General features: G+C 40.4%; 2 protein-coding genes and 1 non-coding gene across 5 annotated transcripts; 1 reads left to right on the top strand and 2 right to left on the bottom strand.

The window, feature by feature from the left end:
* The first annotated feature begins 53625 nt into the window (after positions 1-53625).
* Ccdc158 (coiled-coil domain containing 158) lies at positions 53626-130096 on the top strand. Of its 3 annotated transcripts, XM_042678434.1 has the most exons (25): positions 53626-53706; positions 59346-59388; positions 65533-65675; positions 67852-68069; positions 70748-70857; positions 71172-71499; positions 72368-72444; positions 74001-74111; positions 75231-75345; positions 85318-85437; positions 90325-90522; positions 91867-92349; positions 95081-95270; positions 97139-97291; positions 101035-101147; positions 103907-104065; positions 105001-105093; positions 105841-105966; positions 112761-112921; positions 114996-115055; positions 118440-118499; positions 120529-120596; positions 124802-124954; positions 127926-128033; positions 129802-130096. In XM_042678434.1, exons 3-25 carry the CDS (start codon positions 65606-65608, stop codon positions 129876-129878), a joined length of 3351 nt encoding a protein of 1116 aa, XP_042534368.1. In that variant the 5' UTR covers positions 53626-53706; positions 59346-59388; positions 65533-65605; the 3' UTR covers positions 129879-130096. The 3 variants fall into 3 exon arrangements, with proteins under 3 accessions (XP_042534368.1, XP_042534369.1, XP_042534370.1); XM_042678435.1 differs by lacking the exon at positions 105001-105093; XM_042678436.1 differs by lacking the exons at positions 85318-85437; positions 90325-90522; positions 91867-92349; ... (11 more) ...; positions 127926-128033; positions 129802-130096 and adding an exon at positions 78434-79002.
* Positions 63498-63578, bottom strand: Trnaa-ugc. Its single transcript has one exon. It is a non-coding gene; the product is annotated as a tRNA-Ala (tRNA).
* Positions 130097-132222: 2126 nt separating the features above from the next.
* On the bottom strand, positions 132223-136402 carry Stbd1 (starch binding domain 1). The gene is made up of 2 exons (XM_042678437.1): positions 136151-136402; positions 132223-133881 (listed from the first exon to the last, which is right to left on the bottom strand). Exons 1-2 carry the CDS (start codon positions 136353-136355, stop codon positions 133046-133048), a joined length of 1041 nt encoding a protein of 346 aa, XP_042534371.1. The 5' UTR covers positions 136356-136402; the 3' UTR covers positions 132223-133045.
* Positions 136403-144179: the final 7777 nt, after the last annotated feature.

The following is a 144179-nucleotide window of genomic DNA, read 5'->3' as shown; positions in this document are numbered from 1 at the left end:
ACTTTTCAATCAACCAGTCATTTAGCCCTTCAAAGCTGCATACTTGTTGCAATTCAAAAAAGCTTCACAAAGCAGGCTGATCTCAGTGCTCATCCATCAAGGGTTGAACATGCCTTCCTGCCAGCAGCCCCCAGGAACTGCAAGGAAGGAGGGAGGAGGCCAATGGAAACAGCAGTGGTTCTGAAAGAGGAAAATGTTTCCTATGCCTGGTTTGTATCTAAGGGCTGTGGGAACGCTTCCCTTACTAAGAGGCACAGTGCAGCACTGAAACCTACCAGGGACTCTTGCCTAGCAGCAAATGTCTCAGTTCTGGGCCAGAGACAACATTTAAAGGTCAATTTAAGCTTAAATTGACCATTGCCAATTTTGGCTTAAAAACCCTTGTGTTCTAGAAATGTTACCCAAAGTGCATTCTCTCCTGTTCTACTTTGGATCACAGATGATTAAATCATAGATATCCTAATGATCTCTCTCCATAAGGTATTGTATTTAAACATTTTAAATTTGTTATTATAAAGCTAATATACAGAGGGGTTATAGTGACATAAGTCAGGTAAAGAGTACATTTCCACTGGGACGTGATAAATTATACAAGACTCTAGGCATTTACACAAAGGAAGACCAAAGGAACACAAAATTGCAATGCTTATGTACATTTGATCATATAAAATAATATTCACATTTCTTTTTGGACACTGTTACCCCTCCTTCTCTCTCCCCCAGTTTTCCCCTCCCATCCCCATCCACAAGTTGTATAGCTCATTTTCAACATCGTGTCCAGTGAGTACCACACCTGCAATTTGTTCACCCTTTGTTCCTCCATTCTGTGCCCCCTTGTACTCCCAAAGACAGATAAATAAACAAACAAGACAAAAACAACAACAAAGGAAAAAAGTCTTGTTTCCATGTCCTAGAGTTTATCTCAATAAATATTATTTTATATGATCAGAGGCACAAAGTGTATTTTTTCAAAATTAATGTCCAAAAGACAAAATATAGTGATGCTTAGATCAAGGGCACATGGATAAATTTTATGCATAAATTTTTATGTCCATTTAGATGCTCTGGGGCAAATAACAAAATAACTATCTAAAAATGGTTTGGATAGTGGTACGTGTATGTGTGTGTGTGTGTGTGTGTGTGTGTGTGTGTGTGTGTGTGTCCACATGACAAATGTAGAGATGGTTTCATTGTTATTGAAGAAGTTTCCCCACTGTCAGGGACTTGAGTCAACTTCCTACCTGCTTTCCTGGTCTGTCCTCAAGACTGCAAGATGGCCACAGAAAGTTTCACTGTGCTTATGAGGTGAGAAAAAACAAATATCAAGAGTTTCAGGTTCTGTTTTGTGAGGCAAAGTGATGGACAGCCAGGAGAGAGCTGGATATCTGGCAGCCAGTGCCCTGCCACCACCTCGTATGTACATTCATCATGGACTCCATCCTTTCTCTCATCCCTAAGTCTAAGGATCACCTTCGCTCTCAGTTTGCTATCTCTCCTCTTTTTGCTTCAAATCTGGTGTGTTAATTTACACTCATTACTTCTCATTCAGGCAAAGGTGTCCAAATGGACAATTATTCTGCCCCCATCTGCACTGTGTTTCCTGTTTAGAAAACTTCAGAGGATCCCAGATTTATCCAGAAGACATTTAAACCCTCTTCTTTTTTTTTCTTTTCTTTTCTTTTCTTTTTTTTTTGTGCTGTACCTGGGACTTGAACTCAGGGCCTCAGCACTGTCCTTGAGGTTTTATGCTTGAGGCCAGCACTCTACCACTTGCGCCACAGTTCCACTTCCAATTTTTGTGGTGCTTAATTGGAGATAAGAGTTTCATAGACTTTGCTGCCTGAACTGACAGCCTCCTGAGTAGCTAGGATTACCAGCTTGATCCACCAACACCAAACCTAAACTCTGTTCTTAAGGCCAGCACAATGGGCTACTTTGGTTAAGAAAGGGAACTTTGTGCTATGTGCTGGTGGCTCACACCTGTAATCCTAGCTACTCAGGAAGCTGAGATCTGAGGATCATGGTTCAAAGCCAGCCCAGGCAGGAAAGTCTGTGAGACTCTTTATCTCCAATTAAATACCAGAAAACTGGAAGTGGTGCTGTGGCTCAAGTGGTAGAGCGCTCGCCTTGAGCTGAAGAGCTGAGGGACAGCGCCCAGGCCCAGAGTGCAAGCCCACAACGGACCAAAAAAAAAAGAAAAGAGAAGAAAAAGAAAAAAAGTGAACTTTGTAGATAAAGGTTCATTCCATACTTCCTAGCAAATAAATTTCCAAGACAGATTTTTTTTTCATCCCTAAAATGGAGGTAACAAAATAGAGAACAAATTGTTATGTCACCAAATGGTAATGGTGGTTTTACTTTATTTTGTTTGTTTGGTAGTACTGGGGTTTGAACTCAGGTCATCTAGATTGGTAGGCAAGAGCTCTACCAACTTGAACTGTACCTTCAACTCCTTTAGTTTTAGTTATATTTCAAGTTAGGTCATGCATTTTGTTCACTGTCCTGGATGGTGATTTTCCTATTTACACCTTTTACGTTCACTCAGCTTTTTTGCTCACAGCTGGCTTGCCTTAAGCCATGCCTCCATTTCTGACTTTTCTTCCTGATTAACTGGGGATAAGACTGTTGAGGTTTTGTCTGCCCAGGCTGGCTTTGAACTGCAAACCTCAGTTCTTAGCCTCCTGAGTAGCTAGGATTATAAGCATGAGCTACCACATCCTGCTTCTTGACTCATTCCTATAATGTATGTCATGTGTCAGAAGCTATCAGTAGTGCTTATTTATCTACATCTGATGGTGCATAGCTTCAAAAAGCAGAAATGAAGCCGGGTGCTGGTGCCTCATGCTTGTAATCCTAGCTACTCAGGAGGCTGAGATCTGAGGATCAAGGTTCAAAGCCAGCTCAGGCAGGAAAGTCCGTGAGACTCTTATCTCCAATAAACCACTCAGAAAACCGGAAGTGGTGCAGTGGCTCAAGTGGTAGAATGCTAGCCTTGAGCTGAAGAGCTCAGGGACAGCGGTCAGGCAGAAACAAAAAGACCTGGTTGATCTTTTGTTTTATGGTATCACTGTTAGATTATTTCTGTCCATTTTAAAGACCAGAGATTAGAACTCATGTTAAATCTAACAACCACACAAATTTCCCTCATTTTGCTATGGCCTGTGCTTTTCCTTCAGGATTTGACATCTTTTTTTTTTTTTTGGTCGGTTGTGGGGCTTGAACTCTGGGCCTGGGCACTGTCCCTCAGTTCTTTAGCTCAAGGTGAGTGTTGTACCACTTGAGCCACAGTGCCACTTCCGTTTTTCTCATGGTTAATTGGAGATAAGAGTCTCACGGACTTTCCTGCCCGGGCTGGCTTTGAACTGCAACCTCAGATCTCCGCCTCCTGAGTAGCTAATATTACAGGTGTGAGCCACCAGCACCAGGCTTCACATAATTTTTGTTTGTTTGTAGGTTCTAGGATTTGAACTTAAGGCCTCATCCACTAGATGGTATTCTATTATTTGAGCCATGTTCCCAGCCCTTAGCTGCTTTAACTTGACTTCTTTGCCAGTCCTTACTAACCTTCCATTAAAAAGAACAGTATTATATACAAGAATATCCATTCTGAATTGTTTTATTTGTTTGTTTTAATTCGGGTATCTTTAACAAAGAGGTAGATCTGGCCAGCTGATACCATCTTGCTACAGAAGTATTCCATCAAATTAAGGCATCTTTTGCCCTCAGCAATGATCTAAGAAGTATCAGGCCAGGACAAAGCCTCATTTCATCAAGTTTTGGCCAAGTGCTGGCAGAGAACTAAACTCCATCTCTGATGCCTCTTAAGCTCTGTTAGGCACATGGGATAGGTGCCCAAATGTCCTGGAGTTTCTGCACACTTAGTGAGCATGGGACTGACTCTGGAACTAGATCACCTGGGTTCCTAGCATGACCTTGGGTGAGTTCCTTAACCTATTTGTGCCTCAGTTTCCTCGTCTAGCTTGGGGGTGAAAAACTGCCCGTGCTCCCAGGCTTGCTGTGAGAATTGCCTGAGTTAATCATGTCGTGAGCTTCCAGCAGTGGCTGACATCTGATTAAGAACATGTTAGAGTGAGCCGTTGTTATTACTCATACTCTTTCCCTGCTTTGGCTCCCTATCAATAGTCTTGATGGCTTACTGGAACCCTTCCTAAGCATTCTTCCAAAGCTCTCTATTCAAAACCTTCGGCCAGCCTATGAATCAACCAACTTCATTCAGTGGAAAAAAAGAGTCTAGGGAGGGAGGATTCAATGCGGAGTGCTTGATACGGTGGGGAAAATGATTCCCCATCAGGGCTTTATGGGTTCTCAAAGTCCAGCCAACAGAAAATGCAAACTGCTTTGTTTCAAAGGGAGCCCATATATTACTCCTTTCCAGTGCAACAATGTCCCCTAAGAAGTCATGCAGCCTCTCTTTCCTGCATGTTCTTTACAATCTGCTTCCCAAGCACACACAACACCTTTAAAGCATTAATGTCTGTACTGTTTAAAACCACCAATCCTAGGATGATGACCCTCAGATTATGTTCCCTTTGTAAAGCCTCAGCTCCTGGGCACAAAGTTACCAGCCTGAAATATAGTCCATTAAAAAATATTCTCACTTAGTGACTTCCTTTAAAAAAATATATTAATATGAAAGCCGGGTGCCGGTGGCTCACACCTGTAATCCTAGCTACTCAGGAAGCTGAGAGCCGAGGATACAGGTTTAAAACCCAGCCAGGGCAGGAAAGTCCGAGAGACCCTTATCACCAATAAATGACACAGAAAACTGGAAGTGGCGCTGGGGCTCAAGTGGTAGAGCACTAACTTTGAGCTGAAGAGCTGAGGGACAGCACCCAAGCCCAGAGTTCAAGCCCCATGACCAAATATAATATATATATATATATATATATACATACATACATACATACATGAAGTGCAGGTATGGTTCAAGTCAGCTTTGAGTGAAAAAGCCAAGGAAGAGTGCAAGGCTCTTGGGCTGAGAAGGTGGCTCAGTGGTTAAAGTGCTTGCCTTGCATGCCTGAGGCCCTGGGTTCGATTCCTCAGCACCACATAAGAAAAAAGCCGGAAGTGGCGCTGTGGCTCAAGTGGTAGAGCACTAGCCTTGAGCTGAAGAGCTGAGGGACAGTGCCCAGGCCCAGAGTTCAGGCCCCATGACCGGACCCAAAAAAAAAAAAAACCAAAAAAACCAAGAGTGCAAGGCTCTGAGTTCAAGCCCAAGAACTGGCACACATGTGTGCACATGCGTGCACACGTGCAAACACACACACACACGTTAGGGATAGCAATAGAGTACCTGCCTAGCAAGTATAAAGCTCTCAGTTCAAACTCCAGTACTGAAAAAAAAAAATAACAAGCAAAAAGGCTGAGAGCATATTTGCCTCACATGTCTGAAAGTGCCTAGTATTGAAAAAAAGAGTATTAAATAGCTTATTTCTAATATAGAAGTTGTTTTTTTCATCCTTAATAAGAACAACTCTATTAGCACACCACTAGAAGCTAATATTAGTTTGAAAGAAGGTACTTGAGATTAATTCCCAGCTTTGGGATAAACTACAAATTTTTTTTTTTTTGGGGGGGGGGTCCGGTCATGGGGTCTGAACTCTGGGTCTGGGCGCTGTCCCTCAGCTCTTCAGCTCAAGGCTAGCGCTCTACCACTTGAGCCACAGCACCACTTCTGGCTTTTTTCTTTTTGCTTATGTGGTGCTGTGGAATCGAACCCAGGGCCTCAGGCATGCAAGGCAAGCGCTCTACCACTGAGCCACCTTCCCAGCCCCAAACAATACAATTTTTAAGAGGCATAAAAACCAAGATGACACATGTATTACAAGTTCTTTTCATCTAAAGACTATAAAAATAAGCCGGGCACTGGTGGCTCACCCCTGTATCCTAGCTACTCAGGAGGCTGAGATCTGAGGATCGCGGTTCAAAGCCAGCCCGGGCAGGAGAGACCGTGAGACTCCTATCTCCAATAAACCACCAGAAAACCGGAAGTGGCGCTGTAGCTCAAGTGGTAGAGCGCTCGCCTTGAGCTAAAGAGCTGAGGGAGGGACAGCGCCCAGGCCCAGAGTTCAAGCCCCACGGCCGACAAAAAAAAAAAAAGACTATAAAAATACTTGAACTGAATTATCTGTGTTCTCTTAGCCCAGTGAGTGGCACTAATGGGAAGCAAAAAGACCAAAAAGAAGGAGGCAAAGAACCAAGGGAGCGAGGGTCCTGGAGTGATCTCAAATTGGCTCCATCTGTCTTTTGAGAGTAAACCAATGAAAACAGGGAACCTCTGTTTCCAGTCTATGTTCCAAATCTTAGTGAACACTGCCTGTGTTCCAAGTGCAGTAGCAAAACAATAAATCAGAGCAAATTCAATGCAAGTCTGACCCTGTCTAAACAGACTAAGCATTTAGTACAATTCAATTTTCTGTGGTTCACCTACTGGCTTTCAACATGGACAAACCAGGAAGGGGAAGTGGAGGGTTGGTGCAAGAACCCCAAATTTCTAGCCAAGCCAGACACATATCATTAATAAAAAGCCTTTAAGAGCAAAAGTTTAAAATGTAGTGACATCTAAGTTAAAAGTTTCCACTCCTAGGTATATATGCCTAAGAAAAATGAAACCATACATCCACATAAATAGTGTGTATACAAATGTCCAGAGTAGTATAGAGGCAATTCAAATGATTATTAATGGATAAATGGATAAATGAAATGTGGTATATCCATTCACAAAATAGAATATAATTTGGCAATGAAAAGAAATAAAGCTGGATTCTTCTGGTGGTTCATGCCTATAATCCTAACAACTCAGTAGGGCAGATCTGAGGATTATGGTTCAAAGCCAGTCCTGGCTGGAAAGTCCTATGAGACTCGTCTCCAATAAACCACCAAAAAGTCAGAAGTACAGCTATGGCTGAAATGGTACAATACTAACCTTGAGAAGAAAAAAAAGCTCAAGGACAGCACCCAGGCCCTGAGTTCAAGCTTCATAACCAGCATCAAAAAAAAAAAGAAAGAAAGAAAGAAAGAAAAAGGAGAGAGAGGGGCTGGGGAGGTGGCTCAGTGGTAGAGTGCTTGCCTTGCATGCATGAGGCCCCTGGGTTCGATTCCTCAGCACCACATAAGCAAAAAGAAAAAAGCCGGAAGTGGCGCTGTGGCTCAAGTGGTAGAGCGCTAGCCTTGAGCTGAAGAGCTGAGGGACAGCGCCCAGGCCCAAAGTTCAGGCCCTACAACCAGACCCAAAAAATAAAAAAAGAAAAAGGAGGGGGGGGGGGGGAGGGAGGGAGAAGGAAGGAAGGAAGGAAGGAAGGAAGGAAGGAAATCAGGCAGGAAGGCAGGGGCAGGTAGGCAAAATGAAATACAGAACCATCCTACTTCACCATGGATAAATCTAGAAAACATTATGCTAAGGGAGAGAAGCTATTCACAAAAGACCCACACTGTAAGCCGGGCGCTGGTAGCTCACGCCTGTAATCCTAGCTACTCAGGAGGCTGAGATCTGAGGATCGCGGTTCAAAGCTAGCCGGGGCAGGAGAGACCGTGAGACTCCTATCTCCAATAAACCACCAGAAAACCGGAAGTGGCGCTGTAGCTCAAGTGGTAGAGCGCTCGCCTTGAGCTGAAGAGCTGAGGGACAGCGCCCAGGCCCAGAGTTCAAGCCCCACGACCGACAAAAAAAAAAAAAAGACCCACACTGTGTAGTGTTCCATTTATACAGAGTGTCCAGAACAAGGAAATTTATAGGGATAGAAGTAGATCCCTGGTTTCTAGGAGCTGAGAGTGACTGTTAATAGCTATAGGTTTGGGGTGGGGTGGGAGAGGTAAAATGATTTGAAATTGATTGTGGTGATATTAGTCCATGGTTACACTAAAAAAATGCTGAGTTTAAGCAGATAAATTTTATAATACTCACATTATAGAACAATAATGTTTTTTAGCTTAAATATTATAATATGTAATTCCTAAAATATATTACATAATCACAAGAAAAATTATAGAAATGTAGGAAATTTAATATTGGTACATCCTATTAGCAAACCATAATCCATAATTCAAACTGCAATTGTCAAAATAAACTCAATTTTATTTTTTTCAGTTTATTATGTCTCTATATATAGATAGAGAGAGAGAGTCAGTCATGGGGCTTGAACTCAGGGCCTGAGTACTGTCCCTGAGCTTTTCCATTCAAGACTAATTCTCCACCACTTTGAGCCATAGCTCCACTTCCAGTTTTTGTGTGATTCATTGGAGATAAGAGTCTCCTGGACTTTTCTACCTGGGCTGGGCTTGAATCCTGATCCTTGGATCTTAGCCTCCTGAGTAGGTAGGATTACAGGTGTGAGCCACCAGTACACAGCTTAGTTTATTACACTTTTAGAAGAAAATAGGGGCCAATTGTTCATACCTGTAATTCTAGCTACTCAGGAGGCTGAGATCTGAAGGTCTTGGTTTGAAGTCAGCCTAAGAGACAAACCCAAGAGACACTTATTGCCAATTGATCAGCCAAAGGCCCAAACTGGAGATGTGACTCAAGCTGTAGTAGAATGTCAGCCTTGAGTAAAAATGCTAAAAGCATGATGTCATCTCCTGAGTTTAAGCCTCAGTATTGTGGCACGTGTGCATGTACACACGCGCGCACACACTCACACACACACACAGAGTTTATTTCATGTTTGAATTAGCATACAGTAAAATAAAGGAGTTCATTATAATTCCATCCATGTGTACGGTGTGCTTTGAACAAGTTCACTCCCTTTATTATAGTCCTGTTTCTCCCTCCTTTTTCAAGCAGTGCTTAGTGAGTTTCATTGTATTCTGTGTGTGTGTGTGTGTATACTTTATATTCTGAGAGGTGAAGAAGTCCTTTTTATAAGACTGTTTTTCTCATTTATTGAACAAATCCATATTTACTAAGCAGTTACTTGACAGAAGCTGCAGGGTTAATAGTAAAGCTACACAGTAACCTTTGTCCTTCACAAAATACTTCTGGAAAGATTTCCAAATTGGCAAATAAATGATTGCCACTAGAGCTGAGACATTATACAACAATGAGGGTGTCATTGCTTCCGGAACTTATGTGAATGGTGCCCGGGGAACATGCAGAGCTCACTACACATGGCCATGCAGGGTGGTCCTGGCTACCACTAACACACCAACATGTGGCTTTTTCCCTGGAACTCCCTTCCTCCCCTTAACCCTTCCCTTTCCACTGAATCCATGGCATGGATTGGGACACTGAATGTGACCGGTAGTCAGTCAGCCAGGCTATGTGGCTTATTCTCTGCAGGTACTATCAGCACGTGTGTGTATACACAGGGTAAAGCTCCACTATCACCCTTACAGCTTCACTTCATTTTATTCAAATATTGATGAAAGAAGTAAAATCCATCATGTAGTAGAAATTGTCATTTACAGGCAAACAATTGTTTTTGACCTACTTTAAATGCCCTCTTCAAAATGTATTAACTGCTATTCACTGTCTGATCTGGCCCTTCTTGAACTGCTAATTAAACAGCCAGCTTTTCTGTGCTTTTGAAATAGACACAGTTAGCAATGCAACTACTTCTCCCTAAAAATCAAACATGTCACGCTCACCTCCATCCTGATCCACAGAGATGGAAGCTACTGTTGGTTTGTTTTGAATTCAGGGCCTAGCCATCATCCCTTAGCTTTTTCACTCAAGGATGATACTCTATCACTTGACCCATACCTCTACTTCTGGCTTTTTGGTGATTAATTGGACATAAGAGTCTCCACTTTCCTGCCCAAGTCTGTCTTCAAATCATGATCCTCCAATCTCAGCCTCCTAAGCAGTTAGGATTATAAACATAGGCCACTTGTGTCTGGCAGTTACTAGTTTTTAAGCAAAGGGGAGTACACACAGATTTTCTTCTGTATTTCTGGGAGGTTGGGAAGCAACTAGTCCCAAGCTTGTAAAGGGTAAAAGAAGCAATAAAAGTTTTAAATTATCTTATTCCCATGAGCCCAGGCGATGCTCAGGAAGAAGGAATGGGTAAGAGGTAGGGAGAGGACCCTCTCATCCAACATCCCACTTCTGAATGCTGAGCACATTCGGGACAGAGAAACACATGGAAAGGCTGCTTGTGTCCCTGTGTCCCAGGTGATCGAAGAGGGGATGCGTTCCTCTCCTGACACGGAGTTATCACATTGGGCCCTGCCTCCTAACAGATCTGGCCCTGTTGTATTCTGCTGGGAAGAGTGGATTGGAAAGGATCAGCAGCTGTGCAGCTTCTCAAACGACAAACCTGGCTGGGCAGCAGAGAACTTGGGTCCTTCCAAGTACAGAGTTGGGGACAAGAGGGCTGGCCCTGTTGTTTCCTCTGATGTCAGACCCTCCCACCCAGCTCCCAAGCTCAGACTGTAATCACAGCCCTCTCATTTTCTGCTCACAGGTGTGTGGGGGGGTGCGGGAGGGGCTCCCAATCATTCCATCTCAGCCACAGTTCTGCAATCTGAGAAAAATTCCCAGTATTAGAAAGAAGGCAAAGTCAGAGAGCTACTTCTGCTGAATTGTGATCAACTCCCTCAAGACTTATTTTTATCTGCTTTTGGTTTTATGTCATCTTTCCATCCTCCCTGTTCATAAGGAGCATTAGCATCCCTTTATAGAATGTGCTGTGGGAAAAGGTTGTGGGAAGGAAAAGCAGTGTCCTGGACACATCCTGTACTCTTGTTTTGGTTTGGTTTTTGGGAAGGGCCCTTGTCATATAGCCCAGGCCTGAAACTCTCAATCTTTCTGCCTCCACCTCCCAAATTCTAAGATTATAGGTATGTTGTACCATACCACCTAGCTTATCTATAATTCATCATGGATTTGAATTTCACTTATTTCCAAAAAGAATCATAGCCAGCTTCATAAGAAAAAAAATGAGCTACATATATGCTGTTATTTACCATATTTATATATGCATATAGTCAATCATATAAACCATATACATACAAATAGAAAAATTGCTACCATTATGTAAAAAATGTTAAAAATTAATGTAGTTTCTAAAACTAAGTATTGAGAATACATTTGAGGGGTTGAAAGAATGGCATGGCTCAGGTTGTAGAGAACCAACCAATGAGCAAATATCAGATACTGAGTTTGAGTCCCATTCTCAGACAAAAAAAAAAAAAAAGAATTAATTTGAGCTGGGCACGGTGGTGCATATCTGTAATGCAACATTTGGGTGGCTGAGACAGGAGGATTATGAACATCATGTTAGCCAGGGCAATATAGCAAGACCCTGTTCAAAAACAAAAAACAACCAACCAACAAACAAACAAAAAAGGAAAGAGAAGCCAAGTGCCGGTGGCTCACGCCTATAATCCTAGCTATTCAGGGGACTGAGATCTGAGGATCATAGTTCAAAGCCAGCAAGAAAGTCAGTGAGACTTTTATCTGCAATTAACCACCAGAAAACCGGAAGTGGCCCTGTGGCTCAAGCAGTAGAGCGCTAGCTAGCTAGTCACTGAGCTGAAGAGCTGAGGGACAGCATCCAGGCCCAGAGTTCAAGCCTCATGACTGCCAAAAAAAAAAAAGGAAATGAAAGAGAACGAAAGAGAGAGAGAGAGTAAGAGAGAGAGGCAGATATAGAAGAGGAGTAAGGAATGAAAGAGGGAAGGAATAAAGGAAGGAGGGAGAGAGGGAAAGAAGCATGGGAGGGAGGGAAGGAAAGAAAGAGTGACTCTGATCCTCTGTGTATGCCAGGTAAAAACAGAAAGAATATTATGTTATATGAAGTCTTGAAGCAAAGGACATCAGTCTGAATGTCCCTAAGGGAGGGGGGCTATCTTTTGATCTCACCACATATCAAGTTCAAATCCCATTTAGTTTAGAAAATGTCCCATACTCTCTGTCTTACTTTGGCCATTAGAGCTACTCTGGATATATTTCATGAACATTCTCTTATGTCTTTAATCCTCACTTATCTTTCTAAACTCCCAGGAACTCCAGACACACAGAAATCATAGCCAAGCCTGTCCCCAGTCACAAGCCAGCACCCACACTGCAGAAACCTACAGCACATTCCCAGAAGCTTTATCCTAATGCCTCGGATTATACATGGGGGATTAAAAGATGAAAGAGAGGCCTCATATCCTCATTCTTCATCTTCTTGCTGTGTCTGCTTAAAAAAAAATTTCAGTGGAGTAAAAATAAAGCACTACCCAGCAAATAGCTAAGAAAGAACCAAAGATTATATATGGCCAGGTTTTTTTGGCAGCAGACAAAATTAATAATAAAATAGGTCCATGGACTTATTTTCTGTTTTTCTTTAACCAAAAAAGAGAAAGAAGGGCTCAGCTGAAGAAGAAAAAGCTAATATCTAGAGATGAATTGGATTCTGTTGCCACTAAGCTGGTTTACAAGAAATACAGTAATTTGATGCTTAGAGGCTAAGTCTCTTAATAATGGATGGATCTGAATGTAGAACACTATAGAAAACATATCCTAGGCCGGACTTTAGAAGAAGTCATATAATTAAAGCAAATGGCTTTGGGAATCTAGGAAAAGTATAAGAGATCAGTTCCCCTTGTGTGCAAAACACACAGCTTCTCTAACCTAATTGGGTAACCTACTCATTCAAACAGTTCTCAAATTGCTCTTAAAAAAAAATGCTGCCTTCAGATTCTAAGTCCACAGTCCCTCACCAAAGGCTTATTTTCATCAGGGTCAGTGTGTGGCATATTGCCCAACTTGGAGAAATATTCTGCTGTGGAGCTGCCCTCAGATTGTGCTGCATGCCTGTGTCATTTAGCAGGTTTTGATAAAATAGAATGGTAGATAAAGGCTGGATTGTTTCAGTCAGTTTTAAGAATGAATTATTTTTAGGTGTGTGTGTGTGTGTGTGTGTGTGTGTATGTGTGTGTGTGTGTGTGTGTGTGTGTGAAAGAGAGAGAGAGAGTTGCTACTGAGACTTGAACTCAGAGCCCTGAGTTTTTTTGTGCTCAAGGCTAGCACTCTACCATTTGAGCCCACAGCTCCACTTCTGACTTTTTGGCAGCTTATTGGAAATAAGAGTCTCATGATGGGCTGGGAAGTTGGCTCAGTGGCAGTGCTTGCCTCACATGCATGAGGCCCTGGGTTCGATTCCTCAGCACCACATAAGCAGAAAAAAGCCGGAAGTGGCGCTGTGGCTCAAGTGGTAGAGCGCTAGCCTTGAGCTGAAGAGCTGAGAGACAGTGCCCAGGCCCAGAGTTCAGACCCCACGACCAGACCCCCCCCCAAAAAAAAGTCTCATGATCTTTCCTGACAGACTAGCTTCAAACTGCACTCCTCAGATCTCTGCCTCTTAAGTAGGTAGCACTTAAGCCACTGATGTACAACTGAATTTCTTTTAGAATAGTATTACCTTGCATTAATTAGACCATAGGGATTAAATGGAATATTGTAAAAAAAAATAGTAGGGAATTTCACTATTGAATTTGCTGTCATTTTTCCTTCACTGCACAATGTTAAATTTAGACAGTATGTGAAAACATTGAAAGTTTAATTAATATATAGTACTGAACCTGCCCTTCAGGAAGGCATAGATCAATGTACAAAGAGTGAATAAATTCAGCAATGGAACTCACTAGACAATACGTTGAAAATGAACTATATAACTTGTAGGTGGAATAGGAGGAAATACTGGGAAAAAGCAAGGGAAGGGATGATATTGTTCACAAAGAAATGTACTTTTTTACCTGACTTATGTAACTGTTATCCCTCTGTACATCCCCTTTATGATTACAATAAAACATTTTAAAAGAAAAGTTCAATGCCGTGACCAAGTTCCAGTGATATGCTTTGGACCACTTATGTTCTATTTCAACATACAGTTTTCCACCAGTATTTACTTTCTAAACTTCCAAATGTGCTATAAAGGAATATTTAAAGAGTAACCTTGGGAAGTATACATTTTCTGCATTTAACATTTAATTTTACATTTATTAGCACTTTTCAGTACTAACTTGACCCATTTATAAATATCCTAAACCATGCAGCAGTGGCTCACACTATAATCCTAGTCACTCAGGAGGCTGAGATACAAAAGAGTCATGGTTGAAGGCCAGGTCAGATAGAAAAGTCTGTGAGTCTCCATCTCCAATAAACCAGGAAAATGCCAAAGTGGAAGTATGGCTCAAGGGGTGTAGCACATTTGAGAGCAAGCAAATCTAGAGGAAGTGTGAGGTCCTGAGTTCAAAACCCAGTACTGGAGGTAAAAATTCCATAGGTAACAGCAGATTAAAGACAGCTACCACATTTCTGATTTCCACAAATAAAACTTTAGGTACATGGCTACCAGGAAAGGCGGGTGATTTAGAAAGGCAGAGAACGTACTTGTAAACCACTAGACAGAGACCAGGGGAAATTCAGCTGGGCACCAGTGACTCATGCCTGTAATCCTAGCTACTCAGGAGGCTGAGATCTGAAGATTCTGGTTTAAAAACCAGCCTGGGCAGAAACATATGAGACACTTATCTATAATTAACCACCCAAAATCCAAAAGTGGAACTGTGGCTCAAGTGGTAGGGCACCAGCCTTGAGCAAAAAAGCTAGGGGACAGCACCCCATGCCCTGCATTTAAGCTTCAGTACTGGCAGAAAGAGAGAAATGGGGAATGAGGGAGGGAGGGAGGAGGGAAGGAGGGAAGGAGGGAGGGAAGGAGGAAGGAGGGAGGGAGGGAGGGAAGGAGGAATTGGTTGGCCTTTACAGCTATAATAGAAACAAAGAGAAAATTTCAGGTGGATATGTCTCAGAGCAGCCATGTTCAGAGGTTCTCTCCACACCCACCCTCACGAATCCCTGCTAGCTGTAGGAGAAGGCAAGCTGTAGAGTACAGCCTGACCCCTGTGGCCTTAAAACCTCATACCCCGCACATTCACAAGGACTAGCCTTCTGCTAGGTGCTACTTTGCACCACCCAGAGATCTGGAGGGGGAGGCAGAAAAACCTTCCTGTGGACAAAGCAGAGCCACCCAGGTATCCCAAATAAGCCTCATGAAGGCCCCAAGTAAGCTGGAAGAGAAATTCTAGTTGAGTACATTCCACTCACTAAGTTGCACTTAGAAGCTGCTATACACACACTTCCCTAGGCTGCTGCCACTGGCACCTGGATCTGCCCCACCCCCACAGAACCACTACAGTTGGCAGGAGCTGCCACATGCAAGGAGCTGCTCTGCCCTCTGGAATTGTGGTACTGGACAGGTCCTGCCCTGCCTGCCCACCATCTAGCCATAACCCTCGGCCCAGGCCTTTCACCAACCACTGACCAAAGTACCTATGTAGCTCATTGCCAATCTCTGGCCCAGAGGGAAACGGGCACAAACACATTAGGTGCGCCACAGACAGAACTCTGATGGTCAAAAACTGTAGGAAAAACCTGTCCTTCTCCCCATCTTCCTGTCCTTCTCCCCCATCTTCCTTCTTCTTTTACCCTTTCTCTTCTTTGTGCTATTTAAATTTTCATTTCTATACCTTCAACTTAGAGTACTCTATAATAACCCTAGTTCCTGTTACACACAACTTTATTTAGGATATAAATGATGTTGCCAGTAGATTTTTATTTCATCGAAGTATCTGTAATTAGTCATTTCATCATCACTGAGCTACAACACCCCGGGTCCAGTGGTGAGAAATGGCATATTAATATTGCTACTACCCAGTCCCACTTGGATACTGGGAATACTTCAACTGAAAGAGTTCCAACAGAAACTCTAAAAGCAAGAAAGGTATGCAATGATGTATGAGAGAAAATAAGTATTAATCTAGATGGCTGTGTCCAGAAAGCTATCTTTACAAACTGGAGAAGAAATAAAAACCTTTTACCATAAACAAAAACCTAAGGAACTTATGAGAATTAGGAAAATACTTAAAAAATCCTACACAGAGAAGAGGAATACAAATGTAACCAGGAAAGCACAGGGAAGAAGTCTTAGTAGATGAGTAGATATGCAAATGAGGATCATTACAAAAACAACATAATGACAGAAATGCTAACTTTGATCACTAGTGGTCTCAATTCTCAACCAAAAGACACAGACTAGCAATAGATGGATCATCTAGGAAAAATAACATCAACAAGAATATCAGAACTAAATAATACTATAGATCAAGTGGACTTTACAGTTAGGTACAGAATATTTTATTCACCGAATACAGATTCATCTCAATAGCCCATGGAAATTTTTCCAAAATAGGCTATATTTTAGGATGTTAAGCAAATCTCAGCAAATACAAGAAAACCGAAATAACTTCCATAATGGAATAAAACTAGAAATCAACAACAAAAGAAACTACAGGAAACATACAAACACATGAAGCCTAAATAATCATAACATACTCTGGGGGGATGGGTTTTTCATACATGCATATAAAGCACTTGCACCATATTCACCCTCATTCACACTTTCTGTTGGTCCTCCACTCCAGATGGTCCCTACCTAACAACAGTCTATTTTATTCCACCCTACCTTGTTATCCAACAGCTTTCAGTGAGCTTCTTCTTACCATCTTCACACTATATATATTAACTGAACTCCATCACTCTCTTTTCTTTTTACCTTCTGTATCCTCCTTCCATCCCCCAGTCCTTCAGTTGCAATCATTTGTAGCATAATATAAGTGTGTACATATATCTATCTTTTAGGCCAGATTCCACATATAAGTGAAGAAATTGTTTTTGAGGTGCTGGGGATTTAACTCAGTGCCTCAAACTTGTAAGTGGGTGCTCTACCATTTGAAGCATATCTCCAGCTCCTTTTTGCTTCAGTTAATTTCAAATGAAGGCCTTGCTTTACGCCCAGGCTGGCCTTGGTTGCAGTCCTTCTACTTGTACTCCCTCGTGTTTCTGAGGGCAACATGTGTGAGCCAGTGTTTTCTAGTAGATAGGCCAACAAGTGCTTACCACCATGCTCCACTGAGATGGAGTCTCATGAACTTCTATACTGGGACTGGCCCTGAACTCTCCATCTCTCAAGTAGCTAGGATTATATGTTTGAGTCACCACACTCAAATGATACCTGGCTTTTTGAGCTTGCATTATCTTACTGAACATGATAATCTCTTGTTACATTTTCTTGCAAATGACTTAATTCCATTGTTCTCTGTGACTAAGATTTCATTGTACACACACACACACACACACACACACACACACACACACACATATACACACAGTGTAGGTACTATATTTTCTTTAACCAATCATTTATTCTTCTAGTTTGGCTATTATGAGCTTCAGTAAAAATGAGTATATAGGTATCTCTTCTAAGTATTGATTTACCTTTCAAGTGTATGCCAAGTGGTATGCTGGGGTCATATGGTAGTTCTATTTTTAGTTTTTTGAAGCACCTCACTATTGATTGCACTAGTTTACATTCCCATCATTAGTGTATGAGTGTTTCTTTTCCCTCCCGTCCTCACCAGCATTTTTTGCTATTTGTTTTCCTGATGATTGCCATTCTGACTGGGTGAGATAGAATCTTAAGTGTAATTTCTGTTTGCATTTACTTTATGGATGAAGATGCTAAAAATTTTCATGTACCTATTAGCCATTTCTATTTCTTCTTCTTCAGAAGTTACAGTCATCCACTTGACAAAGAAACCAAAAATGCACACCACAGAAAAATGAAAGATGCCGAATAAACTATTTATCCACATGTTGTAGACTGAAATTAGCCTCTTAACCCTCACCTTGTATAGAAACAAACATCAAATGGAACAAAGATCTTAATGCAAGATTCAAAACCACTATGGGAAAACATAGAGAAAATTATGGAAAATATAGGCACAGTAATTATTTTCTGAATAGGACCTCAATTGCCTAGAAATAAAGAACAAGAATTTACAAGCAGAACTGCAGTGAATTAAAAGGTTTCTTCACAATTACCAATAGACAACCCAAAGAATGGAGACTTTTTAAAAAAGAGCTATTCAACAAAGAGCTCAAAAATTAAATAGTAAAAGAATAAACAATCCAATTAATAAAGGGGCAAGTAAATTGAAGACAGTTCTCAGAAGAACAATACACTTTTGAATGATTAATAGGTTACTGAAGAATTAAACAAGAAAATCAGAAAATTCCTAGAACTGAGAACACCAATTCCCAAAACAGTTGGGACACAACAAAGGCAGTGCTAAGAGAAAAGTATAAAACGAGTAACTTCATTTAAAAATAGAGAGGACTTGAATAAATAACCTAATTATGTACTTGAAGCACTTGGAAAAACAAGAACAAGTGAAACCCAAGCAGTAAATGGAAAGAAATAATAAAGATCAGGGCAAAAATTAATAATGTGGAGATTAAAGAATGATACAAAGAATAATTGAAATAAGCAATAGGTTCTTTGAAAAGATAATATTTATAAACCCTGGGCCAAACCTGGGTGTTCTATCAGTATCCATGAAACTGTGGCAAGGGTTAGTCTGTATTACATTATTAGAGCAGAATCCAATAGACTATGTATTTTAAAAAGAGAGAAAGTGGGGCAGGAAGGTGGCTCAGTGGTAGAGTGTTTGCCTTGCATGCATGAAGCCTTGGGTTCAATTCCTCAGCACCACGTAAACAGAAAAAAAAACAAACAAACAGAAGTGGTGCTGTGGCTTAAGTGGTAGAGCGCTAGCCTTGAGCTGAAGAGCTGAGGGACAGAGCCCAGGCCCAGAGTTCAAGACCCATGACTGACAAAAAAAAACCACTTCTGGCCTCTGTGATGTTATCCCATGGCAGAAGATAGAAAGGCAAGAGGTTAAGGGGGCTATAGACTAGCTTTGGTAATAAGCTCACTCTCAAAAACTAACTTACTTCCACAATAAGGATATTAATCCATTCATGAAGGCAGAGCCCTCATGACCCAATTACCTTGAATTAGGCCCCACCTCCCAACAGTGTTATATTGGGGATTAGGTTTTCAACACATAAATTTTGGAGGACATTCAAACCATAAAAACAAGTTAAGGGGCTGGGAAGGTGGCTCAGTGGTAGAGCGCTTGCCTTGCATGCATGAGGCCCTGGGTTCGATTCCTCAGCACCACCTAAGCAGGAATAAAAAGCTGGAAGTGGCACTGTGGCTCAAGTGGTAGAGCGCTAGCCTTGAGCTGAAGAGCTGAGGGACAGCGCCCAGGCCCAGAGTTCAGGCCCCACGACTGGACCCCCCCCCCAAAAAAAAAAACCAAGTTAACTTGTTGGCTTGCTAGTAAATTCTAATGTCTTTCATAGTTCTTGATAACCATCACTAAATTACCTTAACATAGCATCCTATTGAGATTTGAACTGATACAGTAATGTTTCTGTTTCCTGTTCTCCAAATCCAGTGTATATATTAGTGCACATGACCAAAACTTCACTTTTTCCCTAATAATATTATTTATTGCCTATAAAATAAAGCTATCCATCTATTTATACTCATTATTATACTAGTGTATATAATTCAGTTTACCAGGCCAACAAGATCAAGGTTTATTTAGGTAGGGTGCTGGTGGCTCATGCCTGTAATTGTAGCTACTCAGGAGGCTGAGATTTGAAGATTGCAGTTCAAAGCCAGCCTGGGCAGGCAAGCCGTGAGATTCTTATCTCCAATTAACCACCAGAAAAGAAGAAGTAGTGCTATGGCTCAAAGTGGTAGAGTACGAGCCTTGAGCAAAAGAGCTCAGGGAAGTACCCAGGCCCTGATTTCAAGCCCCAGGACTGGCAAAAAAAAAAAAAAAAAAAGAGCGCAGAGACAGCACCTAGCCCCACAACCAACAACAACAAAAGTTTTATTCAGAAACATCCCATGTCTTCATTAGTGAAATATAAGTAATAGCTAAAGACTTTTTATTGTAAATATAAGGCAGAATCTTGATATGCTTCACAAATTTTTGGAAGAGCTTTTAAGGGGGTACAATCAAGAAAAACTCACCATCAACATGAATACTTTCTGTTGAAGGTGTTATTGAAAAGCATAAAACCTGAGTGCCCACAGCTCTCACCTGGTCATAGAGTATTTGTCTCATTTAGGGCACGCAGAAGTGAATATATTAGGTAAATTAAACCCTGCCCCAAATGTGGCATGCTAAATTGCCCATGGTTGGCTTGGCAGTTGTTTGCTAACAAAGTAATGAATTCAGCCTGAGCCTTGACAAAAGGCTTCCTAGCATCATCAGCCTGGTTTGTTAAGTGGGGATACATTTCCCAAGGGCTTCATTAGCAGCTGAAGGTAGGAACAATCTCTATGCCATGTAATTATCCTTTTATAGTTAGGGCAATCCTGCTCCAGAGACTTTTCTATAAGAATGTGGCAAAGTAATCTCATCCTATCAAAAAATGGGGCCATTTTATAAAAATTAGAATCAGTTTTGTATGTTGATGGTATGTTAGTGTTTTGGTGTAGTATTTTTCTTTCGTATTTACTTTGTCATGTACAAGTCTTGGTCTAATGTGAGTATAGTTTTACTTTAGCTTTGGCATCAATTGCTTTCCAAGTACTATATTTAAAGGATTGCTCCACAGAGTAGAGTGGATGATATTTTCTAGCTCTTGAGAACTGATAGTTTTCAAAGTACATTCATATAAAAAGTCATCTAAGCTGGGAGTTGGTGGTTCATAGCTATAATCCTGGCTATTAGGGAGGCTGAGATCTGGATGATTGAAGTTTGAAGCCAGACTGGGCAGAAAGGTCTGTGAAATTCTCATTTTCAACTAACTGTCAAAAAAGCTAGACACTGAGGCTCAAGTGGTAGAGCACCAGTTGTAAGCAAAAAAGCAGAATACCAGCACAGACATAAACAAAACAAACCTCATTTGATCTTCACACAAATATCATGAAGTAGACAGATACAGTATGGCAAGCAAATGAATTTGAAGCCAAATCAGTCTTAAATCCCTTCCCTGGATTGTAAAATGGTGTTTCTGTAGAACCCTTTTCATGAAGGCTCTGCAAGAAATGAGTCTATGCATATAAGACATTAAGTTTGGGCACATTTTAATTACTGACTTATAGTTACAAGTTTTGTATTTTATTTTCTCTTTTGTTTATGTGGTATCAAGGAATCGAACCAAGGGCTTCATGAATGCTAGGCAAGCACTCTACCACTAAGCCACATTCCCAGCCCAAGTTACAAATTTTGTTTAAAAGATGTTAGTGAATTGGAATGTACCTTCATTGAGCAATTGTCCAGTGTGCACGACACCTTGTTTTTGATCTCCACCACGAAACAAATAAAAAACCCATCCTAAACCTATGTGTGATTTATGTAATAGAGATTGTAATAAGCTTTCAATAAAGAGATCTTTCCAGAATTTCATGAGTTATAAGTTTACTGATCTGTTCTTTCTCTTTTTTTGCTCAAGACTGGCACTCTACCACTTGAACCACAGCTCCACTTTCAGAGTTTTGGTGGTTAACTGGAGATAAAAGTCTTACAGATTTTCCTGCCCAAGCTGGGTTCTAACCATGATCCTTAGATCTCAGCCTCCTGAGATCTAAGGAGAATTAGAGGCATGAGCCACTGGCACCTGGCTACTGATCTATTCTTGATCCATTTCAGTTTAAAGCCTACTCCTCCATCCCATAAAGCTCCATCTTTTGAACTGTACTTGATCTTGTTTCTTCAAATTAAACCAGCTCTATTCTTTGACTTATTTGTGATTTTTCCTGACTCCAGTCCTCTCATCTATATACAGTATTTATTAAGATATTGTGGACAACAAAGGAAAGAAACCATTTGTAATTAAATGTAAGAACATGGTGGCCTTGGCCCTAACAGCTTTAAATGTACCTTCAATCAGCAGCCCTTACTCCTTATAGGCAGCAATCTACCTGTCCTCAACAGAGTTGGTTTTATCAGTTCTGGAAGGAACTGACCAATATCTATGGTCACCAGAATACTTTCCTTCATTAAGTATATAATATACATCAAATCACCATGACAAAACACTGTACCCTCTTCCATGAATTCAAATGTTGTCTGCTGTTTTCCCTTGTGTCTCACCTTTTAGAAAAATAGAATTGGCCCATGTCTAGCCCAAATTCCTCTATCTACATCCAATAATGGAACACTACATGCATTTCTGGAAGTCAGACTTACATCCCATTCATTTCTAGGAATTTTGGTCCTAATATTCTCAAGTCCAAGAAACTAAGGGTTCAGCAAGTCTCAGAGCCAATCAACTTATCCAATAAGCCAATAAATAGTCCATGCTATTATTTGGTTAATGAAAGTTGAAACTATATGTCTTTATCTTAAGTTGTCCCCTCCCTCCCTATTGAGTTCCTTGAAGATCACCCGCTGAGGCTCTAGTGACTTCATTTGTACAACTCTGAAAGTCTGGATATGATTGGCAGGGCTCATTGTGGGTGACGGTCCAAAGACCTTAGTCTTTGCTTGCTCCACACTTAACCTCTCTCTAGTATTAGACCTTCTTACCAATATTGCTTTATCTTCTATGGACCTATAATCATTCTTTATGCATATAACCACACAGGCCTGAATTTGGATCCCAAAGAGAACACAAGCACACCATGTGAATTCAGGCAGTTCAATTAACATTCTTAAACCTCACTTAACCAAATGATAAAATCGAGGGGATGGTGGATTTGGTGGTACATGCCTTAAATCTCAGCCCTCAAGAGGTTGAGGTGAGAAGACCATGAGTTCCAGGCCATCCTAAGCTACATAGTGAGTTTATAGCCTGTGCCAAAAAACAAAAGAACTAATGAATTGAGATAGCGTTCTTACGTTTCCTGGCGTGGGGAAGGGCCAATAAAACATATCAAATGACATCTAGTGCAAGCATCAGCCCACAACATAAATGTGACAAGTATTGGCTTCCTTCTTACTTGGCATAGAGCATGATGCTATTTTATCAGTATTTTACTTTCTCTTAAGTCTATGATGTCCCTGCAGCTCCAGATCTAGACATTCCTTCCTTGTATGTAGTATTGCTAAAATCTAAAACTAAACATAAACAGATCCTTCATTGCCCTTAAGATTTGCTTTTCGACATCATTATTGTTAGTTGTATTTAGTTTTTGTGAAGTTTCTGCTGATGGGAATCTTAGACTGATTGTTACTATTACAACATGGATATCTGAGCTTGTACAATTAAATGTATTATTGTTGTTCTTGAATGAAAGACTAAAACATCCAGGGAACAGCGGGCCCCTATTTCTTTATTAGGTAAAAAAGTATTAGAGTTAGCATTAAGGCCTAAGACTGACAGATGGCTGGTCTCGGTTCTTGTCATATGAAACTATCATTCAAAAGTTTCTGTGACCTAAATCTCTAACTCACTAATAACAATAAATTGTACTGTCCTGGAAATGCACAGAGCAAATCAGAACATAAAAGAAGAAGAAAACCCAAGAGCAGGTGCTGTGGGAGAAGAGAAAAACAATTTTGCCTTCAGTTGATCTGATTAGGCTGGGATAATGCCTGCCTCGGAACTGTCCATCACTGCCTCTCTGAGGTCAAACGAGAGTCTGACCCCCAAGGCCCAGGCGACAAAGGGCAAACAATGCCAAATTCAATTTTTGCTGATCCTGGGAAGTTAGGAAAAAAGTTTGCAGGCAGCCTGGTGAGAGCCCCAACAAACCCCACATTTTTCATTTTTGACACATTAACACTTTATGATATAAAGTAAGCAGCAATGCAAGTAAGATAAAGAGAACAGAGGTCAACAAATGTATGTAAAAAATTGTTCCAGATTATGGCTTTCTGCTTCCAATCCCAGGAATCTACCCTCTTCCCTAGATCCACTTTAAAATTTTCTATTCAGGAACTAGAAATTTAGCTTAAGTAAAGTGCATGCTTAGCATGCACAAAGCCCTGGATTCAACCTCCAGGGCACACACACACACACACACACACACACACACACACACACACAAACACAAACACATAGATACACAATAACACCATATGTGGATTCTAAACTTAATTTATAAAGGGTGGTATCCAAGTGTGTGTAAATGTCTTTAATGAAATATAGTGCATTCGGTAGGAAACTCAAACAACATTTTTCCTTAGAAAGGCTAACTTACAGTCTAACAAAATAAAATCCAGGAAACTGGCAATTGAAAGGGAGGGGTAGAAGCTGGGGGGGGGGGGGCGCGTGAGTAGAGAAATGAAGAGAGGAAGAGGGTAGAATACAGTCATAAAACTCAATGCACATCCTGCAGGGAAGGGGTGGGTTAGGAGGGATAAGGGGGAATGATAAAGATGCATTGTATTCATGAACGCTTTGGTTGAATGTCAACTCCTTTGTACAACTATTTAAAGATAATTTAAAAATGAGTTTAAAACTTACATTCAAACATTATAGTTTCCTATTTAGATCATAGACATTTTTATAAGGAGGGAAAACCCAGGCATTGACACATGGGGCATTTAATTTTTTTTAAATTCTGTTATTTAAAAAAAAAATTATGCCCCCCCAAAGTCCAGAAATCCCATTATTTGTCAACAATCTAATACTCAATGAACTGCAGATGTTATCTCATGATTATTTGACTCTGTGTCAGTTTATGTCTTTAAACACACACACACACACACACACACACACACACACACACACACAAACACACATGCCAGGCATAGGTGGCTCCTTAGTAGGCTGAGGATCATGGTTCAAAGGCAGCATGAGCAGGAACGTCCCCTCTGTGAAATCTGTTGTTTGTTTTAGCTGATTGTGGGGCTTGAACTCTGGGCCTGGGCACTGTCCCTGAGCTCTTCAGCTCAAAGCAAGCACTTTACCACTTGAGCCACAGTGCCACTTCCCGGTTTTTCTGGTGGTTTATTGGAGATAATAGATAAGAGTCTAACAGACTTTCCTGCCCGGGCTGGCTTTGAACTGTGATCCTCAGATCTCAGCCTCCTTAATAGCTAGGATAACAAGCATGAGCCACTGGCACCTGGCTTCCATGAGATTCTTATCCCCAATTAACCACCAGAAAACTGGAAGTGGTGCTGTGGTTCAAGTGGTAGAGCACTAGCCTTTAGTTGAAGAGGTGAGGGACAATGCCCAGGCCCTGAGCACCACAGACAGAAAAAATAAATAAATAAAACCATGTTAAGGTAAAACCAGATGCACAAAAAATGAATTAAGGAAACAGCTATAGCTATAGAAGATGAAGGAGAAAGGGGCCTGGAATAGAAGGAGAGGGCCTCTGACCATGATACTGATCTGGCACTTGTAAAAAGGTAATAGGAAGAAAGGACTGAGGAGTGTTGACCTGCAGGACAATTCTGAGAAAGCCTTGACCACGCTAATGGGGCACCCCAAGGCAAAGAGTGGCTATCTTAGCCTTATGCAGGTTGGTCTGGCTTCCATAATCACTATACTCAGCCATCAATCAGCCAGTAGTAGCCTGGAATGAGCACAACTCTGCGTGAATGCCATAGTAGAACCACACAACTCTCTGACTGTTATGTTCCTCAGAAATTTCTCTGGAAGAGGGATGGAAATTGTGTAGCTACCTCCTTGGCTACCAAAAGATTATAGACTATTGGCCACTTTCAGACATTCTTGGAATGAATATGCACACATGCATGAATTTATGTGTATCTATCTAGTCCTCTGGGTAAGTAAGTAGACGTGGATCAGTTTGGCTAGTCAGCTTGAACTGAAGTCTTACTCTATTGAGAGAATTTAAGATGCTAGAGATCTTTGGTGAATTCTAGATCTTATTTTTGAGTGGATGTTCATTCCTGGACCCAAATCACTACTGGAGATCAATGGTCAAAGAGAAGACATATGTACTCAGGTGCTAAGTGACGTTTGGCCTCAAGTCTGTCATACATGACCTAGCCTAGGAGTATCTCCTGGCTTCTTTACTCTATCAATGATGTAGATGTGCTTTGAAACTGGCCTTATCTTTACACATAGAGAAAGAGCTACAAAAATAGGAATGCCAAATGGAAGCTCTTGGATGTCCCCCCTCCCTACTCCAATTGCTGTAAATTAACAACAACTACATATCCCTGGGAGAATTGCCTAGAATAAGATTATCCTGAAAGACTTTAAAAATGATGTACGTTTTCTGATCTTGCACATTCCCATTAATTTGTTTGTCTGGCCTGTGTAAAAGCAATATTCATCTTGGGTAACAGTTATAGATTATTGTATACTTAACCAACCAATGCTAATTGCAACTGCTGTTTTAGATGTGATAACTTGAGCAAATCAACACAAATATCTGGATTCTGGTACACAGCTATTGACCTTACCACTTTTTTCACTTAAAATCATTCTCAAGGATCAGCAAAAGCCTTCTGGCTTTACTACACCTCTACTCCCTTACCTTAGGGTTATTGTTCTGTCACATTCTATTCTACAGAGATCTGAGTCATTCTGGCATATCACAGAACACCACATGCCCACTTTACCTATGCAGCCATGCTGAGTGAACAGGTAGTGAGCATCTTATGCTTAGTCCTCATATTAAATTACCTCTGCTATAATACAATTGTTTCCTATCTGAAACAATCACAAATGACACTTTTGAAACTGTGGACAAAGGCAAAAATGAGGACCAAATGCATATGATTTTCTCCATAGTTTTTTTTTATGAAAGTCAGCTGTGTCGCATGTGATACAAGTATCTTATGAAACATTCAAACCATCCTTACTCTTTTTTTGTTGTTTTGTCAGTCATGGGGCTTGAACTCTGGGCTTGGACACTGATCCCAAGCTCTTCAGATCAAGGCTAGCACTCTAACACTTGAGCCACAGCACCACTTCTGGTTTTCTCGTGGTTAATCGAAGACAAGAGTCTCATGGACTTTCCTGACTGGGCTGGCTTTGAAACCTTACTCTTGATTCATCACTGCCTTTGACTCCTTCAAATGATATGAGAATCAATTCCAGTTCTATAGCTAACTCCACATTGTCTATGAAGCAAAAAGTCTCAATAAAAGCTTCAGTATCTCAGAATATGACTGTCTGATTCTTAGTCCAGTCTAACTGATATTGTTAAAGAAAAGGAAAACAGAAGCCCCAGAAAGATTCCTGAGATGAATGAATGCATGAAAGATCACAGTCAGAAAGTGGCCACCTGGGATCCAAGGAGATGATCCATGGGAAAAAACAAACACACTGATCCCTTCTTGGACTTTCAGTCCCAAGAACTGTGAGAACATTTTCTGTTATTTAAGATACTCAATGTAATTGTAACCCCTCTGTACAGTATGTTCTCAAATAAAATAAAATTAAATTAAAAAAAAAAAAGATACTCAGTCTCTGGCATTTTGACATGCCAGCCCTATGATGTCAAGTGTTATGTGTTTTTAAAATTTTCAGTAGTAAGATGCAAAAGGTCATGTGACAAAGCTAAAGTATCTTAGCCTTTGTGTGTGTTTTGATGTGTTGGCATATCTGTGTCTGTCTGGACCTCCATCTTCCCCACTGGCTTTCATGGATTTTTCCTGATTTTGTTTTGTTTTCCCATTTAACTCTGTGTTTCTCCTTCCTCCCCTCAACTCTCTTCCAGCTAACTAAAGAATACTAAAGATACTTGCCACATGTTTCCTGCTGTTCTGAGAATCTTACTTCCATGAACTCATTTAAAGCTGAAGTCCAAGCACAGACAGTTCAGAAGCAATTATACACAACTTCTAAATTCAATTTAAAACTCATTTAAAAGTCATTTAAAACTCATTTAAAGTACTATCTTATAATATAGTGCTTTCTATCCCACTTTTACAAATGGTGATTAAGAACTTAAATAGACACCTAAATAACTTGTCTCAGGATCTTGTTAGCAAGTGATAAAAATGAGATTGGGGCCCACAAATTCCAGTTCTACAGTTTAATCACTGTGCTATTTCAGATCGTACAGAAAAGGGAAGGTAGCCTGTGGATATCTTTCTCTGGTGGATATCTGGTGGATATCGTCCTCTGGTGAGGTAACAGAATATCTGAAACAGGGTAATTGAGAGACATTGACAGAAATGCATTGCTCATGGTTCTAGAGTCCAAGATCAAGGTGCTTCAGGTTTGCTGTCTGGTGAGGGCCATTTCTCATGATGGCACTTTCCAAATGTCCTCATATTGCAGAAGAGCGAAAGGCCTGGCTAGCTCCCTGGAGCCCTTTCATGACAGTACTAATCTCACCTGCTAAAGACCCTGTCTCATAACACATATGAAATTAGAAGGGGTACATATATCGAAACCAAAGCAATATCCATTCACATTATCTTCTACTTCCTTCCTTCCTTCCTTCCTTCCTTCCCTCCTTCCTTCCTTCTTTCCTTCCTTCCTTCCTTCCTTCCTTCCCTCCTTCCTTCCTTCTTTCCTACCCTCCTTCCTTCCTTCCTTCCTTCCTTCCTTCCTTCCTTTTTTTCTTTCTCCTTTTTTTTTTTAGGGGCTGGCACTCAAAGTCTTGTATTTTCACTCAGCTTTTTGTTCATGGCTGATACTCTCACTTTAGCCACATCTCTAGCCCAGCTTTCTTGCTGATTAATTGGGGAAAGAGTCTCTCAGGCTTTTCTGCTCCCACTGGCTTTAAACCTCAGTCCTCAGATCTCAGCCTCCTGAGCAGCTAGGCTTTTACGTGTAAGCCACCAGGGCCTGGTTCAGATACACTGTACTTACTGAAGAGTAGGGAATGGAGAAAGTACTTTGCATCTTGCAACACTTAAACTGAAGTTACTTTTTAAGTTTACACAGCCAGTCCTCACCACTTTTCCTTAGATAAATTATATAAAAATGTCATCTGTTTGGTACTAGCTGAAGTCCAAGCATAGACAGTTCAGAAGCAATTACACATAACTTCTAAATTCAATTTAAAAGTCTAACAACAATAAATTTAAAAATATGCCTTGATAACACACTTTTCCACACGAGCTAGTCATCTCTGGATTCTCACAAGTCTTTGTGGCTGAGAAGGCAGGAGTATATTATCCTTACTTTGCTCCTAAAGGAATGAGTTTACCAGAGTGGCATCTAGAAAGACTGGGAGGCCCGGAGGAAGGCTGCCTAGTGACAAAGGCAGGGCTGCCAAGCCTCCTAGCCTCATCCTGCTGCTTCTTAGAGAAGTCAAGCAAGCTGTAATGACCAATGCTAGCATTTTCAGGCTGTGTGATCTGATCAGCACCTGTAATCATAGCTACTCAGCAGGCTGACATCTGAGGATTCTGGTTGGAAGCCAGCTCTGGCAGAAAATTTTGTGAGACTCTTATCTCCAATAAACTACTCAGAAAAGGCAGGGAGTGGCACTGTGGCTCTAGTGGTAGAGCACTAGCCTTGAGCATAAAGAGGCTCAGGGACAGCGCCCAAGCCCTGAGTTCAAGCCCCAGGACCTGTACATGTTTTCTGCCTTAGCCCAGGTCACATCGTGACTCAGCAAGGGTACAGGGAAGAAAGGGCACATGGCACCATCTCTGGCTGTGGGAGATTTTTCTCCCATTGATTTTTCTTCTCCACTCACCACTCTGACTTGATCCTGTTTAGTGAATGAGGCAAATGCAAGATGGAATAAAAAGCTCCCGCTGAAGGCTGTCACAGAGGCTCAACCTAGGCTCCCTGGAACTTTGGCAAGCGGAAGAAGCCTTTGTCTTCAGACTGTGACAAGAGGGGGGAAAAATCCCAACTATTCGGCTGTGTGGCATCATTCAAGCATGCTTTAATAGGGAAGGGCTAATGAGGAATGCAGTCTTTGAAAAGTCCAGCCTCAGAAACTCCCAAAGCTTGCTCACTGTATGATTCTACACAATTATAATTAATAGGATTCAAACAGCAAATCAGAGATTAAGTTACCACTCTCCCGGGTTTCATGGCCATAGATGCTTTTCTTTGCAGGGTATGTTCAAAGAGAACTTGACCTGTTATTATAATCAAATGTGTAAGTGCGAACATCCCTGTTCTCTGTGGATTCTATGAGGGACCAAGAATAAAAGAATAAAAGAAAAGGCAATTTTAAACTAACAAGCGAATAAACTGTAGGGCCTTCCATCTGCCTGCTTCTCTCCTGCTGTGGGCAGATTCCTGGATTCTGATTCTCCAACCTAGCTCAGCTTTCATAGGGTTTGGGGGGGGAGGGGGAACCAGATTCCAATGTTTTTTCCAAACACAGGAAGGACATTGGTCTCTGGTAGGTAAAATTCACTCACAATTATTTCCTTCTATATTTTCTTCCTCTATAAATTCAATTGCTTTCACTTTCAACATTGTGCTTTATGTTCAAATAAAATGCTTCCAATTAGATAAAAGATAAATAGGGCAATGGCACTTTCAAAGTGTCTGTGAGGACAGCATGTAAGTTACAGCTCAATAACACTGTTAGTGTAAAAAAGTACATGAATAGTTGGGAAGATAAAATATGGATATGCTTGAATGCTAATCCCCTTTATTTTAAAAGGACATCACCAGGTGCTGGTGGCTCAGGCCTATATTTCTAGCTAGGGTTTGAGGATAAGGGTTAGAAGCCAGCCCAAGAAGGAAAGTCTGTGAGAATCATTTTCTCTGACTATTCTGCTTATGGTTCACATTTTCTTTAGCCATTAGTATATAGACCAGAGGAGAGGCAGGAGTTATTCTCAGAGGAGAGGGAGAGAAATCTGCTGGTGTTTGATTCATAGAGAGTAATAAAGTGTGATCAAAATTACAATGAGGTCAATCAACCAAGTCAGTGGATGGAAAGAGAAAACAAACCCATCATGAGAGGGGAGAAGATGAATGTGATAATTGCAAAGTAGTATAACTGGGGATAGAGTTCTAGCACTATTCCTTTCCCCAAAAAAGATAAAGTCTAAGATCCTCTGGGGTTCTTATGCTTGAATTCCATAGTAGAGAAGGCCACAGGCTATGAAAACAGAGATACCATTAGCTTTCTGATTCTTGCATTGTCTTTTCTACAAGGTACTTGTCTTTATGTGGGTTTCCTCAGAAGCAGACCCTGAGACAAAACTTCAAATGCAAGATGTTTATCTGTGAAGGATACAAAGGGGCAAGAGAGACACCAGCAAGGGACAACAGTTGACTCCAAGTTAAGAAGCCAGCTAAAGCTGGGTGCTGGTGGCTCATATCAGTCATCTCAGCTACTCAGATCTGAGCATAATGGTTCAAGGACAGCCTGAGCAGGAAGTCTATGAGACTCTTATTTCCAATTAACCAGAAAAAAAAAAGCAAGAAATGGAGCAGTGGCTCAAGTGGTAGAGTGCCAACCTTGGATAAAAAAGCAAAGGGACAGTGCCAGACCCTGAGTTCAAGCCCCAGAACTGGCACACGCAGACACACACACACACACACACACACATACACACACACACTACAGTACAGTACATTCCTAGTAAGCACAAAGTCCCAAAGCCCAACTCAGGTACTGCCAAAAAACATTAAAATAGAAGATAGTAGTCATTTCTCCCCCTTTTTCTACTTTAATTTAGAAATTTGCTACCCTTCTTGGCTCACTGGAAGGTCAAAATCATTAACTTCTATATGTAAGGGAAACTATGATAGAAATTCTTTTCAGAAAGAGCCAACAATTTACTCAACTGTATATTTGGAGTCTGAAGTAACACTATGTAACTATGAAGACAATTCTGAAATGGAAGACTAATTCTTTTAAGCTTCCGCATACTGCCTTATTCTTAAGTCAATGGCTGCCTTGTTTTTGACAAGCTGCTCATTTGTAAACACCCAGATGAAAAAATACGAAAAACAAACAACATGCAATAAGGCACAAGAGAAAATGTCAGCTATTCTTGCCTTCCTGTCCTAAAAAACTTACCCATTTCCTCATTGTTTCCATTTATCTGTCTTCACATCCAACATGTACAGTTGTTTCTGGAGGCCAGCCAGCCAGATCCTGAGTCTGAATTCCAGAATCTCATTTCCCAGTTTCTATGAGACAAGTCCTAAAAATGCCAACTTCCCGGAGGACACATATAGCTGATATAAGCTTAAGTTTATACTCATCCAACCTTTGCTATCAAGTTTAACTTTTGTAAAGAAAAGAGGAAGACCATTCTCTAAATTCCATGTTTGTCCTACATTCAAAACAGCAAATGTGTTGCTTAGGATAGAATTTAAGACCCAATGTGCTGGACACCTAGTACAAGTAACTGAAAAGGGCTTCCTACCCATTTACATTTAGTTGCCTTTACTTTGTTCCAATTCATATCACAGTTGTTGTTGTTGGGTTTTTTTCTTTTTCTTTTTCTTTTTTTGGGGGGAATTATGGGGAGGTAGGTGTGTTTGCTCATACACGTGCATGCACACATGCTGGTACTAGGGCTTGAACTCAGGGTCTGGGCACTGTTTTTTATAGTTTTTTTCATTCATGGCTGATGCTATACCACTTGAACCATGCCTCTACTTCTGCTTTTGCCTGGTTGATGGGAGGTAAGAGTCTCATAGACAAGCTGGGTTCCAGTGGCTTATACCTGTAATCCTAGCTACTCAGGAGATCTGAGGATCATGGTTTGAAGCCAGCCCAGGCAGGAAAGTCCATGAGACTCTTATTTCCAGTATACTAATCAGAAATAGCTGGAAGTGGCACAATGGCTCATGTGGTAGAGTTCTAGCCTTGAGCACAGAGGCCCAGAAACAGAACCCAGGCCCTGAGTTCAATCCCTGGACCAGCAAAAAAAAAATCTCATAGACCTTCCTGCCCAGGGTATCTTGGAATCATGCTTCTCAGATCTCAGCCTTCTGAGTAACTAGGATATAGTCATGAATCACCAGCACTTGGCAAAATTTTTGAGATCTGTCTAACACCAGGATCTATTTAACTTAAGTTTCCAGAAACCAAGACAAGTGAAAAATGGGACAGGTGCCATGTGCTCCCTCTCCTGGCAAATATGTCCTCTCTAATAAACCTTTCTCATGCCTGCTTGCCACCAGGTGGTCCCCTGGGATGGATGTGAAGGATTTGACTTGGGACCACAGCAGCAATAGCTTAGAGAATCTTCCCTACTGTACTATGAGGACAGCTGGAAAGTATCTTGTAAGAAAAATAAATGCTAAAGAGCAGGCAGATTGAGTATGGAAAGAATCAATGAAGGAATAGCACAAGCACCTAGTTGCTAACTAAGCAAGAACTAGAAAGCAACAAACAAATGAGATCACATTAGGTACCCGGAAACATTAGGACAGGCCCTCCCTTGCACCCGTCTTATAACCAGATTTCTTCACCAAGTTGGGTGGCCACAAGTTAAAGTTCCCCTCACAGATCAATACTCTATCAGTTGGCAACTCAAGTCTGAATCCCTAGATTAACAGTAATCAGCCCTTTTAGGCTTCAAAAGACTTAATATTCATTTGATATTCTCCTTCAGTATCAAGCCAGACTTAGAGATTATATCATGGCCTATCAAGTGATGGAATTTTCCAATCGGAACAATCAGAGCAGTAAACTGATACCAAGGCTAGAATCTGATACAAATAAAACAGCAAGAGCTGGGCACTGGTGGCTCACACCTGGAATCCTAGCTACTCAGGAGGCTGTTCAGAGAATCATGATACAAATCCAGCTACAATAGGAAAATCTGTTACTCACTCCCAATTAACCACCAAAAAGTGGGAAGTGGAGATATGGCTCAAGTGGGTAGAGCTCTAGATTTGAGTGAAAAAGCTAAGCAAGAGTACAAAGCCCTGAAGTCAAGCCCCAGTAATAATAATAAAAGAAATGCGGAATCTGGGAAGATTTAAGAGGGTCCAGCTGGACCAGGCATAGAGCTCTATAGCCCCCATTTTATCACATGGGCCAACCTAACAATGCCATGGAGTCTCCCTCTTCACACAGTTCACACATACCCCTTTGTACACATTTCTTGTGACCTGTCTGACATAGATGGAAGGGTTATTTGGAACTAGAAAATTGACAATGACCTTTGCACAGTGAAAGGATTTTGCAGGCTTCAAGTTTAAAAGGTTTAGACTCTAAGTAGGTTATGACCCTTCTAATTTCTCCATCAAAAATGCAAAAGTAGGATCTCACAGAGTTTTGCGAAGCCCATGTATTCTAGTATGTCTGTGACAAAGCAGGGCCCCAATAAAGTTAGCCATATCTCTGTGGCAAGAGCAACCCCAGCAAATCTTGTCAGCTTGGGTTGAAAATAATCCAAGAGAAGACTGAAGAACAATATATATATATATATATATATTTTTTTTTTTGCCAGTCCTGGGGCTTGAACTCAGGGCCTGGATGCTGTCCCTGAGCTTCTTTTGCTTAAGGCTAGTACTATACCACTTGAGCCACAGCGCCACTTCCGGTTTTTTCTGTTTATGTGGTACTGAGGAATGGAACCCAGGGCTTCATGCATGCCAGGTAAGCACTCTACTACTAAGCCACATTCCCAGCTCTGAAGAAAAATAATTTATCTCATCAACAAAAGACTATTTCTTGACTACCTGAAAAAAAAAAAAGGTACTGGGGTTTGAACTCAGGGCCTCACATCTTCTAGAAAGGTGTTCTAAAACATGAGCCATGCCTATAGCCTGCTTGACTTTTTACACCAATCCATCTATTTTTTATTTTTTTAATTTTTTGCCAGTCCTGGGGCTTGAACTTGAGGCCTGGGTGCTGTCCTTGAGCCTCTCTGTGGTAAAGGCTAGCACTCTACTACTTGAGCCACAATGCCACTTCCAGCTTTTTCTGTTTAGGTGGTACTAAGGAATTGAACCCAGGACTTCATGCATGCTAGGCAAGCATTCTACCTCTAAGCCATGTTCCCAGCTCATCCATCCATAAATGATCATTTTGGCAGTTGTCTTTTGGAAGACCCTCCTGAGCATAGACCCAGGAAGTGCCTAAGAAATGTAGGAAAGAAGAAATCAAGAAGAGAAATTGGCATGAAGAGCCACCACCAAAAACCTCCCAGAGTTTACCTATAATTAGCCCATCTTCCCAAGAGTAAATGGAGACGTGTGGTGGCAGCTGTCTACCTTTTCATTCTCATCTCAGATACCTTCTCCCCTGCTTAGGATGCTTCTTGCCTTGCCTTTTGTTACTTGAATATTATAGGACTTCCATGCCTCTGTCTAAAGGATTATAAACCTCTGATTTCTCACTTGTCCGTCCATCAGGCCTAAGTACAGATGTCATCTCAGAAAACTATCATCATCCTATTCAAGGTCTCCTCTGCTCACCATAAATGCCTTCACACTGGAATCCATCAGACTGGCTTGTTTTTTATTGCTTGAGAGCATTTACTATACTCTGAAATTATCTTACACAAACATACATTTCTGGACATTGGCCTGATCACTATTGCAATATGATGTAGCAACTCTAGCCCTGTTATAGAAAACCAGCCAATTATCTTGATTTGGAAGCCATCCTGGGCAGACAAATTTGAGGAACTCTTCTCTCCAGTTAATCAGCAAAAAGCAGGAAGTAGAAGTGTGGCTCAGGTGGCACAGCACCAGCCATGTAGATTTTTAATCTAAATTTTTAGTTTTAGGTGTTTTTGTATGTCCATACTTTCTGTTCTTTCTCCCTTTCCTTTTTTCTTCCTCCTCCTCTTCCTTTTTCTTTTTTTCTGCCAGAACTAAGGCTTGAACTAAGCCTTAGATTAAAAATCTCATAGGTTGCCAAGAAAAAAAAAAAAGAGGAATGACAAAGGTGAGGAATGATAAAACGCACATGACATAAGAACAAACTCAGTGTTCACTCTGCCAAATTAGGAAAGCATCCTGGGAAGGCAGCAAAGTACTTTCACTTCTATTCTAAAATCAGACATACCCAATGGTGGACTAGTGGAACTTTGGTGAGGGAGAGAGACAATGCTTAGATTCACTGGGGACCCTTTCCCTAGTTTTATTTCTCTGAGACGTGCCTAGGAGGTCAGAGTGCCAGAAATGGATGGAGTCCTGGCTGGACCACCTGGGAGAACAACCCTGTAGCGCTCTGGATAAGATGCTCACTGCTTGGAACCACATCAAAGGCAGAGATGGGGAAGAATCTGTCCTGGGGTGAGTTCACATCCAGAATATCTTTTGAGGTTTTGTGGAGCTTTTTTTCAGAGATTGATAGAGAGTTTCTCATTATGTATCTCCAACCACACTGTGGGCTCACTAAAATGAGATGAATAGTTCTTCAATTAAAAAGTGTTCTCTGCAGAGGAAACAAAGCCTTGGAAATATATTAACTTTAAAAGAAAACAGACTTCTTGCTGATTCTGAGGTCTATTTGGCATGTAAGTGTGCTACTTGAATAAGTTATTTCCAACAACATTAAAAGGATCAAAAGCTTACTTGGTGACGCCATATATATAAACATTTTAACCAAAGTTTAGGTAACTTTAGAAAGGTTAGATAAAATATGTGTTTCTTTTTGTTTTCCTCCAATTTTTTTAATCCAACAGACATTTTGCCAACAGACATATTTACCTTATATTATGTGTGTGAAGGACAGCATTAAACTTAACCTGCATGTCTTATTACTATTATTGTAGTGTGTGTGGGGGGAGGGGATTTGTGTGTGTGTGTGTGTGTGTGTGTATGTGTGTGTGTGTGGTGTGTGTGTGTGTGTGTGTGTGTGTGTGTGTGTGTGTGTGTGCGCGTGCACGCGCTGTCCTTTAGCTTCTTCACTCAAGGCCAGTGCTCTACCACTTAAGCCACACCTCCATTTCCAAGTTTGTTTTGTTTTGTATTGTGTTGTTTTTGTTTTTGTGGGTTTTTTTTTTAGTGGTTAATTGGAGATAATAGTCTCTCAGACTTTTCTGCCTGAACTGAAAGCTTGAATTCCAATCCTCAAATCTTAGCCTTCCAGGCATAAGTTACCAATGCTCAGCTATTGTCTTAATTTTTTTAAAGAAGCTTTTCCTAATATTCTGTTTGTACTCACCCTTCACAGCTTTTCTAAGAAAAGATTTTCAAGATCTTTAAAAATATTCATTTATGTTCCCTTTTATTCAACGGCATATTTTCCTTTTCATATTTGTTATGCATAGAGTGGTAAACTTTTCTAACAAGAAAAAAAAAGGGAAGGAGGAAAAAAGTGAGAAAGGAGAAGGTGGAGGGGGGAAGGAAGGACTAAAGAACACATTCAGCTTCTAGAAGTTCACAGTCTCACTGGGGAACTGGGACTCATACAAAATTGTAAATACACAACCAGAAAAACAATTATCCTTTACTACCTGTGCTTTATACCTCACCACCTGCCCCTCTCCCCCCCCCCTCCACACAATTGCTTGCTAAAACAAAACCACCTTGGCAAATAAATGAAGTTTTTGATATCCCAGCTTTCTCTGTATAAGAATGCGGATTACATGATTGCTAGGATTCTTTAGAGCTGAAAAATTCTATAAGCCACTTATCAGTTACTACAAATTTGCTGGGTGTGAAATAAGAAATACTTTGTCAGAAGAAGTAGGAAACACAGCGTGAATCAAATCCATGCAGCCTTAAAGAGATTAGTTTGTTCACAGGATGCTAAATGAAAATAGCTACCTTATTACAAAGTAGCATAAACTAAGGAAAGGTGCCAGGAGAGAGGAAGTACTACAATGCTGAAACAGAAGAGATGTGGATTAAGTAGTGAAGTAAGAAAGAAGTTAGTTTAAAGGCAGCAGAGAGATGAGGCTATGTGGTTTGAAGAGGAAAGGATGTTAAAGGAAAAAGCAAGGCAGATATATAGAGAAACTCAGAAGGACTGAGTGTTTTAAAAGGTTAGAGCCAAGTACCATGGTATATGCTTGTAATCCTTGCACTCTAGAGACTCCAGCACAAAGATGGAGAGTTCCAGGCAAGTCTGGGCTACATAGTAAGCCCCTATCTCAAAATAAACAAATCATAGGGCACTGGTGACTCGTATCTGTATTCCTAGCTATCAGGAGCCTGAGATCTGAGGATCAAGGTTCAAAGCCATCCCAGGAAGGAAAGTCTGAGATACTCTTATCATCAATTAACTACCAAAGGTAGGAAGTAGATTTGTAGCTCTAGTGGTAGAGCACTAGCCTTGAACAAAAAAGCTCAGGGACAGCACCTAGGCCCTAAGTTCAAGCCCCAGAATAATCAATCAATCAAAACAAAGATCAGAATAATGATTAACTAGATGAGTAGCCCATGCCTGTAATCCTAGTTACTCTAGAGGCTGAGATCTGAGGATCACAGGTCAAAGCCGTCAAGGACAGAAAAGTTCCTGTGAGACACTCAAAAAGTTCCAGTTAGACACTCAAAAACTGGAAGTAGAGCTATGGCTCAAAGTGGTAGAGCACTAGCCTTTAGCAAAAGAGCTCAGGGATAGCACCCAGGTCCTAGGTTTAAGCCCCATAACTGGCAAGAAAAAAAAAATACCATTAACTTCCCACTTGTAGGGAATAAAAAGATGACCTTGCAGTGAACCAAATTAGCAGCCTAGACTTCTTCAAATTGAACTCAGGGAAGATCTGGTGAGTGAGCCTTGCTTTGTTGCAGAAGGAAAATGGGAGGAGATTTATGGCTGAGATTGTGTCAGAGCAGTACCCAGAAAGCAGGTTGCAAAAGTGCTGAATCTGACATCCAGAAATGAGAAAAATCCCAGCATGATCATCTGACAATTTTGTCCCACATGAGATATTTTCTAGCCTACAAACCTAGCTTCCTAACACATTTCTATTTCCAACATTTCTCACAGTTCATTACATTTTGAAATGGGCAGACTGACTAGAGGGTTTTAGATGGTTCTTTCTATGAGGAGCACCATAATGACAGATAGTAAGTAGAAATTCAAGAACCCAATGAATGTGTTCATTTTAAAATTTGGCCAACAAATCTCTTGGCCAATAAGAAACCCAGGGACATTTAACTGAAAGTATCTGAAATGTCTCTCTCTCTCTCTCTCTCTCTCTCTCACACACACACACACACACACTGCCCTATGGATTTTTTTTTTTTTTGGGGGGGTCTGGTATTGGGCCTGAACTCTGGGCCTGGGCGCTGTCCCTCAGCTCTTCAGCTCAAGGCTAGCGCTCTACCACCTGAGCCACAGAGCCACTTCCGGCTTTTTTCTTTGTGCTTATGTGGTACTGGGGAATTGAACCCAGGGCCTCAAGCATGCAAGGCAAGCGCTCTACCACTGAGCCACCTTCCCAGCCCCCTGCCCTATGGATTTTTAAAATAGAAGAAAGAGTTGGGCTTGGACTAGAGAGGTGGTGGGGGAGTACAAGGCTCAGAGGAGGTGTCAGTTGGTGTTTCAGTGGGAAAAAATAATTTCAGTGAAGAAGATGGTATGGCTGACAGAACCAGTAGGATTTATACATGGAATGAGACAGAGTTTAGCAGACAAAAGAAATGTCACCTTCCAGAGGTTAGGAATCACAGACTTCTGAGTGTTTATGACTTAAGAGACCAAGAGAGGTAGGGGATAAATGACTGAACCTTAAATTCTCAAGCCTATGTTTAAAGAGCCCATGAAAGTATTGCTCCAGGTGAAGAGCAGTGATTTCATGTAATGGGTCTTGAACAACTTAAAGAAGTTGCTTAAACTGTAGCCAAAAGTATTTTATGGGACCTTATTTTGAAAGGCTTTTTTTTTCTTCCAACAGATTTGAAATGTGTGTGTGTATAACAAATATTATATATATATATATATATATATACATATGATCAGTTCTATATTTCACCCAGATAATAGGAGTAGAATCTAGACAAAGCAGGCAGTGTTGACTGGATGACACCATAGGGTAAATGCATAGATATCTGAAGCAGAAGATGAGAGTTCAGATCCCAGCCCCATTATCCACAGGTATAAGAGGTTACTGACATTTTGGGTCCTATCTCCTCAATGGGTATCATTGAGAACCTAAAGCTACCTTCCTTATGAAGTTACAAGTGAAACACATATGTGGATCTTTTGGACTAGAAGAGTAAACACTCAGTAAGGGCACCAGTTGTTGTTTATTGCCACTCTTGTTATCATTTAATGCATGGGCCCCTAGCAGGTGCATCCCAGCTGCAGGTGGAGCTGTTTTTCCCAGCTACAATAGAGCCAGTGAGTCATAAAAATGTCATGCTGCCAACTTCCTGAACTATTGAATTGCCTGAACATCTACTTACAATCACAATTTTTTAAAAAATTAGCCTGTCTGTTTGAAGTTCACCGATTACCAAGGCTCTTTCTTTATCCCCACCTTTCCTATTCAAGGTCATTAAATCCCAAAGAAAGCAATTAGAAAATAATTTCTTTGATTGCCAACCCTTTATAGTTTCTTTGCCCCAATCATGTTCCTGCCTCATGAAGCACAATACTTTATCCAATCTATTGTCATCCATAAGTTGGCAGTTGATAACGGCTGTGCATAGTGGATACGTGCCATTCACATGTGTGGCTCAGTGAGTCCTCTGCAATAGAGTCACCCTACCTTGGGAGAATAAGGGACATTTGAAAGCAGTACAAGGATTCATGTGCACCTTTTCACTCTCCCAGGAAGAAAAATCTAGAAGATCCAGCCACAAAATTTCAACTTAGACTCATCTCTCATTCTGCTTTAAATATGTGAACTTTCACTAATGTTCAAACCCCTTTGGCTAAGCAAAAATAATACCCTTTCTCCCCAAAGACATTAGCCCTCTAGCCTCTGGACTCTGTGAATATGTTAGGTTTTATGGCAAATGGGAATTAAGGTTGCAAGTGGAATTAAGGGTATTAACTAGCTGATTTTAAAATAGAAAGATGATCTTAGTAGACACAATGCAAAACAGAAGACAGAAATAGGACCATAGCTCAGTGGTACAATGCTCCACTCACATTCATGAGGCCCTGAGTTCAATCCTCAGCATTGCAAACAAAGACAAAGAAGAGGAGAGAGGTAGAGTTATAAGTTGGATCATGGGGCTGGGAAGGTGGCTCAGTGGTAGAGCGCTTGCCTTGCATGCATGAGGCCCTGGGTTCGATTCCTCAGCACCACATAAGCAAAAAGAAAAAAGCCAGAAGTGGCGCTGTGGCTCAAGTGGTAGAGTGCTAGCCTTAAGCTGAAGAGCTGAGGGACAGCGCCCAGGCCCAGAGTTCAGGCCCCATGACCGGACCCAAAAAAAAAAAAAAAGTTGGATCATGTGAGAAGGATTTAACCTGCTGTGGCTGGTTTGAAGATGGGCGGAGGGGAAAACATAGCAGGAAAGATGAGGGACCCACTGAATTTCCAGCCTCTGGAAGCTAGAAATGACAGGAGATTAGATGTCCCCTGGAGCCTCCAGTAAGGAGCACAGCCATGCTGACATTTTGATTTTAGTCCTGTAGAATCCGTCGGGTTTCCTACCCATGGAACTATAATTTGTAAATTTGTAGTAATCCGTTACAGCAGCAATAGAAAACTAATACATGTCCTATCTCTGAGATCTGTCCAGCACCCTCCTTGCTCTCTGCTTCAACTCTATTTTGTCTAGTTAAGTCAATAAAAATTATTGAGCACTTATTCAGTCTCAGGCCCTGTGCTGAGTCCTAGAAATGCAAAATGAATATGCCCTTTCATTTGTTTAACCAAGATTTATAAACCCAAACTCTGTGTTATGTGGCAGAGATGAAAAGAAAGTCATTCCTGCTGTAAAAAAAAAAAAGCTCGTCAGGGCTGGGAAGGTAACTCAATGGTAGAGTGCTTGCCTTGCATGCATGAGGCCCTGGGTTTGATTCCTCAGCAGCATATAAGCAGAAAAAGCCAGAAGTGGCGCTGTGGTTCAAGTGGTTGAATGCTCCCTGTGAGCTGAAGAGCTGAGGGATGATAGCACCCAGGCCCAGAGTTTAAGCCCCATGACTACAAAAAAAAAAGCTCATCAACTTCTGAGAAGATGATCAACACAAATAAAAGTCATGATTCAAGGGCTGGGAAGGTGGCTCAGTGGTAGAGCACTTGCCTTGCATGCCTGAGGCCCTGGGTTCAATTCCTCAGCACCACATAAGCAAAAAGAAAAAAAAGCCGGAAGTGGCGCTGTGGCTCAAGTGGTACAGCGCTACCCTTGAGCTGAAGAGTTCAGGGACAGCACCCAGGTTCAGAGTTCAGGCACCACGGCTGGACCCCTCCCCCAAAAAAAAAGTCATGATTCAAAATGGTAAGTACTGGATACAGGAATACAGAAGAGAGACTGGCTAACTCAGCTGAGTGACCTCAGGCAAACTTCACAGGGAGTAATTGAACTAGGAATGAATAAGGCTTCACTAGATCTACAGATAAGATGGGTGAGAAGTTCAAGAGCTGATGATGATATAACACTAGAAATATAGCTAGTGCAAATGAAAAGCAGAATTTTCCATTTTTATTTCATTTTGGATTATCTTTATTTGAAATGGAAATAGCCACAATCTGGCTGTTGACTACCATCCTAGACAGAGAAGACTGACTTAATTGTACCCTGGTAGCAATTGCCTTGTCTTTCTCTCTTTCCCATTATTCCCTGCTGGCTGGAAAGCATAGGGGGTATCAAGTCATCTTGGACCATGCCAACAGGACATCACCTCAGGATGGAAAAAGAAAACAGAAGGAACTTGAGTCCCTGACAACATTTATCTTCCAGTTTGGCTCATGCTTAGGCTCTTCTGTGAGAGACATATAAATGCTGATGTTTTTTAGATCACTATTATTTTGGATCTTTGTACAGCAGACAATTTTGTCTCCTAATATAAAAGACTCCTAGAATAATAAAAAGCCACAGTCACAAACTTTGCTAAGATTTTTTTTGGGGGAAGGGGGAAGGCTCCTATATAACAGGCACTGTGTTAAATGCATGGGCATATTTAATCCTACATGTACCACTAAAGTAGATAGTATTATGTACACATTTTGTAGACCTCCAGGAGGGTTACAGATATTGGCTCGTTAGAGGCAGGATTAGAACATTTTAATGAATGGGTGTATAATATTTTATAATTAAAGGCCAGGCAGTTTGAATGTGCAATCTTGAGTTTTAAAATCCAGAGATAATCATGGTTCATGCCTTGAGTTCAAACTCTATTACTGCTGATAGAGATATACAGATGATAGATAGATAGATAAAAATGCAAAGTTAATATGCTTTCTGCAGATATTCTCAGCTGTTTACTCAATAGCCATTCACCACTTCATCCCATTTTTCAGGGCAAGGTCCTTGACTTCTGAAAGGTCCCTAATACAGAATCCATGAGACAATCCCTAACTAGTATAAACTACTCTGGTAATTTCAATTCCTTTTGCCAGTGATTGGCCTGCAAGTAGGCATGTGGCCCAGCTCATGATCAATGAGAACTTAGCAAAAGAAAACAACAAGCCAAGAACCTGTCTGGAATGAAGATACAATACTGGAGATACAGCATCCATCTTGCAATCATGGAGACAAGAGCCCATACATAAAAATGAAAGAAACTAGGTGTGGTGATGTACATCTATAATCCTAGCTACTCAGGAAGCTGAACTCTGAGGATCCCAGTTCAAAGTCAGCCCATACAGAAAAGACAGTGAGATTCTTATCTCGAATTAACTAGCAAAAGCTAGAAGTAGAGGAATGGCTCAAGTGGAAGAGCTTCAGCCTTGAACCAAAAAAAAAAAAAAAGCCAAGGAAGAGCTCAAGGTCCTGAGTTCAAGCCCCAGTACTGGCACAATAAATAAATACATAAAGAAATAAATATAATTTTCTCCTTCCATTACAAACATTCCTTGTGAAAAGCATTTAAATTGTATGTATTTTCATCATTCTTAAAATAAATACAGCAAATAATGTTAATCAGTGCAGTAGAACACAAAAGCAGAAATGTCAACCCTAATGCACACAAAGTTATTCAATGGTCATAATAACTCACACCAAAAGATAAATGAATTGAGACATGTTGGAGGATAACTAAGGTCCAAAATACATTTAAATACACAGAGGCACATTTACTTACACAGAAATAATTAGGCAGAGATAGTGTTTTGTTCTGGAATTATCCTGAAAGCTGAGGTAATTCTCCTCTCCATATTAAAAACAATAAGTGAGATCTATACACTCAATTATACAAAAATAGAAACAAATTTTAAAAATCAAAGCTGGATTTTTTCAATTGAAGGGTGAAAGAATGTATTTTTCTGTACATACACTAATGTCACCATTTTATTAGGCTGATAATCTTTGATCTGGTTTATAACTGAAAAGCTCACATGGTGACTGATCTTGAATTATTTCATTCACAAAGAGAGAGAGAGAGAGAGAGAGAGAGAGAGAGAGGGATTATCCATCAAATCAGCATATTTTCCCCCTTGGTATTTCACAGAAGAAATGAGCTAAACATTTCTCTTTCAAATACCAAGCCATCTAAAAATTTTTCAGGATTATCAAGAAAGGTATGAAACACTAAATTAACAGGCAGTTTTCGGAATTATTTTGCATTTTTGGCAAACCTTGTGAAAGTTAGGAGAAAAGCCCAATTTGCATAATAATACTGAAACAAGAAACATACCTTGGAAATGATCAATGGCTCTCCATGCTCCAGGCCACCTTTCAAAGTAAAGCCCCACGGAGCTCCTCCTTCCAGGAAAATTTCTAGATAAATATATCTTCCCTTGGGGGTCCTGTGGGGGTTCAGCGTGGCTCTGGGCTCATCGAAGTTCTCAGGAGTTCTCATCCTGTCAAACACATGATTCTAGACTTCAGTTCATTCCAAAGCTGACTCAAATAAAGCAGCATCTACAGAAATACCTGCCAAGAGACAGGTTTACAGAAACAAATTCTTCCCAATGTGCAATATCTTCCCAGCTTCACTCCAAGGTGCCGGCCCTGCACAGAGCTTCAGGTCCACAGTTCAAATGAAAATCCTCTGGAAGTTCTGGGCTCTCACGGAAGCCCCTAGCGTTGTAGATCTCTCCATTGGGTTTGCAGAAACTTGTTCCTGTGTTGCTCTGAAGATGGCTTTTATTTCAAATATGCACAAGTCAAACCTTTCTATGTATATTTTTCAGAGAAAAATTTAAAGCCTCTCATCATCTAGCAAGAAACTGGCAAAAAGTCAAAAGAATGGCACTTTTTTTTTTTGATTGATCATCAACCCTTTCTTCCTCTCCGAGTGAAACTTACCATTACAATAGTCCCCTCCCTTCCAGAGGAAATAAAGGGGGGGTGGAGGGGGGGTCGGGACACGACTTCCCACTTCCCAGGCTTCAGCTGGCTTCAGAAGTCTCTGTCCTGTCTCATGGGGATCTTGAGACTGTGCCAAAACTTTTTTTACTCATTTTTGTCAGCAAAGTGCCTTATTTGCTTCTCAGGAAGAAAACAGATTTTTTTTTTAACAAAATGTCGAGAAAAATAATTTTTAAGTGTTGATTCTCAATGGAAAAAGATAACTATCAGGGAGGCTGGCTAGTTCTTTTCTTTGTTATTATTTTCAGCAAAGATCAACCACAGCTGCTCTGCAGCCACAGCCACTTGCCTGGGCTGGAAGAAAGAGGAAAAGGCATGAAAGGCAGCAGAGGCAAGTAGATTAAGGCTGAGGAGTGTCTAGACCTTTCTGCACAGCAAACAGCTCTGCAGAATATAGCTGGTCATAAAGTCCTGCCAATCAAATCAGTCCTAGAGTTGATAAAACACCAGAAAGCTGGAAATTCCATATAGATGATAGCTAATTACCAGGGGCTAGAAAACAGTTGCTACAAGAGCCAAGCTGGTATTAATTAAAGCAGAACTTGCCAGTGAGAGACTACATTGGTAATTTTTTATGTTTTTATTTATTTATTTATTTTGGTCAGTCGTGGGGCTTGAACTCTGGGCTTGGGCGCTGTCCCTGCGCTCTTCAGCTCAGGTGAGCGCTCTACCGCTTGAGCCACAGCACCACTTCCTGTATTGGTAATTTTTAAAACCCTTTGGGCAATTCTGTTCTATGTGCAGCCAAGTTTGAGTGCCTATTTGGTCTGGGAAAACATTTTAAGTAAATGTCAATGTACTGGCATGGGGGTTTATTCTAGCATAATAAAATACCACATAGCTAGGAAGGTGGCTCAGTGGTAGAGCGCTTGCCTTGCATGCATGAGGCCCTGGGTTTGATTCCTCAGCACCACATAAGCAAAAAGAAAAAAGCTGGAAGTGGCGCTGTGGCTCAAGTGGTAGAGCACTAGCCTTGAGCTGAAGAGCTGAGGGACAGCGCCCAGGCCCAAAGTTCAGGCCCCACGACCGGAACCCCCCCCAGAAAAAAAAATACCACATAGAATATAGAAAATATCAGACATCTTGAAGTAGGACTCTCAATGAAAACTCAAAGCAGGCTTCCTTCCGTCTGCATTTAGCAGAGATGATTCCTTATCCATTCTTTTTGAATATTTTTTTAAAACTTTATTTTTAAATAGTTGGACAAAGGAGTTTTAACTTAACATGCCAATTTTAGGAATTCAGCACATCTTGATCTGTGTCACCCCTTCAACCCTTGCCTCCCTATCTATCCCCACCCCTCATCCCCTCAGGCTTCCTAGCTCCAATTTCATATGTATACATGGAGTATTATGAAAGTATTTGCCCTTGATTCTTCTCTCCCTTTGTATGCTCCCTCTCAAGACATTCTCAGCTTCCTGGTATTCATTTTGTTAATTGTTCAAAGGGGTTCCACCATGGAAATTCACCCCTGTGCTTAGTTTAGCCAGTTTGATTGTGTATATATACACATGGCCCGCTGTGTATTTTCATTACATTTTGCATCTTTGAGAGAAAACAGGTGCCCTTTGTCTCTAAGATTGACTTACTTTACTTGATATGATGTTTCCAGGTCCATACTTTTCCTTGAAAATAACTTAATATCATTCTTCCTGATGGGTGAATAAAGTTGCATTGTATGTAGGTGTGATACACACACACACGCGCAAGCACACATATTTCTTGATCTACTTTAAAGGCACACACACATTCATTGGTTGTAGGCATCTGAACTGTTTTCATAACTTAAGAAATGCATTAATGCCTTGTAAGTATAAGGCACTCACAGCTCAAAGTTGTTCTGATTTCAGATTTTTCTACATAACATTTAGCATTATTACTTTTTATTCAGCATTTAAACAGTACAACTCATGAGTTATTAGAAATATTTCCAAGGATTATATTTATTGAATTTTTTCTGTTTTCTGTGTTTATAGATAGTAATATTTGGAATTTATTTTGGAAACTTAAGTGAGTGTGATAATGATTTGTTTTGGGGGTTTGAACTATATTTAATTGAAAACCTGATATAGAGGAGCAAATAAGATTGGTAGTTATTGTCCAGCATATGGCATATATATATATATATATATATATATATATATATATATATATATATATATATATATATATATATATATATATGGGGCTTGAACTCAGAACCTGGTCTGCCACATGAGCAACAGCACCTCTTCTGGGGTTTTTTTTTTTTCTGTTTATGTGGTACCGAAGAATCGAACCCAGGGTTCATGTATGCTAGCTAGGCAAGCACCCTACCACTAAGCCACATTCCCAGCCCCATATGGGATATTTTAGTGGCTTTTTGGTAATAGCTTTACCTTACAGGGTCCAAGGCAAACAAAATAGAATACACTCTCACTTTTATGTAATGGTAGTGTTTTAGCATTTTACAAGTTGTATCAGGTGAAAGTAAGTGGGAAAGACTTGTTGGCTCTTATGAATGATTTGTGGAGACAGGTGCTGGTGGCTTACGCCTGTAATCCAGCAACTCAGGCGGCTGAGATTGAGTATCAAGATCCAATGCCAGCTGGCACAGGAAAGTCCCCATGAGAATCTTATCCCCAATTAACCACCAGAAAACTGAAATTAGAGTTTGTGGCTCAAAGTAGTAGAATGCTGGCCTTGAGCAAAAGAGCTCAAGGACAGCATACAGGCTCCGAGTTCAAGCCCCATAACCAACAATAAAGAAAAAAAAAGTGATTTGTGCATTACTTATTGGGGCTAACTTTGGCAGCTTAATTTATAAATGAAAAAGTTGCATACAATGGTGGTATGCACCTCTTCTTGAACCACAATTATTTTTGCTGATTATTTGGCAATAAAGAGTCTCAAAAGCTTTCCTACCTAAACTGGCTTTGAAACATGATCTTCAGATCTCAGCCTCCCGAATAGCTAGAATTACAAGCATAAGCCACTAATGCTTGGCTCAATGTTTTAACTAGGAATTATACAAGTGGTTAAAGTAGTAGATAAAACCCCAGAATTAGTGACAGTCCTCTTTGCTGTCATACAGGTAAGAATGAAGCCAGTTCAAGAGAAACAGTCTATACTTTGGACACAGCATCCTGGTGATACTATTCAAGCCTTGGTCTCTTACTGAATGTGGTAATTAAAAATTGTTGGTTTCTGGAACTGTTCACCTTCTTAAAAATTCTGGAGAATAGGGGCTGGGAAGGTGACTCAGTGGTAGAGCACTTGCCTTGCATGCTCAAGGCCCTGGGTTCCATTCCTCAGCACCACATAAGCAAAAAGCAAAAAGCCAGAAGTGGCGCTGTGGCTCAAGTGGTAGAGCGCTAGCCTTGAGCTGAAGAGCTGAGGGACATCGCACAGGCCCAGAGTTTAGGCCCCACGACTGGACCCCCCCCGCCCCCCCAAAAAAAAAGAATTCTGGAGAATAACCAGGCTCTGATGGCTCATACCTGTAATCCTAGAAACTCAGGAGGCCAAGATCTGAGGATGGAGGTTCGAAACTATAAAAATCACCAAAAAGTGGAGCTGTGATTCAAGTGGTAAAGCTCTAGCCCTAGAAGCTTAGGTACAGCACCCAGGCCCTGTGTTCAAGCTCAAGGACTGGTACACACAAAAAAAATTAATGAGGATTCCAAAGAATTATGGTTTACATGCATCATATTGATCAATAGTTACCAGTAATTAAACATAAAAGAAATATTTAAAAATCTCTCTCTCTCTCTCCTAAATCTTTCCATCAAAATGGAGAAGAGAATTTCCTTTTTTTTTTTTTTTGGTCGGTCGTGGGCCTGAACTCTGGGCCTGGGCACTGTCCTACAGCTCTTCAGCTCAAGGCTAGCGCTCTACCACTTGAGCCACAGCAACACTATCAGCTTTTTCTGCTTATGTGGTGCTGAGGAATCGAACCCAGGGCCTCATGCATGCAAGGCAAGCACTTTACCACTGAGCCACCTTCCCAGCCTCTCTTTTGTATTTTTAATAATCTTTGGACAGTGAAAGATGGATGAGTTTTATCCCAACTGTAGTCTATCAGGTGCTATACTAAATATCTATGTAATAAAGCTTTACATTATTACTTTTCAGATTACATATTGATTCTTATTAAATATTTTGTAGTGAATTTCATCACTCTATAAGCACTCAGTTCTTATTCTTCACTGCTTATCTTTTTATATTATTTTTGTTGTTTTATGTTGTTGTTTGAGAGTTTCACTGTGCAGTCGGGAATAATCTCCAACTTACTATATGCATGCTAACCTACCACTGAGTTATGCATTCAGCAACAATTACTTTTATGAAAAATGCTCACTGAGCCAGGTTCCAGTGGCTCACGTATATAATCCTAGCTACTCAGGAAGCTGAGATCTGAGAAGTGTGTTTCCAAGCCAGCCCAGGCAGAAAAGTCTGGGAGACTTTTATCTCCAATTAATTGCCAAAAAGCTGGAAGTAGAGGTGTGACTCAAGTGGTAGAGCACCAGTCTGGAGTAGAAAAAGCCATGAGAGAGCTCTAGGCCCTGAGTTCAAACCTCAGTACTGGCACAAGTGAAAAGAAAATTGTAATGACCAATTTAGCAGAAGACAAGTAGATTCTATTATCTGCTTCTTTTTTTTTCCTGTAGGGGTGTGCTTTTTTATGTGTTTTTTTTTTTTATTGTAAAAAACACTGTACAGAGGGGTTACAGTTACATGAGTAAGGTAATGAGTACATTTCCTATCCAGCATTGTTACCTTCTCCTTTGTTTTTTCCCTACCATCCCTTCCTCTCCACATCCCCAACTCCACACACCCCCACCCCTCCCATCCACCCCACCCTCCCCCACCCCCGCCCAGGCCTAGAGTTCAAGCCCCACAACAGACAAAAGAAAAAAAAAAAGTCTCACAAACCTTTCCTTTCTGCCTGGGCTGGCTTCAAACAACCATTTGCAAATCTCAGCCTGCTGAGTAGCTAGGATTACAGGCATGAGCCATCAGTATCCAGCTTTCTTCTCTTTTTTGTTCAAAATAGTTTGCCAGGGATTGAACCAGCACTTTACCACTAAGCTACACTCTCAGCCTCTATTTTTGTTAATATTTTAAAAATATTTGTTTGTTTATGTACTGGGGCTTAAACTCAGGGTCTCAAGTTTGCTAAACAATCTACTACTTGAGCCATGCCTTCAGCCCTTTTTGCTTTTATTTTTCAGATAGGCTTTCATGCCTCAGCTCTCAATCCTCTACCTCTGCTTCCTGAGTAGCTAGAATTACAGACACACGTCACTATGCCCAGCTTTTTTAATATTTTAAATGTGATTTTTTTAATATTTTAAATGTGATTTTTCAATTTACTGTATTTTTTTTCAATACTTCCGAATTCAACATCTAAAAGATGTATTTCTTAAAATAAAGCCAGAGTGACATCTAGTGGTTCTTCTGGCTCATTGAAGTCATGGCAGACAAGTCTAGATTTGAAAGGTGATTTAGTCTAGAAAGAATGCCTCAGGGAGCTGGGAAGGTGGCTCAGTGGTAGAGTACTTGCCTTGCATGCATGAGGCCCTGGGTTCCATTCTTCAGCACCACATAAGAAAAAAATGCCAGAAGTGGCGCTGTGGCTCAAGTGGTAGAGTGCTAGCCTTGAGCTGAAGAGCTGAGAGAGGCCCCACTACCGGACTCAAAAAAAAAAAAAAAAAAAAGCCTCAGAACAATCCCAAATAGACTAAATTGAACCTTACTTTACAGTTTGTATGTCTCTCAAGGAAATCTTTCAGATGTCATGTTTGCATTGGTTACAAGACTTCACTGGTTTCAATACTGAGGATTGACTCAACAGACTTTCCATACCTCTGACCATCACAAAGTAAATGATATGTCTGTTCTGAAGGTACCACTCATTGAAAGGAAAAAGGAAAGCAGAAAATGTAATTAAGACTAATAAGCAAGGGGCTGGGAAGGTGGCTCAGTGGTAGAGCACTTGCCTTGCATGCCTGAGGCCCTGGGTTCGATTCCTCAGCACCATATAAGCAAAAAGAAAAAAGCCAGAAGTGGCGCTGTGGCTCAAGTGGTAGAGCACTAGCCTTGAGCTGAAGAGCTGAGGGACATTGCCCAGGCCCAGAGTTCAAGCCCCACGACCGGACCCAAAAAAAAAAAAAAAGACTAATAAGCAAAAAAGTTCAAAAAGCTATGTACATATGACCAGATAAGATGATGTTAAGCGAAATGAACCCCAAGATAGGGACACAAGTGTTTTTTTTCTTTCTTGCTTGCTATTGTTCCTAAGGTATTTATAATGTACCAGGTGATTTTTTTTGTTTCTTTGTATGTTCCTCCCCCACTGTTTTCACTGTATTTGATGTTGGTGCCCTTCATCTTATAATCTTGTATATACACTTCTCTAGTTTAGGGAAGTGAAGGGAAAAAACAAAATGCGTAAGCAGGGATACAAGTTGACCCAGTGTAACAATGAAATGTACAAGATACTACATTGAAAAACCAACTTTATAATTTAAGTGGGGAGGGGGTAAGGGGGGAGTGTAGTTGTGGAGGTAGGAGGGAAGGGATGGTAGGGGAAAAACAAAGGAAGAAGTAACAATGATAGGAAATGTACTCAATACCTTGCTCATGTAACTGTCACCCCTCTGTACAGTATTTTTACAATAAAAATATTTTAAAAAGACTAATAAGGATGTCCCTGCTAGAACTTCTGAAGCACAGGCTCTGCAGAATGTTGCATGGGATACCCCCAACAAATTTGGGATTGTGTGAAAATAAAGAAGAGAGATGGGATGGATGTGAGGGCGATCTGGCTGCGACATCTGTCACCCCATTGATTGCTAGGGTTGATTCGGCTGATCTGGCTGGCTAGGCGGGTGTCCCCTTCCTCCCTCACCGCTCCATGTGCGTCCCTCCCGAAGCTGCGCGCTCGGTCGAAGAGGACGACCATCCCCGATAGAGGAGGACCGGTCTTCGGTCAAGGGTATACGAGTAGCTGTGCTCCCCTGCTAGAACCTCCAAACAAGCTCTCAAGAAGAGAGATGGGTGCAATTTACAGAACCTGCTCCACCAATTGGCCTAGTGGATGCCACAATCAACTCAAATCTTTTGGGAATGATCAAAAGGTTCTTCATTGAGTGAGATAATTTTACAGGTATATGTTAAAACTCACTAAAAGATACTCTTTAAATGGTTACATCTAGTTGAATGGAAATTCTATCTTGATAGAGTTAGATTTAAAAAACAAACAACAACAAAAACCCAACCTCTGCCAGACACTGGTGGCTCAAGCCTGTAGTAATCTTAGCTACTCCAGGCTTGAGATATGAGGAACACTGAAACCAACCCCAGGCAGAGAAGTCTGTGAGATTCTTGTGAGCTGTGGCTCAAGTGGTAGAGCACCAGCCTTGAGCAAAAAAGCCAAGGGAGAGCTTGATACCCTGAGTTCAAGTTCCAGGATTGGTGTGCACACATGCGCGGGCGTACACACACTCAGTTCAAAGACACCACGGACACGGGGCTGGGAAGGTGGCTCAGTGGTAGAGTGCTTGCCTTGCATGCATGAGGCCCTGGGTTCGATTCCTCAGCACCACATAAGCAGGAAAAAAAAGCCGGAAGTGTTGCTGTGGCTCAAGTGGTAGAGCGCTAGCCTACCCAGGCCCAGAGTTCAGGCCCCACGACCGGACCCCAAAAACAAAACAAAACAAAAAGACACCACAGACACATAAATAATGCATAGACACACAAAGAATATTATTGAGCTTTAAAAAGGAGTGAAATTCTGACACATACTACAGTACAAATAAAACTTGAAGGTATGAAGTGAGAAAACAAATACTGTATGGTTCTATTTAACCAAGGCACCAAGAGCACAGGGATTCATAGGAACAGAAATCGAATTGTGGAACTGGGTGCTGGTGGCTCGTGCCTGTAATCCTGGTATTCAGGAGACTGAGATTTGAGGATCTTGGTTCGAAGCCAACCCAGGCAAGAAAGTCCTTGAGATTTTTTTTTTTTTAATCTCCAATTAACCACCAAAAAGCCAGAAGTGGGGACTGTAGCTCAAGTGGTCAACCTCTAGACTTCCTTGAGTGACAAAGCTCAGGGACAGCGCCAAGGCCCAGAGTTCAAGCCTCTCCCTTCTCCCCTCCTCCCCCCCCCGCCCCCCCAGGCCTGGCACCAGAAAACAGAACATAAGAAAGGAGTAAAATAGTGGGAACTGCTTCTACGTGGCCTAAAGTACTTGCCAGACCAGGACAACACGGCCTGCAGAAGGGCGGCAGAAGGAACAGAGAGGGGTACCAAGTGGGGATGCGCATCCTGGGCTAGTTTCGCCGGCAGCGGAGACAAGATTTGAAGCCTGCTGGTTTGCAACTAGCCCGCTTCCCGCTCGGCCGTGGGGGCGGGACCTTGGCGCTCTGTTGCTCCGGCAACGGCGTCGGGGGAGGGACCTGGCAACGCGTGGCTCCTCCCCCAAGACGCCGCCCCCTCCCCTCCGACGTCGCTCCGAGGGGCCAACGGTCGCCCCCAGGCCGCAGCCCGAGCGTGGCGACGCCGCGCGCGGGGTGAGGGCGGGGCAGCGTCTGGCGCCGCCGCTGACGAGGAGCAGCCGCCCGCCGCCGCCGCGGGGCTTGGGGCGCAGTGGGGAGCCTGTCGGTCCCCGGGTCGCACAGGTGCGGCCGCTGCCCCCGCGGAGATGTGGCCGGTCTCTTAGGATGAGGTGTTGGTAGCAGGTACAGGGGCAGGACGCGGCCTGGGGGACCGGGGCGAGTCGTTCTCCACGGAGGTGTTCATTTCTGGAACCTTCCATAGCCTTGTGGTGCACACGGTAGATGCTCAATTCAACGACGTCTTTTGCAGAGTGGGCAGCGGCTGTTCTGGGGAGAGTTCGAGACCTCCGGAGGGAGGGGCCAGTGCGATGACTTGATTTGTGGGGTGTCATGGGGGCCCCCAACCCGAACCCGCTCTTCGGGTGGGAAGGTGGGGACAGAGAGGAGACAAACACCGAGGGGGAGTCCAGCCTGGGACAGTCACCGGCCCCCGGTCCCCGCGGGGACTGGGCCAGGACTGTGCTGTGCCGCCGGCCACCCCGGCCGTCCCACGCTGGGCCAGGACTGTGCTGTGCCGCCGGCCACCCCGGCCGTCCCACGCTGGGCCAGGACTGTGCTGTGCCGCCGGCCACCCCCCCTCCCACGCTGGGCCAGGACTGCGCTGTGCCGCCGGCCACCCCGGCCTTCCCACGCTGGGCCAGGACTGCGCTGTGCCGCCGGCCACCCCGGCCGTCCCACGCTGGGCCAGGACTGTGCTGTGCCGCCGGCCACCCCGGCCGTCCCACGCCCAGCTTTCCGGCCTGTGCACCGGGCTGAGCTCGGAGGTCAGGGGAAAGAAGTGAGGACTGTTGCTCTTAGCAGCGAATTCAAGAAAAAAAAAAAAGCCACCCTGAGACCCGCTAGACGGGACAGGTCTCTGGGCATAGGGGATTGGGGGGGTTGGGGGGGCTCACCCTTCCTCCCCAGTGCGGTGATTATAAGGTTGCGTATAGAGAGATGACTAGACAGACAGACAGATTTTTATTTTGTCCACGTCCGCCCTGCGCCTTGAACTCACAGCCTGGGTGCTGCCCCTGAGATTTTTTCACTCAACATGAACGCTCTGCCACTGGAGCCACAGCTCCACTTTTTGGTGCTTTTTGGTGGTTTGATTGATTGGGGATGCCTCATTGCTGAGCCTGACTTCGAATTGTGATCCTAAGATCTCAGTCTCCTGAGTAACTAGGGATACAGGTGTGACCCACGGGCACCTAGCTCTTTTAATGATGAGAGAAGCGGTCATTTCTAGTTGCCTTTTATTGTTGTTGGTGTGGAGGGGGGGGGTAAGGGGAGAGAGCTTTTATTTTTCTAAACTTGCAACTTGCACTTGCACAACTCCACTTCTGGCCATTTGGTGGTTAATTGGAAATAAGAGTCTTAAAGACTTTTCCTGCCCAAACTGGCTTTGAACTGTGATACTCACTCAGATCTTAGCGTCCTGAGTAGCTAGGATTACAGGTAAAAGCCTCCAGCATTCATCTAATGCATTTATTTTTGTTGTAGGTGACTATTATTTTTATGTCACAAAGATGTTATAGCTCTAACTAGAAAAGAGCAGTTGACAACAGTTTGTATGATACAGGTACAGTAAAGCCCATGCTACTTTGCTTCCCCCCCTCCCCCCCCCCCCCCAGGACTCAGTCAGTAGTGCCTAGTATATACTAGGGTGATCTACTTCATTTATTTTTTTCAATCATAGTGCTTGAACTTGGGGCCTGTGCACTGTCTCTGATACTTTTGGCTCAGGGCTCTACTACTTTGAATTACTTTGAACCACAGCACCACCTTTGATTTTCTTGGTGGTTAATTGGAGACAAGAGTCTCACAGACTTTCCTGACCAGGCTGGCTTTAAGCCTCAATCCTCAGATCTCAGCCCCCTGTATAGCAAGGATTGCAGGCATCAGCCACCAGCACCCAGCGACTGATCCACTTTAAAACTCCACTATTCATTAATTGGGAGTTTTGTGAACTAACTGTTCCCATAAATAGATGGCCTTAAATTTTATAGTATAGTAACGCTAAATGTTACAAGGGTAAGGGGAAAAGGTCTTTGCATATGTGATTAAGTCAAAGATCTCTAAAGGGACTGTCATAGATTATCTAAGGGGGCCTTAAAGAGGCAGGGAGATATGGTACAGACAGAAGAGGAGAAAACAGGAAGTATGACTGCTGGAGAAAGAGATGGGAATGATGTGGCCACAAGTCAAGAAATGCTGGCAGTCCACAGAGATAGAAGAGGAATGGATTCCTTTGTAGAACTTCTGGAGGGGCTCAGTTTTGCCTATTCCTTGGTTTCAGCTTTCTGATACTGATTTGGGACTTGTGGTCTCTAGAACTCAGTAAGAATAAATTGCTGGGTTGTTTTAGGCCACACATAGCAGTGTTCATATGTCTTGTATGAATGAATATGTCTTGTACGGATGAATATTTTAAAGCCTCTATAGCTGGGGCAGTAGCAAGTGGAGCAGTGGAAACCACTGTATATTTTCCTAAATCCTTTAAATTCTAAGGACTTGAATAGGGAATTTGGTAAAATAGAGGAAATTAAATGGTACATTAGAAAGAAGGAGTTTGGCATTTAAGCCAATTTTTAAAGTCTTTCTTCTGTTTTCCTACTGATATGTTACTGTTTATTTCTGGCTAAAGAGAGTATAGGCAAAAAAGTGACTTACGCAATCCTTAGTGGAGTCACTATTGCATATCCAGCAAGTATATATTAAATAAGAATTGAAGATACCTGGAGATTGAGGGTCAAGACTGGGCAAATGAAATGGAAAATGCTTCTGTGTGAAGTGTTAAAATATGGCTAAAGGAAACCTCATTACTCATCTGAGATGAAGACATGAGTTCAGGAAGAAGTAGTGTTTAGATTTAATTGATTCACTCTGGAATCTAGGCAGCTAATTTACTCTTCCCACACATTCTTCTTAAACTCCTTTTTTTTTTTTTTTTTTTTTTTGTGGGTCGTGGGGCTTGAACTCTGGGCCTGGGCACTGTCCCTCAGCTCTTCAGCTCAAGGTGAGCGCTCTACCACTTGAGCTACAGCGCCGCTTCCGGTTTTCTGGTGGTTTATTGGAGATAGGAGTCTCACAGTCTCTCCTGCCCGGGCTGGCTTTGAACCGCGATCCTCAGATCTCAGCCTCCTGAGTAGCTAGGATTACAGGTGTGAGCCACCAGCGCCCGGCATTTAAAGGGTTGGTTTTTTTGTTGTTGTTGTTTGGGGTTTTTTTAACTGTATTTTTTTGTCTTTTCTTTTTTGGTACTGGGGATCGAACCCAGGACGTTGCACTTGCTAGGCAAGCGCTTTGCCACTGAGCTACATCCCAGCCCTTAAACTGCTTTTTGAGACATCATTTATGTACCATATAGTTCACTATTTAAAAGTATACATTGCAGGGCTGGGAAGGTGTCTGAGTGGTAGAGCGCTTGCCTTGCATGCATGAGGCCCTGCGTTCAATTCCTCAGCACCACATGAGCAGAAAAAAAAAGCCGGAAGTGGCGCTGTGGCTCAAGTGGTAGAGCGCTAGCCTTGAGGTGAAGAGCTGAGGGACAGCGTCCAGGCCCAGAGTTCAGGCCCCATGACTGGACCCAAAAAAAAAACCAAAAAAGTGTACAATGCAATTATTTCTAATTTTAGAGTTGTCAGCAGCACAGTTCAATTTTAGAACATATCCATTACACAAAGAAGTTTCCAATTCTCATTTTTAATTGGTTCCCATTATCAGTCCAAACATCATCTTTGACTTCTGGTCTACTGTAGACTTAGGATTGAGTCTCTGCACTGGACTGCTGAAATTGCTTCATAACTGGCCATGGTTCTTCTTTATTTTCCGCCCACATGCACCTGCTTAAACTCCTTGAAGAACTTGCAATTAGAGCAAGTCCCACACCCAGTCAGTTTTATACAAACCAACAAAATAGTATTGAACCTTTCCCTCAGTGTCCCTATAAACTGAAATGAAGTTTTTGCTAAGAAGGAAAGGAAGACTAAAAGCAAAAGTACAAATACAAGCAGAGTCTTAAAGCAGCACAACATACTTAAGAAAGCAAAGAAGGCAAATAAGCCTTGTATTGAGGCACAATGTTCAGGAGAGTAGCAGGAGATGAAGCTGGAAGGTTGCTCAAGTCAGACTATACAAGGCTTTGAGTTTTAATTTTTGTTTAAACCCTGGTCTTTGGCATAGTGCCTCTTTTTAAAGGAAATATTTGATGATTTTAAGAATCTGAATCAAGAGAGAGTATTTTTGAGGAATTTTTAATAGTATGTCTTGGTATAGTTGATAAAATCATGAAAATATATGAGATTAGAATTGTATATTCAAGGATTCCTTCTTTATGAGTTAATGACTACACTTAAGTCTTTACTAAGTTACAAGGTACTACAGAGATAGACTCAACAATGTGGTGATTGCCTGAACATGGAATTAAAATAGATGAATAGCTAAAGACATTTCCATGTCCAACTTGAGAATTTGTTTTATGGTAGCATTATCTGAGAACAGTTAGAATGCAGGTTTTTATATAGATTTAACACAACTGTAAAAACATGTAGAAATGTTAAAGGCTTATAAGTTCAATAAAAAGTTATCTAGAAACAAAAATAACAAAATAGCCTAAGGCTTGTTGGAAATAATGGGATTATTCCTTTCTGGCTTTGCTGTTGATTGAAATCAGCTATATGAAGTTACTGTATTTTTTGCCATTGTTTTGCTAAAGATTTTCCATAGGAAATTATGGACTGACCAAGTTTGAGATAATTTTAGAGATGTTAGTTATCACTGTGCCAAAAAGAGGGGGACCTAGTGACAGCTGCCATCTGAACCAGTGCTCATCATGCTCAGCATAAATACCTCTCAAGGAAACTCACCACATATATAATCTGCATTGTCTGAGTTATAGAACATCCATCTCCACATTGAACTAAAATCTCTTCATTTCTGTTCAGTAGCCGTAATTCCTGACGTAAAGGAAATTCATTCATTTTTTAAAATGTGACACTCCTTGTTTATATTCTAGGAGATATTATAAAACCCTGGTTGCTTGACATTTTAGTGTACCTGTTTAAAACTGATGAACCTACCTCTGACTCACAATAACCTTTAAAACAAAGTACAAGATCTAGTGCCTAGCTAAACGCAGAGTGAAAAGCAGTTTAAATTTTTTTTTTTTTTTTTTTTTGGTCCGGTTGTGGGGCCTGAACTCTGGGCCTGAGTGCTGTCCCTCAGCTCTTCAGCTCAAGGCTAGCGCTCTACCACTTGAGCCACAGCGCCACTTCCGGCTTTTTTTTTCTTTTTGCTTATGTGGTGCTGGGAATCGAACCCAGGGCCTCAGGCATGCAAGGCAAGCGCTCTACCACTGAGCCAACTTCCCAGCCCAGTTTAAATTATTTGAAGACAATTCAGCTTGTCTATTTCAGTCAGTTTGGACTGTACCCAGAGAAAGGTCTGGACTGGGAATGTCCACATAGGAGTCATGTAAGCTGTAGGTTTACTTGCTGTATTATTTTGATAATGCCAGTAATAATAAAATTAGCCTTGGGTCTTCAAGGAGTTTATAATTGGATGGTTTTGTTTGATATTTTTAGGTAAAGCCTAGTCTTATATAGGCTTTACATTTTATGTATGCTGTATAGAGTGAAAAATAATTGAATAGTTTTGCTGTTTTAAACAAGTGTTTAGCTTCTCTCAAAACCTTAAATGATAATGAGCTGTGAATTAAACTTCTTGAAAATAATAAATTTTAATGAAATATATGTATTAATAAGCAGATTTGTATTTTTCAGGTGGTAATAGAATAATTGAAAATAAGAATATCCAGAAATTAAGGTATCTCTTTTTTTACTTCTAGTTAAATTTAAGAATTATAAAAATATATAACTGATATACTAGTTAATTGTGTATATCTGATTTTTTATAGAAAGCTTGAAATTTTGAGCTTGATGAGTATCCGGGGTGGGATATCTAAAACATAAAAGCTATAAGAGCTTTATCTTTTGGTTTTCAGACTCTGTTCAATGGAGCCTTCTGTATTGCTCATAAAAGTGTCTCTAGGGCAGAGCGGTGGTGTATAGTTGGAATCAAGAGAGTTAAATTGAGGCAAGCCTCAGTTTCCGAAGATTTTCCTGTTCTCCAACAGCTACCCAATGAGAGAATGAAGTTTTCTTCTTTTAAATTCTTTGCTTCCATCTTACCTTCCTTTCAGATGGCTTCATTACTGATGAAGTATGGTCTTAATTCTGTTCCATTATAGTAGCTACTGTGATTAGTCTATACCCACTCTATTTTTTGTCGATGGGCTTATATAAAGTGTATCTTTTTTTTCCTGTACATATAGAGACATTAATTATAGGATAATAAGTTAGGATACCCTGCCTACACTGTAAAGATGGCATTGCTATTCATGTTAGTAAAACCATATAATGCAATATTATGTACAGGAGGGCATGTACATTATCTCAATCTTTTGGGGTATGCATTCTTTATCCCCATCTTATACTGTTACAGAGGGCGAATATAGTTCTCAAGTTCATAGAGCTAAGATTTGAAATGGGGTTGAGAAAACACACACTTAGGGTATTGTGAAGTTAATTCGCATTTAACAACTCAGGCAGAAAGTGCTATCCAACATTAACTGTTCTTACTGTGTTCTGAGACTGTCTGGCCCAGAGATGGGTTTAGACAGTCCTGGGATATTTCAGATTTGCTAAGGAAAATATACTTTCAGGTGGCTCTAGGGAAATACAGACTGGTCTTATAAAATCTCCAGTTTCCTGTTATTGTGGAAGTTTGGATGGTCTCATCAGTAAGGGAAATGAGTCATTAATTGATGAAACTGGGACTCTAAATAGAACATACATTTCAGTAGTATATTCCATGCAAATTAGGATTTAGATTCTAAATCACCTTGCTTTAGAGACAGTTATTCATCCTTCATAGTTGCAAGAAATGGAGGGGAGGCCCTAACTAGGAAAGTACAAATGAATATGTGCTGTACATAGCCTTTGAACCAAGAAGAGATACTAGAACCTAGGAGCTACTTTTAAGCACTTTAGCTCAACTATCTAACAAAAACTAAAGTCTATAGGCTATTTCCCTCCCAAGCCCTCTTTTTGTGTGGTTTCTAAGGAAATATTCCCAATAACTATACTAAAATAATTATATAGCTTTTACCTGTCAGAAATTTTAAGATTTCAGCCAGGTGCTGGTGGCTTACTCCTATATTTCTAGCTACTCAGGAGGCTGATATCTGAGGATCGTGGTTTGAAGCCAGCCCTGGGCAAGACAGTGCATGAGACTTTTATCTCCAGTTAACCACAAAAGGCCAGAAATGGAGCTACAGCTCATGTGGTAGAGCACTAGTCTTGAGCACAAAAGATCAGGAACAGTATCCAGGCCCAGCATTCACACTTTTCAGTGTGAACATGCTCATCATTTAAAATGAGATAAAATTGTCTATAATAGATATACCAGAAAAAAGTTAACATCTCATCTTTGTATTTCAAAGATTAAAAAAAAAAAAAAACCACTTTGTGGGGATGTGGGAGTGTAGTCCAATAACAGAGTACACCAGGCTCTGGATTCTATTCTTATCACTACCAAAATGAAAATAAATAAATAAATAAGGTAACTCTATGCTGGGCAATGTTGGCTCACACCTATAATCCTAGTTACTCAGGAGGATGAGATCTGAGGATCATGGTTTGAAGCCAACTCACCTAGGAAAGTCTAAGAGGCTCTTATCTCCAACTAACTACCAAAAAGCTAGAAGTGGATCTGTGGCTCAAGTGGTAGAGCTCAAGGCTTGAGCAAGAAAAAACCCAAGGACAGCTCCCAGGCCTGGAGTTCAAGCCCCAGGATGGGCTCCAGAAAAAAAAGGCCAGTTCTAAGTTCGTATTATGACCACTAAATCAACTAAGTAGACAGTTTTAACATTTTTAACATTTTTATGATTTATTGAGATAAAAAGTCCTTTGTTTCCGGGAATACTTAATAATTTCATAAGCTTTATGCCTGAAAATAGTAATAATATTTCAATTCTTATGTTTCACAAAAGTGGAAGAACACTGAATGATTTAAGCAAATGAGGATATGCCAACTTAAAATAGTGAAAATTTGGATTGCTTTTTTTTCCCCCCTGTATTGGGGTTTGAACTCACAGACTTGTACTGGTTAGACAGGCTATCTATCCCTAGATCTATGCCCCTAACCTTTTTTGCTTTAGTTACTTTTTAAATAGGGTTTCACTTTTAGAGCTAGCCTGGACCAAAGTTCTTTTTGATTTACTATTCTGGCATAATTAACTAGGATGATAGTCACATGCCACCATGCCCAGCTTTTAAAAATTGAAATAAGATCTTTTTTCCCCAAAGCTAGCCTTAAAGATCGTCCTGATTTCTACCTCCAATATAGCTAGGATTACAGGTGTAAACCAGTGCACTCAGCTGAATTATAAATATTCTTTAACTCCCCTGCCTCCCCAGTCGTGGGGTTTGAACTCTGGGCCTGGGCACTGTCCCTAAGCTCTTCAGCTCAAGGTTAATGCTCTACCACTTGAGCCACAGCGCCACTTCCAGGACTATGCTTTCCAAAAGACACCTGTTATATAGTACTAAATTGATGAGGATATAGCATTAATAATTTTACATAAAATTAAGCAAGTGTGGTTTACACAGCAGAATATCCTAAGTCAAAACTTCTTCCTCTTTCCTTTCTTGTTCATCTTCTAGTTTGTCCAGGTTCTAGTTTGAATTCTGCTTCCTGTTGGCTGTAAAGTTTTGGCTATAAAGCAGAGTTTCCCAATACCTGGTTGGGATTCTACCTGTCCTGTTCTTCCTTCATGCTTTTGATCTGTCTGTAATATAAAATATTCCCCAATAATTTGCATTTTCTTAGTGTCATTCATCATCCTGAAGAATATCCCAAATGCATGATTTTTGTGTGTTACTAAAATTGTAGACCAGCAGTCATGATGAAATTTGTTAAATGAAAACCGTGCTTGGGGATATGTTCTACTTAGAACATTAAAACTGCCTAGCAATCTTGATTAACATTCCATTTGTTATAGTGTTTTATGGAATAGTTCCCTGCCTACTATCTCTAGTTCCTAAAAATAATAACACAAAACATAATAAAGTAATGTTTTCTGTAGTTATAGTTTTGATAAATGGCACCTCAGTAATCAAAAGAAACTCTTGGGGCTGGGAAGGTGGCTCAGTGGTAGAGCGCTTGCCTTGCATGCCTGAGGCCCTGGGTTCGATTCCCAGCACCACATAAGCAAAAAGAAAAAAGCCAGAAGTGGTGCTGTGGCTCAAGTGGTAGAGCACTAGCTTTGAGCTGAAGAGCTGAGGGACAGTGCCCAGGCCCAGAGTTCAGGTCCCATGACCGGACCCAAAAAAAACAAAAAAAACAAATCAAAAGAAACTCTTGAGTGAAACATGAAGGCATTCTGTTTATCAGTACATTTACAAATATGAGTTACTATAAAAACAATAAGCATAAAACATAAGTTTTATGTGTGATCTTTTCCCATTGCTTTGTTGGTCCTCACATCCTTATGTTTTTCTTTGCTGAAACAAGGTCTCACTAGGTGGCTCAGGCTATGTAGCACAAGCTGGCCTTGGATTTGAGATCCTTGTATCTCAGTCTCCTGAGGATTGATTATAGGCCTATGCCACCACATCCTGTTATTCTTTTTAAGAATCAGGATATTCTTTTATTACTTTGATATGTTTTTCAGTTTTCTATCTCAGTTTCTACTTTTATCTTTTCTATTTGTACTTTCCTTTAGCTTACTTTTTATTTATTTATTTATTTTTTTTTTTTGGGTCCGGTCGTGGGGCTTGAACTCTGGGCCTGGGCACTGTCCCTCAGCTCTTCAGCTCAAGGCTAGTGCTCTACCACTTGAGCCACAGCGCCACTTCCAGCTTTTTTCTTTTTGCTTATGTGGTGCTGAGGAATCGAACCCAGGGCCTCTTGCATGCAAGGCAAGCGCTCTACCACTGAGCCACCTTCCTAGCCCTAGCTTACTTTTTTATATTCAATATTTATTTTGCTTTTATTTAAATAAGGGCTTAAAATTTCTTCTTTTCACTATCATTCTGATAGATGGTGTTTGGGTTTTTTTCTAGTGTTACTTTGCAGAAACCAACTTCTGCTTACATTTCCCTTATCTCACAAAAGTTGATCAGTAGATTTTTAAAAAATCTTTTAAAAATTGATTTATTGTTATTATAAAGATGATTTATAGAGGGATTACAATCACATGAGTCAGGTAATTAGTATACTTCCTTTCTTTCTTACAGTGTCTTCTATTTCCTCACTCTCCCAGTCCCTCCCTTCTGTCTCTACCCAGGAGTTGTATTATTCATTTTCTTCCATGAGTAGACTTTTTTTTTTTTTTTTTTAGTCTGTTGTAGGGCTTGGGCACTGTTCCTAAGCCTCTCTGTGGTCAAGGCTAGCATTCTACCACTTGAGCCACAGCAACATCTCCAAATTTTTCTGAGTAGTTTATTGGAGATAAGAGTCTCATAGACTTTCCTGCCCTGGCTGGCTTTGAACCTTGATCCTCAGATCTCAGCCTCCTGAGTAGCTAGGATTATAGATTTGAGCCACTGGTACCCAGCCATGAGTAGATTTTTTTTTTCTTTCTGGGATTTTTTTTTTAATGAGTAGATTTTTTTTAAATTTCCAATGAGAAAGGCCCTTTTGGTTTTGAGATTTTTATTTAGAATCATGGTTTAAAGCCAGCCGAGGCAGGGAAGTTCAAGAGACTCCTATCTCTAATTAACCATCAGAAAACCAGAAGTGGCGCTATGGCTCAAATGGTAGAGTGCTTGCCTTGAGCTAGAGAGCTCAGGGACAGTGCCCAGGCTCAGAGTACAAGCCCCACAACTGACCAAAAAATAAAAAAAGTCTCACAAAGACTTTTCTGCCCGGGCTAGCTTTGAACTGTGATCCTCAGTTCTCAACCTCCTGAGTAGCTAGGATTACAGGCATGAGCCTCCAGCACCTAGCTCCCACCCTTCATTAATTTTTCATTATAATCTCTTATGAGTTGGGTGTGTCCCTGCAATTTTTCTTGTAATATGATCTGGGGTGGAAGGTCTAGAGGAAGATTGGTATCTTGCTTCTACTTGTTCTTGCTGACTTCTTAATTTTCCTGCTTTCCTTCCCTTTTCCATGAAGTCTTTATGGGAAGCCACATCTTCTCTCAATAAGTGACTTTTTAGCAAACAGTACTTCTCTGAAGCTGTTATTGTCTTCAAGCCCTTCCTCCATAGTCAGGCTGTGGTCCCACTATTTTGGCTTTATTGTTTCACTTTCCAGGGGTGAATTTGCATGTACTTGCTACCAGTCTTCGACTCAGCTATGCCCTTTTCCAGCTTTGTAAGACTTTTTTCTCCTACAGGATTCCTTTGGGGAAAAAACATCCCTCTATATCTAGATATTGGTATTGTCTTTAGTGATACTGCAGGTATAGAATACATGTGGTTTTAATTGTTTTCTTTCTCAATTTGATGTTTGTTGGAAGAAAAGCTAGGGGGAGATTTGTAATCAGTCTGTCACCATTGTTTTCCAAATGTAGCCATCTTCTCTTGGTTAATCTGAAATTCTACTTAATATGAAATAATTTTTTCAAATTTTATTAATGATTTCTAATTTGCTGATTTTTTATTTTTGCTAAGAAGATATTTTCTTCCACTATTTAACTGTAACTTTGTGAGATACTTAAGAGAATAATAGCCCCAAATTAGAGTGATTATGACCATAATAACTAGGTCACCTTTAAAGCTCCCTTGGCTTTTAAAATGAATAATGTTTACACAATAATATTTCTGTATATGAATCTATTTTTTGGAGGAAAAGTTGCTCAATTTGAAATATTACCAAAGTCAGTTCCTATTTTTCTATAAACTTTCCTTGAGTCACCTAGTACTTCTTAATAATGATTGAATCCTTGATCTTTCATAGATAAGAACCAAAAGATCCAAACAGGGAGGCATTCATATTTCAAGATCTCCAAGAAGAGTTAGAAATAGTTAAAATGGAAGCAAAAGCTTGTGAGCCAAATAATGAAGATCTGTTATCAGGTAGTGGTATCACACCCAATGGAGGTATGTACAATTTATTTAAAAAAGTAGAAAAAAGTTGAATTAAGGTATTGTCATAATTTTCATCTAGCCTTCTAGGTTTTATTATATTTTGTTTTTAACTGCAGGGCACAGACCATAGTTGTGACTGTCTACTATGTTGTTTGTACTTCTTTTTTTTTCTTTTTTCTTGTGCCAGTCCTAGTGCTTGAATTCAGGACTTGGGCACTGTCCCCTGAGCTTCATTTTGCTCAGGGTTAGTGTTTTACCACTTGAGCCACAGCTCCACTTCCAGCTTTTTTTTTTTTTTTTTATGATTAATTGGAGATAAGAGTCTCACTGACTTTTCTGCCTAAGCTGGCTTTGAACTATGATCCTCAAATCTCAGACTCCTGAGTAGCTAGGATTACAGGTGTGAGCCACCAGTGTCTGGCTAGTTCTGGTAATCCTCCTCCTTCCTTCCTCCTTCTCCTTCTCCTGCTCCTCCTCCTCCTCTCCCCCCCCCCCTTTCTTCTTCTTGTCAGTAGTGGGGCTTGAACTCAGGGCCTGGGCGCTGTCCCTGAACTTTTTCACTCAAGGCTACTGCTTTATCACTTTGAGCCACAACTCCACTTCTGGTTTTCTGATGGCTTGTTGGAGATGAGTCTCACTGACTTTTCTGCCTGGGCTAGCGTTGAGTAGCTAGAATTACAAGCATGAGCCACCAGTGCCTGGCTAATTCTACTTTCTTTCTTTTTTTTTTGTTGGTTGTGGGGCTTGAACTCTGGGCCTGGGCACTGTCCCTCAGCTCTTCAGCTCAAGGCTAGCATTCTACCACTTGAGCGATAGCGCCACTTCAGCTTTTTCTGCTTAGTGGTACTGAAGAATCAAACCCAGGGCCTCATGCATGCAAGTCAAGCACTCCACCACTGAGCCACCTTCCCAGACCCTAATTCTACTTTCTTAGAGAAGCAGTTGCTTAGGTGTTTTAAATTAGCATATCTGTTTTTTCAGCATATATTTACATTACTGTTTTTGGTTTAGAAATTGTGTTGAAGCACTTCAACCATAACACATTCTACCATGTATCCCTAATGCCTCCTCTTCCTCTGCTGTTAGTCTCCTCTCAATCAGACAGCCCATCATCATCCTATAATAGGGTCCTCATGGGAAGCCCATTAGGATCTTTGAGTCACAGCTTCTTGATTTCTCCTCATCTAGCCACCTACCCCCAAACTGTAGGACTTAAGAAATCCAATCTCCCTGCCTTTCAGCCCTGTTACTCATAGAATGAACACAGTCGTATTTTCTCACTATGGCCCATGACAAAAGACACTTTTTCTTGAATTTTGAACATTTAAGTTGTTTAAATTTACACTGGGAAATGCTGATGCAATAGTGTAGAATGGGGCTTAAGCCCCACTGCTTTTTGTTTCTTTTAAAGCTACCTGCCTGATTCTGATTTACAATAAAGATTGGGAACAATTATTGTAGATTTTATTGTTAATTAGCAAATTAGCATTCTTTGTATCTGCATGCTCTTTTGTAACATGATTTCAGCTTGCAAATACTCTTCTGCTACTTCCTTCCAGGAAAACCCAAATCCTTATCAGGGTGATTATTTTCTCCAGGTTTGTAGCAGGCTGCTGGAACACTTATATTAGAGAAAGTAGAGATAAGGATTTCCTACTAATTTGCCCCTAAAGAGTTAACAGTCTCTTATCTCAACAGGGTCCCCATGCAATTAAGAAATACTTCTCATGAACTTAGCCAGGTCTCTTTCCAATTTCCTGTAGTGATTCCTTCAAAATTGTGCCACTCCATGTGAAATCAAAACTCCTTGTCATGATCAAAAGGCCCTTTATGCTATATTTCATTTCAGGTTTGTTTGTTTCTTTAATCACTGCCACTATGTTCCTATCTACCCAGGGTATCCAAGGCTCCTGGCCCAGAATTATGGAATATCTTCTTTTCTCTCCTGTCTTCCATACTGCCTATAACTCTTGATCATAGATACTTCAAGGCATCTTCAGATATTCTCTTGTCAGTTTTTCCTTAGTACTTTGTGCTCATATTAGTGCTCCTAAATCTCCTTTCTCTTGCCTGCTTTTCCCATGAGAACTTACACTCCTTCAGGGTTTAATAAAGAAATCAAGGAGCATAATATTTGCAACAAAGTTATTTTATGAGTAAGTTAATTAATCAATTCTTTCCTGTTTAGGTTCTTCAAGCCCATATTTTGTGTCATCTATTCGTGGTACATTAGTTGAAAACACAGCTTCAAGTGGGACTTTGACACAAATTCCTTTTTTTCCTAAATATGAAGTAGAACTTGATTCTCATAGAAAAGTCATCCCTTATCCTGGAAAGGAACACATTGAACGTGTTTTGGAAGAATATTCACATCAAGTCAAAGATTTACAGAGAAGACTAAATGAAGTGAGTTGCTTTCTTTTAGGACCTGACAATGTTTTTGAACAACAGGGAAGCATATTGCCTTGGAGTCAAATTGTAAAGATCCTGGAAGAAAAAATTTAACCATAGATCTATTGATTAAACTTTTAAATTTGAACTATGCCCTCTATTTTAGTAATGAAAATTAATGAAAAGCCTATTTTCCTTCTGCTGATTATAATGTCTTAGTTTCACAATATATTGTGAAACTTTTTAATGAAACTTTTAATGAAACTTGAATGATTCAAAATTCATGTCTTCAGCTGTAATTGATTCAGGGCTGCCATCCTGCTGTTATGATACTTGGTTCCTCTCTGCCAACAGTGGTAGAAGATAGAATTTTAGATGTATGTGTATATATAAATAGAGTTTAAAGATTTCATATTAATTTCATGTGAACTTTATATAAGATCAAGCTGGCTTTACAGGTGCATATTGTGTACTAGTAGTCCACTGAATGTTTTACCACTATATGTAAAGCTCTCCAACCTCTCCTGGACATTGTATGTGTCTGTGTGTGTGCTTGAGAGAGAGAGAGAGAAAGAGCGAGAGACAGAGACAGAGAGAGACAGAGAGAGAGTGCGCATCAATACTAGAACTTGAACTCAGAGCCTCGTCACTGCCCTTTAGTTTGCTTAAGGTTAGTACTTTGCCACTGAGCCACACCTCTATTTCCTGGACTTTCCTGCCCAGGCTGGCTTTGCACCAGATCTCAGCCTCCTAAGTAGCTAGGATTATAGGCATGAGCCACTTATGCCCAGTTTCCCTGACATTTTGCCTTGTCTTGTACCTGTTTTCCATATGTAGTACCCTCTGTTCCAGCAGCATTCAAGCTATTTGTTCACATCTGGATGTTCCTCACCAATCAAAACCTCCATGTCTTTGCCCAGGCAATTCCTCTTTTCTACCATCAAGATTCAGCCCAAGCATTCCTTCTCTGAAGCCTTTCCACTAGATAGCATTGAGTGAGTCCTCTGGATAAGTATTGCCATTTGTGCATATGTTGTCACATTTAGTTCTATTTTTTTTTTCAGTCGTGGGGATTGAACTCATGTCCTGGGCTCTGTCCCTGAGCTCTTTTGCTAAAGGCTAGCTGCCTACCACTTTTAGCCACAGCTCTACTTCTGGTTTTCTGTTGGTTAATTAAAGATAAGAGTCTCATGGACTTTCCTTCCCAGGCTTGGCTTTAACTGTGATCCTCAGATCTTAGCCTCCTAAGTAGCTAGGATTACAGGCATGAACCACCAGTGCCCAGCTAGTACATCTTATTGTACTCACCATCAGATTGTTCTATCTCATCAGACTGTATGAGCACTTTTATTATGTGTTGAAACTTATATATCACTGTATTATAAACAGAGAATATATAAGAATGAATAGGAGGCTAGGAATGTGGCTTAGTGGTAGAGTGCTTGCCTAGCATACATGAAGCTTTGAGTTTGCTTCCTCAGTACCACATAAACAGAAAAAGCTGAAGGTGCCCAGGCCCTGAGTTTAAACCCCAAGACTGGCAAAAAAAAAAAACAAAACACAAAAAACAATGAATAGGAAAGAACTTGTAAGAAGTAAATAGTTTGGAGAGGGGATCTAGTCATATAAAGGAATCTTCTTGGGCTGGAAAAGTGGCTCAGTGGTAGAGTGTTTGCCTTGCATGCATGAGGCCCTGGGTTCGATTCCTCAGCACCATATAAGCAAAAAGAAAAAAGCCAGAAGTGGCGCTGTGGCTCAAGTGGTAGAGCGCTAGCCTTGAAGTGAATAGCTGAGGGACAGTGCCCAGGTCCAGAGTTCAGACCCCACAACTGGACTCTTCCCCCCCCCCTCCCCAAAAAAAGGAGTCTTCTTCTCCCTCAATACTTTGGTATAGGATCTTTTTCTTTATGACTGTAGTGTCTAATTTCTCTGCAAATGCAAACTTTTCAAAGTGTTCTATTCCTTTCATTAAGCTTTTGGAAATATTTTTCTGTTCCTTTCATTATCTTTGCTACCTCTGATTTTTTTTTTTTTTTTTTTTTTTTTTTTGCTGAGTGTGTTTATTTACTCTTGTTTTCTGGGTTTTTTTGTTTTGTTTTTTAACTTAGAATCTTTTTTTTTTTTTTTCAGTTTTCAGTGGTTTTTGTTTTTTTCAGTTCAGACTTCGGAGTAAAGCAATACAGCTAAGGCAGATATCCCATTACTGGGCAGAACTTGATGTATTTATTTGGAATAATTAGGTAGAATATCATTTATGTACTAAGAGACCCACACAATGCCTGATTTTAGAAATATTTGTGGATTTTTCTCTAGTTAAACACACTGATTTTTAGGTGGTAGACTCTTTTGCCAACTATTTTAAGTAAGTTGGAGGTTGGGTTTGACTTAATACATAATTTCAAACAGTTCTCCTGTTTTAAGGAACAAAACTCATTTCTGTATTCATTTTGAGCCAGAAACTCAATTTATTTAGATGTGTTATAGAGAAGGAATGAAAAGAGGCTCAGCTATAAACAGGAAAAGTAGTCACTGTGTTCCAATAACCTAGGTGAGAAATGATTAATTGATTTGAATTACTGTGGAAGAAGGTCCTGATTTCATAACAATAAATTAACATATACCCTTTTGGAAATTATTACCTACAAGGAACTGTGTTCCTTTAGCAGAGATTAATTTGCTTGTTTGTTTTTCAGAGCAATGAGTTGCATGAGAAACAAAAGTTTTACTTAAGGCAGTCAGTCATTGATTTACAAACAAAACTTCAAGAAATGCAAATGGAAAGAGATGCCATGGCTGACATCAGGTTAGGATTTGTTTTCTGAATTTATTTATTTATTTATTTTTCTGTGCTGGGGGAGGGAGGCGGAGATGGGAAGGGATAGGAAGGGGAAACAAAAGGAGGAGGCAACAATGCATGATAAGAAATGTACTCATTATCTTGCCCATGTAATTGTTACTCCTCTGTATGGTATTTTCACAATAAAAAAAATTATGTCAAAAAAAGCACTCTACAACTAAGATACATCCCTAGCCCTGAAATTATTTTAAAATTTCACTCTTTGTAGTAAAACTAGTGTCAATGTGAGTTTTGTCAATATTATTTCTCTTCTTTCATAGACGAAGGGAGAGTCAGTCCCAGGAGGATTTAAGAAATCAGCTTCAAAATACAGTTCATGAACTTGAAGCTGCAAAATCCCTTAAGGAAGACATGCTGAAGGACAGTAACACACAGATAGAGCAGCTAAGAAAAATGATGCTTAGTCACGAAGGAGTACTTCAAGAAATCAGATCAATCCTAGTTGACTTTGAAGAAGCCTCAGGCAAGAAAATACATGAACATGACAGCATGTCTGCTATGCACTTCCGAAGCTTGGGCTCTGCTATTAGTAAAATCCTAAGAGAATTAGACACAGAGATTTCTTATCTTAAAGGGAGGATATTTCCAGTAAGTGGTGAGAACACAACTTCAATTTTATATTAAAATGCATTAAGAGAATAGTATTAGGCATTTTTTAAAAAAAAATAAAGTAAGCCAAGTTCTCAAGTTTGTTCTCTAAGATAACAGGTGTTAACTTTGATAGTTATATCTTCATAAGACATTAGCTTGGTTTATCTGTATAGACCATGAAAGTATAGCCAAAGTAAATGATCTAATAAAAGTATAGAAATAAATTAATCTGATTTTAGTATCATTTCTATTTGGGAAATTAGATTTTTAGACCTTGAGCTCAAACTCCAGGGTTTAACAAGTTAGGTTCTGCCAATGCCTCTATACACCCAAAAAAAGAGATATGGTAAATAGAGGGTAGGGAAAAGAGATTTATTACATGGCAACACTTCATGAAGACAGCACTTCAGTACATCTTTAGCCAACTTCAGGGAGAATTGGGGCAGGAGGTGAAAAAGATACACACTGTTAAAACAGTCCCAAATTACAAAGGTGGTTCAGGTGGCCTGATAGTCCAGTGTCTCAGAATTGCTTAAGTGAAGACTTGTTACAAGGTCAAGCTCTTCCTGAATTCCAAGATGGCTGTAAAGTGACTATAGGAGAGAATGTGACTTAGGACAAAGCACATAGATACAAAATAGAGGAATTTAGGGTACCTAGCCTTTAGCCTGCCCTTCGTTATTCTTGGGCCTGAATAAGTAGGAGTCTATGTTTCTCAGTAAAAGAGCACTTTTTAAGCCCCTCTTTCTTTTGCATCTCTCTAAAACACTCCTTTTGTTGAAAAATCTCTGAGTTCTCAAAATTTAGAATTACTAGTACTTAAACTAATGTCTCTCTATTTTTACAAAACAAAAACAAAAACCAGGTAGAGGAGCAACTTGAAACATTGAAATCTGAATCACAGAACAAAATAGAACTACTTCTTCAACAACATCAAGATAGGTAGGTTTCTGACTGATGTACAAAATATCACAGTAAAACTATAGCATAGTTTTACAATATGTTACCTGTAATTCCAAAATTGAAAACATTCTGAAACACAAAATGGTTATATATTTTGTATTTATTTTTTCCATAGGTTTCAGCAAACATGTTGATTTTTTTTCTGGGACTTACTAAAGCTGTAAAAGAAGGCTCAATTCAAGACTATTGCAATAGATATTTCACTATAGGATCAAGAGACTAAGCTCAACTCCCAGTATATAACAAGGATGAATGGGGATTCATACCAACAGTGTGAGAGGATCAGTGGAGGAAAATTATTAAGAGGAGACAGCAGGGATTGGGGATTCCTATTAAAGGCAGGGCAAAGATTTAGCTATCTAGGTTGTGGGGGTAATAATTCTTATCAGATGGTCAGATTTCAAAGGCTAATCAGTTGTCTAAGGTAGGAAAATTCTTGCTGAAATTGGGCTAGGCCAAAGCAAGACTGGTGATAAGGTCAAAGCCTAGTTAAAAGAGGGTTTAGAAGAGCCTGACCAAAGTTTGATTTAAAAAAAATAAGATTGGATGGGGCTGGGAAGGTGGCTCAGTGGTAGAGTGCTTGCCTTGTATGCATGAGGCCCTGGGTTCCATTCCTCAGCACCACATAAGCAGAAAAAGTTGGAAGTGGTGCTGTGGCTCAAGTGGTAGAGCTCTGCCTTGAGCTGAAGAGCTGAGGGACAGCACCCAGGCCGAGTTCAGGCCATACAACCAACAACAACAAAAAAAAGATTGTATGTCACTCAGTGATTGGCAACACGTGATTTAAGCTAATATAAGGCTTTTTAAAAATGATTTTTGTGATTTAATGTACATACAGATTTACCTATTTATAATATGTTTGGTTTATAGATCCTTAGATCCATCCGTAGATTTCACAAGGGATGTTATATAACATAAAGTGCTCATAACTTTTTTTTTTTTTGAGATGGAATCTCCCAATTTTGCCCAACTTGGCCTTGAGCTCCTAGGCTTAAATATTTCTTCTGCCTCAGCCTTTCAAGTAATTGGGTATACATGAACACTACCATGTTCTGCTCAGTTGTCATCTTTTTTTTTTGTCGGTCGTGGGGCTTGAACTCTGGGCCTGGGTGTTATCCCTCAACTCTTCTGCTCAAGGTGAGCACTCTACCACTTGAGCAACAGTGCCACTATTAGAGTCTTTCCTGCCTGGGCTGGCTTTGAACCACAATCCTTAGATCTCAGCCTCCAGAATAGCTAGGATTACAGGTGTGAGCCGCCAACTCCTGGCCAGTTGTCATATTTTATGACCACTGTGAAATTTCAAAAAGTTTAAATTCTCAAAGGATTGTGTAAACCTTGAATTGATCTATAAAGATAGTATGTAAATGTTTGTGTATTTGCGTGTGCATGTATGTGTATGAATACGTGTATTCCAAGCTTGTCACTAAAAGTAGTTTGTACAAAAATTTAAATTTGACAGTACTAAAACAAATTTTGAAATAATTCACAGTAATTGGTTATGTCAAATAATAATTATTATATTCTTTCTATAGGATTGAGCAGTTGATAAGTGAACATGAAATTGAAATAACAGGACTTACTGAGAAAGCTAGCAGTGCCCGAAGCCAAGCCAATAGTATCCAAAGCCAACTGGAAATCATTCAGTATGTGTGTCCTATGGTTTGAAATTGCTACTTATTCGTCTTCATTTGAAAATTGTCACCTTGTATATGTGCTGGTACAGGGACTTCAGCTCAGGGCCTGAATGTTATCTCTTAGATTTTTTGTGCAGTGTTGGAACTCTACCACCTGAGTCACACCTCCATTTCTGTTCTTTTGGTGGCTAATTGTGGCTTCAAACCAAATTCAATTGTTAGATCTCAACCTCTGGAGTATATAGGATTAGAGGCCACCAGTGCCTGGCTTTGTCATTTTAATTAGTATTTTTTTTTTTTTTGGTCGGTCGTGGGGCTTGAACTCTGGGCCTGGGCGCTGTCCCTCAGCTCTTCAGCTCAAGGCGAGCGCTCTACCACTTGAGCTACAGCGCCATTCCAGTATTTTTTTTTTTTTTTTTTTGAGATCTTTTAGAAGAAAGCAAAATTTTCAGGTTGAGGTATGGCTCAAATTGTAGAAGTCTTGTCCAGTATGCAGGATATCCTTGGTTCAGCTGATTATACTGCCAAAAAATCCCAAAACACCCTTTCTGAACAATCAAATGGATAGAAAATATAAGACAAGTATTATCTGGCCACAAACAAAATACTATTTCAAATATTTGGGTCTCTTGGAATTAACTTTCCTAAATATTGTTCATATTGCAACCAATAAAATGAAACAAATCATACATGTTTTATATGTAAATAAACATTAAATATATACATATAAAATTTTTATAATTTGAACTAGTATGCTAAGATATAGTATATGGGCATATTCAATCAGATCTAAAAATAGGGAAAATAGTACCATGGCTATATACTTATTACCCAATTTTGTCAAGTAACAGCCTTTATAAGTTAATTTGTCAATAAGTTATTTGGAGGAGGGGGAACTGTGGATTGAGTCCATAGCTTTGCACATGCCAAATTCGTATTCTACCACTGAGCTATGCCTCCATCTCTGAGCTGAAATTTTTAAAGAACAATTTTGGATCATCAAAGATAATTGACCTGATAATGCTATATAAATAATTAGTGGCAATATCTAAAAGAGGAGTATCCTTAGCTACTACATTTATTCTTAGTTTGCTATTTTCTTTTATTCTGCTTCTGAACCCTACTTAGAGAACAAGCAAGAAATCAAAACTCCATGTATATGCGCCAGCTCAGTGAACTGGAATCTACTGTTTCTCAGCTGCGTTCTGAACTGAGAGAAGCCAAAAGGATGTATGAAGACAAGGTAGGTGTAGATTTTGCATCTCTACTTCCACACAGTATTACATGCTGAATCAACAATAGATTTTATAGCTCTTTAGCTCAAGGCTAGTGCTCTACCACTTGAGCCACAAAGCCACTTCTAGCTTTTTCTGCTTATGTGGTGCTGAGGAATTGAACCCAGGGCCTCATGCATGCAAGGCAAGCATTCTACCACTGAGCCATCTTCTCAGCCCATAATAAATATTTTTATGTAAAGATACTGTACTAAGGGGTTACAGTTACATGAGTAAGGTAATGAGTACATTTCCTATCGAGCATTGTTATCCTCTCCTTTGTTTTTCCCCATCATCCCCTACCTCCCCACCTCCCCAACTTTTCCCTCCCCCACTGAAGCTGTAAAGTTTGTTTTCAACATAGTGTCTTGTACATCTCATTGTTACAATGGGTCAAAATAATAGAATTTTTACTAGCTTATCTGAAATGAAGACTCAAAATAATCTTTTGTATTCAAATCTGCATATAAACTGAAGTAAGAATATACTAAATTGTGTATTAAATTATAAACACTTGTTATTTATATGTTATATATATGTTATTTGTATCTATTCTCTAGAATATATTTTTACATACTTCAAGTCAGTTTCGAAGAAAGAAAGTCAGGGGCTATAGGTGTACAGTTTATTTAGCATGCCTGAAGTTGGAGGTTTAGAACCCAGTACCACAATAAATAAATATTTTAAATAGGACCATCTTAATTATTTTTATAATGCTTGGCCTTAGCATATGCTTTAGTACCACCTGGCTTATCTATACCACTCTGTTTTGGGATTTTACCTCTCTCCCACTCCAAATTATTAATCATTGTGTGGCTAGCAAACTGAATTTTAAGCTGAATTAAATTGACTAAGAAAAAATTTTACACTGTGGTTTTATCTTTAATCACCTAATTCTCTTAAAATCAGATGCTAATACTTGAAACTATATTCTTTTAACATACTATATTCTTTTACTTGATACCATTATCAACCATTTCTCCAGTGTTTAGGTTTCTGCTAATTTCTGCCATTTGTAAAACAGTAAACTTTCCTTTATTAAACAAAAACAAAAACAATCAAAGATCTACCATTCAGAAGAGCTCTTTTTCTTGTTTTTCATTCCTTTGAGAATGACTGCATTAATGGTTATCTGAGATGGTCTTAGTTTAAGACTGCTAACCCAATGTTCTATTTCATAAATGTTATTTTTCATCTACAGAATATGCCAGATTGGAAGATAAATCCATCTTTAGTTTTCCTACCTGTAAGAGACCTTCAGATAATCTTGCAGAGATAACTTAGACGTAGTTCTATCACATTTAGTCAGTTTCTTACACCTTAGTTATTTGCAGTGGTAAGTTAGGAGAAATAAAATGTAAGGAAGCTACCAGATCCCCTTTATAAAATGAAAATAATTCTGTGGGTAATAATTCTTTGATGCAACAGTAAAAAAAAATCCATATAGGGAGAATTGATTATTCCAGCACTAATTCTTTTAGACATTTACCCTACTTTGGGCAACTCATTTTAATTTCCACTGTCACTCAGTGCTGTCTTATGTGCTGGCCACATGAAGGTGCTCTTTTCCCTTGGTTCAAACATGGAAATTAGGTATTAACTCCTATAGCAAGTTCAAGATGGAAAACTTAGATGTGATTTTACTGAAGTCTAAGCCATGAAGCGTAACACAAAACTGTATAGTCTCGGGAATAGATCCGAATCCTCTGTAGCAATGTTTTCAAACTTTGTTTTTATATAGCATAGTGTGGTTTCATCTCAGGCTTTCATGTTTGCTAGAACTATAACCCAACTCCTTTTTGCTTTAATTACTTTTTGGGTAGGATCATATGATGTTTTTACCCAGGGTGAATCTCCAACCTTTGATTTCCTATGTAGCTGCAATTATGTATACACACAAGTACATCTAGCTATATGTTGAGATGGGGGTTTCTCTTAGCTTTTTGCTAAAAAGCAAATTTTTCCACTTAATTTCTTTTTCATATACCTTGACTTCACATTGATAAAACCTATTAAAGCCTTAAAATCTATTTTGTTTTTCACTGCTCCAGTGCACAGCATATGCTTTCCAAAATAATACATAAAAGCCATGATTAAAAGTGAAGTTTGTGTGAAAGAGAAACATAAAAGGTGTGTCAATACTACATATATTATCAACATAGTTTATCTGGATCAGTATTAGTCTTTTCTCCAGACGTCATGTCCCTTCATTTAAGAATTAAATTTGAGAAGATGGGTGAGGACAGGATAGATTCAGAGGGAAGCAAATGGTGGAAGGAATGACTCTGATCAAGATGCATATACACATAAATTGAAGTGTCAAAATGAAACCTCTTTCTACAACTATTTGGAGAAAATATTTTTTAAGTGCTTAAGTAGTGTGTCAGTGACTCATATCTCTAACAGTAGCTCCAGTTAATCAGCAATAAAATGCTGGACTGGAGGTATGGCTAAAGTGTTAAGGGTAAAACAGCAGAACAAGAGTAAGAGGCCCTGAGTTCAAGCCCCATTACTTGCACAAAATAAAGTGTTTATTAGCCAGTTGTTGCTATGCATAATTTATAATCCTCGCTACTTGGAGAAACTAATGCAGATTCCAGGCAAGCCTGGGCAGAAACATTTGAGGGAGTCCATCTCTGTAAAAGAAGCTAGATATGGTGATGCGTGCCTGTCATCCCAGATACTATGGGAAACCAGATAGGCAGATTGAAATCTAGGCATGGGGCTGAACAAAAAGCAAGATATTATTTTTTTTTTAAAGCAGTGAAAAAAAGGGCTGGAGTTGTGGCTTAGTACATAGCAAGTATGAGCCCCCTGAGTACTATCACAAAAATTATTATTTTTTAATTGATGACAGATATGAACAGAATTTTTTTAAATTAGAATGAATAAACCAAGAGAAAACTCATTTAGGAGGGTAATATTTGTTCTCAACAAAAATATTTTCATATTGGTGAAAGAAATTGTGTTTCCAATAAAATTTTAGATGTGAATTTTTGTAGCTGACAAAAGTGTTTTACTGTAATGTTGTTTTGTATTCTTTTCTTTCTATTTTAGGAGAACCTCCAGAATTCCCCTTTATGAATTTGGACAAGTAGAAGTTGTCATTATTGGTTCTGTAGATTTGGCTTTTACTCTTAACTTTCACTTTTTGACAACAAAAAAAAAAATTCAGTGATTCTAAGTTTATTTCTCCTACTTTGAAAGTATCTGGGGTTGAATTTCATACTCTAAAAGTGAAGATTTAGTAGCACTGGCTGGAGCTGTGTACTGTGCAGGGAAGATGCTGTGCAAATGCCTCACATAGGTGCCAACGCACCTTTATGCTAATCTACAGCATCCCTTGTTATGCCATGTCTCTGTCATTTTGAGCACAGAAAAAAACCCCAAACCTCAGAGCAGAAACACCACCATCGTAAAAAAACCAACAGCAAAAACAATCCAAATTATTTGATATGATTGGTTAATATTACTAAAAGCATTATTTAATTGGAATGAGACCCCAGTACTCATTTGTGAAGTGGTACAAACCATGAAGTGGATTTATAGATGGTGAAAGGGAAAACTGGTGCTGCTATAGAGAAAGAAAAGAAAAAGAAAACACCTTTACTGTATTTCAGATGTCAGTATTCTTTCTGGACATTTTTAAAGGCTTTTCTTTGTAATATATATATATACATATATATATATGTATATATATATATATTTTTTTTTTTTTACAGCTGTATCAGCTCAGCTGCTATTTCAATGGTTTTCTCTTTTACTCTCCATTTATCTTTTGGATTGATTAATTCATATGAACATTTTTACTCTTAAAAAGTGAGAGGTAAAAGAGCTATAGCAGCTGAGTCAGTATTGACAGCTATAAAACTAAGGATCTGGAGGAACTTCTGGTAATTAATAAACAGAAAGAAAAGATGTAACTGGTTTGCCTGCTTCCTTTCCTCCCTTTTTCCTTTCCCCATCCTCTTCCCCTTACCTCTCCTTGCCCCTCCCTCTTTTGCTCTCATAGATTTTACCTTTCAAGATGAAATGGTCATCCAGAATTTTTTAAAAAATGAAAACATATCTAAAACAAGTTTTAAATATTTTATTAGGTAAGGCAAATTTTACTTCTGCAGATGGGTGTACAACTGATAAGATCAGCAAACACACCAAGCAAGCAATCCACCCAGGTTTTATTCCTAACACATTGCTGCCCTCATTCTGATTGAAGAAGCATAGTATCAGAACTTAAGTTCACAGTCTTATATAGTTGAGTAGTTTGAAATATTAAGAGTTTACCCAAGCAGCCAGCCACAGATGGCAAACCCCTGTAACCCTAGCTACTCATGAGGCTAAGATCTGAGGATCATGGTTCAAAGCAAGCCTGGACAGGAAAGTCCATGTGACTCTTATCTCCAGTTCAACACCACAAAAGCCAGAAGCAGAGCTGTGGCTCAAGTGGGAGAGCACTAGCCTGGAGCATGAAAAGCTCAAGGACAGCACCCAGGCCCTGAGTTTAAGCCCAGGACACACAAAAAAGAGTTTACCTAAGCAATACTTGAGCAAAATAAAACACTAGAGCAAGGCAAGAACCAGTTAGAAAAACAACCCTGTGTTCATATCAAGATCTAGTTAAATTGAAATGACTTTCCATTTTAACAAGATTTCATAAAATTGACCCAAAGAACACATAGAAAAATTTTCCAAGAACCTTAGGTTGCCTAACAGTTTAGGAGATGACAGTTGCCCCAGAAATGTCAACCACTTGATAGAAAAGATTTTGTGTGTGTGTGCAGTACTAGGACATAAACTCAGGGATTATTTTGCAGATTCACACCTTGCAGCAGTACATCAGGGTTGTTTCTTTGAGATCCATCAGTGCATTAATAATTGCTTCATTATTAAAAATTCTGCATTATTAGTTATGTTTTCTTTTAGAGCAAGTAGCTGCGGTAGGAGTTCTTTAATTAAAGGTATCAGGAATATTCATCTCACACTCCCTTCGCAATGGTAAAGACATATCTGGATTCCCAAAGAAACAGACCATGAATGGGAAAGAGATTACTATTCATTGTTCATCTAGAGGTTTAGTTGGCTCAAAATCAAAATTATGGATTTTTCCCCATTTTCAGACTGTCAGTGCCTGGAGGTCACAGCACTACAAATGCTGTATATATGATGCCTTTCTTACATGTAAATGCATTTTTGTTCAAGGACAAAAATGGTGCATTCCTGGCTAAGATTAGAAATATTTGCTTTACTCACTGGATTACTTAAACTGAAAGTGTTCTGCTTAAACATAGCTCAAAAGACAGGTGGAATAGAGAATTTTAGGGGTATGTGTGTGTGAGTTTGTGTTCCTGGAACTTGAATTCAGGGCCTGGGCACTATCCATGAAGTGTTTTTGTTTTTTTGTTTTGTTTTGTTTTGTTTTTGTTTTTGGGGGTTTTTTTTCCTCAAGATAAGCATTTCTATCACTTAAGCTACAGCTCCATTTCTAGCTTTTTGGTTGTTAATTGGAGATAACAGTGTTTCAAGCGCTGAGCTGGTGGCTCACACCTGTAATCCTAGCTACTCAGGAAGTGAAGATTTGAGGATTGCAGTTCAAAGCCAGCCCGGGCAAAAAAGTTTGTGAGACTCTTATCTCCAATAAACCACCAGAAAAACCGGAAGTGGCACTGTGGCTCAGGTGGTAGAGTGCTTACCTTGAGCTGAAAAGCTAAGGAACAGCGCCCAAGCCGAGTTCAAGCCCCACGACTGACAAAAGAAAAAAGAAAAAGAAAAGAAAAGGAAAGAAAAGAGAAAGAAAAAAGTCTGACAGATATTCCTGCCTGGGCTGGCTTTAAACTGTAACTCTCAGATCTCAGCCTCTGGAGAAGCTAAGATTACAGGCTCACCCAGTTCATGAGTTCAAGAATTTCTGTTTTATGATACCATTCTTGTGTGTAAAAAGTATTAGAGAGTTGAAAGACACATGAGAGATCATCCAGAATACTGTTTTAAAGATCCTCCTCCTCCTCTTGCTCCTCCTCCTCCTCCTCCTCCTCCTCCTTCTTTTTGGTGCAGTTACTGGGGCTTGAACTCAGGACTCGAGCACTGTCTATTAGTTTTTTTTGTTTTTTGTTTTTTTGCAAGACTAGTGTATTAACACTTGAGCCACACCTCCACTTCCAGATTTTTAGTGTTACTTGGACATAAGAATCTCATGGACTTTGCTGCATGGGCTGGCTTCAAGTGATGATCCTCAGATATCAGCCTCCTGAATAGCTAGGATTACAGGGGTAAGCCACCATTGCTTTGTTTTAAAGTTATATGTAAAAAATAAATTTAGCCAGAGAGGTTATATGATAGAACTTAGTGGAGAACCCAAAGTATTTGGCTCTTTCCCTGATCTTACTGCCTCTTGTAACTCCTTTATCCACCACATTCTCTCTATGCAAATGGGATAACCATGTAACAGTAACAGTTGGTGGTTCTTACTTACTAATCTCTTACTGAGTGCTGGCTTAATCTTCCTGATAATGCTTAAGAATTGAAGATATTCTATCTGTATATAGTTCATTTTTCTGAGGAGGTTTCTTAAGCTACAGAAGTTAAATGTATGTTTTTTTTCCTACATCAATTAAAAAAGGAACACAGAAGTGAATTTATTTATTTACTTACTGTGCTATTGGAGTTTAAACATAGGGCTTCATTCATGATAAGTATGTAAGAGCTCCATCTTTCCAACCCCAAAGTACTTTTTTATCCCTTTTTTCCTGGTCCTGGGCTTGAATTCAGGGCCTGGGTGTTGTCCCTGAGCTTTTGTATTCAAGGCTAGAACTTTACCACTTGAGCCAGCTCCACTTCTGGTGTTTTGGTGATTAATTGGAGCTAAGAGTCTCATAGAGAGAGCTTCCTGCTTAGAATAGCTTTGAACTATGATTTTCATATCTCAGTCTCCTGAGTAACTAGGAGTAGCAACCAGAAGCTAGCTCTAAAAGTATTTCTTAATGGAATTCTTAAAGACTTGGAACACATTTCAGTCTATCATTTTATTTATTTATTTATTTTTGGGTCCAGTCTTGGGGCCTGAACTCTGGGCCTGGGCACTGTCCCTCAGCTCTACAGCTCAAGGCTAGTGCTCTACCACTTGAGCCACAGCACCACTTCTGGCTTTTTTCTTTTTGCTTATGTGGTGCTGAGGAATCAAACCCAGGGCCTCATGCATGCAAGACAAGCACTCTTACCATTGAGCCACCTTCCCAGCCCCTCAGTCTATCGTTTTATATGTACTCAATTCTGTGCTCTTTTTGGCAGCACATATAGTATATGTGCTCAATTCTTATTAAATACTTTAGTATATACTACCCAGTCAAATGAAATTAGTAATGAATAGTTTTTGTACCTACTTTTCCCTACTTATATGTAACATAATCAAATACAAAGTTGGTTGAAAGATATCCAGTATGAATTAAAGTCTCTATCTTGATCCACTTGGACTTGATACTACATTATAGGTAAATTTAAAACTGTTTGCTAGCTCTGTTAGTACTTCAAGCAATGTATATCTGTGTGATATATATATATACATATATATTTATGCTCATCATCTATCAGAAGTAGTTTTATATATGTGTGTGTGATAGCTTTATTATGTTGAATTATATGCTGAATTAACAAATGAATATTTTTAAGTGAATTAGTTCAAATAAAAATAAACTAAAAAGTCATGAAGTACATGTTTGTCTTGGTCATGTTTTTTTGTTAAAAACATTTAGCTAGGTGCCAGGACCTCAGTCTGTAATCCTGGCTACTCAAGAGTCTGAGATTGGGAGGATTTCAATTTAAAGCCACTTTACAAGACTCTATCTCTAAAATAACCAGCAAGAAAGCATGAATGGATCAGTGGTTCAAGTAGTAGAATGCCAGTAAAAACAAGCACAAAGCCCTGAGTTCAAGCTTTATTACCTGCAACAACAAAGATTTGATCATAGTATATGACCCAAAACTTTTTTTCTCTTTTGATTCTAGGGATGGAGCTCAACACCTGATTGTGAGGCAAATAGTCTACCACTGAGGCATCCTCCCTAGTTCCTTATTATTATTATTACTTTTTTTGGGGGGGTCCGGTCATAGGGCCTGAACTCTGGGCCTGGGCGCTGTCCCTCAGCTCTTCAGCTCAACCACTTGAAACATAGCACCACTTCTGGCTTTTTTCTTTTTGCTTATGTGGTGCTGAGAAATTGAACCCAGGGCCTCAGGCATGCAAGGCAAGTGCTCTACCACTGAGCCACCTTCCCAGACCTATTATTACTTTCTTATATCACTACTGGCACTGGAACTCTGGGCTTGAGCACTGTCCCTTAGCTTTTCCACTGAAGCTAGAGCTCTATTACTTGAGCCATAGCTCCACTTGATGGACTTTCCCTGCTTGGGCAGGCTTCAAAGTGATTCTCAGATCTCAGTCTCCTCAATAGCTAGGATTGTAAGGATGCACTACCAGTGCTTGATTCAGAATTTTGTTTTTTAAATACATTGGAAGCATGTTAAATAGATACCTTAAAAGAAGTAATAAATACATCATTTACAATTTCTTATTCCTGGAAAATGAATAATAATACCTACCATATAGTAGATATCACAGATCAGGTATTATTTTATAAACCAAGTATTAATATAGTCTCTTAATATTTCACAGGGCCTTTTATTATGTGGTTCAGTTAAAATCCAAAAGTGAGTAGGCATAATTGAAATTCTCTTAACTCAGCCTGCACTACTCCTAGAGGTTAAAGGCTGTTTAAATACTGTCAACAGGGAGTTAGTCTCTCTCCTCCTGTAGAGGTACAACAGGCTTTGACTTTAGGAAAGAAAATACCAATCCTTTTGTGTGATGTTATCAGTGGTTAAGTAGAATATTTTTTTCTCTCCAAACATATCAAACAGACATTCTATCTGTTAGAGAAAAATACACTTGGAACAATTCTTAAAGTTGGTCTCTTATTCCTATTTACAACTGAAGACAATCAGAATGAATAAATTGTCCAACTATATGTTGTCCAATTATAAATTAAAAATACCTATATTCACTCATCCTTTGAAAATACTATATGATGACAGTAGCTATAATTGATTCTTTTATATTCAGTGTATTTTATTATTGAACCTCATAAAATAATTATAATGAAATTTATTCATGTAGGGTCTGAACCATATTTATGCCACAACAAGCTTCTTTAAAACACCAAATTATAGAGTATATCTTTACAGATACTTGAATCTTGAACTGTAGTTTTTTTGTTTTTTTTTTGGGGGGGACCAGTTGTGGGGCCTGAACTCTGGGCCTGGGCCTGGGCGCTGTCCCTCAGCTCTTCAGCTCAAGGCTAGCGCTCTACCACTTGAGCCACAGCGCCACTTCCGGCTTTTTTCTTTTTGCTTATGTGGTGCTGGGGAATTGAACCCAGGGCCTCAGGCATGCAAGGCAAGCACTCTACCACTGAGCCACCTTCCCAGCCCCTTGAACTGTAGTTAATCTAAACACAAGTGCCCATATACAGACAGAGCCCAAATCAATACTAAGTTTTGCATCTGGCTAATTTCTCCAGCTACCTTCTACATAGCTCTTAAGTTCAGAAAACTTTGCAAAACATATCATAATTATTTTCATCACTTAATGTCATTTTCCAAAAACGATTTATTTTTTATGATCCACTGACATACGCTCCAGTTTTTTTTTGGGGGGGGAGGGGTCTGGTCGTGGGGCCTGAACTCTGGGCCTGGGCTCTGCCCCTCAGCTCTTCAGCTCAAGGCTAGCGCTCTACCACTGGAGCCACAGCACCACTTCCGGCTTTTTTCTTTTTGCTTATGTGGTGCTGAGGAATCGAACCTGGGGCCTCATGCATGCAAGGCAAGCGCTCTACCATTGAGCCACCTTCCCAGCCCCCATACGCTCCATTTGATTTGTGCTTGTCTTTCAGATAGAAGAGCTGGAGAAGCAGTTAGTCCTTGCCAACTCAGAGCTCACTGAAGCTCGTACTGAAAGGGATCAGTTCAGTCAGGAATCTGGAAATTTGGATGATCAACTTCAAAAGCTACTGGTAAGATTATGCTCTGAAATGTAAACTAAGTTGATTCTGGGGAGTCTTCCAGCAGAATAGTTCACAAAACGAGTTTCCTTATTAATTATAAATTTTGCAAAGTATTTGTGCATATAGAATAAAACAATATCTTTCCAAACACTGGTGAAGTGTTGCATACAAAATAAAATTTTTTTAAATTAAGCATGGATAAAGGGAATTGTGTGTGTTTGTGTGTGCGCACAGGAGCATGCACATCACTACGAGCCTTTAACTCAAGGCCTCTCACTTTTGCTTGGTTTATTCACTGAAGGCTGGCACTCTACCACTTCTGGCTTTTTGTTGGTTAGTTGGAGAAAAAAAATCTCATAGACTTTTCTGCCAGAGGCTGGCTTTGAATCACAACCCTTAAATCTTAGCCTGTTGAGTAGGTGGGATTATAGGAATGAGCCATCAGCACTGAACAGAAAAGGGATTTTTTTTTTTTTTTTTTTTTGTGGTCATAGGGCTTGAACTCGGCCTGGGCGCTGTCCCTTAGCTCTTCAGCTCAAGGCTAGCACTCTACCATTTGAGCCAAAGCACCACGTCAGGTTTTCTGAGTAGTCTATTGGAGATAATTGTCTCACAGACTTTCCTGCCCAGGCTGGCTTTGAACAGTGATCCTCAGATCTCAGCCTCCAGAGTAGCTAGGATTACAGGAGTGTGCCATCAGTGCCCAGCTAGAAAAGGGAATCTTTAAGCAGCCATAGTCTTTCAACCAGAAATTAATTCTAGTAAATTCAGAGAGTATTCTGTTATTTGAAAGCCAAGTAACATTCTAAACACATCATGTATATAGAAATTTTAAAAGAGGGGCTGGGAAGGTGGCTCAGTGGTAGAGTGCTTGCCTTGCATGCATGAGGCCCTGGGTTCGATTCCTCAGCACCACATAAGCAAAAAGAAAAAAGCCAGAAGTGGCGTTATGGCTCAAGTGGTAGAGTGCTAGCTTTGAGCTGAAGAGCTGAGGGACAGCGCCCAGGCCCAGAGTTCAGGCCCCATAACCGGACCCAAAAAAAAAAAGAAATTTTAAAAGAGAATTTATGGGAATTTTCAGAAAAAAAAAAACAGTAGAGCTGTGATTTTGATGTTTTCTAAGTGACCAAAGATGGAGGTAATTCTTTATACAGCCTAGATTCCCCTATTCTTTCATTTATGACGCAGCCTCTTTCTTCTCTTAGAGATATAGGACTATGGACTGAGAAGTTTGGGGGAGGGAACACGTGCTATCAGTGGTACAGTGGAATAAGCCATTTACTACCAAACACCATGCTAGGGCATCCTACAGTTCTGGTAAAGCCATCTATATTGTCCAGGTTGATAGGCTGATGTACTGTGGTAAATGTACAACTTAGTTGTGTGCCAGAAGCTCTCTACACCTTGAAAAAGTCCTGTTGCGCCCATTGAGTATTTCTCATTATTCTCATATAGCTTGAAAACCTTACAGATAAAATTCATAATCCTCAAATCACCTGCCTTTTTATCATCATCACCACACTCCTATGTGGCCCTTACTGGAATATGGTCATTGTCTTCTTATAAGTATTTTTAACTCTACTTTGTCCCTTATTCAGTCTTTATGGTAAAGTGCTGCTATCTTCATCTTTCTAAAATGGAGTTATAGTTGGGCCCTGGTCTCACTCATAATTACTTTCCCTATAAAGTCTGACTTCTTCCCTTCCAAGACTAACTATTCAAGAAATGGCCTCCACTAAACTTTTTGATCTTTTCTTTCTTCATCTCTGCATTTCCAAACTATTCTTTTTTTAAACTTTTATTTTATTTTATTATAAAGGTGATGTACAGAGGGGTTATAGTTACATACATAAGGTAATGAGTATATTTCTTGTCAATCAGCGTTACCCATTCCCTCATTTTCTCACCCTACTCCCCTACCCGCCCCCTCAGGTTGTAAAGTTCATTTCCAACAGTGTCTTGTGAATATCACTGTTGCATTGGTTCACCCTTTTCCTTTGTTTTACCATTTTGTTATTTCCCTCTCCTTCCCCAACTTAGATAAATGTATATACAAGACACAGGGCACCAAAATAAAAAACAGTGACAACAGAGGAAAATCCAAAGGAAAAAAAATGAAAGAAGAAAGAAATAACATCACAACAGTACATTAAAAACAACAACAAAACCCTCTTGTTTCCATATCTTGGAGTTCATTTCAATTAGCATCATTTTATATGATCATATGTTCATAGCTATTGAGCTACTGTGATCCTCTGCTAGATCTATTCTAGACATATACTAATTATTACAAATGAGGGAAACCATTTTCTTTGGGTCTGGCTTACTTCACTTAATATTTTTTCCAAGTCTTTCCATTTCCTTATGAATGGGGCAATGTTGTTCTTTCTGATGGAAGCATGGAATTCCATTGTGTATATATACCACATTTTCTTGATCCATTCATCTGGGTTGGTTCATATCTTACCTATGGTAAAAAAAATGCTTCAATGGCTTCAATGAACATAGTTGTGCTGGTAGCTTTAGTGTGGCTCCAAGTTATTCTTAAGATCCAACTCAAATGCCTTCCTGAAGCACTTTGATCTCCTTAGTGAGATTCTCTTTGCTATACATTTTGCCTCTTTAATAAAAAACTACTTTTTGTTATTTGTGTTTGCCTTATCTCCTTCTTGAGTGACAAATGCTTTGAAGGCCAGTATATCCTTTTTTTTTTTTTTTTTTGGTCCAGTTTTTGGGCCTGAACTCTGGGCCTGGGCGCTGTCCCTCAGCTCTTCAGCTCAAGGCTAGCACTCTACCACTTGAGCCACAACGCCACTTCTGGCTTTTTTCTTTTTGCTTATGTGGTGCTGAGGAATCGAACCCAGGGCCTCATGCATGCAAGGCAAGCACTCTACCACTGAGCCACCTTCCTAGCCCCCAGAAGGCCAGTATATCCTTGTGCCACATAGATTCTAATTACAAATCCTCCTATAGTCATATAGACTGTTTGGATTCTATAGTAATTTAGAATGATTCTGGATTGTTTCTAGAATCATTCTGATTATATATATTTTAAATAAAGTTAACCCTTATGTGTATTTTTCTGTGGTGGAAGAAGGAAGTAATTCTCTTTACAGTTCAAATGTCTAAATTCTTTTTTTGTTTGTTTGTTTGTTTTCTTTTGTTTTTAATTTATGGGAAAAAATGGTTACTACACTGTAGAGTAATCCATAGCTTTTTTTTTTTTTAATTTTATTTTATTTGTGAACATACTGTACAGAGGGGTTACAATTACATGGGCAGGATAATGCGTACATTTCTTACCAAGCATTGCAGCCTCCTCCTTTGGTTTACCCTTCACATCCCTTCCCAGCCTCCCCCCTCCCCCCCAATCCCAATCCTTCTCCTTCCCCTCCCTTTCCCCCCCTCCCCCGCACCGACGTTGTAAAGCTCGTTTTGGACATGACAACTTGTACTTCTCATTGTTGCAACAGGTCCACCTGTATCCTTAAGCAACTGGTTTTTCCCCATCTCCTCCACAAGTTATACTGACATCAAATATAGTGAAAGCAGGGGTTATACTGCGGGGGATCAAATGTCTAAATTCTTGAAGTGGCACTGTGGCTCAAGTGGTAGAGCGCTCACCTTGAGCTGACGAGCTCAGGGACAGTGCTCAGGCCTTGAGTTCAAGCCCTGTAACTGCTTAAAACCAAAACCAAAACCAAATGCGTATATTCTACCATTTATGTAGCAGTATATTATACTACTGTTGTTACTCCTGTTGGCTTTTAAGCGTTTATTGGTGAAACATAATGTCTTTTTAGGAAACTCAAGACTTAGAAACATGTTGGCATTTTTTGCTGAGCTATTCAGGAGTCTGAGATCTGAGGATCCAAAGTTGAAAGCAGGCTAGAAAGGAAAGTCTATAAGAGTGTTATCTTCTATTAATCACCAAAAAGCTGGAAGTAGAGCTGTGTTTCAAATGGTAGAGCTCTGGCCATGAGTGAAAAAGCTAAGGGACGTCACTCAGACCCTCAGTTCAAGCCCCTGTATTTGCACAAAAACAAAAGTATGTTCTTTTTTTTTTTTGGGGGGGGGGGGTCCGGTCATGGGGCCTGAACTCTGGGCCTGGGCGCTGTCCCTCAGCTCTTCAGCTCAACCACTTGAGCCACAGCACCACTTCCAGCTTTTTTCTTTTTGCTTATGTGGTGCTGAGAAATTGAACCCAGGGCCTCAGGCATGCAAGGCAAGCACTCTACCACTGAGCCACCTTCCCAGCCCAAGTATGTTGATTTTAAAAATCTATTTTATTTCCTTTTTATTGTGTGTTATTTGATATAAATTTGAGATCTAGTCTTTTCAAATTGGTTGGAAATGTTAAACTTTGTTTTGGTTTATTTTCATACAAGAGATTAAATCCAGGACATTACATGTGCTATACATGTGCTCTGCTGTGTAGTTATTTTCCTATTAAAATTTTAACTGAGCAAAATATTAACTTACTTTTCTAGGGAATAATCGTGTGTGTGTGTGTGTGTGTGTGTATGCTGGTACTGGGGCTTGAACTCAGGGTCTGGGTACTGTCCCTGAACCCTACCACTCAAGCCACATTTCCAATTCTGGCATCTTGCACTTCTGGCATCTTGTGGTTAATTAGAGATACGGGTCTTATGGACTTTCCTGCTCAGGCTGGCTTTGAACTGTGATCCTCAGCTCTCATCTTCCTGAGTAGCTAGGATTACAGGTATGAGCCACTGGTGCCAGCTAGGAAATAATCACTTTTAAACCTTTGAAAACAAATTTTACTCTAAAATCAAAAAAATCTCAAATCACATAAACTCCAATGCTATAAGGAAAATAGTGTGTTTTAATTATGTAATACTAGGTAGGGGTAAAAGCATACCTTACTTCTTTTAGGCAGATCTACATAAGAGAGAGAAAGAGCTGAGTCTGGAAAAGGAGCAAAACAAGCGTCTTTGGGACCGAGACACTGGCAACAGCATCACCATTGACCACCTGAGGCGGGAACTGGATGACCGCAACATGGAGGTGCAGCGCCTGGAGGCCCTGCTCAAGGCCATGAAGAGTGAATGTCAGGGCCAGATGGAGCGGCAGGTCAGAGCTTGTGCAGGCATGATGGCTGTGCCATCACCAGATGGCCTCCTCTAGTTGGGGTGTGAAGAATACCTATTTTATATCTACTGGTAAAGCTTTTCTGTTTTTCTTTTTTTATTTGTAGGGCTAAAATAGCCCTAACACAAATCTATGGATTCCATGAACACTTTATAAAAACTTGGTATTCGTATTTTTGATCACTCATTAAACTAAACATATTAGGCTTTATCTCATTTGAGTATTGTTTAAAAACTAAACTCTCAACAACCATGTTTTTATCTTTTACCTAGAAATTGGTCACTTAGTAATTGCTTATTTGTGCTGCAGAAAAGTTTAAACTAGGAATCTACATAGCAGTAGTATTGGAAGTTTACAACAGATTTATTTGCTTTTTGTTTTGCTTATCCCCCCCTCCCAAATACTCCCTCCCCCTCACACACACTGCTTGAGACTACTGAATACACTCCATTCTAGCGCACCCATAGCAGGTGTGGACTTCTTTCTTAACAGTGTATACCCTCAGTGCTGTGAAGATAACAATACCAGATTAGTTACTGCACAGAAACATGAAACCCACCCACAGGGGCTGGGAAGGTGACTCAGCGGTAGAGCGCTTGCCTTGCATGCCTGAGGCCCTAGGTTGGATTCCTCAGCACCACATAAGCAAAAACGAAAAAAGCCAGAAGTGGCGTGGTAGAGCGCTAGCCTTGAGCTGAAGAGCTGAGGGACAGCACCCAGGCCCAGAGTTCAGGCCCCACGACTGGACCCCCCCCCCAAAAAAAAAAACCCACCCACATATATGCAAGCTTCTCAAAATGTGAACGCAAGCCAAGGAGATGAAGGCCAAGCCACTTCTCTGTTTTGTTATCTCTCTTGCAAGGAAGAAAGATAAAGTAAATGATAGGAGGTTAGAATCCTACCCAGAATATATGAACATGCATTGAATAAAACTATTATTCCTTTTCTCCTTCAGAGAAAAAATTATGGGGAGATGGAAGAGAAATAGAATATAATGGCAGTTTTCAAGCTTACAACCCCCTCCTCCCCATTCCCAGTGCTATTTAACCTAAAAGTAGTATAGGAAATATCATCAGAATCCCTAGATTCTTATCCTGCAAACCATTCCAGAGCGATATTATTTTATTAAGGTTTTCCACTTGTTCTAACTGACACGTGTCAGTCTTACACATTTTGTTGATCTGGAGCTCTGACAGCAAACAATTTGAGCTCGTCTGCCTAGACAATCCAACTCCTGATTTGATGTTTTAGAGTTAACCTGTCATATCTCTTGAGCCTGCCTGTACCTGTCCTCCCCAAACTACAAACTGTTTTCTTTGTCATCAGATGGCAGCAATTCAAGGGAAGAACGAAAGTCTGGAAAAAGTGTCTTCTCTGACTGCACAGCTTGAGTCTACCAAGGAGATGCTGCGCAAAGTGGTAGAAGAGTTGACGGCCAAGAAGATGACCCTAGAAAGCTCAGAGAGAACAGTGTCAGACCTGACAGCTTCCCTCCAGGAAAAAGAGCGAGCCATTGAGGCCACCAATGCAGAGATCACCAAGCTTCGCTCCCGGGTGGACTTGAAATTGCAAGAGCTTCAGCATCTGAAAACTGAAGGAGATCATCTTAGAAACGTGCAGACAGAATGTGAGGCTCTCAAGCTTCAGATGGCAGAAAAGGATAAGGTGATCGAGATTTTGCGCCAGCAGATTGAAAACATGACGCAGCTGGTTGGCCAGCATGGACGAACTGCTGGTGCTATGCAAGTAGAAAAGGCTCAGCTGGAGAAAGAGATTAATGATAGGAGACTGGAACTGCAGGAATTTAAGGTCTGTTTAGTTTCTGTGGATTTGGCTTCTGAAATTTTTTTTTCTCATAAACAAATTTGATGTGATTTCCTGAAAAGAAGTTAGGGTATCTGTGATCTTCTGAAATGGAAAGTATTTGTGTTGGTTTAGTATGCATGCTGTTTGAGAAAGGATGCATTTTTTTTATTATTAATTTCAAAAGGAGTAGATGGAGCTGGGTGTAGTGGTACACACCTCTAATCTCAGTACTTAGAAGGTGGATGCAGGAGGATTTTGAGTTACATAGTAGGACTCAGTCTCAAAAAACAAACAGAAAACTCCAAACAAAACACAAAAAGAAATACATGGCTTTAGAATGGTTCAGAATTGCAGGTACAAAAGAACAATAACAACAACAACAAAAACAATCAGATGATCCATCTGTTCTATGAAGTCTTTTTTTTTTTAATACAAGACTAGGACTTGGTATCTGGCAGGAAGCCTAAGTAGAAAAACCCAACAACCTACTGAGTTATTATGAGGCTTTTAGACATAAATATATATTTATAAGCTGATAAAAATATACATTTCTAAAAATATTTGTTTTCTGTGCATGTGTGTGTGCATGTGTCTATGTGTGTGTATTTAAGAAGCAGTAACACATTATCCATACAATACTACAGATTTCATAAAGCAGGGTACATATCTTATTCATCCTTATATTTCCTGCTCCATGTCTTTGTGCCTTATCCCCAGAAAGTCCTTAGTTAAAATTCCTTAAATTTAAAAATAATTGAAGCATTTTTAAACTTTAGATGCGCTGAGTTTTCTTTCTGGTGAGTAATAAGATGCAAATCACACAAACTTTAGATGCCAATAAGATAGAAATAAGATCATCATATAAAAATTTAAAATTTTGGGCTGGGAAGGTGGCCCAGTGGTAGACTGCTTGCCTTGCATACATGAGGTCCTGGGTTTGATTCCTCAGCACCACATAAACAGAAAAAACCTGAAGTGGTGCTGTGGCTCAAGTGGTAGAGTGCTAGCCTTGAGCTGAAGAGCTGAGGGACAGCACCCAGGCCCAGAGTTCAGGCACCACAACTCACACACACACACACTTAACTTTTTCTATTTTTTGCTTGATTTTAGACATATATGTATATTTAAATGGCCAGACTTACCACAAAAGTACTCAAAGCTTTTTAGTGGCCAACCCCTCAGTGAAAACTTTGGATAAGTTGGCATGCAGAGCAAAACATATAGGAAGAGGAGTTAAGTGTTCTGCTTTCTAGCCTAGAGGCATTTAGGGGGCAATGAAAAGTACTCCAAAAATTAAATAAATTTAACCTTCCAAAAATCTTCATGAGGGAGACATTATTAATATCTCATTTTACAGATGAGGAGTCAGAGAGATTGAATAACTTGTTGGGAAGCAACACTGCTTTGGGTCTTGATCCTAGTATTATATGAAGTGTTATTACTGTGTAGGGGCTCTAGGTAAGAAACAGAATCACCTAGAAGCCTGTTAAATTTCTGAGCCCCATTCCAAGTAGATCTAGAGCCTTGTCTTTCAGCTCCCATAAGATGTTATACTGCTGATCAAAAGCATTCTTATGAGTTAGAGATCTCAGAGAGTTTGGATCCCCGTGATTTGAGTGGGCAATGAAGGCATCAGAGAGAAGTTGAGACTTAGGCAAAATTAGGCAGAGAGGAGGAAGGAAGACATTTCAAGCAAGAGGTTAAAGCTCAGCCTGTAGGTCAGCCTGGAAATAATGTTGGAACTGTTGTAGATATAGGGTAGAAAGGAAGGATGGTGTGAAAAGGTAGTGTTAAAAATTTGATCTGACTTAAGTACATAAAAGTAGAATGGAAAGTATAAAACTGATCTTAGTTCTCAAATATGGACAGAACAGAGCAGTAAAGAAGAGAAGCCCTAGAAGGGTCATCTAAAGACTCAGGCTTTAATATCTCATCCCCTTCCCTTAACAATCCAGTAAGGCAAGAAGAGAATCATAGCCTTAAAATATGTGGTTTTGCTGGTGCTAGTGGTTAATGCCTATAATCCTTGGTACTCAGGAAGCTGAGACACAAAAATCACCATTCAAAGCCAGCCTGGGCATACAAAGCCTTGAGACTCTCGTCTCCAATTACCCAGCAGAAAACTAGAACTGGAGGCATGCCTTATGCAAAAAAGCCTAGCAAGACCACAAGGTCCTGAGTTCAAACCCCAGGACCAACACAAAAAGAACACAAATTTTGTGGTTTTTCTTCTTTGGGCTAGGTACTGTTCACAATGATAGCCAAGAAACTGAGGGAACCTTCTCCTAATAACTACAGCTCCTAGAGCTGGGCCCTTACAAAGAAAAAACTAAATGTCAATCATCTCTTTTTTGCTGAGGCTTTTCCTCTCCAAAAGAAAACCACTCCACTTTCTTCTTCGCTGGGCCCTTTCCTCTCCACTACTTCCTGTACCTTCTGTTATGGTGCTATTAATTTATGGTGTTACTAATTTCTCAGACCTGTACATTCAAAATTTCAGAGTTGGCTATGTCTTTTCCATTCATTGTCCCTGAGAATTCATATCTAAGTTAAAAGTGAAATGTTCATTTTTAGCCAGCTACTGTTGCTGTTTTATAATAGAAGTCACACTCAAGTGCCCTGAGAAATAACAAAACTTCTAAATGTAGGTAAGAATAGTTAAGACAGCATTCGTTACTGTACCTATTCATAGTTTTTACTTTACTCTCTGTCCTTGTATTTGTTGTATATTTAGATTTTGAAAGATAAGAAAGATGCCAAGATCCGGGAACTTGAGGCCAGAGTGAGTGACCTTGAGCTAGAGAAGGTGAAGCTGGTGAATGCAGGCTCTGAGCGGCTCCGTGCAGTGAAGGACATCAAACAAGAGAGAGATCAGTTATTAAATGAGGTGAAGGCTAGTAGGAGTGAATTAAACAATCTGTCAGGTATGTTGCTTCACTTCAAATTCTACTAAGACATCAGACCACTGTACAGTAAAAGTATGGACCCTGCCACAATTACAAAAGAACATCTCATTTCACATGACAAATACAAATGCTTATGCTGCTCCAGTGGAAGATTCATGACTGAAATCCTTAGAGTTCTTCATGAAGAACTTCCATGTCTTATTCTCACTAATCACTAACTTTAGTTATTCCTCTGAGTTCCCAAGAGAAAGATGAGCTATCTAGATTCTAGGCTTCCAGAAGGAAGGCAGGTGTTTAGCATAAATCTTATTGTTTGCATAGTTCAGATTTTATGGAAATAAAAACTTGAATCTTTTGAGTCACATAGCTTTATTAAGTGCTTAATGAAGTGATGTGTTGAAAGGAGAAATCTAAGACCTTATATTAAACTCTAGGTCATGATTGGCATGATATGGTATCATATATTTCACACACACACACACACACACACACACTGACAGTACCTACAGAGCATTTACTATGCTAGATGCTGTGAAAGGTCACAGAAACATCACAGTGAAGCTCACGGTCTAGTGGGGAGACAGCCCTATCTATAATGGGGTTACAAAAAAAAATGTTTCAGTTACAGTGGAAGTATGCTGGATAAAAAAAAGCACAGAGGATAGAGAATTAGCCATCTAGAAGAAATGACATGTGTGCTGGATTTGGAAGTTTGGCAAATGAATGAGGTAGGACATTTCAACCAGAGAGAACATTATGAGCAAAAGCATGAAGGCATGAATAACATAATGTGACCTAAGAAGTATTCATTGAAACAAAAATATAAAGAAATGAGGTAAAACCAGACAATATAGAGCCAACAGATATTAAGTAGGAAATTGTCATCAGATTTTCTAAGACCATGGTATGTTAAAGAGGTTATGTTAAATCAGTGAAAGGTATGGCAAAAGAGTCAGACTATTAACCAGATAAGGAAAGACTTTGGGTTGGTCTCAGGAAATTTAATGACTTAAACAAATGTTGTGACAGTGAGAATGGAAGAAGAACAAAGAATTAAGAATATTTTTGGAGGTTGGATCAACAAGACTAAGTGATTGGAGGGGTTAAGTCTAACTTTGAGGTTTTTAGCTTACATATTTGAATAGTGGTAGCAACAACTGAGAGAAGGAACTAGGGAGGGAACCAACATAGGGCAAAACTTTGGTCATATTCCGTGTGAAGCAGTAGATATTGACATGGAAATATCTAGAGAGACAGAACTGGATTTTTGTTCCCTTAGTATACAAATCTATATTATAAATAAATAGATGGATATGGTGGGAGTTATAGCATATTAAAAGATGAATTTGTATTACGTATTTTGATAGGTATTGGAGATAAAAAGATAAGACAGGGAAAGAGAATACTTCAGTGACAGAGTGTTTGCTTAGCATGGGCAAAGCCTTGGGTTTGATTCAGACATCATGAAAAAAAAAAGATTAAGACCCATTACAGTCAATTAAAAATAAAGGCTATGGTAGCCTTAGTTATTTACAGTGTGATGGAAAGTCATCCATCTACAGATACAAGTGGTGGTAAAATCTTGTTGTGATACATATGGTCATCCAAGAAGGTATAAGCTGAAATAGATATGAGGTAATTACACTGGTTGGGGGAAAACAGTAAGTAGAGGACTAAAAAGAAGAAGCCAACTAAAAAGAAGAATCCATCAGATCCCCAGAAATATACAAATACATATTCTTTTATAATAAATGAAATGTAAGTAAATGAATTTTCCAGCTTCTGAAATTCTGTGATCAATAACTTCTGTGATCATTAATTGCTAATAAAATGTGCTTTCATATAAATGGGTAGGAAAAATAACCTTATTATTAACTATTATATAGAGGACTATGAAGTCTTAAAAAGGAATTTTCGAAACAAAAGTGAAGAAATGGAAACTACTACAAATAAACTGAAAATGCAATTAAAATCTGCACAGTCTGAACTGGAACAAACAAGGAATACACTAAAATCTATGGAAGGATCTGATGGTCATGGTATGTTCTATTAGATCTTCTCCTTTTCTCATCTTTAATGCCATCATTTTAGACTTTTTTTTTTTTTTGCTAGTCTTGGGGCTTGAAATAGGGCCTGGCACTGTCCCTGAGCTTCTTTTGCTCAAGGTTAGTGCGCTACCATTTGAGCCACAGCACCACTTCCAGTTTTTTCTATTTATGTGGTACTAAGGAATTGACCCCAGGGATTCATGCATGCCAGGCAAGCACTCTACAACTAAGCCATATTCCCAGCCCTCGTTTTAGGCTATTAACACACAACCCAGATGCATTGCTTCCCAGCTCTTTATAGTCCCAAATAATATGGGAAATAGGCAGCAATACATGTCAATTTTAGATGTTGGGTAGCAGTATTTCTACTTAATGGTTTAAGGGAAATGCCATAATCTGTAACCCATATGAAATCTCTAGATAAAAGAATCTTTCTCATTCCTGTGGCTGTTTCAATATTTTCTAGCTAATGAATGCCTTTAATGTTAACCAGTCATTTTCAAGGATATAAATTCAAGTTACCAATAATTCTTTTTTTTTTCTTTTTTTTGGGGTCCAGTCGTGGGGCCTCAAGTCTGGGCCTGGGGGCTGTCCCTCAGCTCTTCAGCTCAAGGCTAGCGCTCTACCATTTGAACCACAGTGCCACTTCTAGTTTTTTTCTTTTTGCTTATGTGGTGCTGAGGAATTGAACCCAGGGCCTCAGGCATGCAAGGCAAGCGCTCTACCACTGAGCCACCTTCCCAGCCCCACCAATAATTCTTATTACATATTTTGCCTATGCATAAACTGTAGCTCTATGGCTAATTGGTAGCTCTTGAACTACTAGATAGAGTGTCTTGTCACCACATGCTGTTCCCTTTTTATCTTGCTGGTCATACTATCTACATAAGTATTTCCTCAGTGACATTAGGACTATTATCATTATCTTAATGACATAAGGTTGTCTCCTCTTTCCTGTCATTCATATTATTGATATGACTATTAGCTAGCAATAAGAATTGATAATTACCAAATGTTAAACAGCAAGATATGATTATTATAGTAACTTGGGGCATTAGAATGTTGAAAATGGGAAAATGTTAAATTTAAACCAAAATAAAGATATGGCAGTTATTTTTCAGTAGGAGCTAATTTTCTTCAACAGATTTTTTTTTTATTGTGAAAATACCATACAGAGGGGTTACAATTACATGGGCAAGATAACGAGTACATTTCTTTTTTTTTGTTGGGGGGGCCCAGTCGTGGGGCCTGAACTCTGGGCCTGGTCGCTGTCCCTCAGCTCTTCAACTCAAGACTAGTGCTCTACCACTTGAACCACAGTGCTACTTCCAGCTTTTTTCTTTTTTCTTATGTGGTGCTGAGTAATCAAACCCAGGGCCTCAGGCATGCAAGGCAAGCACTCTGCTACAGAGCCACCTTCCCAGCCACAAGTACATTTCTTATCTTCCCATACCGTCCCCTACCCCCCGATTTTCTTTATATATATCATCAAAGGCCTCCTTCTCTTTTGTTTGAATTTTCAAACTGTTCAGATTGCCTTGCAGACATGAGTTTGATCCCAATCACTCAAAAATTATTTTTCAAAAACTGTTCAAGTTTTTTAAAAGAATATTTATCAAATTAAAGTATAATATTTCGGGGCTGGGAAGGTAGTTCATGGTAGAGTATTTGCCTTGCATGCATGAGGCCCTGGGTTTGATTCCTCAGCACCACGTAAGCAGAAAAAGCCAGAAGTGGCATTGTGGCTCAACTGGTAGAGTGCTAGCCTTGAGCTGAAGAGCTGAGGGACAGCATCCAGGCCCAGGGCCCCACAACTGACAAAAAAAAAGTATAATATTTTTCTGTTTCTCAGTATTTTAACCCTAGATTAATGTTTGCCTTAATAGCACACATTCTAAAATTGGAAAAATACAGAGATTGCTGTATTTCCTATGCCAGAATGACCTACAAATTGTGAAGGATCTCAACAATTGGGCATTTGGCTGGTTAACACTGAGAAAATGATGGGGTTTGGAAAGGTTACTAAAGAGGCCCACTTGGGATCTGTTCCCCTACTTCACAACATCTCTTTCTCAGTGTCTTGAGCATCTACACAGCCATCCCAGTCCTATGAAAATAAATTACCTAAGTAATCTCTGCATTTGCATTCAAATTATTTTTTTCCGTTGGATTAAATCAACTTAAAAAGATTATTCTGGAAAATGACCTCTGAAGGCCAACGATGGTCCCCTTAATCAGACCAGAATTCTAAGTGGTAGGCAATTATATCAGACTTTGGATCTATTAATAAATCAATGTTTTAACCCCTAGTCTGACAGATTATCTGTAAGAACCACATCTTGTTAATGAGAAGTCAGACCTTTCATTCTCTATTTTTTATTATTGTTTTCAAATAGTTGTACTAAAGGGTTTCTTTTCTTTTCTTGTTTTGCCAGTCCTACAGCTTGAACTCAGGGCTTGAGCACTGTCCCTGAGCTTCATATGCTCAAGGCTAGCACTCTACCACTTGAGCCACAGCGCCACTTCCCGCTTTTTCTGTGTATGTGGTAATGAGGAATCAGACACAGGGCTTCATGAATGCTAGGCAAGCACTTTACCACTAGGCCACATACCCAGCCCCAGGTCTTCATTTTAATATGACCATTTATGTGTAAAGTGCATCTTAACCAGTGTCACCCCTTCCAGCACTCTCCTGTGATATTGTTTATAAAGAATGGTACATTTTTCTTTTAATCTTCTATTCTATAGCCCTACTTAAAGCAGTGTCATTTTCAAATCTTTCTTCAACTGACTTAAAAAAATACCTTCTGACTTTGAATTTCTAAGTAAGGAGTAGCTTCATCGATCTTTTCAGTGGTCTACCATGTTCTGAGTACTCTATGTCTTGTACTCATCTAGAACATTCTCACTTTATGAACAACTTTAAAAAAAAATAACCACATAGGCAGGTGCCGATGGCTCATGCCTATAATCCTCACTACTCAGGAGGCTGAGATCTGAGGATCATGGTTCAAAGCCAGCCCAGGCAGGAAAGTCCATGAAACTCTCCTCTCCAATGAATCACAAGAAAACCAGAAGTGGCGTTGTTGCTCAAGTGGTAGAGGGCTCACCTTGAGCTGAAGAGTTCAGGGACAGCACCCAAACCCAGTTTTCAAGCCTCACAATGAACTACAAAAAACAAAACAAAACAGAAAAAACAAGCCACATATTATCTAAGACTGAGACTGTTGTGAATGTCAAGCCCATCACAACCCTGGGAATGAAAAGTGAATGGCTTTTAATATCATTAGAACCTTAAAAGATCATTAATATTTGATGTCTTATGTGGTATTTTAAATATGAGTATCTGGAAAAAACATTTTAGTAAAATATGTATATACATTTGCTGCAAGTATGAGTTTACTTGGTATCATTGTTACCATTGGATATATGGCAACTTCTGGATTAATGAAATTAATTCCAGAAAACATCACCATATTTTTTCTCAATTTAGAATCTCTGGGTAGTTACTTAAAATTGCTGTTTCTGATACTATGAATCTCAAATATACTTTTCTGTGATCTTTTCCTTGAAACTGTCCAGGTATCCCAGAGACTCTTACTTATCAGCTCATTAATTAAAGTATCATATTTAGCATTGACTATAGTAGTCTCAAAATTTAGAAAACTTCATTGTAGTTGGCATCTTCTCTCTCTCTCTCTCTCTCTCCCCCCCACCTCTCTCTCTCTTTTTAGCTATGAAAGTGGCAATGGGGATGCAAAAGCAAATCACAGCCAAAAGAGGGCAGATTGATGCCCTTCAGAGCAAGATCCAATTTCTGGAAGAAGCCATGACAAATGCAAATAAGGTAAGTCTCTGCCATAGTGAAGGAAACCCATATGTTCACTGATAAACATTCTATAAGACAGAAAATAGGGGCTGGGAAAGTGGCTCAGCAGTAGAGTACATGCCCCTTACACATGAGGCCCTTGAGTTCCATTCCTCAGTACCACATAAACAGAAAAGGCCAAAAGAGGCACTGTGGCTCAAGTGGTACAGTGCTAGCTTTGAGCTGAATTGCTCAGGGACAGTGCCTGGGCCTAGAGTTCAAGCCCCACAACCTACTGAAAAGAAAAAAAAAAAGGAAAAAAGAAAAAAATAGCAGAGATATAGAGTAACTGAGAAAATGAGGGGAAACGTTCTCAAAGGAGCACTGGAACAGAATCTTGAAAGATAACTAGTGTTTTCAAGAGGCAGGGAACAATTATAAGCAAGGGTCAGTCAGTTTAGATATGTGTCAAATGTTTCCTGACACCCATGTACTGTGCAGTGTGTTTAAAAACAGGGCTTAAAGGAACAGTGGAACCAATTACATGCATGACACAGAAAAATAGGAAATTAATACAGTAATACAGTTTTAGACATTAAGTTGTTAAGAAATACTAAACAGTATGTCTGTAATCCTGGTTATTCAGGAGGCTGAGATTTGAGGATAAAGGTTCAAAGCCAGCACAGACAGGGAAGTCCATGAGATTCTTACCTCCAGTTAACTTCCAAAATGCCAAAAATAGAGTTGTAGCTTAAAGTGATAGAGCACTATTCTTGAGCACAAAAACTCAAGGGCAAGGTCTAGACCCTGAGTTCACGCTCCAGGATTCCCACCTCCCTCCCCCCCCCCAAAAAAAAAAAAAACAAACTACAGTAAGTGACTCTTAATCTTGAAAAAGACATGAAGTTTATACACAGAGGATTACAGCTGTGTGTTATTGAGAATGTGTGGAGGGAAGGTTTTCTATAACACCAAATGTGATTAGATGTGGCTCATAACAAGGAAAACTGAGGTGGCTGGCAAATGTTGTTTGCTCTTATGATTATATACCCCCAGGCAGCTCTGTTGAGGGTAATACAGTTTTCTGCATTGACTTAGCATTCCTTGTGAATGAAACTGCTTATCAGCAAACATGAAATTTGTATTACACTTCAATATTATATGATACCAATCATGGAGCAAATTTGCATTTTCAGATTTATAACAACAGACTATAATGAGGTAAGAAAATGAATGGCATAAACAAAAAACAATAAAGCAATTAAAGCAACCCGTTAGTTTATTTCCCCACAGTACAGCCTAGAATACTTTAGACTGCAGCTAAATATTTACAATGTGCACATGAATTTCTGGATCCTTTCATTGTAGAGACTGACCTATTTCCTGTTTGTTCCCATTTCCTCCCTTCTTTTTTCACTTACCCTCTTTTTTTGCCTTTGGGAGCCTAGAGCAGTTTTTATCTTCCTCAATAGTACTGAATACTTTAAAAAGTTACTGTCTCAGGGGCTAGGAAGGTGGCTCAGTGGTAGAGTGCTTGCCTCGAATGCATGAGGCCCTGGGTTTGATTCCTCAGCACCACATAAGCAGAAAAAGCCAGAAGTGGTGCTAGGGCGCTAGCCTAGAGTTGAAGGGACTAGGCACTGAGGGACAGTGCCCAGGCCCAGAGTTCATGCCCCTGAAATGCTGAGGGACAGTGCCCAGGCCCAGAGTTCAGGCCCCACGACTGACAAAAAAAAGTGCTGTCTCCTATCACAGAGTCTACAGTAGACATTTGTGAAATGAATATTCAACCACGAACCAAATATTTTAAGTAAATGTATCTTCTTTAAATCTCTCTTTAAATTTTTTTTGGCAGTACTAGGATTCAAACCCAGGGTCTTGTGCTTACTATCTATCACTTGAGCCATACCTCCATCTCAAATCACTTTTTATTTAAAATAAATTCAGTAAAATTGGGTATATGATTACTTAATCCTCATCTACCAAAATGGTTTCTTTCTTTTTTTTTTTATTGTGAAAATACCGTACAAGGGGCTCAGTGGGAGCGCTTGCCTTGCATGTCTGAGGCCCTGGGTTCGATTCCTCAGCAACACATAAGCAAAAAGAAAAAAGAAGGAAGTGGCGCTGTGGCTCAAGTGGTAGAGTGCTAGCCTTGAGCTGAAGAGCTGAGGGACAGCGCCCAGGCCCAGAGTTCAGGCCCTATGACTGGACCCCCCCCCCAAAAAAAAAAACCATACAGAGGGGTTACAATTACATGGGCAAGGTAGTGAGTACATTTCTTATCAAGCATTGTTGCCTCCTCCTTTGTTTTCCCTTCCCATCCCTTTCCATCTGGTCCCCCTTACTCCCCCCCACCCCCCGCCCTGCCAAAGTTATAAAGTTCATCGTCTTGTACATCTTATTGTTGCAATAGGTCCACCTGTATCCCTATTTAAACAATTTGTTTTTTCCCTTCCCTTCCACAAATTATACCAATATCAAATACAGTGAAAACGGGTTATATCGTGTGGGGGGGGGGGGTGTTCTTTTTTATGACCTAATGATTTAATATTTTGTATATTTCACCAGAGATTTGTTAAGACTAAAAAAGAAGCAATAATAATCATGATGAAAGCAGAAAATATGTAAGAGCATAGGTTAGCAGCTCCCATAGTTTAGCAACAACTCAGAAGCAGTTAAATGGAATAGGAGTCAAATGTATCTAATTCAGAGTCTTTTAATAAATGTTTTATATTCTCATCACCTCTCAGCATCTACATTATCAATTATCTCTGATATTTTCTCCTCTATAATAACAGGAGAAGCATTTTCTAAAAGAAGAGAAGAGTAAACTCAGCCAGGAATTGAGCACTGTTGCAACAGAAAAAAACAAGATGGCTGGAGAACTGGAAGTTCTGCGGTCTCAGGAGCGCCGCTTGAAAGAAAAGGTTGCTAACATGGAAGTTGCTCTTGATAAGGTATTATTAACTAAATATATAAGGTAATTATCATCCCAATAATAACTTGATAGAATAGTTCTGAATGAAGGGTATATGTAAATAGGAACTGAATCTGTCAACCTGTATTATATATCAATCACCTTGTACACTGTGAAACTATACACTATAGAGGAGGCTCTTCTGAGTTTGAGAAACATGACATGGCTGTGAAGCATATGTTTTGCTCAATTACCTCTTTTAGGCTAACATACTCACAGGAACAGTAGGACATGAGATAGAAGAAATTCTTAATATGTCCTTAGTGTTTGAATAAGCAAGACCACTTCCAGGAGCAGCTAGCCACCAAAGAATGGCCTGGGAAATAGGTAGGATATAGCCTTTTTAATGTCAGTAAACTGAAGTAATGCTAATATCTGTCCCTTTCTAGGGTCCAGAAAACACAACTTAAAGAAGGGCAAAGACAAGTGGAACTATATTATCCTTGTGATATATTAGTGATGTCTGTCTTCCTGTTGCCTAGAAACTCTGGGAGCCTAAAACTAAACTAAATTCAAGTCTTCATTTCTAAGAGCTTTCATGGTTAGACAGTCTGTGATTCCACTATGAAGGCCCTGTTTCTTGAAACATGTAGTATTAACTCAAAGAATTGAACTTGTTATTTTTATATGAACTTCTATGATTTATTAATATGGAAGATGGACTCCATTCCTAGATCATTCATTCTTTTGAGTATCTTCCACAAATCAAATTTTATGAATTTTGTGTATAGGCTGAGTATGCAAAGAATAAACATATAGCCTTAGTTTACTGAAAAAAAAAACAGACAAGTAATTGCAAAGTGGTAAGCTGATGGAGATAGTGGGTGTCCTTGAAGAGATAGCACACTTGCAGGTTAATGAAATAAAAGTCCATAAAGAATAGAGCATAAACCATTTATGGTTGCTTGATCGTAGGCGTCTTTGCAGTTTGCAGAATGTCAAGATATAATACAGCGCCAAGAACAAGAATCTGTGCGCCTAAAACTTCAGCACACTTTGGATGTTAAAGTAAGAGGTTTTTCATCATTAATAATTGTTTATGTGGGGCTGGGAAGGTGGCTCAGTGGTAGAGCACTTGCCTTGCATGCATGAGGCCCTGGGTTCGATTCCTCAGCACCACATAAGCAGAAGAAAAAAGCCGGAAGTGGCATTGTGGCTCAAGTGGTAGAGCGCTAGCCTTGAGCTGAAGAGCTGAGGGACAGCGCCCAGGCCCAGAGTTCAGGCCCACGACCGGACCCAAAAAAAAAAAAAAATTGTTTATGTGCACTGTTCTTAATGTACTTTACATTTAAATGTACTTTCACTATTATATGATACTAACAATTACAAAATTCAAATATATTTACATAATGTATCCATCCTTTTTATTTATGATAACAAGTTGAGACACCACACGTTATCCTTACTTGACAGTAAACAACTTAAACAAGTTTCACAAGTACTTCCCTTGAGAATACCCAAGGGAAATTTTTCCCGCACAAGTTCAAGGAGTGCAAAGACCCAAAGAACTAGTAATGTGCGGCTTGTTTGAGGAATAGCAAAAGTAATGTAACCTACATGACAAAATGTATTTTTAGAAAACTAGTACATTTTACACTGAAATGGATGTGCTTTTAGAAATACTCCTTAAAGTTGCTGACATATTTTAAAGTCTCAATAGTGGATATTGACTGAAATTTTAAAATGTATTTTAATTTTACAAAGCTTTATTATTGTGAGTTAGCATTATTTCTTTATATCTGTATTGCTTGCCAGGAACTTCAGGGACCAGGATATACCTCAAATTCTTCAATGAAACCACGCCTTCTTCAGGCAGCATCTGTTACTCGCTCTCATTCTAATGTGCCATCTTCTCAGTCTACTGCCAGCTTCCTGTCACATGTAAGGAAACAGTCTTTAGTCAATAAGCAAATGATGTCATTTGTAAATAATTTTACGTTGAGGGACATTTCACTAAAAATTAGCTTATTTTTAACTGGAACTCTTAATTACTAGATTTGATATTTAGACATCTTCCTAGAAATCTACTAAATCCAGACAAATACTTTTTACACTATTAGATACTTTCTGGGGAAAACAAAAATGAAATATTCATTGGTATTAATGCCAGCAATAATTACCAAGGTAAATTACTTAATAACATTATATTAATTTCTTTTGTTAATTTCTTTTGATATATCACCAGCATTTTCTGATTACAAAGCAAATGTTAAAGGCTGGCAATGTAGCTTAAATAGTAGAGTAACTACATAGCAAACACCAGGTCCTGAGTGCAAATCTTAAACTACCAAAAATTAAACAAACAACAGAACAGAACAATTACACTTTTCAAAGCAAACATTGAGATGGCTGAAGTAAACATTACCTCAAATGCTGTGGGCAACTGGTGATAGACATAACAACTGGTGGAAGTTATATGTTATACATTGTGTTCAGCTGGGCGCTGGTGGCTCACGCCTGTAATCCTAGCTACTCAGGAGGCTGAGATCTGAGGATCACGGTTCAAAGCCAGCCCGGGCAGGAGAGACCGTGAGACTCCTATCTCCAATAAACCACCAGAAAACCGGAAGTGGCGCTGTAGCTCAAGTGGTAGAGCGCTCGCCTTGAGCTGAAGAGCTGAGGGACAGCGCCCAGGCCCAGAGTTCAAGCCCCACAACCGACAAAAAAAAATACATTGTGTTCAAACAAATTTGTTTATAGTAAAAATATATTAATCATAAGCTAGTTTTCTTCCCTTTAGAGTAACTCATAAAACTTGTAGTTTAATTTTTCATATTTATAGAGCAAAAGAAAACAATATGCACTGTGTGAAATCCAGGCTTGTTTCCTCTGAAGATGTGTAGATTCCTTATAACCAGTATTTGACTCTTAACTCTTCAAAATGAGACTTATACCATATGTCTCACATGAAGATAAGTTTCACTACTAAAAAGTCCTGTCTTATATGGCAACATGATCACCAGTACTTTTCCTAGTTATCCATATTACTCGTTATTATGCCTATACCATTCAAATGATAAAATTGAAATAGATTCCTTTCACAACTTAAAAGATGTATTCACTGAAAATAATTGAACATTCTATTAAGAAGTAGAATACTGCTGGTGCTGGTGGCACACACCTATAATCCTAGCTACTCAGGAGGCTTATATCTGAGGATGATGGTTCAAAGCCAGCCCAGGCAGGAAAGTCTGTTAGACTCTTATCTCTAATTAACCACCAGAAAACAAGAAGTAGAGCTGTGGCTCAAAGTGGTAGAGTATTAGCTATGATCATGCAAAAGAGCTCAGGGACAGCACCTGGTCCCTGAGTTCAAGCCCCACAACCAAGAAAAAAAAAAGAATATTAATGATATTAGAAGTTCAGGATAATTCTCTTTCTCACTGGAATTGAGAAATGGCTAGAGGAAAGACAAGAAATATATCCCTTTTAAGTATTGTAAAACTATATTATTTTCAAGACATGTATATTTAGGCTGGAAAGCTGCTTAGTAGTAGAGTGCTCTCCTAGCATGCATGAAGCCCTGAATTCGATTCCTTAGTACCACATACATAGAAAAAGCTGGAAGTGGGCTGGGAAGGTGGCTCAGTGGTTGAGTGCTTGCCTTGCGTGCATGAGGGCCTGGGTTCAATTCCTCACCACATAAGCAGAAAAACCAGAAGTGGTGCTGTGGCTCTAGTGGTAGAGCGCTAGTCTTGAGCTGAAGAGATCAGGGACAGTGCCTAGGCCCAGAGTTCAGGCCTCACAACCAACCAAAAAAAAAAAAAAAAAAAAACTAGAAGTTGTGCTGTGGCTCAAGTGGTAGAGTGCTAGCCTTGAACAAATGAAGCTAGGGACAGTGCCTAGGCCCTAGGAGTGGCAAAAAAAAAGTCTGTCTCTCTGTCTCTGTCTGACGGTATATATGTCTTGCCTCTCTCTCTCTCCACACACACACACACACATGCACACATACATGAAACAGCAAAAAAAAACTGTATTTTCCAAATAGATTGCTTTATAAAATGTTCATTGTAGGACTAGGGATATAGCTCCATGTTAGAACAGTTGCTTAACATGTATAAGATCCTGAACTTGGTTCCCAATACCAAAATAAATAGAAAGATGGATAGACGTTTATCTATGCATGTATAGGCACAGATACCTATAGAAGGAGATGAAGAGAATCAGGAACCACAAAGGTGTATAGGTATATGTTCCTATATGTGCATATATTTACATATACATATACATGCATGTATCCACATACATGCATATATATATATGTGTATATGTATTTGTGGAGTATAAATGACTGTGGGTATCATGTATTTCAGAAGGTGTGAGTGGGAGGGCTTTGACCCTCCTGGCGATCTACCCATAGAGCAGAGAGGAGACCCTGGAGGCTCAAAGTTTTGTTAGCACGCTGGTCTTTGGAGTCACTCCTTGCAAGGGAGGATGAGGCTTCCATATCTAACTCTTCAGTGCCCCAGCTCCCTCCAGTGGCACCTTCACCAGGCATTTTAATCACAACCACTCAACTCCATGGGCCACTAGAGTGATGACCATGCCCAGGCTTTCAGTGAGTGCCTCCACAGAGAATCCTAAGCCTCTGTTTCTCATATCTGCCAGGCATCTTCAGCAGCCTTCTCTTGCATCTAAGCTACCAGCACAGTTCGCAGCTTAAAATTCTCCTTCCTGTCAACCACATTTTGTGATCAGCTCATATCAGAGTCGGTGGCAAGGTTTACCAATATTCCTTTAGCCCATGATTGTCCCTTATCCTCAGGCTTCCAGAGTGACTCAGTCTCCAACAATAGGCACCCTCTCCAGATGACATCAATCACCTTCTGAGGTAAGGGGAACAAATAGAATGCCTTTCTTTACCAAGGCCAGCCTAACATATTAGAGTAGTCACTGTCTCACAAATCCTTGTAATAGAGATTACAGCTTTTACAATGTGTGGGACTTATCCTGCAGCTAGAATTAGCCATCTATTACCAAGATGTATTTTACCTTCTAATGGAGTCTTCAGCTTTACCCTCCCCATCCTGGGAGTTGAAGGTCAGAACCCTTCTCTGCTTCTGCTGATTTGTTTTCTCTGTCTTTCCTTTGTGGTTCCTGATTCTCTTCTTTCTTTCTTCAGAATCTGGTCTCTTCGGTTATCAGAACCTTCTCATTCACTGAGTAAACATGGTAGAAGTTTACTAACCCACTATGGTTTCCTCTACCTCCTTTTGCTTATTTTCTAATTTGCAAAATGTAAATGTGGTTCATTCTCTTAGCTACTCAGAAAACTGAGATCTGAGAATCTCATTTCCAAGCTAGCCAAGGATGAGAAATCTGAGACCAGCCAAAAGCCAGACATAAAAGTATAGCTCATGTGGTAGAGCCAGCCATGAGCAAAAAAGACAAGCAAGAATTTGAGGTCCTGATTTCAACTCCTAATATAGGAAGATTGGCTTCTTTCACTTAGTAGCATACATTTAAGACTTTACAATGTATTTTCATGGCTTAGGAACTAATTAATTTTAATTGCTGAACAACATTCCATAGTATTGATGTGCCATAGTTTGCTTAGCCATCTCCTAAGAAGGACTTCTTGAATAAATCTCTATAAAAATCCATGCACACATTTTTATGTGGATATTAGTTTTTATTATGTTTTTATAAACACCAAGAAGCATGATGGCTGGCTTCTATTATTTTATAAAAAACCGCCTATCTGACTTCCAAAGTGACTGTTCCATTTGTACCCTGTCACAGTGATGAAAGTTCCTGTTGCCCCACACCTCCATCAGTATTTGCCATGGTCAATGTTCTGGATTTCAGCCATTTTAAGAGTTTTTTTTTAAGTATTTTTTAAAAGTTATTTTAATTTTTTACATTTTTGTTCTAGGGTTGAATGCAGAGACTCATGCATGCTAAGCAAATATTCTAACCATTCTTGTTTTTAATGTTATATGATATTATCCATTTTTGCGTATGCTTATTTACCATCTATACACATCCTTTAATAGAATTTCTGTTCAAAACTTTGGTCTACTTAAAAAAATTGGGATGGGGATGGGATGTAGCTCAGTGGCAAAGCGCTTGCCTAGCAAGTGCAATGTCCTGGGTTCGATCCCCAGTACCAAAAAAGAAAAGACAAAAAAATACAGTTAAAAAAATTGGGATGGGGCTGGGAAGGTGGCTCAGTGGTAGAGTGGCTTCTCTTGCATGCATGAGGCTCTGGGTTCGATTCCTCAGCACCACATAAGCAAAAAGAAAAAAAGCCGGAAGTGGCACTGTGGCTCAAGTGGTAGAGTGCTAGCCTTGAGCTGAAGAGCTGAGGGACAGCGCCCAGGCCCAGAATTCAGGCCCCACCACTAGACCCCCCCTAAAAAAAAAAAAAGGGATGTTTTCTTATTGTTTTAACAGTTTTTTATGCTTTTACTTTTTTCGTTTTTTGCTATTTTAGATATCAATTCTTTTAAACTCATCCATTTTATTTTTGTAAAATTAGTATACATTACACAGGGAGAGATTTCCTTGTGACAATTCCACATACGTGTACAATATATTCCAATCAATCTCCTTTCCTCTTCATTCTCCCTTATCCTCTTCTCTTCTTCCTGAAACAATTTCAACAGGTTTCATTGTTTTCTGTGGATGCAAACAATGTACTTCAACCATATCCATCCTCTTCCACCCTCCTTATTAAACCATCCCCTGACACTAATACCTACCCCTCCAATAAAGGCTACTTCTCTTCTCCTGCCCCCAACCTCTAGGAGATCACAGCTTTCATTGAATTTTTATGTTGTTTTCATATATAGTTACAATGTATTTCAAAATTATTCATCCTCTTTCTTTTTCCCTTTCCTATTGCCCTTTTCCTCCTAAATAGTTCTTTAGTTAGATTCATGTTCTACGTTTATCCATATATAATTACGTATGTATATGTATATACATGTCCAAGAATGTGTTTATCTTTTAAATCTAGCCTCTACACATGAGTGAAAACTTATGGTATCTTGTTTTTCAAGTTTAGCTTTTCTCATTCAGTCTAATGTCCTCCTTATACCATCTACTTTCCTGCAGATGACATGATTTCATTTTTATTTATGTCTATGTAATATTTAATAGTATGTGTATATATACATATACATGATAAATATATTTATGTATATATATATTTTTTATCAGTCCTGGTGTTTGAACTCTGGGTCTGGGTGCTGTCCCTTAGCTCTTCAGCTCAAGGCTAGCACCCTACCACTTGAATCACAGCTGCACTTCCGGCTTTTTTCTAAGGAATTGAATCCAAGGCCTCATGCATTCAAGGCAAGCACTCTACCACTGAATCAACTTCCCAGCCCCATATTATTTATTTATTTATTTTTTTGTTGATTGTGGGGCTTGAACTCTGGGCTTGGGCACTGTCCCTGAGCTCTTCAGCTCAAGGCAATCGCTCTACCATATGAACTACAGTACCACTTCCGGTTTTCTAGTGGTTTATTGGAGATAAGAGTCTCACGGACTTTCCTGCCCTGGCTGGCTTTGAACCATGATCCTCAGATCTCAGCCTCCTGAGTAGCTAGGATTACAGGCATGAGCCACCGGTGCCCGGCTCCATATTTTTTTAAATATATATGATAAATATATATGAAACATAGATGTGTGGGTATCTTTTGGGTGTATTTACTACTCAGTCTTGTGGAGTCAACAAACATACCAGAAAATTGAGAGTTAAAAAGTAAATCAGAGCCGGGCGCTGGTGGCTCACGCCTGTAATCCTAGCTACTCAGGAGGCTGAGATCTGAGGATCGCGGTTCAAAGCCAGCCTGGGCAGGAGAGACCGTGAGACTCCTATCTCCAATAAACCACCAGAAAACCGGAAGTGGCGCTGTAGCTCAAGTGGCAGAGCGCTCGCCTTGAACTGAAGAGCTGAGGAACAGCGCCCAGGCCCAGAGTTCAAGCCCCACAACCGACAAAAAAAAAAAAAAAAGTAAATCAGAGCCGGAGGCTGTAGGGTTCACACCTGTAATTCTAGCTACTCAAGAGGCTGAGATCTGAAGGTTATGGTTCATAGCCAGCCCAGTCAGCAAAGTCCATAAGACTCTTACCTCTACTTAATCACTAAAAACAAGTAGTGGCACTGTGGTTCAAAGCGGTAGGGTGCTAGCCTTGAGCTGAACAGCTCAGAGATAGCGCCCAGGCACAGAGTTCAAGTCCCACACTAGCAAAAAAAAAAAAGAAGTAAATCAGTGTCAGCCCAGCAGAGCAGCTGATGCTTACCATCCTAGCACTTGGGAGAGGATCAAAGTTTGGGTGCCAGCGCAGGCAAAAAGAATGCTTAACCCTCAACAGGGAATTGAAATTATTTTGCCTAGGTACAGCTGAAAATACATAATCACATGGAAAGGATGTTTATAGTATACTGGTTAGAATTAAAGATACATGTGTGATCTAGTACATATGTATGTGTATATAATACACACCTATTTGTCTGTATATACATATATAACTTAGGTATGATCTTCTACTGATTATTAATTAGCCATGGTCAATTAACCCTGTACAGTAAGATTTCAGATTATTTTTATTTTCCTCTTCTTGTTTTCCCATAATTTCTGTTTATCAGTTGAATTATTTTGTATAGTAAACAACATACAACTCTGAAAAATAAGTGTCATGTTTTACACATTGTTTTATTTCAGCACTCTATGAAGGGAAGCACACTGAAGGAAGATCCAACAAGAGACCTGAAACAGCTTCTGCAAGAGTTGAGAAGTGTGATCAATGAGGAGCCAGCCGTGCCTCTGAGCAAGGCTGAGGATGATGGGAGAACACCATCTCTTGGAGCCTTGAGTGTGGCTGTGTAAGATTGCCTGTGCTCAGAATGAGAAAGCTCCTCTCAGAAGTGGTTCACCAAGCCGGGTGCTGGTGGCTCACGCCTGTAATCCTAGCTACTCAGGAGGCTGAGATCTGAGGATTGTGGTTCAAAGCCAGCCCGGGCAGGAGAGACCGTGAGACTCCTATCTCCAATAAACCACCAGAAAACCGGAAGTGGCGCTGTAGCTCAAGTGGTAGAGTGCTCGCTTTGAGCTGAAGAGCTGAGGGACAGCGCCCAGGCCCAGAGTTCAAACCCCACGACCGACCAAAAAAAAAAAAAAGAAGTGGTTCACCATTAAGTTTCATTTTTTACTACTCTCTGGGAAACAAAGGGAATCTGAAGTTAACAAGAAAAGCAATATCAAAGTAGAGGAGTTATATAAAAGAAAATACTTGATATTAAGAAAAAATAATATAGCCTCTATTCAGAAATAGTCAGTGTGAGGTGTTATTTATCTTATATTATGTAGTAATCTGTAATCCCCAGCAAGTTTCCTGCCCATATCACAAGAACTAATTCTGACAGGTGGGACAGTGTTTATGTATCCCATTTCACAAATGAGAAATAGGAAAAAGAGGGGCTGGGAAGGTGGCTCAGGGGTAGAGTGCTTGCCTTGCATGCATGAGGACCTGGGTTTGATTTCTCATCACCACATAAGCAGAAAAAGCACGAAGTGGTGCTTTGACTCAAGTCGTAGAGCACTAGCCTTGAGCTGAATAGCTGAGGGTCAGCGCTGAGGCCAAGTTCAAGCCCCACGACCAACCAAAAAAAAAAAGAGGAAAAAGAAATACCAGAAGTCTTAACAGTTGATTTGGGCTAGTAAAGTGCTTCAAGTTCAGAGCACCTACCTTACAAGTGGACCTGAGCCAGTAAAGTGCTTCAAGTTCAGAGCACCTACCTTACAAGTGGACCTGAGCTCAAACCATAGTACTGCCACCCATTCCCCCCCAAATGGTTGATTTATCTGAAATACATAGTCCAGTGGTACAGCTGCTGAAGCTCTGAAGCTCTTATACATAGGTATAAGCAAAGAAGAAAAGTCTTGGTTCCCTATTTATTCATTACAGTAACTTCTATCAGATTAATAAAAGGTCAGATATGAAAAGAATCCAACCAGCTTACTAGATTCTTCATGTATATATACCTGCAGAAATCAGTGATATCTTCATATTTTTTCAAAATAATGCCTTTAAATTTTATGTTCTCACTTACATTAGCTTATGTTAAAATATTTTAATATGATAAAATTTATTTTTGGCATTGAGGCCATTTTTACATCAACTTCTCATTATATGGAAAATATCTTAAAGTCATACTTTCTGAAATATAATAACATATGTAAACAATTTTCAGTTTCTTAAGATGTTTAGCTTAATATCTGAACACAAGGTGGCAAAATATCTGGGTTTATCTAATTATTATAAATAATATTGTTAGTCATAATAAAAAATATTAGCAATAACTCAGTTATCTCCCATAACACTGAATTATCTGAATCAAATAATGTCAGAAATACTCTGTTGGTCACTCCATCAAGGAATATTATTTTGTCATAACTATAATGTATCTTTTTAAGTCAAAGTTTTAGATATTTTTTTGGCATATGAGTCAATTGCAACATAGATTGACTTACCTCCTCCTGCGAAGCTCAGCAGTACTGCTAGAAGTAACAAAATTCAAAGCTCTAATCAATGCCAAAGATTAAATGGCTCAGATTTCCTTCCATCATTCCAGCCACTATTGATGGGCTTCAGTTGAATTGGATTGCAACTAACATGCTACTTGCCCCCTGTCTTTAGAGAATTCAGATTAATTTTCTGTCATCCTATGAATGACCTTGTCAATAAAGCCTAAACTCTGATAATGCTTAAGAATCCATGGAGGGAAATACATCTAAATTGATGAATTCCAAGGGCAGCCCTTTGTTAAATTTGCTTAGAGGCCTAAGTTGTGGCTTAAAGAAAAATTAAATACATGTACGCAACTGGTTATTTTTTAAAGATCCAGAGTTTAGATATTAATCTGCATATAATTAACCGAGTTTTATTTGTCTATACAGAGATGATAGAGTAAGAGACTGTATTACTGAATCAAGTCTAAGAGCAGAACTATGCCACAGGTAAGAAGATGAAATTCTGAATCTGATTAATTTCCAAGAATATTATATGCGGCCTGATAATTTGAGAAGTCTATCTGTATAATCAGCATATTGACTTCAGTAAAGGAAAGCTGCTATATTGTTTGACCTGAGATTTCAGTGAAATGTGCTAAGTATCTTGATTCCTAGAAATTAACTTCATAGACATTTTAAGGGGCTTATTTTAAGCCTTACTGATTGTATTAGTCAACTTTAAGTCACTATAACAAAGTACCAGAAATAACTAACATAAAAGTTTATTTAGCTCATAATACTGGAGGTTCGTCTAAGATCAGGTGACCTATTGCTTTGGGATTCTTTTGGGGATGGCAAATGGCAAATGATGGATAGTCCATAGAGAAAACTGCTTACCTAATTATAATCACCCAGATATAAAACAACAGCCAAAAAAATCAGGAGACTAGGTCCCACAGTCTCCTTTGGGTAAGATCCCTGTGACATGAGTACCTCCCACAAAGCCTTGCCTTTGAAGAACATTCAGCATCCCAACTCCAGCACTGGGGTTTAGCCACATGAAGCTGTTTATGTGGGATGCCATATCAAAAATACCTTCCTACCATTACAAATAGTTTAGATGGCTCATATAACTTTGAAGAGAGAGTAGTTCAAAGAGAAGCAATAGCCATCGCAATGTAAAGTTACAAAGAGTTTACTGAAAACACTATTTTTTTCACCTGTGATCAAATAGCTGAATTTTAAGTGAAATCACAAAAAAGAGCATAAAACGAAATCTGCAACCCTAAATAAGACCCTTAGAAAAGACAACTTCTAGGGGCTGGGAAGGTGGTGGTAGAGCGCTTGCCTTGCATGCATGAGGCCCTAGGTTCGATTCCCCAGCACCACATAAGCAAAAAGAAAAAAAGCCAGAAGTGGCGCTGTGGCTCAAGTGGTAGAGTGCTAGCCTTGAGCTGAAAAGCTGAGGGACAGCGCCCAGGCCCATAGTTCAGGCCCCACGACTGGACCCCACCCCAGCCCCCCCCCCAAAAAAGAAAAAAGACAACTTCTAGCCTGGCCCCAGTGGCTCACACCTGTATCCTAACTACACAAGAGGCTGAGCTCTGAGGATCATGGTTCAAAACCAGTCCAGGTAGGAAAATCTGTGAAACTCTTATCTCCAATTAACTACCAGAAAACCAGAAGTGACACTACACTATGGCTCAGGAGGTAAAGCACTAGCCTTGGGCTAAAAAGCTTCAGGACAGCACCCAGGCCCAAAACCTCCCTTTTTTTTTTTTTTTTTTTTTGGTTTGTTTGTTTTGTTTTTTCCAAGTTGTGGGGCTTGAACTCTGAGCCTGGGCACTGTCCCAAAGCTCTTTAGCTCAAGGCAACACACTACCACTTGAGCCACAACACCACTTCCTGTTTTCTGGTAGTTAAAGAGTCTCACGGGGCAATGCATTGCCCCATTTGTTAGGCAATGGAAAGACTTGGAAAAAATTATGTTAAGTGAAGTATGCCAGGCCCAAAGAAACATAGGTCCCATGGTTTCCCTTATTTGCAATAATAATTAGTATACGTCTGGGACAAGCAGAAACAGTCAGATAAGATGATGTTAGGCGAAATGAACCCCAAGATAAGGACTCAAATGGTTTTTCTCTCTTGCTGTTGTTTCTAACTTATTTATAAAATGATTTCTTTGTTGCTTTGTATATCCTTCCCCCACTGTATAACCCCTATTTTCACTGTATTTGATGTTGATACAATTTGTGGAGGGGAAAGGAAAAAACAAATTGTTTAAATAGGGATACAGGTGGGCCCATTGCAACAATGAGATGTACAAGACGTTATGTCAAAAAACAAACTTTACAACTTTGGAGGGGGCTGGGGAGGGGGGTTGCACAGGGCAGGCAGGGGGAGGGTGGAGATGAGAAGGGATGGTAAGGGGAAACAAAGGAGGCAACAATGCTTGATAAGAAATGTACTCATGTACTCATTACCTTGCTCATGTAATTGTAACCCCTCTGTATGGTATTTTCACAATAAAAAAATTAAAAAAATAAAAAGAGTCTCATGGACTTTCCTGCCTGGGCTGGCTTGGAACCATGGTCCTCAGATCTCAGCCTCCTGAGTAGCTAATAGAATTACAGGCATGAATCACCACCAGGTGGCTGAAATGTCCCTTGTACAACCAATGTATACTAATAAAAAAGACAACTTCTGAGAACAAAGAAAAATGCAAACTCTAATTTGTTATTCTCAGAAGACATGGAGTCCATTGTTTCAAAATCTCCAGTAGTTCCCCACTGCTCTGCAATAGACATGGAGACCTTCAAGCATGACATTGAAGAATCTTCTAACTTGTCCCCAGCCTGCTTTTACTCCCATGCTACTCTCTAAGCAGAGGTCCATTCTCACTCTTTCGTATCTGTACCTGTTTAAAATTAACATTCAGGGCTGGGAAGGTGGCTCAGTGGTAGAGTGCTTGCCTTGAATGCCTAAGGCCCTGGGTTCGATTCCTCAGCGCCACATAAGCAAAAAGAAAAAAGCTGGAAGTGGCGCTGTGGCTCAAGTAGTAGAGCGCTAGCCTTGAGCTGAAGAGCTGAGGGACAGCGCCCAGGCCCAGAGTTCAAGCCCCACAACCGGATCCAAAATAAATAAATTAATAAAATAAAATTAAATTAACATTCAGCTAAACAGTTTTGTTTTTACCACAAACTTAATGCTTTATGATCTATCTTAGCTATTACAATTTACCCTTTATAAGAATAAATAGGGGCTGGGAAGGTGGCTCAGTGGTAGAATGCTTGCCTGGCATGCATGAGGCCCTGGGTTCGATTCCTTGGCACCACATAAGCAGAAAAAAAACAGAAGTGGTAAAAAAGAATAAATAGTAAGTGGCACTGTGGCTCCAATGGTAGAGCACTAGTCTTAAGCTGAAGAGTGAGGACAGCGCTCAGGCCCAGAGTTCAGGCCCAGAGTTCAAGCCCCACGGCCAACAACAACAACAACAAAAGAATAAATAGTCCTAGGGTGTAACTCAGTGGTAATGCATATACTTAGTATGCACAAGGCCCTGAGTTCAATTCCTAACATCAAAAAGAAGAGGGATGGGGAAAGCCAGATGCTAGAGGCTCATACCTGTAATCCTAGCAACTCAGGATGCTGAGATCTGAGGATCACAGCTGGAAGTTAGCCTGAGCAGGAAGATCTATGAGACACTTGTGGCTTTTGTAAGTGAGTGGAACTATGGCTCAAGTGATAGAATGCTAGTTAAGCAAAAAAGCTCAGGGATAGTGTGTAGGCCCCAGGAACAGCATAAAAAAGGGGGACAGATTATTAACTTTTACCATATTGGCAAGAAAAGAGCATTGTGAAGTTTAATTTTTCCCATCCTCCTATCAACAGAAGCAACAACTCATTAAGGGAATCCACTGAAGGCAGCAAGTCAAGTGAAACCCTTAGCAGGTAAGAAACTACATTACCAGCCCCCAGATTTCACAACTGTTCACTAATTTGGAAGATCATTAAATCCTTATAATGTTCTACTCACTGTGCTAGGCCCTCGGAATATAACAGTGGGCAGGACTAATACTTCCCTGTGCTCAATCAAGTTGTTTACTGTCATAAGGTCTGTTTATTTACTAACTGACTGGAGAAAACTTTATTTTTATCTTTTATCTTTTCACTATTTATAAAAATAGAAATATCCATACCATCTTCATATCATATTAATGGTTGCTATTATTTAAATTTTAGTTAAGATACCAATAAAAATAATTAAGCTTATTCATCACTATATCCTTAACACCAAGCATGATCAACTTGTAGTTTTATAGTAAATAAATTGTTTAATCAATAACTCGAGACAGTATTTTAATTTTTTTTTTACTTTTCCTGTCACTTGACCACAGTACAGTGAACTCGAATCTTTCTAAATATGTCTTTTAACCAAAAGGAAATGCTATCTTTATTTCCTTTTTACCTGGATATTTAACACTCTACTGTACCTATTAATAACTACACTGGTAGAGTGGCACAAGTAGAAGAGCACTTGCTAATAACTGCAAGGCCCTTAGTTCAAATACCAGTTCTGCTAATAATAACATTAATAACAACATTCCAATTTTAAAAGTGGTTGTTATTTTTCAGTTGTTCTAAACTTACTTCATGTAGCTATCACATGAGCTAATCTATGTCTAATCTAATCTAGAGGCAGGCACTATTTTCCCATTAGTAGTTTAAAAACAAAAATTCTGATTACTGAAACAACTTGCCATAGTCATGCAGTTGGTCAGCTGGGGAGCTCACACTAGAACTAAGTGTGTGCTTGTGACCAACACAGAGCTATTTGGGAAAGAACTAGGAACTGAAGAAGCTAATATTTTATTATGAAAAAATTACATTCTCAAAAATTACTGATACTGTTTTACAGTTTAATGGCTAGCATTAAATAATAAAAGGCAGCTGTATTCTCCTATCTGTGTGAGAGTCCATTCTGTTGTGTTATCAGCTATCAACCTCTATTAGGCTTCTTGAGATACTGAGAGATAAAAAGTAATTAACATCTTAGTAGTATAAAGAGATTTGACTTATGACTCTTCTCAGAGGGAACCACCATTAGAAATGATGTAAGATTCTCAGCCCTGACTCAATTTACTGACTTAGTTATGTTTTATATGTTTATATGTTTTATATGTTTATTTGTAAATTAGTACTAGCAATTTTTCCTCTTGTTCTCTCTTTTTTTTTTTAAGTTTCAAGTGAGTTATTTTGATGGCAGTGTATAGAAGCCACAGAAAAGTGATTAGGATTTCTAGCTATTAAAATTACACAGAACTCTACTGATGATCCAGGCCTTCAACTTTCTAATAAGAATAGATATTGTTTGGGGGGAGGCTGGGAAGGGAGGTGAAGGGTAAACAAAGGAGGAGGCTGCAATGCTTGGTAAGAAATGTATGCATTTTCCTGCCCATGTAATTGTAACCCCTCTGTACAGTATGTTCTCAATTAAAATAAAATAAAATTTAAAAAAAAAAAAATAGATATTGTTACATTTTATGCGTGTGCTGGTCCTGGGGTTTGAATTCAGGACCTAGGTACTGTCCTTGAGTTCTTCGGCTCAAGACTAGTGCCACTTGAGCTACAGCTCCACTTCCGGCTTTTTTATTGTTTATTGGAGTCTGACAGACTTTCAGCTGGCTTCAAATCGTGATCCTCAGATCTCAGCCTCCTAAGTAGCTAGGTTTACAGGTATGAGCCACTAGCACCTAGCTTATTATTACATTTTATCCAAAAATATAATGCAACGGAGTCTCCTTCAAAGGTATTTTAAGATTTCCAAGCTATGATAGCCATCATAACTGATTGTCATCTTCACTGAGCTGATACTATAGGCATCATATTTTGTCTGTGTAGTTTGTCTGTGTAGTTTGCTTCTGTCCAGACTTTAGTGCTGTGTTTGTGCAACAGCATTGCATTGCTCTTATGCTTCCAGAGATCCAGTCACATTACATGCAGGAGACCTGGAAGACCCATCTAGTTGCTTCGCATTCCCATCTACAGGTGAGTTCTCAACAAAGCAGAGAAACAGATTCTGTTTAAAACTCTACCATGCCCACTCCCCTCTTCTCCATGAAAACAAAATCCAAATTCATGACAATAGCCAGTGAGTGCCATTAACTCTCTGGTCTTATTTCCTACTCCTTCTGCTTTATCCATCCTTAAATTGTTCCTTGAATATGCCAGGTTTTGTGCTCACCACCTCACCTTCTTTATAGATTTGCTCAGAATTCACTTTTCCAATGAGACTTAAATCCACTTTTGATTTAGAAGTTACACCCTTCCCACACCTTGAACTACATATCATCTTTCTAACATACCGTGTAACTTACTAATAATTTATGTTGTTCATTGTTCAATACCCTCTGATAGACAAATACTGCACAACCTTGCCAGATGCAAGTATCTCACACCTGTAATGCTTGCTACTTAAGGGGCTGAAATCAGGAAAATTGTGGTTCAAGGCAAGCCTAGGCAGAAAGTCTGTGAGACTTTGTCTCACTGGAAGAAGCCGGATGTTGTGGTGCATGTCTGTCATCCCAGCTACAAAAGAAGTGAAACATAGACAGATTATAGTCTAGGTAGACCCAGGTAAGAAGCAAGACAGTATCTAAAAAATAACCAGTGCGAAAGAAAGCTGAAGGCCTGGCTCATCAGTAGAGTTCCTGGATAGCAAACATCAGGCCCTAAGTTCAAGCCCCAGTGCCATAAAATAACAACTTCAGTCTTTTAACTATTTGGTTCCCCCAGTGTATCCCAGGTATCTAGCACAAAGCAGGTGCTCAATAAATACTTACAGAATAGATGAAAGGAAAAGAATGATTGAGACAGGTGGTTCTACATAACATTTTCAAGGATAGAGATAAGATGATCTCTATAAAAATAAACTAAAAAGGGTTGGGGATTTAGCTCAGTGAAAGAGCACTTGCCTGGCAAGTACAAGGCCCTGAGTTTGGTCCTCAGCTATGCAAAAAGAAAAACAAAATGAAAAATAACTCCTAAAGGAACTGATTAAAGAATAGAATCTATTGAAAAGGAAATTAGCATAACTCACACTAGAAGTGGAAGAGAAAAAAATTACAAGTTACAACTATGTCTAAAATCATAGACATAAAGAAAATCTCACATTGATCAGGCATAGTGGCCCATATCTGTAATCACAGCTACTCAACTGATAGAAATAGGGAAGAGTTTAAGACCAGCCCATGGAAAAAAGTGAGTAAGATTCCACCCCAACAAATAATCTGAGCCTGATGGCGCACACCTATAATTCTATAGCTAAAACAAAAGACCTTATTTAAAAAGAATAACTAAAGCAAAACAGGCCTGGGGCATTGTTCCGGTAGTAGAGCACCTGCCTAGCAAGTAGAGACCCTGACTTCAAACCCCATAATTCCCCCTCAAAGAAAGAGAGAGAGACAGAGAAAAGCCAGTGACTCATGCCTGTAATCCTAGCTACTCAGGAGGCTAAGATCTGAGGATCGCATTTGGAAGCCAGCTGGGGAAGGAAAGTTGTGGCTCAAAATGGTAGAGCAGGGCTGGGAAGGTGGCTCAGTGGTAGAGTGCTTACCTGGCGTGCATAAGGCTCAGCACCACATAAATAGAAAAGGCCAGCAGTGGCGCTGTGGCTCAAGTGGTAGAGCACTAGCCTTGAGCTGAAGAGCTGTCGGCAAAGTTCAAGCCCTACAACTGATAAAAATAAAAAATAAAAATAAAAAATGGTAGAGCATTAGCTTTGAGTGCAAAAGCTCAGGGACAGTGCTCACCCAGGGCCTGAGTTCAAACACTATGACCAAAAAAAAAAGATTATACAAAATAAAATACCAAATTAGGAAGACAAATTATAGATAATATGTTAGATTTGGAGGAAAAAAGCAACCCAACAGATGCATAATTATTTTTCTTAGGAAAAATGAAAAATAATTGGGAAAGAATGAAATTGAAAATGATGATTATCAAAACAACATTGAGATACCACCTCACCCCAGTTAGAATGGCTATAATCAAGAACTCTAATAACAACAGATGCTGGAGGGGATGTGGACAGAAGGGAACCTTACTGCATTGTTGGCGGGAGTGTAAACTTGTTCAACCACTTTGGAAAGCAGTATGGAGGTTCCTCAAAAAACTCCACATAGAGCTCCCCTATGACCACTTTTGGGCATTTACTCAAATGATCACAAACAAGACCACACTAAAGCTACCAGCACGACTATGTTTATTGCAGCATTATTTACCATAGCTAAGTTATGGAACCAACCCAGATGCCCCTCAGTAGATGAATGGATCAATAAAATGTGGTATATATACACAATGGAATTCAATGCCTCCATCAGAAAGAATGACATTGCTCCATTTGTTAGGAATGGAAAGAGTTGGAAAAAATTATATTAAGTGAAGTAAGCCAAGCCCAAAGAAACATAGGTCCCATGGTTTCCCTTATTTGCAATAACTAGTATATGTCTGAGTCAAGCAGAAAAGGTCAGATAATTTGATGTTAGGGGAATGAACCCCAAGATAAGTATTCAAATGTTTTTTTGTTTTTTTTCCTTTCATGCAATTGTTTCTAACATATTTATAAGATGATTTCTATGTTGCTTTGTATGTCCCTCCCCCATGGTATAACCATGCTTTCACTGTATTTGATGTTGGTATAATTTGTGGAGAGGAAGGGGAAAAAAACAAATCATTTAACTGGGGATACAGGTGGACCCATTGCAACAATGAGATGTACAAGTCGTTATGTTGAAAAACGAACTTTACAACTTTGGTGGGGGGTGGGGGGAGGATCAGGTAGGGGAAGGTGGGGTATGGGAAGGGATAGTAAGGGGAAACAAAGGAGGCAACAATGCTTAATAAGAAATGTACTCGTTACCTTGCCCCTGTAATTGTAACTCCTCTGTACAGTATTCTCACAATAAAAAAAATGATGATTATTCAGTTACATATCTGGAAACTAATAATGTAAATAGAGAAATTGAGATAAATTGTAAAAGAGGTAGGAGAAAGATGTTTCCCAATTTTTTCTCTTATAAAAGTGTAGATATATAAAAAAATCAAAACATAAAATTTTTAAGTAAAATAAATGCAAATTCTTAAATTTTAATCATTTCTGGCACTAATTTTGATCATTTTAGTACTTTAAAAAAGTGCACTTACATAGTTAATTTCTTCCAGTTTATATCAATTACATGTATCCTACATGTCTTATATATCTTAATGATGAACCAAGAAAATTGATTAATAACTATCCCTGCTTTATTACATTAATATAAATGAGTACATTTACCTTTTTCATGTATTATGAGTGTTACTGTTTAACTCATTAATTCCATTCACTACCCTTTCCACCTGTGGCATAATAATCATTATATAGTTTTATTGTAAAAATAATTGGGAAAAATTATGAAACTAAACATCAGAGTGGACCAGGTGGTGTTTTGTACAGTTAATATTTATTTAGCCATACCCGTACCATTGCAGTTCACTTTCATCTAGAACCATTTTACTTGTGCTTTTCATGTTTACTAGTGATAATGTTTTTAGTGTCTGAACTTATGTCAATTTCATCATCATTTTAGAGGAACATTTTTGCTAAATATAGAATTTAGGGTGACATTGTTTTCCTTCACTTTGAATGGATCATTCCATTTTTGGCTTCCATTGTTTCTACTAATAAATAAGTATAAGTTCATATGCTATTTAAATGCAAAATGCCTTATTTTCCCATCAGTTAGCTTTTAGATTGCTTGTCTTTTGTTTGTCTTCTTTCTTTCTTTCTTTTTTTCCTTCTTCTTGAGAGCATATGTGTGTTTGTATGCGTGCATGCATATACGTGCTGGTCTTGAGGATTGAACTCAGGTCCTGGGCACTGTCCCTGAACTTCTTTTGCTCAAGACCAGTGCTCTATCAATCTGAGCCACCGCTCCACTTCTGGGTTTTTTGTAGTTTAGTGGAGATAAGAATCTCACAACTTTCCTGGCTGGGCTATCACTTTTCTTGCCGTCTCTCAGCCCTGTCAAGGTGCTCACGGAGTTTAACCATCACATAGGGCATACCCATTACTTCTAATTTGAAACCCTGGATATTTGCCAGAATATTCCTCTCTCTTCCCAGCCCCATCATTGGACTCATTTTCTCATAAAAGTTTGAGTTTTTGAGAGATGCAGTATATTATTTCTAATTAACTGTTTTTATCTTTGTTCTAGTAACTCCATCTGTGAAAAACTCAGCTACTCGTTCCTTCACTTCTAAGAAGTCTCCAGTACACTCACTCCTGACAAGTTCAGCTGAAGATTCAGTTGGATCCACGTCACAGTATAGATCTACTAAGCCTATTCATTCACCTGATTCTGTTAAAGGTTAGAATGATCTGATATTGCTGATGGGGTTGATTTCTTTTTCTGTTGAACTATAGTCTCCTTTCTATATTCAGATTAATAATGTTAACATGCAGTTCTTTGGTTAACTTTTCTGAGGCAGGCAGGTTCTCACTATGTAGCTCAGCCTTGCCTCCTTCTCAAGATCCTTCTGCCTCAGCCTCTTGAATGCTGGCATTATAGGTATGTATCACCATACCAACTCTGTTTGAAGTTCTTATGTATGAGGTATAATTGAGGACATGTAATTTTTATAGTCTTATTACAATAAAACAGCTATTGTATACATACATATGAGACTCAGTACCAATATAGGTGTTATATGTAAATGTTATTTTTCTTTGACATAAATAATGAACTATTTTCCTCTATTTTATTGTAAGAGTTTAGATCTTAAATGCTATATTTGCCATAGTGAATCATGGCTGTACTTCCATTTCTGCCCTTGTAAGTGCAAATGTCTATAAACTTATCAAAATTTTCTTATTTAAAAAATTTTAAGCTCAATGGTGGCTCACACCTATAATCTTACTCAGGAGGCTGAGACCTGAAGATCCTGGTTCAAAACTAGCTTAGGCAATAAAGGCCCATGAGATTCTTATCTCCAATTAACCACCAAAAAAAGCCAGAAATGGCTTTTTGGGATTCAATTGGAGCACCAGCCTTGAGCAAAAAAGCTAAGGGATAATGTCCAGGCCCTGAGTTCAAGCCTCACTACTGGCACACACATACAACATTGTTTATTTGTTATGTGCAGATGGAAAAGATAAATTGATTTGGATATGTGCCTAATAAATAGATCATTAAGTTGGCCTTGACATGTTCTCAGCATGTATGACAGTGACCAAACCAGCCCAGTGCTCTATGCCATCATTCCTATTGGCAAGGGATAAACCAGACAATTGTCACATCATTGTCAAGTCAGTTCTTATACCTTTGCAATTCTGTGTCATACAGAATTCTAGATCCCCCAAATACATGAAAATCAGAATCACATTGTAAGTACATTTTCTTATTTATTATTTTTGGACAGCTATGTCTTCCATTATCTCTTATGCTCCTAAAGTACTTTTTTTTTGTGTCTGTCATGAAGCCTGAACTCTGGGTCTGGGAGCAGTCCCTCAGCTCTTCAGCTCAAGGCTAATGCTCTACCACTTGAGCCACAGCGCCACTTCTGGTTTTTTCAGCTTATGTGGTGCTGAGGAATGGAACCCGGGACCTCATGCATGCAAGGCAAGCGCTCTACCACTGAGCCACCTTCCCAGCCCTTGTTTAATATTTTTAACAATGTAAAGAGTGGAATGATTTGCCTATTAGTGCAATAATCACTGCAGGAATAGAGCAATGTTGCTTGTCACCTTATTTACCTACTTACATAATAGCCATGGCATTGTTACTTTTCCTCCTATGGTCAAATCCCTATCAGTCTAAATATGTTATATGCTTTTCATGCTAAGACTGTCTCTAAAAAATTATGTCTTGGGGCTGGGAAGGTGGATCAGTGGTAGAGTGCTTGCCTTGTATGTATGAGGCCCTCAGCACCACATAAGTAGAAAAAGCCAGAAATGGTGCTGTAGCTTAAGTGGTAGAGTGCTAGCATTGAGCTCAAGAGCTGAAGGACAGCACCCAGGCCTAGAGTTCAGGCCCTACAACCGACAAAAAAAAAATTACGTCTTATTCTCTTGAGTTAAAATAATTTCTTTGGCTGGGAATGTGACTTAGTGGTAGAGTGCTTGCCTAGCATGCTTGCCTAGCATTCCTGAAGCACTGTGTTCAATTCCTCAGTACCAGATGAACAGAAAAAGCTGGAAGTAACGCTGTGGCTCAAGTGGTAGAGTGCTAGCCCTGAACAAAAGAAGCTCAGGAACAGTGCCCAGGCCCTGAGTCAAGCCCCAGGACTGCCAAATAAAACAAAATAATTTCTTTATTATCTTTAATACTGAATAGATGATTTGGGATAGGAAAATGAGCCACCAGAAAAACATTGTCAAGATTATTTAGCTAGTCAGAGGCTAAGATAAAAATTGAAATTTAAAGCTTATCAAGCAAGTATTTTTAGAAATTGAGAAGCTAACATACTTACTGGAGAATAACCTTCATGTGTCTAGGCTCTTCACATTTGCAGTAGGTTTACTAAGGCATGTCAGCACCTGTTCAGCTGTCTGATACAATGCTGTTCCTCATTCAGGTGCCAGCAACTAGGGCATGGGCTCGGCCTCACACATTTAATAATGGTGCCAGTATCTGAATTAGATTCTTCTCCCTCAGACCTTAGGCTAATGGAACTACTTAAGTCTGCTATAAAAAAGTTGACCAATAGAGAATGTTTCAATTAAACTTGAAGTATTCTCATTCATCCCACTTAATACGATGTTGTTAAATAACACAAAGTTGTATTGGTTTGAAACAAAATAAAATAAGCTAGCATTGCAGTGATTCAATATTAAATAAAATCAGGTATTAAACAAGAAACTTTTAAACTGAAAAGACTTTTTTTTTTCCTTTCTTTTTTTGTTTGTTTGTTTGTCAGTCATGGGACTTCAACTCTGGGTCTGGGCGCTCTCCATGAGCTCTTCAGCTCAAAGCGAACACTCTACCACTTGAGCCACAGCACCACTTCTGGTTTTCTGGTGGTTAATTGGAGATAAAAGTCTCATGGACTTTCCTGCCTGGGCTGGCTTTGAACCTCAGATCTCAGCCTCCTTAATAGCTAAGATTACAGGCATGTGCCGCTGGCACCTGGCTAAGTTTTCTTTATTTTAAAGGAAAAGTTACATCATTCAGGAGGCTATGACAGGAGGATAGTAAATTTGAGGCCAGCCTGGGCTACATAGAAAGAGCCTTTCTAAGTAAATGAATGGAAAATTGTTTAACGTGTAATTCAATTGAATTATTCCCAAAAAAGAAGTAGTGATTAGACTTTTTATATCACAGCTAAGCAATTTTCTAATAGATTCACAGTCTCCACCAGTAGAAACAACAGGAAAAACATGCAGGAAACTTCAAAACAGACTGGAAAGCTTGCAAACCCTGGTAGAAGATTTACAGATGAAAAACCAAGGTACAGTGCAGTTTTTGGAGAGATCTTGTCACTCATAACAATACTCTCCTTCCCTTCAAGTTAAATTTTCTATCTGTAGATCCAACAGGGTATTGAATTAGCAATTCAGAAACCTTAGTGAAAGTATGATCTTAACCATGATCAAGCCTCAGGGTCTTATCCTGTTGACCAACACTCAGTAGGTTGAGTTTCTTTATACTTTCTTGTCCCTGTTACTTTGATTTTAGCCAGGATAAAATGACAATATTATAACCAAATACAAAATGTTGAAGTATTTAGCTTACTCAGAATTTAAATTAGCTTAGTGTTGTAAGAGACTATGCTACTCAATGAATGAAGCACAAAATTATGAGATAAGTCATTTCTAAAAATACTAAAGCCATGGATGAGAATCTATTACAATCTGCAGATGACTGGTAGCTTTTAGAGTATAAATTCTTTTTTGGGGGGGGGAGGGGTCTGGTTGTGGGGCCTGAACTCTGGGCCTGGGCTGTCCCTTAGCTCTTATGCTCAAGGCTAGCGCTCTACCACTTGAGCCACAGCGCCACTTCCGGCTTTTTTCTTTTTGCTTATGTGGTGCTGAGGAATGGAACCCAGGGCTTCATGCATGCAAGGCAAGCGCTCTACCACTGACCCACCTTCCCAGCCCCTAGAGTATAAATTCTAAGTACAGAAGACATGGGAGACTATCTTGTTGCATGCTTTTCTACCTTCATGAATCCAGGAGTCTTGCCAAAGAGAAACTAATTTTGAAGGGCATCTCTTATTCTTAGTCCATCTTTCTGTCCATAGAGTTGTTAGATAAAGGAAAACATTTTTCTTTTTTGTTTTTTTGTCTGGTCGTGGGGCCTGAACTCTGGGCCTGGGCGCTGTCCCTCAGCTCTTCAGCTCCATGCCACTTCTGTTTTTTTTTTTCTTTTTGCTTATGTGGTGCTGAGGAATTGAACCCAGGGCCTCATGCATGCAAGGCAAGCACTCTACCACTGAGCCACCTTCCCAGCCCCTGGACTTTTTTTTTTTTAACTATGCTAGCCTGAAACCATGAGCCTTCTGAATACCAAGGTAGTCATGCCCTACCTACCACTCCCAGCAATGGGCTAAAATGGAGTCTTGTGAAGTTTTTCCCTAGGTTGACCTCAAACTGTGATCCTCCCAATCTCTGCCTACTGAGTAAATAAAATTACAGACAAGAGCCACCAATGCCCAGCATTTGTTATGTTTTTAAAGAGAAGGATTCATTATTTTATTGGCCCCATTTTTATTCATATTCTCATATTCCTCAGTTTATCTGATTTATAGCACCATGTAACAGTCTAACAAGATACATGCTTATTTGCTAAAACATAAAAGTACCTTTATATTGCATGCAATGCCTGGACAAAATGTTTGTGGGAATACTAAAAAAATAATTTTTGGAGAGAATTTTGCATCATTTAACAGAATTTAAGGTATAGTGATAGAGCGCTTGCCTGCATACACAGAGCCCTAGATTCAATCCTAACAGTGCAAAAAATAGCAACAAAAAACCCCAACTCTGTACTTAAGCATATGTAACCTTGGAGCTAGAAGAAATGACCATTTCAGCAGCTTATTTCATAAGAAATGATGGTACAAATATATGAGGGCTTAAAATAGTATTGTTATAAAGAGAGGTGGGGAAGCAAAACTTCAAGGTTTATTTCCTAGCATTTTATTTTTTTAAGCACATAATAGAGTTTAAACCCTAAGTAGATATTGCTGTTTTAACTTTTTTTGTCAACATTTTCAGCAATGTCTTCAATGATCAGAAATCAAGAAAAGAGGATTCAGAAAGTGAAAGACCAAGAAAAAATGTTGCTAAAATAATGGGTTGCTTGCCTGTTCTTTACAGAGGGAGGGTGCCTGGTTAATTGTGGTGTTAATTATAATTAGTGCCCTGTGTACCTTTTTCTTTTTATGTCAAAATTTAATAAAAGATACCCTGTCCTGTAAACTATTTTGAAATAAACTGTTTTTGAATGCTCTCAAAGTAAAACTTGAAAAAAAGCTAGCTAGATATGAAACTATTCATACATTGTAAAGTAGTAATTTATGCTAATTCTAGTATATTGGAATGATTGTATTTTTTAAATTTACTAGATCTAAGATGGTCTAGTCATCTGTAATGAGGCTTGAACTTAGATCTTCATACTTACTCTCACTTGACTTCTTGTTCATGGCTTTGGGTGCTACCATTTCAGCCATGCTTCCAGCCCAGGATTTTACTGGACAATTGGAGATGAACTCTCTAAGACTTTTCTCCCTGGGCTAACTTTGAATTAGGATCTTCCCAGTCTCATTCTCCCGAGTAGCTAGAATTACAGGTGTGATTCACCAGTGCCCTGCTCAGTAATCATTTTTTTCCAGCTTAGAAAAAGTCTTTAGAGAAACACTACACTCCCACATGCAAGTGAATGGTGTAATGCCAAGAATAGAAGAACAAACTCCAGCACAGGGACAGGGGTTCATTTTTTGACCCTGAACTCACTGTTTGTTCTGTCAGTATCAGTGAGTAATCCAATCTCAAAGCTTTGGGGCCCCCAGTCCAAAATTTCAGAAGTCTCTATATTTTAATAATTTAAGAAAATGTTTCATTACTCTTTATAGCAAGTAAGCTGGTAACTTCTAGATGATTAATTCAGTCTGTCTAAATTGAATTTTGATAAATTTGGGTATGTGATATGATATACAAAACAGATAGGTTATGCTAACACACCAGTGGTAATGTGGTCAAATGCTAGCTATCAAAAAACAAACAAACAAACAAAACAAACATGTGCTCCTGCTCCCTAGTTCAGAACTGTCAGAAACCACAGTTGCCTAGCCAGAGGCTCTGCTGCCCAGTCCCTCTCCTCCTCCAGCTGTGCCCATTGGTCAGTTCTCACTTATAGAATGGAAGGTACAAAGCAAATCAAAGGCAGTAATAGGTATTTGTGATATGCCTCGCTCTCTTGCCTTTCCATGGCTGATACAGCAACTTGGGAAGGTTTGGGTTATGGTAGCACAAGGCAGGAGAGCCTGGGGTGCTAGTTTTCTGCTAAGATGTACTGCTGGGTCCAAGAACAAGGAAGTCTGTCTGATGTTGCCTCCTGTATGACTGGTCTGTTAACTGTAGCCACCAGTTCTGATGCAGCAGATAGAATTCTGAGGGCAGACGTGCCTTCTCAGGAAAATCAGTACCTCTGAAGTCAGTTGCCTCTAGTGAAAGTTTAAGTTTTATTTCATGAGATAATAAAATGGCTTGTGAGGGGCTGCGAAGGTGGCCCAGTGGTATAGCGCTTGCCTTGCATGCGTGAGGTCCTAGGTTCAATTCCTCAGCACCACATAAGCAAAAAGAAAAAAGCCGGAAGTGGCGCTGTGGCTCAAGTGGTAGAGTGCTAGCCTTGAGCTGAAGAGCTGAGGGACAGCGACCAGGCCGAGTTCAGGCCCCACAACCGGACCAAAAAAAAAAAAAAATGGTTTGTGATAATGTTCTTTCGAGGGATTTTTATTGAATTTGTTTTCCTTTACTTTCCCTCATAGGAATATTCTGCATTAACAGACTGTTCAAGTAACAGCAGGTGGCCTCTGTGGCTCTGACAATATCAGGCAGCCCTTTACTAAGGGCTTTACTAAGTGGGGTTTAACTTTTCAGCTAAGACCCAACTTTTACCAGGATTAAGTATATTATTTTACCAATGATACTTATTAAAAGTGATATTAATATGTAAGGTTTATTTGCAAGATCAGGCATGCTGAAATCCTAAGCACAGATGTTTTAAAAGAAATGTTCTAAACTTTTACTCCAAAGGAAGGAGAAAAAGACATATATCTTCTTACATGTATGTGTCTGTGTGTGTTGGTCAGGGCCTGGGTGCTGTCCCTAAGATCCTTTGCTCAAAGCTAGCACTCTACCACTTTGGGCCACAATGTCACTTCCAGTTTTTAAGTGGTTAATTGGAGATAACAGTCTTATGAGGACTTTTCTCTCCGGGCTGGCTTCAAACCATGATCCTCAGACCTCAGCTTCCTGAGTAGCTAGGGATTATAAGCATAAACTACGAGTGCCCAGCTTCTTACATAATTTTTAATATTTGCTTTTCTGTGTAAAATGCATATAGTGTTTTATTGGACATCTGGGTTACTATAATACTAAGAGAATTCAGACATTTAGTAAAGATTACAGCTCAGGTTTTATTTGTTCAGATATAACTTAAACATTTATTTCTTCTCAGAGCAGGTTCTACATTAACTGTTACCAGGTTATAGCTACTGGTATGAGAGGCGAGGGAAGAGGATGTCATGGGCAAGAGTTTCTATAGGACAATCCATCTCTGGAGACTTGGTGTGTGCAGGTGTGAGGGGAACAGAGACAGTCCTACAAGGGCTCCCATGGGAAATGATGGGTGTGTCCTTCACTGGAGCCACACTGGGCTGTACCTCCCAGTCTTCAAAAGAGCTGTCCTTCAGGCCAACCCACAACCCAACCCCATTCAGATTCCTTCTCTTGGGCTGCTACCATGACTACCTTGAATACCCATCCTGATTCAGCCCCTTGTTTCCAAACCAGCCTTAGATCACTAAGATAGAAGCACTTGCCATCTGCTAATTCCTACACAGCAGCTAAAACCAAACAAAAATATGGAGGAGTCTCAGGGCATTGCCACAGATCTTTACTAATTACATCTAGCTTGTACCTGTTGTAGCCTATTAGCTTCCATGCTTCTTTGACCACAGTCCCACCGGAAGCTTGGCCAGATCACTCTCTAAGAGGTTCAAGCCCTAAAGAAAATACATGACTATCAGCACAAACCAACCAGTCAGTGCAACAAGGAAAAAAGTCCACACTGCTGAGAGCATTGTCTGTATACATATTTATCTGCCTATTAGATTAAAGGCACTAGCAACTTTGATGGCTAAATCTGGAGTTGTACTCCCTTTAAATTATTCAGTGTGCACCACACTGTAGCCTCTCCACACTCTGGTGCAACTTCTCCAGTAGTCTGCCAACTAACTCAATGAACCCCCCACCATCTGTGAACCACTTTATCCTCATGGCCAGTTTCTAGAAGTCTGTTGCTGCATTCTTCCCAGCGTGTAACTTTCCCATTCTCCACTAACACAAACTTCCACTCCACCACTGTATCTGCTGGCAGGAAAAGAGAATGAGACCAGATCCCATCCTTGTGGTTGCGGAGTGGAATGTAAGTCTTCCATCCCCCAAGACTCTCGTGGTCTCCAGTCACTGCGAGGAATTGTGCACCAGTGCTCGTAGTGTAATGAACCTGGAACCCAATGCTGACCTGCTGAGAGTCCGAAGACCTGACCTTCCCATCTGCTTCCCAACCTCTCAATTCTACACAAGTGTTGTCACAGTCCATTCCCTGACTCACATTTAACCCAGAAGACTCAATGCTGCCACCCAAGCCAACATCCCCCCAAGACGAGTGCCTAGATACCACTTCCCAGTCCTCCTGGTCAGCTGGGGCCTGACTGTCCAGCTGTGCATGGCTCACTCCCTCAACTCTGTCCACAGGCAGGTCACTAGAGGACAGCTTCTTTCCAAAACAGGTAGCTGCACTAGCAGGTGTCATTTGTCCTTTTTGGAAGCTCCGTTCTTCTCCATGAGATTCAAGGCTTTTATTTCTCAGAGCTTCAGAGTAACCTGCAGAGTTACCAGTCTCAGAGGCAGCTAGTGTGTGTGTGTCTAGAATCTGTGCAGCAGGGCAATGCTGTCTTGCTTTGTTCCCATCTGCTCCACACAGATTCTTCTGTGCACACATGGCTTCCTGCAGGTTATCCAGGCCTTTGCTTGCAGAAATCAAATGTCCATTGCTTTCTTGTAGATGCTCTAAGGGAAAAAAAGAAAATGTATTAGTGTTAGGTCACAAAAGAAAAGAGTCTGAGAAAGAAGATTGCTATCTGAAGTCTTGCACTATATCTGCAGTTCTACTAAGTCAAGTTCATTTTTACTTCATATGCTCTCAACTCTCTACTTTTAAATGTATGCATGCATATCCTACAGCCAAAAGTAAATCCAAAAATAGAAATACATCAGCATAGAGTATAAAGGAAGTGGCAAGTTGTAAAAGCCCAACTGTAAACCTGCCCTCAGTCTCCCACTGTCCAGGCCATGCTAACATGCAGCCAAGTCAAACAGCTTGGCTTCTGTCATCAAAGGGAACTGAGCTCAGTGGTACAGCAGGTATAGCACAAGGCCCTGGGGTTCAATTCCCAAAGAATACACGAAAAACCCTGTGGAACAAATGGCTGCATAGCTGTCCCACACATCCAAAGAGTACTCCACTTCTCGGAAGAAATGCAGCAAGGGCAAGAGTCAGCTCCCAGACTAACAGGCAGATCAGATCAGCATGAGCTATCACTATGTGAGTACCAAGACAGTGCATGACAGTGAATGTGAGGACAGTGGAACTTCTTCAAAAAGGGACACAGCCTTTTGAATCCCCTCCCACTGTACCCTTTTCTTAATAAATAAATAAATAAATAAATAAAACGTTCTTAAATCTACACAGGATTCCAGTCTCGGTGGCTGATGCCTATAATCTTAGCTATTTGGGAGGCTAAGAGCTAAGGACTGTGATTCAAAACCAGCCTTGGAGGGGGAGGGGGGGCCATGTGACTCAATCTCCAATTTGTATTTAAACAATAAAACAAAACCTGGCTGGGCGTGGTGGTTCACACCTAGCTACTCAGGAGGCTGAGATCTGAGAATGGAAGTTCAAAGCCAGCCCTAGCATAAAAGTTCCTGTGAACTCTTATCTCCAATAAACCACTCAGAAAACCGGAAGTGGTACTGTGGCTTAACTGGTATAAGGGCTAGCCTTGAGCACAGAAGCTCAGAGGCAGGGCTGGGCCTGAGGTCAAGTCCCACGACAAAAACAAAACCAAACCTGGAGGTGCAGATTTAAGTGGTAGAATGAGCAAAAAAAGCCAAGGAACAGTGCCCAGGTCGAGTTCAAGTCCTAGCCTGCACACACACACACAATCCAACTCCCCTACAGACTTGAAATTTCTCTGTTGGCAATCCAGTATATCTCCCCTAAAAGACTGAAATCCACTAAAGCAGGTAGAGTATGGCGAAGGAGATGGTCTTGGCTTTTGTTTGTTTTTGTTTTTTTAGTGGAAGGGGACATCAACGAAAGCTACTCTGCATTCCCAGTGTTTCCATCTAAAAAACGTGAGGCTGGCCTTCAGAAACAAGATTAACTATCCAGCCCAAACCAGTCGCAGCAAAGGCAAAGGACAGATTTTCTTGTGCTTACAAAGGGACACCACCTCATTGAGAAAAAAAAAGTCCACAGATGACATTTCACCATCAGGTATGGGCAGCATGCCAAAGAAGGGTACTGGAAGGTAAACTTTGGTGCCAATGCTTGCTGTCTGCCTAGCTCAGTCTCTAAAATGTAGTATTCATTGTAGCTGAGTGCCCCATTAAGGGTCTTCTCCGAAGATCGGGCCACACTGCACTCTGTGTTGGGGGGTGGGGAGGCACATGGAAGGGCCTATAAGTTTGGAAACCTTAGGCCAGAGCACGGCTTCAGGGCTTCAGCCTTTGCGGCCTGAGATCAAGTTGAACTTTGCCTCCCCAATAGAAGCGTCCAGATAGCATTCACCTCATGGTGTTCTCAAACCCAAATCTAACGAGGACTGTGGGGTGACAGTCTAGGCTAAGGCGTTGGAACTCAGAAAATATTCCTGCTGGGTCAGAGACGGAAGAGGGTTGTGAAATCCCCAAACCTAGACCCTGCTTTCGAAGGCCGTGGGAAGGAGGCGCTGCCACTGCAGCCCAGGGCCCTGCACGCAGCACCGCGGGGCGGAGGCGCGCGTTCCCCTGGAGCGGGCCCTCAGGGGCCGGCGCCCAGGGCACCCGTGGCTGGGCGCGGCGCTCGCAGGATCCGCCAGGGCAGCTCCCGCACTTCCAGGAGTAACAAACCTTCCCAGCCCGGGAAAAACGAGAAGTGTGCGAGGGTCCCGGCCCCGCGGGGGGAAGCTGGCCCGCGGAGACGCACAGCCTCTCCAGCTCAACTTCAAAACTTCGGGCCGATCTGCCAAGCGTAGCCGGGGGCGGGGGGGGGGGGGGGGGAGGTGGGAGGGAATACCTGGTTTGGTGATCAGCTCCTGCTTGCATAGCCCTGGACTCAGTCCGCCGCCGCCATCCTCCTGATCGCCTCCGGGAGCTGAAGCCTCCCCAGGAGGCGCACCCTTCCGCGGCTCCGCATCCCCGGGGTCTCCCCGCAGCAGCCACACGAAAAGCGCTCCCGCTAGACCTCCTCCGACCAGCAGGGCGGACCAGACGGCGCCCATGGCTGGGAAGCGGCGGCGGCTGCAGTACAACGGCCACTGGAACGAGGGCTCGGTTCACCCAGGCAGAGTCACGCCTGCCTGCCCTGCTCCAGCCTTTTATGGATGGGGCTAGGGACGCGCCACGCCCCGCCTGCAGCCCCGCCTCCCTCCCCGCCCTCCAGGTACGGCCTCCGCTCGGGTGGGGCGGCCCGCGCTCAGCGTTCTCCCAATGGCTGGCAGCTGGGACGCGGGATGTCACGTTCCACTGGTGTCCTGCGCGTAAAAAGCCCAAGAACGCACAGCTGCCGCGCGTCCTGAACGCATCTGGGCACCTGCACCCATAGACCACCGCAGGGCTACCATCGAGAGGCTGAGCGCTTCCAGAAACAATGGAGACAGCGCATTAGGATGGCAGTGAGGACAGCGCGCGCGGTGCCCCAACCTAGTGAAACCTACTGACCTAGTGGGAAAGTTCACTCCTCCGCCAGTTGGAGGTTCCTAGGCTCCCGAACCTCTACTCCCCGCCTTATAAAATGAAAGGATCGAACCCAGGGCCCATTTTCCAGACATGCCCATTATCCCAGCCCTGTCCAGCCCTGGCTTCTTCCTCAGCCTCTTTTAGGGATGTGGTTGCTGCCAAATGCGCACCACCTGTCCCAACTGGATGCTGTCCAGGGATGGTGTTCTAGAGATTCATTTATTAAAATAGCCGCCTGTCATAAATCACTGCATTCCAAGTGTATGTATTTTATTTGATCCTCACTAGAAGAGAGAACTTAATTCACTTTGCTGGATTGATGCTTTACGCACCTTCTTCAAGTTGAAAGCCTTTCCCTTGAACTACATAGTCCCACATCCAACGGTTAGAGGCTACTGCTGGCAAATACCCACCCTGTCAGGGGCACATTGAAATGACAGGTTTTGTTTTTGTTTTTTTGTCTGTCGTGGGGCTTGAACTCTGGGCCTGGGCGCTGTCCCTGAGCTCTTCAGCTCAAGGCTGAAATGACTGTTCTTGTTGGCAGATTATCAAACCCAAGAGAGAGAGTCCTGGGATCCTCTAATTACTGGGAAAGGCTGAACTGGTCTGGCCTTTAAAGTAGGAACAGTCAGGAGAAGCTGGGCCCTTTAACCTGTGGGCAGTGTCAGCACTGGATTGAATTGCAGAACACTAGGGAGGTATCCGTGGACAGGTGGAGAATTTCTTGGTATAGAAAACATCTACCCAACCTCCAATTTTGGTGATCAGAAGTGAAGTTCTTCAAGTAACTGAGAAATCATATTTTCCCTTGGCTTCTTTCATGTCATTCCCAATGCCCTCACCCCATCCATGCTTCTGTGTTACCTCATCCAGATGACCACAGAAGCTGGCCCAGTTGCCCAGTGCCTCCACCTGCTCAGGCAACCATTTCAAGTTGCCCTCCTAAGCCCTCCTAAGCACAGCGCTGAGCTGCAGGTTAAATTCAACCCAGGTTTTTCTTTTTTTTGGGGGGGGAGGTCCGGTTGTGGGGCCTGAACTCTGGGCCTGGGCGCTGTCCCTCAGCTCTTCAGCTCAAGGCTAGCACTCTACCACTTGAGCCACAGCGCCACTTCCGGCTTTTTTCTGTTTGCTTATGTGGTGCTGAGGAATCGAACCCAGGGCCTCATGCATGCAAGGCAAGCACTCTACCACTGAGCCACCTTCCCAGCCCCAGGTTTTTCTTTTTTTGTTTTGTTGGTCATAGGACTTGACTCTAGGCCTGGGCACTATTGTCATCAGTTCTTCAGCTCAAGGCGAGCGCTCTACCACTTGAGCCACAGCACCACTTCTGGTTTTCTGAGTGGTTTATTGGAGATAAGAGTCTCACAGACTTTCCTGCCTCGGCTGGCTTTGAACCTCGATCCTCAGATCTCAGCCTCCTGAGTAGCTAGGATTACAGGCGTGAGCTACTGGTGCCCAGCCCTAAGGGACTTTTAAAGTTAAAACTGGGTAGAGGCCAGACTCTGGGGGATCATACCTGTAATCCTAGCTACTCAAGAGGCTCAGATAAGAGGAACTCGGTTTAAAGCCAGCCCAGGCAGGAAAGTCTGTGAGACTCTTATCTCCAATAAACTACTCAGAAAACCAAAATTGGAGCTGTGGCTCAAGTGGTAGAGTACTCACCCTGAGCTCCTTAGCTCAGGGACAGCGTCCAAGCCCAGAGTTCAAGCCCCACGACTGACAGGACAGAAAAGAAAAAAAAGTCCCGTAAGACAGAGCTCCAGTGCCCCTCCCATTCTCATTTACCTGCACTCCACCAAATTGGGGTCCTCCTACTAGAAACCTCATTGCGGTTCAGGGTGTCTTCATACCACTTTCTTCCATGTAGGTTTCCCCCCAGCTTGATATTCCACTCCACACCCCTTACCCATTTCCTCCAATTTGGTTCTCTCTCTCTCCTCTCTCTCTCTCTCTCTCTGTCTCTCTCTCTCTGTGTCTCTCTCTCCTCTTCTTTCCTTCCTTCCTTGCTCTTGGTTCCAATAATGGGGCTTGATTTCAGGACCTGGGTACTCTTTCTTAACTTTCTTACTCAAAGCTAGCATTCTGCCACTTGAGCCACAGCTCCACTTCTGGCTTTTTGCTGGCTAATTTTTTTTTTTTGTCAGTTGTGGGGCCTGAACTCTGGGCCTGGACTGCCCCTGAGCTCTTCAGCTTAAGGGTAGCACTCTACCACTTGAGTCACAGCACTACTTTTGGCTTTTTCTGCTTATGTAGTGCTAAGGAATGGAAACCAGGGTATCATGTATGCAAGGCAAACACTCTACCACTGAGCCACCTCCCCAGCCCCAATTGCTGGCAAATTTTGAAGATAAGCATTTCATGGAATTTCCTGCCCAGGCTGGCTTCAAACTGTGATCCTTAGATCTCAGCCTCCTGAGTAATTAGGATTACAGGAGTGAGCCACCGGCATCTAGCTGGCACATCATTCTTTTCCTTAAACTCTACATGTTTTAATTTTCTTAGAGCAAAGTATAAGGCAGTCTGTCATGCTATGGATATAATTACTGTTGTAATTTGTCTCATCACCTTTTTAGATCATGAATTCATTGAGGGCTAGAGTTTGATCATTCTTTTTGTTCCCTGGAGTGACAAGTCCGTCATCAATTGGCCTCATTTTTGTTCTTGATATTTATTGACTGCCTTGCATATGTTTGCACTAGGCCAAAGACTTCAGAAGGATTCACTCAGGAAAAATCTGTGCAAGGTCATTCAGCTAGTGAATAAACTGACTGGGATTTGAGCCCAGTACCCTAACCTCAGGTACCACACGCTGAAACTAACTACAATGCATCCTGATCGCTGTTAAACCATGTCCCAATTTCAAGGCCTACAGTTCAGTGAGCAGGCAGCTGTGGATGTGTGAAACCAGAGAACCCCAGTGGTAGCATCCCAGCCTTGTGGTAAGTTCCAGACGTGTCCTTCAATGCTGCAACCCCTCTCTCCACAGCCCTGCTTGCCTGGAGTGACTTCACCACCACCACCACCTGTGCGTCCATGTCAAACCTCTGCTCTGGGGTCTCCACATGACATTCTCCACAAGCAAAACCTCTCTCTCTCTCTGCAAAGCAGTCACATCGGACCTGCCTAGTTTCAGGTTTCACAGAGACATTTTCTGCCTGCAACTGTTTGCAAATCTCTGGCTAATCTTAGTTCCAGAATAGACTCCAGGCTGAGCTGTTTGCTTAATGATGAAATCATCAGAAAGAGAGAATCTATGTTGGAAAATTTGCCTCACTGTATAGAGAAAAGTAGAACTGGATTAGAACTTTGTATCATGTGACTTGATCTCCACATGATCCTAAATGGAAATGGAAAACCCACAACTCTTAGACAATAAAATCCAAGAATTTATTATGAACTTACTGCTTAACATAGGAGCAATTTCGTATTTCATCAAAATATGACAGCATTTAGTAAAGTGTGCTACAGCCGAAGTTACCAGATAGTTCCAGTCCAAGAGGAGAGATTTGTGTTGTCTAATACTGACAAGGGAGTTAAGCATGGCAGTACACACCTATAATCTTAGCACTTGAAAGACTAAGGTAGGATGAATGTAAGTTCTTAGCAAGCTTGAGTTACATAATGAGTCTCAAATTAGCAAGATCCTTTCTCAAAACAGAACAGACACAACTGTCCAGGAATTAACATCCAGCTATATAACTAACTCTTAGAAGAAAAAGACATCATATCCAAGATATGCAGACCTCCACGTTCAGAAAAGAGCCTGGCACATTAAAAATAAAACAGAAGTATCTGGTAGAATAAACATAATAGATATAGAAATGGTCAAAAAGCACTGGTGGGGATAGGAATGTGGCTTAGTGGTAGAGTGCTTGCCTAGCATGAAGCCCTGGGTTCCATTCTTAAGTACCACATAAACAGAAAAAGCCATAAGTGGCACTGTGGCTCAAGTGGGAGAGTGCCAGCCTTGAGCACAGAGAAGCTCAGGGTCAGTGCCCAAGCCCCAGGACCAGCAAAAAAAAAAAAAAAAAAAAAAGCACTAGTAATTGAAGAAATCCAAATTTAAAACAATGATATTGGAACATCTTACATCCATTAGAGAAAATGTGGTAGTGTGTGCCTGTCATCGCAATTGTATGGAAAACATCTAAGCAAGAGGAGCAGTTCCCTTCCTCTGTCCTTTTGCCCAAATAATGAGTATTCTGTGGAAAAGGAGCAAAGATTATCTCAAAGAAAGGAAAAAAAAACAGGGAGGCTAGCCTGTTATAAAATCAAGACCCTATTTATTTTTTGGAGGGCAGTCCTGGGGCCTGAACTCTGGGCCTGGGCCTGTCCCTCAACTCTTCAGCTCAAGGCTAGTGCTCTACCACTTGAGCCACTGTGCCACTTTGGTTTTCTGGTGGTTTATTAGAGGTAACAGTTGCCTGGATTTTCCTCCTGCGCTGGCTTTGAACCTCAATCCTCAGATCTCAGCCTCATGAGTAACTAGATTATAGGCATGAGCCATCAGCACCCGGCTTAAAACCGTATTTTTTAAAAATACCTAAATCAGCAGGGTGCTGGTGGCTCACTCCTAATCATAGCTACTCAGGAGGCTGAGATCTGAGGATCATGGTTCAAAGCCTACCCAGGCAGGAAAGTCCATGAGACTCTAATTTCCAACAAACCACCAGAAAACTAGAAGTGCTGCTGTGGCTCAAGTGCTAGAGCACTGGCCTCCAGCTGAAGAGCTGAGGTACAGCACCCAGATACAGAGTTCAAGCCCCAGGACAGACAAAAAAAAAAAAAGTAAATCAAACTGGGTACCAGTGGCTCATGCCTGTAATCCTCGCTACTCAGAGGGTTGAGATCTGAGGATTACAGTTCGAAGCCAGACCAGGCAGGAAAGTCCGTGAGACTCTTATCTCCAATAAACCACCAGAAAACTGGAAATGGGACTGTGGCTCAAAGTAGCAGAGCGCTAGCCTTGAGCACAGAGACACTCAAGAACAAGTGCCTAGGCCCTGAGTTCAAGCCCCACAACTGACAAAAAAAAACCCAAAAAACAAAATAACCTAAATAAAAAATATATTGGAGGCCCCAGCTGGGAATGTGACCTAGCAGTAGAGTGCTTGCCTAGCATGTATGAAGCCCTGGGTTCAATTCCTCATAAACAGAAAAGGCCAGAAGTGGCACTGTGGCTCAAGTGGCAGAGCACTAGCCTTGAGCACAGAGACACTCAAGGACAAGTGCCCAGGCCCTGAGTTCAAACTCCAGGACCAACAAAAAATAGCTGGAGGCATGGCTCAAGTGGTAGAGTACCTGCCAAGCAAGTGCAAGGCCCCGAGTCCAAACCTTAGTACTGCCAAAAATTTAATAATAAATGAAGTGTCAAAATTGTTTACGCTAAGGAATTCAAGCCATGAAAAACAAGAGAGATCAGAGTACCTGTTAACTGGAAATTCCACAGTAGCTCTCTGCCACATTCGCTCATTAGAAGAAAGGCAGTAGATATAGATTGTTTGGACAAGAGCAAGGCCCCAAACAGGAACACGTATTAAAATGCAGATGGCTTCAAGTAACAACACGAAGAAGCTTCCACTCAGCACGGCTGGCTCGTGGGACCTTGGGCCCTCTTCCCTCCCCTGAGACCATGCCGCAGGAACTCCTCCCAAAGAAGTAAGAGAGCTGATCCACTGGAGCAAGATGAGACACTCCCTCTAGGGGGCTCTTCAGCTTGAGGATGACACACAGCTGCCTGAACCTTCACCAGAATGCGGCTATTACCCAAGATTCTTCTCACATCAATACTCCTTCCTCCTATATAGATCAGACACCACCACAGCCTCTCCCCAGCTTTTCCACAGGCCTCTCCTACTTATGCTCATGACCATCAAATCCCATCTTGCCATGTGCTTCTTGAACTTCTGCAGTTCTCCTCAAAAATAATTCTCCTCCCCGAAGCCTGTGTGCTGAGGCCTTTCTGTTGTCCATAAAGACTGTGAGGATCCCCTTTCTGGAAGAAAAAAAAAACAACAACCAACAACTTTGGAGGAGGTTAGGAGACCTGTTTTCTTCACCCCTTACTTCCCTCATGGACTTTAATCCTATAATCAAGGAGGTGCTAGAGAGACAGGTTTTATCAAATGATAAAAGTCAATTGAACTGGGTGCGGGTGGCTCACACCTGTAATCTTTAGCTACTCTGGAGGCTGAGATCTGAGGATGGTGGTTCAAACCAGCCCAAGCAGGAAAGGAAAGTCCATGAGACCCTTATCACCAACTAACCACCAGAAAACCAGAAGTGGTACTGTGGCTGTAGTGGTAGAGCACTTGCCTTGAGCTGAAGAGTTTAGGGACAGTGCCCAGGCCCAGAGTTCAAGCCCCATGAAAAACAACAACAACAACAAAAAAAAGTCAGTTGAAATACAATAATGAAACGTGTTGAAATTGTTTTGGGAAAAAGGGAGGAGAGAGTAGTGAGATTGATTAGAATCTATTGTAAACATGTATGGAAATGTAACCATGAAATCCCCTCTGTAGACAGATTTTAAAATTTGCTAATGTAACTTAAAAATGCTCTGATGGTTTACAACTTTAAACCTAGTGGACACAAGAGGATCATGAATTAGAGGCCAGACCAGGCAAAAAGGTAGAAAGATACTTTCTCAAAAACAAAAAGACTGGGAAAGATGGGAGAGAATGATGGAAGGGATAACATTGATCCATGTATTCATAATCTGACTTGTTGAATTGAAACCCCTTTGTGTAACTAAAGATAAAAAAAAAAAAAAGCTGGGTGCTTGTGGCTCATGCTTGTAATCCTAGCTACTCACGGAGGCTGAAATCTGGGGATCGAGGTTTGAAGCCAGCCTGGGCAGGAAAGTCTGTGAAACTCTTATCTCCAATAAACCACCAGAAAACGGGAAGTGGTACTATGGTTCAAGTGGTACCGCACTAGCCTTGAGCTGAAGAGCTGAGGGATAGCGCCCAAGCCCAGAGTTCAACCCCCATGACCACCACCAACAACAAAAAGACAGGACTGAGGTTGAAGCTATGGTGGTAGAACACCTGCCTGGTATGGGCAAAGCCTTGGGTTCAAGCCCTAGAACTATAAAAAGAAAAATATATTTCCAGATGCTAGTGGCTCACATATGTAATCCTAGTTACTCAAGAAGCTGAGATCTGAGGATCAGGATTCAAAGCCAGCCCAGGCAGGAAAGTCCATGAGACTCTTATTTCCAATTAGCCACCAGAAAATGGAAAGCCAGCCCAGGCAGGAAAGTCTATGAGACTCTTATTTCCAATTAGCCACCAGAAAATGGAAGTGGCACTGTCGGTTAAAGTGGTAGACATTAGCCTTGAGCAGAAAAGCTCAGGGATAGCACA

The sequence above is a fragment of the Dipodomys spectabilis genome, unplaced genomic scaffold (assembly GCF_019054845.1).
Source record: "Dipodomys spectabilis isolate Male_0828 unplaced genomic scaffold, ASM1905484v1 ptg000043l, whole genome shotgun sequence".
In the NCBI taxonomy this organism is placed as follows: domain Eukaryota; kingdom Metazoa; phylum Chordata; class Mammalia; order Rodentia; family Heteromyidae; genus Dipodomys; species Dipodomys spectabilis.
This window is presented reverse-complemented; position numbering and strand designations above follow the sequence as displayed.

Coding starts and splice junctions, on each gene's coding strand:
- Ccdc158 (XM_042678434.1), top strand. CDS start 65,606: ATGGAAGCAAAAGCTTGTGAGCCAAATAATGAAGATCTGTTATCAGGT. Junction 71,500..72,367: donor TTAAAGGGAGGATATTTCCA/GTAAGTGGTGAG, acceptor AACAAAAACCAG/GTAGAGGAGCAACTTGAAAC. Junction 115,056..118,439: donor AGAGCAGAACTATGCCACAG/GTAAGAAGATGA, acceptor TCCTATCAACAG/AAGCAACAACTCATTAAGGG.
- Stbd1 (XM_042678437.1), bottom strand. CDS start 136,355: ATGGGCGCCGTCTGGTCCGCCCTGCTGGTCGGAGGAGGTCTAGCGGGA. Junction 133,882..136,150: donor GGAGCTGATCACCAAACCAG/GTATTCCCTCCC, acceptor TTTTTCCCTTAG/AGCATCTACAAGAAAGCAAT.